At 42.4% G+C, this 144179-nt stretch overlaps 1 long non-coding RNA gene across 6 annotated transcripts; it reads right to left on the bottom strand.

Moving 5' to 3' along the window:
- Positions 1-54316: 54316 nt before the first annotated feature.
- On the bottom strand, positions 54317-113715 carry LOC139187200 (uncharacterized). 6 transcript variants are annotated; one of them, XR_011570801.1, is made up of 3 exons: positions 112953-113712; positions 60261-107946; positions 54317-57543 (listed from the first exon to the last, which is right to left on the bottom strand). It is a non-coding gene; the product is annotated as an uncharacterized lncRNA (long non-coding RNA). The 6 variants fall into 6 exon arrangements; XR_011570797.1 differs by having other exon boundaries at positions 54317-56897; positions 57391-107946; positions 112953-113711; XR_011570798.1 differs by having other exon boundaries at positions 54317-55196; positions 57391-107946; positions 112953-113711.
- Between the last annotated feature and the right edge of the window lie 30464 nt (positions 113716-144179).

Genomic DNA, 144179 nt, shown 5'->3' with positions numbered 1-144179 from the left:
CTTTTTACCAATAGCACGCTGTCTTTATTATTGTATTTTTATGATAAATTTTGAAGTCAGGTGATGCTACTTCTCCACGTTTGTTCTTAGCAGAGTTTGATTATTCTAGGTCCTTTGCATTTCATTCCATATGAACATCACGAATAGCTTGTCAAATCCTATTAAAAAGCCTGCTGGGATTTTGGCTGGGATTACTTTGAATCTTTAGATAAATTTGAGGAGAATTAACACCTTAATGATATTGAGTTTTCTGACCCAAGAATGTGACTCTTGTATCAGTTTATTTAGGTCTTTTTAAAATCTCTCTCAGTTTTTTGCAGTTTTTAATGCACAGATCTTTCAGGTTTTTAATCAGATTATTCTATCCTGTTTTAAATAGGTTTAAAAAAACAATAATGTCAGTTTCTAATTGTTCTTTGCTGGTGTTTCTTATATATGACACCAAAGAATTAAAAAATTAATAAACTGACTTCATCAAAATGAAAAAAGTTAGCTCTACAAATGATACTGTTAAGAGAAGGAAAAGAAAAGCCATAGATTTGGAGAAAATATTTGCAAGTCATATATCTGATAAAGGACTTGCATTTCAGAATAAGAACTCTCAAAATTCAGCAATAAGGAAATGACCCAGTTTTTTAAAATGAGTGAAGAAGGTGACTCAGTGGTAAACAATCTGCCTGCCAATGCAGGAAACTTGAGTTTGATCCCTGGATAGGGAAGATCCCCTGGTAAAGGAAATGGCTACCCACTCCAGTTTTCTTGCCTGGAAAATTCCATGAACAGAGGAGCCTGGCGGTCTACAGTCTATGGGGTTGCAAAAGAGTCGGACACGACTTAGCAACTAAACAACAGTTACAGAGAAGGTATGTGATAGCAAATAAGCACACAAAAGAATGCTCAACAACTTTAGTCATTAGGAAATGCAAATTAAAAACAGGGAGACACCATTATATATATATACATACACACACACACACACTAAAATAGCTAAAGCTTTTTAAACTGAGCACACCAAGTGTTAGAAAAAATATGGAGGAACTAGAACTCTCATATACTGCTGGTAGGAATGAAAAGTGGCGTAAGTACTTAGAAACAATTTGGCAGTTTCTTAAAAAATTAAACACTCAGCTGACATATGATTTAGTTATTCCCATTCCTATTCATTTACCCCAGAGAAATAAAACATATGTCCTACAAAGACTTGTAATCAATATTCATGGAAGCTTTATTTATGAGAGGCTGAAGAGGGAGCAAACCAAATAAGCATAAGAAGTAAAAGAAGAAACAAACTGCAGTATATCCATACAATAGAGTTCTACTCAGCAATGAAAAGGAATAAACTACTGACTCTGCTACAACATGGGTGAATCTCAAGATAATTATGCTGAGTGGAAGAAGCCAGAAGAGAAGGATATATAATGTATGATACCATTTACACAAAATTCTAGAGAATTTAAAGTAGTACATAATGACAAAAGCAGATCTATTGTTGCCTGAAAATGGAACTGTGGGAGAGGAGGCAGGGTAGAGGGATTACAATTGAGCATGAGAAAATGTAGTAGGTGATGGATCCGTTCACTATCTTAATTGTGGTGATGACTTCAGAGGTGTATACACAGTCAGCACGTTAATTGTATACTTTTAAAGTATGCAATTTATTATATGTCAATGTGTCAAACATTATTCATCAATAAAGCTGTTAAAATAGTATAGCTTTATTTTCCTAAAAATATGTGTGCAATTTATATGGTTGGGAAGAGGGCATACACACTAAAGAACTGAAACACGGCTCATTTTCTCTTCTCTCCTTTTCCCCCTTCTTTCTCCTCATCTTCCTCTTCTTGTGCTCATTTACAATCTCTGATTTTCCAAAAATGACATGTAGTACATGTGTAACCAGACTGAAAGAGAAAGAACAATGTAGAGCAAAGAATCAGAGAGATGAAGAAGAAAAGCTGAAGATTTTGTTAACAAAATCAGAAAAAAAAAGCACAGGAGACTCCATTTGGAGGAATTATAAAGATCTCTTTTTGAACAAAAATTTTTAGAAAAATTCATCAAAAGCAAAATATTGAAGGATCAACTTTATGGACTTTCAAGCAAACAAACTTGTCAGAAATTTCCAAGGCAGTTTGACTGGATTATCACAGTTTCAGAAATAAATACATAAATAAATAATTATTGGTTATTTTCCAAGCAGCAACTTCAACATAATATGCAGAAGGAGAAAACAAACCCACTGGTGGCTGAAGGTTTGGGAAGAACAAAATTATTTTCTATATAGTGATGAATTTCTAGCTAAGAGAGGATGGATGGTCTAGGTCAGCTTTATTGCCAGTGGCGATTCTGAAAAAGAGTTTTCTGTTTTGGGAGGAATTAGTTGCTGCATTACGACAGCTGACATAGTTAGTGACCTAGATAATTTTCTGGAATCAAAAGGATTGTGGAAATTACATTTTTGTGTTAGAGTTGGTGGCTAGTGAAACCATGACAAGGAGGTACTAGAACATCAAGTGTTTTCAGTTCAGTTCAGTTCAGTTGCTCAGTCATGTCTGACTCTTTGCAACCCCATGAACCACAGCACGCAACTCCCAGAGTCTACCCAAACCCATGTCCATTGAGTCTGTGATGCCATCCAACCATCTCATCCTCTGTCTTCCCCTTCTCCTCCTGCCCTCAATCTTTCCCAGCATTAGGGTCTTTTCAAATGAGTCAGCTCTTCCATCAGGTGGCCAAAGGATTGGAGTTTCAGCTTCAACATCAGTCCTTCCAATGAACACCCAGGACTGATTTCCTTTAGGATTCACTGGTTGGATCTCCTTGCAGTCCACGGGACTCTCAAGAGTCTTCTCCAGCTCCACAGTTCAAAAGCATCAATTCATCGGCACTCAGCTTTCTTTATAGTCCAACTCTCACATCCATACATGACTACTGGAAAAACCATAGCCTTGACTAGACAGACCTTTGTTGACAAAGTAATGTCTCTGCTTTTTAATACGCTGTCTAGGTTGGTCATAACTTTCCTTCCAAGGAGTAAGTGTCTTTTAATTTCACGGCTGCAATCACCATCTGCAGTGATTTGGGAGCCCAGGAAAATAAAGTCAGCCAGTTTCCCCATGTATTTGCCATGAAGTAGTGGGACTGGATGCCATGATCTTAGTTTTCTGAATGTTGAGCTTTAAGCCAACTTTTTCACTCTCCTCTTTCACTTTCATCAAGGGCTCTTTAGTTTTTCTTCACTTTCTGCCGTAAAAGTGGTATCATCTGCATATCTGAGGTTATTGATATTTCTCCCAGCAATCTTGATTCTAGCTTGTGCTTCCTCCAGCCCAGCATTTCTCATGATGTACTCTACATATAAGTTAAATAAGCAGGGTGACAATATAGAGCCTTGACATACTCCTTTTCCTATTTGGAACCAGTCAGTTGTTCCATGTCCAGTTCTAACTGTTGCTTCCTGACCTGCATATAGGTTTCTGAAGAGGCAGGGCAGGTGGTCTGGTATTCCCATTTCTTTCAGAATTTTCCACAGTTTATTGTGATCCACACAGTCAAAGGCTTTGGCATAGTCAATAAAACAGAAATAGATGTTTTTCTGAAACTCTCTTGCTTTTTCCATGATCCAGCAGATGTTGGCAATTTGATCTCTGGTTCCTCTGCCTTTTCTAAAACCAGCTTGACCATCTGGAAGTTCACTGTTCATGTATTGCTGAAGCCTGGCTTGGAGAATTTTGAGCATTACTTTACTAGCGTGTGAGATGAGTGCAATTGTGTGGTAGTTTGAGCATTCTTTGGCATTGCCTTTCTTTGGGATTGGCATGAAAACTAACATTTTCCCGTCCTGTGGCCACTGCTGAGTTTTCCAAATTTGCTGGCATATTGAGTGCAGCACTTTCACAGCATCATCTTTCAGGATTTGAAATAGCTCAACTGAAATTCTATCACCTCCACTAGCTTTGTTCGTAGTGATGCTTTCTAAGGCCCACTTGACTTTGCATTCCAGGATGTCTGGCTCTAGGTGAGTTTGAGTGATCACACCATCTTGATTATCTGGGTCATGAAGATCTTTTTTGTACAGTTCTTCTGTGTATTCTTGCCACCTCTTCTTAATATCTTCTGCCTCTGTTAGGTCCACACCATTTCTGTCCTTTATTGAGCCCATCTTTGCATGAAATGTTCCCTTGGTATCTCTAATTTTCTTGAAGAGATCTCTAGTCTTTCCCATTCTATTGTTTTCCTCTATTTCTTTGCTCTGATCACTGAGGAAGGCTTTCTTATCTCTCCTTGCTATTCTTTGGAACTCTGCATTCAAATGGGTATATCTTTCCTTTTCTCCTTTGCTTTTCACTTCTCTTCAAATGTTTTACCAAGTCCCAAAGCCCTCAGATGGAGCAGCACTCCAAGGCAGGATGCTCTGAGTTTCTGCTATTTTATAAAATACACAGTAAATGACACTGTTGCCTGTTAGAGGAAAGAGGGGGGCAGCATAGCTCACTCACTGAGACCTCAGTGGGGGTCTCAGTATAGACCCCCACTATACTCATTTAGGTGGGGGGTCTAAATTTGCAATGACTGTGGGATTCAGTCAATGCAAATTTAGACCTCTACCTCTACCACTGTCTTTGTGGTCATGGGCATTTTATTTTTCTCATCAGCCCAATAAGAATCCCAACAGTTAGTTGTGGGTGTTATGAAGACGAAATGAGATAATACAAGAAAGGCACTTAATGTTTAAAATGTCATACTTACAATAATGTCCTTGATATATATTAGAATTTTTTGGCTCTAAAAAATTTGGTCCTAAATGAAAACTATTGTAAAATAGTAAATTAGACTAATAGAATGTCAGAGTTGAAGCGGCCTTAGAAACTATGGCCCAGCTGGCCAAACTGAGGCCTGGAGAATTTAAACTGAGACAGCCTGATAGCTCTCCCTGCTTAAAGCGTGTCCCATTACACAGCATAGTCGCTTGATATTGCTCATCTGGATTCATTGTAAGTTCTTCAGCAACTCATAAGCTTCTGCTTGGCAGTGATTAGGATGTTTTAAGCAAGTACAAAATGGTCAGCAGAGCCAAGCTCTCCAGGGTGCTTGATAAGTATTACCTGGTGATGGCAATTACATGACAATGTAGAGACAAGGAGAGAGACTGGTTCCAGAAGCTCCCTAGAGTGAAAATTAATCTCCGCCCCCCCCCCCCGCCCCACCGCTCTGCTCTCTCTCTAACACACAAGCACACACACACATACATTGAGCCTATTCCTCTTTGTCTTCTTTGCCTTGCTCAACAAGCATTTATGCAGCAAAATCAACTCGTTCTCAAATGTCCCAAAATATAATTAATTCTTAAAATAAATTTTATGTAAGGTTACATTATTTCAGATTTACCAACTGTCTCTACCTAGCCTAAGATACTCGCTCAGCATATTTGTTTAATAAACAGGAGAGAAACCAAGTCCTTAACTACTCGTCCCCTTCCTTGCCAGCTTGGTTCAAATTCCTGTTCTTCTTGGATCTGAGCTTCAAGAGATTCAATCCCAGCATGCCCTGGGATATATGGCAGTGGAGCCCAATGGCAGAAACAGACATTCTTCCAGCTTCTCCTGAGTGACGCCTCTATAGTGTGGCTTTGCGACTGCTTTTAAAGCAAACTCCATCCATCTGAAAACCATGCACCAAAATGTGTTCCAAATTCAAACTCTCAACAATTTGAGGCCATCCCACACAGCTACTCCTCTCTCCATGACTTAAAACTGAGGAAAACTTGACTCATGGTCATTCTACAAAATTCTCTTTTGCTTGTTTCAAATTCTGCTTTGTCTTCTTGCTGTATTTTCTCAAATAGAAAGCAAAGTGACAGCGACGTGAAGACCATCTGCCTCTACATATGAAGCTAATCGAATCCTCCCAAGGCAGTTGCCAACAGCATCCTGACCCTTGCTGGGATTCTTCAATATTGCGATAAAAAGTGCAAATTGTAGTTCAAATATGTCTTCACTCTAAGTGCATTGGGTCATTTCCCTTAACAATGTGAATGTGCTCTCATTATCATGTTCAACTTGATTAGTGTATGGTCTAACATTTAAAAGTGCACTTCAGATAAAAGAATGTATAAATGCATGATTGGTTCCTAATAAATTGAGCAACCTCTTAATGAACTGTGAGCCATCTAGAGAGGAACTATTACATACCAGTCACAGAAATGGCAAACCAGACAAAAATAGATTGTGTGTATGTGTGTGTGTGTATGTGTGTGTGTAGGGAGAGAAAATGATCTTCCTCCATCTCCCATGATACACTGATTACTAAGTTCATTGAAAAGATGTAAGATTTTCTTAGTCATTTAAAATAAATTCTGTCCCACCCCTTTCTAGTCCCATTTCTCTTTCTTTCCTCTCTTGTTTTGCTTTGGCTTTTTCTTGCTAGACGTATATTTTATAGTGTTAGAATAAACAATGGTACTGGCCACGTAGTCTGTTCACAGAGTTTAAAACTAGTAGTTTGATGTCTTATTTGTGACTCCTATCTTTCATTTACTCCTGATTGGAGTCTAAACATTTTCAGAAGAATGAGGCAGGATGTCTCTTCTCTGTACTTCCCCTCTTGCTCATATCAGATAAACATAGGTAAAACTGAATTGTGAGCTTGAAGATTTACTTGGCAGCAGGCTCACCCATAAGAAGTTTAAGAACTGTGCAGATCAGCATCAACAAATGTTTACTTGGCGTAGAGTAAGTGCAAGAGGAACATGAACAAGTAAGAGCCCAGGTTCCTCATCGATAACAAGGTAGGGCTTGCCAAGTTCCGTGTCCGTCCTGCAGGCAACGCACATGAGACGGGAGGGCTCATCAGAGATGGGACAGTGGGCGAAGGGCTCAAAGAAGAGATGACACTTGAGTTTGACCTTAAAGGATGTGACTGGACAAAGATGAATCCAGTGAAGGACAGAGGACGTTAGAGCAGGAGGCCCCAGTTAGGAAAAAACATTCTGTGACAGGGGTCTGTGGAGGAGCCTATTGAAGGTGCCGGGACAGTCCATGGAGTGGTACTTGATGCCATGAGAAGTTGAGGATCATGAAACTGCCTTAGGATGGGAAAGTACCAAAGGCTTCAGAGAAGGCAGTGAGTCCTGCTGAGACTGATGGCTCTGGCCTGGTGTGTAGGCCAGGTTGTCAGGGGAGAGCATGGTAAGCAGAGGGTCTGGAAGGAGGTTGTGCCAAGTAGGGCATGCATGTGTGGGTAACAAGGGAAAGACAGTAGTGAGGATAGGGAGCCTGAAGGCAAGGATGCTCTGGGTGAGGGGTCTACCCCACATAGCAGCTTTTACAAAGATGGAGACAAATGTTACTCCTTTTTGCTTTCCTTAAAATGACACAGACACAGACACACACACACACACACCTGGGAATGCTGACACACACAGACACACACACACATGCTTGGGAATGCTGACACACACACACACACACACCTGGGAATGCTCACACACACACACACACACACCTGGGAATGCTGAGTCAACAGGTAAGAATGCTGGAGAGATGCTTAAGGAGCCTCAGGCCTTCAAGCCTTGTAGAAACCTTAGACTCTTCCAGCTGAGACCTCACCCATCACGAAGCAGAGATAAGTGTCCCCTCTCTGCCCTGTTGTAAACTATAGAATCTGTAAGCCTAAGAAATGGTCATTTTATGCCATTTACTATGTTTTGGGGTAACTTGTTCCAAAACCATAGCATCAATAAGAGCCTACCTCTTGACTCCACTAAGCCTATCCTGTCCTTCTCCAGCCCCTACTCCAGTGGTCAGATTTTTTTCTGTAAAGGACCAGAGAGTAAATATTTTAAGCTTTGCATCTATTCTACCATTCTTGCATAAAGGCAGCCATGGACAATACCTAAATGAATGAGCTTGGCTGTACTCCAATAAAGCAGGCAGCCACTGAATTTGGTCTAGGGGCCTAGTGTGATGAGCTCTAGCCTATACTTGAGTCATCAGCACTAGGTCTCATAATCACAGCAGTTTAGGTCGGTCCTACTGGCTATTCTAGGGGACAGGGAGTGTACACGGGGCCCGGGTTCAAGAGCAGGTCAAAGGAGGCTGAGTGATCAAAATGTCTGGGGTGACATATTTCCCTACCCTCCACCCCTACCCACTGAAGAACCCTAGCCATTTCCACCACCATGGTCGTTAGGTCCTCCGAATTCTCGTAAGCTGGAGTTCTTCCTCCAATTTTACTTGGTTCTTAACTGCCCCATATGGACTGAGTTCAACACTGTAATCTTGAGGGTTTTCCCACTGCTCAAAGCATAACTGATTTGTAAAACCCAGCTCCCTGTTACTAAGTGCTCAGAATTCATTTCAGAAACCAAAAGGGTGCTCTTCACCCATGATACATGGGACTCAAGGATGGGCAAGAATGCATTCCATGATCCAATTCCTATCCCTTGAAATGCCAACAACTGTGAACAGCAGTGAGCGACAAGTAGGCAGGAGAGTACAATGGGCCCGTGCTTTTGTTCTGCCCCCGGAGAGCCGAGTTGCTGTTGGGTCCTTGATACCTTGAAGTGCTGATTTTGCAATGATGGTGAAGTAAGCGGTACTGAGTTCACAAGTGCACATCACAGAACACGCTGAGAAAGAGGCCTTAATGAGAGACAGAAGGACTATAAGCTAACCAGAAAATTCGCCTCTCCTTCCTCCTGGTTTTACAGGATTCTCTAATAAGGGGATAACTTGGAGAAAAAGGAGAGAAACTCAACTAAGTATAACAGCAGGAGTCCCTCCAGCAATCTTCTAAGCAGCTTCCTGAGAAGGCCCTCCAGCCATTTAGCAGAGCCTGGGAAGGCTTAATGAGAACAGCCCCACATGCATGACCTGTACACAGCCACTCCGATGCCAGCTGCCTGGACCTTTGCCCACCCAGAGTTAGCAGGTCACTCAGAAAAAGCAGAACGGGAGAAATTCTCAGTGACTGCTCTCAGCCCTGACCCTGCTGTTATTATATTACATTATAAGATAATGCAAACATATAAAATAAAAATACCTTAGAGGAAAACACATAAATATATATGTTTTTATAATGTGCCTCTGTGCTAAGTCGTGTCTGACTCCGTGAGACCCTGTGGGCTGTAGACAGCCAGGCTCCTCTGTCCATGGGATTCTCCAGGCAAGAATACTGGAGTGGGTTGCCATGCCCTCCTCCAGGGAATCTTCATGCCCCAGGGATTGAACCCAGATCTCTTATGTCTAACTTGCATTGGCAGGCAGGTTCTTTACCACTGACACCACCTGGGAAGCCCATAGTTTTATATTAGAGTCACTGAAATGTAAATGTAAGAGTGCTAGGGAAATGAACTTGTGATTTCACTCCTAAGATAAGTGGAAAGTGAGAATAGAATTATGAGGAAATCTATCTCCTCCAATACAAAAAAAACAAACAAACCCCATTAGCACAGATTGTTTAGAGGGAAAATATATCACCCTGAGAAGATAGAAAAATACCTTTCAGAATGACCTAATGGGCTCTTGGGCATCACAGCAAGTTAGAAATTTGGCAGCTCAAACAACCAAAGCAGGGATGGTTTGGGGATCTTGGAATGAATAAAATCTTTCTTCCTCTTCCACCTGTCCCCTAAATCATGACAACTTTATAAGGAAGCAGGACAACAATTGCAGTGAACTCTCACCTTAGGCCTCAGAGGAACTGCCATATTCTTTCAGAAAGCACTTGATAAAACAGCTGTTTGTGTGAGCCCTAGCTCAAACCTTGTGGGAAAACTGTGTTTAAAAGAGTCACTTTGATTTACAAAAAGTAACAGAGTGAATTCTGTTCTAAAATACCTCCGGAAGGCTTTCCACGGAATCAAACTGTACTTTCCAATGCAGAGTGCTGCATTTGTGCCTGGTGATGAGCCGAGTGGCTGGTTCAGAGACCCTACCCTGGCCTGGATGCAGGGTGACTGAGCTGAGCCACTGAACCCTCAGTCTTCTCATCTGCAAAAGGGGTCTAGTAAACCAGTGTAGCTCATTCAGTTGTTATGAGTAAGATCCAAATGAGATAAAGCATGGGAAAACCCAAAGTGATTTGCTAAGTTATTAGTTTTGTGACATTCTGTACAACTGGAAGCAGAAAACTAATAGGGAGAAAGAAAGATGATGGCGATGATCTGGTGATCAAAGAGTTTATTAAACATTTATATAGCACTTTCAATTCTCAAAGAGGATAATAATCTCTTCCCCTGAGTTTAAGTCCATGGAATTCTCCGGGCCAGAATATTGGAATGGGTAGCCTTTCCCTTCTCCAGGGGATTTTCCCAACCCAGGGATCAAACCCAGGTCTCCCTCGGTTAACATCTCATTTACTGACCTTGGAGCAATTACCTGTGTCAAAACGTGGCAGAAGGGGTAAAAGTTCAGAAAAGCACCAGCGCAGTTGTTTTCCTTCTGGATACACATGCGTGTCATCAGCCGTCAAGAAATCCCTTCCCTCCTCCCCTTTGCCCTCACCCCACACTCCAACTTATCTAAGGGCAACATAAAATAGAACCCCAGGCCAAACTTTAGCTACAAACTACACATATTTCTCTTTTCTTTATCACAGAACCAAGCTAGCAACTTAAACCTCAAGACTTCTGATGAAACCTACCTGCCAAAGTCCTGATTTTCCTAAACAGCACAGAAAAAGCCAATGGACTTTGTCCTGGAAAAGGGAGCTAGGCCTCCAGAGCTCCACCCTGTGCCCTAATCATAGCTCTATGCCTGAGCCAGCTGGTGGAGGGCTGCCGGTCAATTACTGATTCTCTAATCTCTGATCCCTTAAACAAACTCATCCTGCAATTGCTGATATCTTGAAAACAAACAAAGCTTTGGTGGTTCTTTCTATTGCTGGAGATGGAGGCTTCAGCTGAGGGTCAGGATGCATTTGTCTTCAGGGAGTAGAACACAAACAAAAGGAAACATTTCAATGGGCTAGGCAAATGTCCGGCCAAAATCCTGTTCTGAACTGGAGACATTTGGTGCCCTGTGTTGAAAGCTTGATTTTGGCTCTGGCCAGGTTATAGCAAGGCTGGTTTGCTTTTGCTCTTTCACCCTCCCCCGGGCTGGGTCTTGATAGCAAAGCACGTGCCTGGTCCTAGGGAGGGTAGGTGGTGGGCCAGGGTGCCGAGGAGGAAGGACAGATGGACGTAAGGCAGCAAGAGCAGCCTTGGGACCTCCTCATGGAGGGTCATGACTGTGCACTTGGGGAGGAGTTTCAGCTAGGATTGAGTTTTCAGTTTGTCTTTTCCTATTGTAAATCCCATCTGTAAACTCCACTCAATTTTATTTTTTATTAGGTGTCCCAGCAGGTGAGAGAATGACCAAGTGTCAGCAATGCTTTGGGAAGTGGGGATGGGTAGGTGGGAAGTCTTAGTGGAAAATAGCTATAACCATGTATCTTTGTATAGCAGTTTGTGGCTTAGGATAGGGAAGGGGGAGAGGAAATATAAACACAGAGCTAAGGGTGCAGGGGTGAAGGAGGCCCTAGGGGACATTTTACCCCTCCCCCACCCCACACTACAGATAAGAAAACTGGCCCGGAGAGCTTCATTGACTTTCCAAAGTTTGATGAAAAGTTCCCATCTGTTGTTTATATACTTGGGCTGGAATTTCCCTGCCAACCTCCACTGCCCCTTTATCTAAAAACAAGGTTGGAATTTCTCATTCTGTTTCTCTGAACCCCACCTCCCCCACCACCCCCTCCCCCGGCCCCCTAGCCACAACACGCACACACTAAATTGCTAAAATACATTGACTAAAAGCCAGGTCAAGATTACAAGCCCTCAAACAAGTACAATGGCTGGCTGAGACTGGGCAGGCTCTCATTTAAGATTGTGCTGGGGTTTTTTTTCTTTTCTCCTCTTGTCCTCAGATTTTCTCTCTCCTAACAGACTCTTTCCAGTGATGGTTCTTGACATTTTCTTAGTTGCTTAGTCGGCCTACAGTCTCTAGAAAGACATAACCATCGCCTCACTCCACTCAGCAAACATTTATTGAAAGCTTGTTGTATGCGCTGGGCATTGTTCTAGACACTATGTGCTGATGGAAAGGAAGGCCCTACCCTCCCGGGGCACGTGCTAGAGGTCTGCTCTCTTTCCCAACTTGGGGAACTGTCCTCAATGTTCCACTAAATTTGCACCACACTAAATTTTCCAAAGCCTTTATTTTCCGCTGAAGTCTCTGTCATTATTTATTTTTAAAATTATTTTTATTTTCAAAAAATTTTTGACTGTACCACATGGCCAGTGGGTTGTTAGCTCCTTGACCAGGGCTCAAACCCACACCACCTGTATTGGAGATGCAGAGTCTTAACCACTGAACCACCAGAGAAGCCCCTCTGCTATATTAAGTCGCTTCAGTCTTGTCCGACTCTGTGCAACCCCATAGACGGCAGCCCACCAGGCTCCCCCGTCCCTGGGATTCTCCAGGCAAGAACACTGGAGTGGGTTGCCATTTCCTTCTCCAATGCATGAAAATGAAAAGTGAAAGGGAAGTCGCTCAGTCGTGTCCGACTCTTAGCAACCCCATGGATTGCAGCCTAACAGGCTCCTCGGTCCATGGAATTTTCCCGGCAAGAGTACTGGAGTGGGGTGCCATTGCCTTCTCTGGAGAAGCTCCTCTATTGAATTCTTAAAGCACGTTAGCACGGAGAAATCTAGCCACAAATAGAGGTAAACAATTCTATTTCATTCAAGCTCTGTCGATGCTTTGTATTCTTTCCTCTATTTTGTCATTTTCAATCAGTACATTCTTGGTGTGCACCCTCCAACCCCTACGTGCTAAGTGGCTTCAGTCACGTCCAACTCCGTGCGACCCCATGAATTGTAGCCGGCCAGGTTCCTCTGTCCTTGGGATTCTCCAGCAAGAATACTGGAGCAGGTTGCCATGCCCTCCTCCTGGGATCTTCCAAGCCGAGGGATCGAACCCACGTCTCTTATGTCTCCTGCATTGGCAGGCGGGTTCTTTACCACTAGCTCCACCTGGGAAGCCCCTACATCCCCAGGTAATTCAGGAAGTACCCTTAAGACACACATATTATTGAAAGCCTTTGAGAAATCTAAGTACAGCTTTCTTTCCCATTTAGCATCCCGATGCCAAGTTAGAAGGAAGCTCATCAATCCCAAGTAAAGATAACTTGAAAGTATTTTTGGAGGTTAGATCTCTACTACACCAATATGCCTCATCATGTTGAAAACACAGGGTGAGTGAAGGATCTCCTGGGGAAAACAAGGAAAATCCAGAAAGCCAGTTGAACTGATACCCTGAAGCTGAGAATTACCATGCATGGCCCCCCTAATGCTTTTGCAGAACCCCAGGTGGAAAGGAAGATACCTCAGTGTGGTGCAATGTGGTGTCTTTTCCCTTTCAAGGCCTTTATATGGAGAGAAAACAGAACTGCTACCACATCAAAGCCTTCCAGATTCATCCTAGAGTAATCGACTGAAGTCTTATTCAGTCGCTAAGTGGTGTCTGACTCTTTGCAACCCCACGGACTGCAGAACGCCAGGGCTTCCCTGTCCTTCACTATCTCCCGGAGTTTGCTCAAACTCATGCCCATTGAGATGGTGACGCCATCCAGCCATCACATCCTCTGTCGCCCCCTTCTACTTTTGCCTGGCTGGAGTCTTGGAAACACATTATAAAGACTTTCTGGCTTCATAAGTCAACTATAACCATTTAAATCCATAAGATTAACCATGTCACTTGCTTGTGACTTCAGACATTAAAAAAAAAAAGAGATGAGATGAACACGTGAAATGAACTAAGCCAAGATAGCTTCTGGAGACACATACCACTCTCTAAGACAGGCCCAAAGTTTTCCTTAACCAACAGTAATAAATTTTAGGGAATGATACTGAAACAAAGGCTGCTGGTTTACAACTGTGATGAATAAGTTCCCAAATTGGCAAGAATTTCCATGCGTGTTCCAAGGCAACGTTTCCCAGCCCAAGTGACTCACCAAGGTCCAGGAGGCATTACCTAGACTGACTTCATCTTTCCAGCCACAGTGAGACTGTTGTTCCCCTGTGTGCTGGCTCACTTTTTTGAATCATAGCATGAACTGACAATAGAATCATGTCAAACAAAATTCCTACATCAAAAAGAAGTTGTCTGAAGGATGTGCTTGTGCCCGCTCAGCCTCTTGCAATGGCGATGCGTGCCCACCCACCGCACTTAAATCATGAACACTTGTATTGTTTATTAGCAAATCTGTGAACAGAAGGGTCATTTTCTGCCTTGATTTCCTTAAACACCATGTGTTTAAGAAGGATGAAAAGCACATTAGGAGGATGGCAAAGCACAGCCACTACAATATCCTAGCTCTGTCGGTCCTATTCAATTCTTTTTTTTTTTCCTCTTCAGTGAGCTTTGCATAAAGCTTACCCAAACCCACATGGATTTCTATAATATCCAAAAAGAATGACAATGAGTGATGTGATGTAGGTGGAAACTGCCTGAAGAAACCTAAATTGTAACAGGAAAAAAATTGACATTTTAGATTTTAAATGTTACACAGTTTTTATAAAGCTTCAGTCAATTTATTTTATTTATTCTAATGAAGAGCATTACAACTGCTTTACTGCGCTGAAGCAAGCATCGATCACATCATTAATCACACCTTGTGAATAGCCACAAATCAAGTTCTAACAGCAAGCACTGAATCAGAAGCAATGAAGCATAAACTCCTTCACAATTTATGATCTCTCCAATTGCATCTTTTCAACCATTAAATTGCAAGATACCATAAATTTTTATCTTCTTCACTTCAGTCACATTATTGATTCTGCCGTGTGAAATATAGAAGCGCCGTAAATCTCGGCTATTGAATTAAATTTAAAGTCCCGACTTCAGAAAAGAAACCCAACACACCGCCATGGCTGTTAATTTACACTGAGGAACAAATGATAGAAACATTAAAATTTAAATGGACAACAGGGATTTCTAAAAGCCATAGTACTGTCAATCCTAGTCCTTGTCAACCTTGAGGGCTTTCTTTTTTTCTTTTTTTTTTATTATGAATTCAAATTTTAAAATGTAAATAAAAAAAGAATCAAAAATTTTAAAAGTGGAAAGTAGAGAGATTGTTCATAAGAACAGATCAGAGAAAGGTTCCTCAAGGGGAATGCCTGCCCATATTAGATATTTTAAAAGGCAGGATGATGATAACATTTCCCCCCAACCCCTCCCATGGGATAGGGTCAAATGCGCCCGTGTGTCCCACATCCCACTCCCAACGTCTGTGGCTAAAGTGGTGACCCCACCAGAGGCACTGACCATCCCTATCTTACACTCTGAGCCCTGACGCATTTGCTGCCCCAGTGTCCCTCCCTGTCCCCGCAGGCTGTCTTACGAGGCCTTTGACTGTCTGGCTTCCTGTTGGGTTTGGCCTGTGGGAAGGACCAGCAGAATAGCAAAGGGCACAGTCAGAGAAAGGCTGGAGTATGAGCTCCTGATTCCTTCCTTGTTTCGATGCCGGAATCTGGCAGGGGTAGGATCCCTCCCTGGCGACACTTCCTCTGGTATGTGGGCAGGGGACTGGCAACCCTCCTTGGTGCAAGTTCTCACAGGGCTCCACTAACACTCTTCCTCCCTTGGCAGCTTCAGGGCTGGGGTTAGGAGAGACTTCCAGGTGTTTCTTTCCAGGTTGCCTCAGCATCCCTTAACGGTACATGAACCCACCCAGACTTCTGTAAATAGGTCCTTCATTAAAGTCTCTTTAGTTGAATGTCTGAATGGATTCTGCTTCCTGCTGGAGCCTTGGCTGATACAAGCAGGGCACAGGGAAGATCTTAAAAGCTCCAGAAAACAGCAGATAACAGCCCAGCCTTACAGTAAAAGCCAGAGATACCACACCCCCAAAATGATGAAAATCCTAAGTAAACCCAGACCACACACAGTATAAGAAATGCCAATTATGCTTTGGCGGATAGTTGACCCTGGCTATTACGAAGGGCATGCGTCGTACCCAGAAGCGAGACAAATGAGATCACGACGAGAGGCTTTGTTCACAAGCCACTGGGCGAGCTGAGATCTAGCCACAGAGAATAAGGGGGAGGTTACTGAGCAATGACTGAGCTAGAGGAGGAATTAGGGGCTTGCCTGCATGCATGCAGTATCCTAACACAGATGGAGGTCATCCAGGGTCCACTGTGATGTCCAGGGCTGGCTGGAACTCAACAGGCATAAGCAGACCACCAGGCTGCTCTCACAGGATCCAGAATAACCCTATGGTGTGTGAGCTGTGATCTGAGGAAGCCCCAAATGGCTTACAGCCTTTTCGACTACCCAGTGAATCATCATACTCCCCGCAGGAGTTTTCTGTGTCCTTCAAGGTACTCCCAAGTCTCAGAGCCAGCTGTTGCCTCTGGGAGGGTGAGACAACTAGAAATGGCAGTAATGAAAAAATACTCCTATAATGACTGTCCCATGATCCAACAAACACTCCCCCTCCACCGCCCACAGTTGACCAAAGACTCCTGGAACTGAATATGCTAACTTATCCCACCAAATGACAATCTCATGAAATTGAGGGATTGAGTGACTTCCTCCTGAGAACCAGCAAAGCCATTCTGGGACCAACTGGGGGTCCGTGCGTGTGTGTCAGTCACTTCACTGTGACCCCATGGACTGTAGCCCACCAGGCTCCTCTGTTCATGGGATTCTCCAGGCAAGAATACTGGAGTGGGTTGCCATGCCCTCCTCCAGGGAGGAGGGCTTCCCTGGTGGCTCAGACGGTAAAGCATCTGCCTGCAATGTGGGAGACCCAGCTTCGATCCCTGTGTTGGGAAGATCCCCTGGAGAAGGAAATCCCTTCTCTTATAACCCCTACAAGGCTATAGTCCATGGGGTTGCAAAGAGTCAGACATGACTTCCTCCAGGGGATCTTCCTGACCCAGGTATTGAAACCAAGTTTCCTGTATCTCCTGAACTGCAGGTGGATTCTTTACCAACTGAGCCACTGGAGAAGCCCCATTGGGAGTCCAACTTACTCCGATAGAGTCCAGGCAAGTCCACTAAACAAGATTTCTGAGATCATCCTCCATTTGATTAAAACGAGAGGTGAAACAGCAGAGATCCACACCTGTGTCATCTACTATATGTGCATTCTGGACTTGGAGATTCGTGCTCCAAAGTGACTGAACCCCCTTCAATCTATCAGAATAATGCCTCCAATGTATTGGGTGGTTCCTGATATTCAGAGGAAATAACTAAGACTCTAGAAGAGGTGACAAACTAATGATTCTCAGGCCCTTCACAAATATGTTTGGTAAAATAATAATACAGTCACGTGGCTCAAAATTCAAAATATGTTAAAGAGTATAAAGTAAAAGCTTTCCCTCCCATCCCATCTTTTAGCCAACAGTTTCCTTTCCAGAGGCAACCAGTGCTGCTAGTTTATCTATGAGTCTATGTACGTACCTGTTTATCTATCTACCTAGATGCAGACATACATATATGCTCAGTTGTTCAGTCATGTCCGACTCTTTGTAACCCTGTGGACTGCAGCCCACCAGGCTCCTCTGTCCATGGAATTCTCCAGGCAAAAATACTGGAGTGGGTTGCCATATCCTACTCCAAGATATGTGTATACATATGTGTATACATATTTGTGTGGTTTCAGAAGTATTCTATTCATATATGAACAAAGGAATACATAGGCGTATATATATGTGTATATTCTCCCCTCTCCTTTACACAAATGATAGTGTGTCATACACGCTGCATGACATCTAACTTTTTTCATTTAGTGATGGGTCATGAAGCACATAAGAATTTTCCTTGAGGCTCTTTAAGGTCCAGGGTAGTTACATAAGATGGACCATAATTTATTGCATTGGTCTACTATTAAGGAACATTTAGGTGGTTTCTAGAGGAAAACAACAGAATGGGGAAGACTAGAGATCTCTTCAAAAAAATTAGAGATACCAAGGGAACATTTCATGTAAAGATGGGCTCGATAAAGGACAGAAATGGTATGGACCTAACAGAAGCAGAAGATATTAAGAGGTGGCAAGAATACACAGAAGAACTGTACAAAAAAGATCTTCATGACCGGATAATCACAATGATGTGATCACTCACCTAGAGTCAGACATCCTGGAATGTGAAGTCAAGTGGGCCTTAGAAATCATCACTATGAACAAAGCTAGTGGAGGTGATGGAATTCCAGTTGAGCTGTTTCAAATCCTGAAAGATGATGCTGTGAAAGTGCTGCACTCAATATGTCAGCAAATTTGGAAGACTCAGCAGTGGCCACAGGACTGGAAAAGGTCAGTTTTCATTCCCATCCCAAAGAAAGGCAATGCCAAAGAATGCTCAAACTACTGCACAATTACACTCATCTCACATGCTAGCAAAGTAATACTCAAATTCTGCAAGCCAGGCTTCAACAGTACATGAACTGTGAACTTCCAGATGTGCAAGCTGGATTTAGAAAAGGCAGAGGAACCAGAGATCAAATTGGCAACATCTACTGGATTATTTAAAAAGTGAGAGAGTTCCAGAAAAGCATCTACTTCTGCTGTATTGACTATGTCAAAACCTTTGACTGTGTGGATCACAACAAACTGTGGAAAATTCTGAAAGAGATGGAAATACCAGACCACCTGACCTGCCTCTTGAGAAATCTGTATGCAGGTCAGGAAGCAAAGGTTAGAACTGGACATGAAACAACAGATTGGTTCCAAATTGGGAAAGGAGTACATTAAGGCTGTATATTGTTACCCTGCTTATTTAACTTATATGTGGAGTACATCATGCGAAATGCTGGGCTGGATGAAGCACAAGCTGGAATCAAGATTGCCAAGAGAAATATCCATAACCTCAGATATGCAGATGACACCACCTTTATGGTAGAAAGTGAAGAAGAACTAAAGAGCCTCTTGATGAAAGTGAAAGAGGAGAGTGAAAAAGTTGGCTTAAAGCTCAACATTCAGAAAACTAAGGTCATGGCATCTGTGCCCCACCCCCCCCATCACTTCATGGCAAATAGATGGGGAAATAATGGAAACAGTGTTAGACTTTATTTTCTTGGGCTCCAAAATCACTGCAGATGGTGACTGCAGCCATGAAATTAAAAGACGCTTGCTCCTTGGAAGAAAAGTTATGACCAACTCAGACAGCATATTCAAAAGCAGAGACATTCCTTTGCTAACAAAGGTCCATCTAGTCAAAGCTATGGTTTTTCCAGTAGTCATGTATGGATGTGAGAGTTGGACTATAAAGAAAGCTGAGTGCAGAAGAATTGATGCTTTTGAACTGTGGTGTTGGAGAAGAAGACTCTTGAGAGTCCCTTGGACAGCAAGGACATCCAACCAATCCATCCTAAAGATCAGTCTGAATATTCATTAGAAGGACTGATGCTGAAGCTGAAACTCCAGTACTTTGGCCACCCGATGTGAAGAACTGACTTATTGGAAAAGACCCTGATGCTGGGAAAGATTGAAGGCAGGAGGAAAAGTGGACGACAGAGGATAAGATGGTTGGATGGCATCACCAACTCAACAATGGACATGAGTCCGATTAAACTCGGGATTTGGTGATGGTCAGGGAAGTCTGGCGTGCTGCAGTCAGTGGGGTCCCAAAGAGTTGGACACAACTGACTGACTGAACTGAACTGAATCTCTTGCCTTTACAAATGACAGTACAGTAATAAAATTATGCCTGTCTTTGCATAAACACAGCACAGCAATTATAAAACTGATCCAATATTTTTTTAAAAAATCCAATTTCACATGAAAAGTGGATTTGAAGCTTCTCTTGAAAAAAATGTAAAATCTAGCAGAAAGGAACTCACACTTCCCATGCAACAGACAGCCAGAGCTGAGCAGGGGCTGCCCCTTTGGAAGAGTTATGCGCTCTCTGTTTGTCACATCCATGCATTTCTGCATGGCCTGCCTGGTCCCTGTGTGCATTTGAAATCCTGTCCACCTGAAGGCTGCTAAGGATGAAATGAGATAATGAAGGTAAAGCACTTGGTTCCCTGAGAGTGGTGGAGACCTCACAGGGAAATGAGATACTTATTAATGGGCTATTCCTTTCCACTCTCCTTCCCCCTTCTTGCATCTATGAATCCTGGTTCTTCAAACTCTCTCTAATCTCACAAGAAAGTAAACTCCATGAAGATACAGACTTATTTTGTTCACTACCCTGATTCCAGTATCTCAAAGGGCATAGCGCATATGAAACGAATGAGCAGGTAAAAAGATGAATAAGAAAGTAAGGGACTGCCCTGTTGGTCAGGTGGTTAAGAATCCGCTTGCCAATGCAGGGGCCACAGATTCAATCCCTGGTCTGAGGGATTCCTCATGCCTTGGAGCAACTAAGCCCGTGAGCCACAACCACTGAATGAAGCCCACGCGTCCCAGAGCCCAAGCTCTGCAACAAGAGAAGCTTCTGCAATGAGAAGCCCTCGCACCATAACTGGAGAGCAGCCCTCGCTCTCAGCAACCAAAGAAAAGCCCAAGCTGCACTGAAGATCCAGCACAGCCAACAATAAATAAATAAACCTTTTTTAAAAGTATTTAAGGAAGCAAGAGAGCACTAAGAAAGACTATTCCAGGACCTACATAGTGAGAGTGAAAGTGAAATCGTTCAGTCGTGTCTGACTCTTTGCGACCCCATGGACTGTAGCCTATCAGGCTCCTCTGTCCATGGGATTTTCCAGGCAAGAGTGCTGGAGTGGGTTGCCATTTCCTTCTCCAGGGGATCTTCCCGACCCAGGAATTGAACCCGGATCTCCCACTTTACTGTCTGAACCACCAGGGAAGCCAGGACCTACATACCTCAACTATATATCTGTTTCTGAATACTTTTATGCTTTCTTTCATTTTCCATAGTTTTCCCTTTACTTGCCCAATCCAAGATTTTCCATTTTGTCAGTTACATAAATATTTCCCAAGTTCTTTAGTATTTACCTACTATTTCTTATCTTTTTAATTATCTTTTCTGTTCCAACTACAAACTCTTTCTGTTGCTTTCAATTATTTCAATCTCATGGTTTCAAACCAGAAGAAATCAGATTAATTTTTAATGTGTTCCTGAAAGCCATAAATCTAATTTTAAATTACAAAACAGCCCTAACATCTTTGAAATGTTAATAACCCTATAAAAATATTCACATTAGCCCAAATTATATGATTAATGTGGCATCTTCCCCAGGAACATTTAGATGACTTTAAACACAGGACTTTGTGACATTTGCTATGTGACACAAGTTCCATCTTAGAAAATGAAGAAGATGAAGAATGCTACTTGATTCATGCGGTTTTGAAATAAACACCAAAGACTTTCCCAGTCCATAGCCATTTTCCATCTTGCTCTGTTATATAATGAATGGGACTCCATGGTTGTTGGGGTTTTAAAGTTTGAAAAGTGCTGGCCCCACATTACCTGGTCTCATTTGCTCTTCTCTGCAACCCGTGAGAGAGTGAATCAGGACTTTGGAGATGGTTTGAGTGAGCTACAGACTATTAAGCTATCTTAAACTAACATGAGCAGTTGTTGGAAAGAGACAAGTATCTTACAACTTGAGGACAGGAAATGTGACTCCTTTCTAATAGGAACAGGGAGAAATGGCAAAATCATTGGGAACTGAGACATCTGCTCCACTGCCTCTCAGTGAGACCACAGTCTCTCTCCTCTCAGCTTCTTGCTGCTTACCTATTCCCACACTTCGCCTTTATAGGCAGCAGGCTTTCTTTGTTTCCCTGTACAGAGAAGACAGCTGCCCTCCAGCTTTTGAGCTTCCTCATCCTCTCTCTTCAGACAAAGGTTAACCAGAATCCCTCAGTCCCAACATGTGCAAGAGACATTCTTATTGGTCCACCTTGGGTCAGATGTCCATCTCAGTCCCACACAAGACAAGAGCAAAACACTGCTCACCACGTTTTCTTCTTTGACAGTCCAGCCACATGAGCCAAGGGCAGCATGCACGTGACTGTGAGTGACAGAAGCCACCCGGGCAACTTTGAGCACAAAGAGGGAACTGCAGGGGAGAGGACTGGGTGTCTCTCGGCTCCAGGGTAGGAAGAGCAGCTGCACCCCAGATTTGTTCTGAGTGACTTACCCACAGCTGGAGTGGCCTATGCAGTCACACAATGTGGGGGTTAGCGTTCAGTGAAAAGACAGCAGCTCTTGTTCAACAACTATGAAGAACTGAAGATGCTGACAGCAGAACTGTCCAAGAGTAGAGCCTTCAAAGCCCAGAGCCTGTGAAGCCAGCCCTGCATGGAAGGTGGCTCCTTGAGAAGGGAGGACATGGGTAGGCAAGGACTCCCAAAGCTCTCTGTCTTAAGCAAGTGCTGATACTTTGCCCTTATTATAGGTTTATTATGACAAGGCGACTTGCCCAGGGCTATGCAGGTAGCAAATAGACTTCTGACTTAGATCTGTTCCACCCCGAACCTAGTCTTTTAATTTTACCACGTTCCCTCTTCCACATCTGGGCACACAATGGGCACTTGGGATACAGAAATTTCCAGAGCAGAAAAAAATGATAAAATATTTACAGATAGGCTGCTAATGTCTCCACTCTCTGGTATGATGTTCATCCATTTAAAAAACACTAAATTTGGGACTTCTCTGGTGGTCCAGTGGTTAACAGTTTGCCTGCCAACGCAGGGGACATGGGTTCAATCCCTGGTCCAGGAAGATCCCACATGCTTCAGCGTAACTAAGCCCGTGCGCCACGACTACTGAAGCCTAAAGCCCGTGCTCTGCAACAAAAGAAGCCACCACACTGAGAAGCCCGGGCAACACAGCTAGGGAGTAGCCCCCTCTCCCACAACTAGAGAAAACTCATGCCCAGCCACAAAGATCCAGCGCAGCCAAAAATAAATACATAAATAAAAAGCCCACTAAATTTCAGTAGAAATTGGATTCTGAATACAAGCATCTCCTCACCATTACTATGTTATCATAACTATCCTGTCGTAATTCCTGGAATTCTTTCTGAACCCCAGACAGAGTACCAAATTGACACTCACTTTCCAGGAATCGTTAGATTTTTAGGCATGAAATATTACTGTCAGTTCCTCTCCCATCTAGCTGTGTGATAATTCTCAAAAAATGTGCTCCCCCTACCTTTTTACTGTTAATAAATGTAATTGAATCAGTCCTGGGTAGGAGCATCTGGCCTTGGGTTGCTGTGTGGCGGTGTTTTTTTTTTTTGGTCCAGAGGGCACATTTCTTGTTCTAGGGTCAATGCAATAATCAAAACCTAGTCCCTGGGGAGGAAATTTTATGGTTCTCATTTATTTGATCCACAATCTACTAAACTCCATGCCATAGTCAATCAGCTGCAAAATCAAGAAGGAGCGCACAGCTCTTTTGCTCTTGATAAGGTAAAATCCATTGGATCCTGGGCTGGTTAAGTTAGAAATGGATTGATTAAACCTAAGTTAGGGGGCTCACAGGGCTTCCGTGGAAATGCCCAGTAGTTGGGAAGCTCACTCATTTATTTGGCTCACAAACAGAAACTGCTGTTTGAATTGACAAGATGAATCCTAGTTAACCGGGTTTCCAACTCAGGCAATGGTGGAGATTGACAGGCTCAGATTTGCCAGAAAAGAACAGCAGGAAGGTAATGAAGGGACAGCACTTTAGAAGCGATGGGCCGAGGTTCACAGGGAGAAAGCGTGTGTTCACAGGGGCCCACCACCGCCCCCCAGACACCAAGGGCCGTCTCCTCAGTGACCCACCCCTCTCAGCCCTCACATCACTGGGCTGGCCCATCAATTGATCTCTAATGCCTGCCTTGGTTAATGTAATTGGAATGTCAAAGAATAAAACGCGGTTAGTTACGCGTTATTCTCTTTCTCATAAAACTCACCCTTGGACAGAGGGAACCAGCTTTTGATGACAACTGTCACAGGGCTTCCAGAGAGCACAGGTTTCTACATGTTCTCCAGGAGATATTTGAAGCATTGGCAACTCCAAGTTGAGCATGAATTTAAATGAGTGGTATAGGGTCAGCAGGTTCTCAGACAATTGTGTGACCAGGGACTCTAAGGATTTTCTCGCCAGCCCATAGAAATAGCCACCACCCAAGGAGTCCTTTCCACGAGTACCGCCACTTACAGGGAGGTAGCCTTGGGGAGGGCGGGGCTTTCTCCCCAGAGTTTACCTGGGGACATCACACTCCTTACCCCAGTCTCACTGTGATTCGAAGCCATATGCTGTTCTCACGTTTGCACTTGAGCTCCAGTCTGCAGCCTCCAGGAGGCCAGGGACTGTCCCTTCAACTCCTGCTGCAAGGCCAGGGTCCAGCTCAACGCCTGGCACACAGAAGGTGTTAATAAATGTTTTTTGAGTCATTAAACGGATCTGTAGAATTCCAAGGAAACACTCTGTGAAGAGAGATCTAAGCTAGCAGAATAGACGCAAAATGAGTGTTATCGATACTACCACACAGGTGGGGAAATGAGAAAAAGGTATGTTCGTTTTGCTGAATATTTTTTTTCAATGATTATATATTCACTGTTTGGGGTAGTGAGACAGAGCAAAAGCTAAAGCAGGGACAGAGTCTGGGAATGGTCTGATATAGAGTGTACAAATGCAAAGAAATAAAGGAATTTACAAATGGTCACAATATGGGCCAAGCCGCCATTAATTCTCCCTTAGCAACATGACCATCTCCTGCCTTCCAGTCGGGTCGCACCTAAGACGCTCCATGGAGGTGACAGCTTGATTGGAGGAGAGCCAGAGAGGGGCCTCCAGGAGTCAGCAGAGCCCCTGGAAGCCCGGGCCAGCAGCATACTTGCAGGCATGTAAGTGGAGGGCCTTCAGGTTCAAGTACAATCCGACAGAAAGTATCTGTGTAGGAGCCCCTCTTCGGCCATCAAGAGAGGCAGAATACAAATTCAAGAGAAAACATGTCTCACTTAAAATCTACTACAAATTGTGTGTGTGTGTGTGTGTGTGTGTGTGTGTGTGTATTTCAAGCTATTTGCTATTAGCAAACCCATAGAGATACTCTAAATTCATTTTTCTTCAAAAGTAGATGTAGCCTCTTGCTAAGAATAACTTGAGCATGAAATGGTTTTTCTGTCTAGTGTAAGCTACTTCTGCAAGTCACCAAAGTTGGAGTGGGCTACAAGCATGTCAAAATGAATCCTCCCACTCATACTGAACAGGCCTAGAAAAGTGCCCTGAGAGACAGTAACGGCCTATTAAACACGATAGAGAGGTGCTCTGTCCAGCAGAAAATGGACAGAGATGAGGAGTAGGAGCTTCCATCAGCAAACAATGAGTGTTTGCAGAGCAAAAGCTCCCTCAATGTATAACGAAGCAGGCACAGTCCACGGGGGAACACCTCCAAAAGTAAGTAGTAAACATCTCAAACTCATAGTACATACATCATACATAGTACATACATCAATATCATTGATGCATTCTGAGTATAATTATTTTTACCACTTTTTTTTCACCCTAGAATTAAGACAATTCTAATCCAATAAGGCTTTTGACACTAGAAAATGACATATGGAGGGATATTTGAAGACCAAGTGGAGTTTCTATGTTAAGAGATTATACAACCCCCCCACCCCCGCCTCCAAATTTTTAATTCTCCTTGAATACAGTCACTTATCTGATCCTGGAAGGCCCAAACACTTGCAAATGCAAAATAGGTTTCACAGAGTGCAGAAGGAGAGTCTGGGGGAGTGTTCTGGGCTGTCAGGAGACAATCCAGTAATGAGCACAAAGTCTTCAATGAAGACAAACAATAAAAGGGCTGTATTGAAATTACTGCAGCCTGGCATAATAGCTGAGCTGCAAAGATACTGCAGAAATGGTAATGAGTACAATAATGCTCTGAACTTGGAGTGTTTTTATTTAAAAGATTTTAATTAACCAGAAAATGAGCATTAATCCCTGCAACTTGAAAAATAACAACATGCCACCTTATTGCTACGAGCAGAAAGGTAAGAAAAAAAACAAGAAAATGTTATTGGGGGAAATAAGCCCCTTGAAAAATGAGCAATTCAAAGCACTAGCTAGAATATGTAGCATGTCCACTTCTCAATGGTCAATTTAAAATGGCTCGTTAAATTTGAAATTTCTAACCTTAAGTTCTTGGGAATCCAGTTCTAGTCTGGGCTTTGGTTTCACAAGTTATATACAACGCAGGAAATTTTCAGTCATCTCGAATTTATATTCTGAAAAATTTATTCTTTGTGAGGACATCGAAAGAGCCAAAAAACCTCAACTGCTTGCAGCCTCTCCTAAAATATCAGAGTTGTGGGCCAACACTAAAAAGATGCCTATGGGGACATTTTTACCTTTAAAGGTCTCTGCAAAGGACATGCTACCACACCAAATTCACTACTGCTGCTCAAAAAAATAATTATAATTTGTATCCACGACATGAGCTACATTTCCCAAAAGAGGAAGGCCTGGGTTTATTATATGAATAACAGAAGCAGACCTCAAAACGAAATTGCTTGTCCTAAAGCTTCCTCTTGGCAACCAGGCACCTACAAAATGGAGTTGTTGAAGAGGCAAACTTCTTTTTTAAGAAATTCTCCAAAATGCTCCCATACCACTTTTTTCCTAGATTTACACGCGGGATACAGATTTCAAAGCTCTGTGGCTATAATTTCTATTGTCATCGTCAATCACATGATAGTTGGAGTTAGGATCATAGAGCTCAAGCTGAGCATGTCCAACGTAAGACTTTACAACCTGCACCTTGCCTTCAACCCCTTTCTTTGGGCAATGTACTGTGAGTACGAGAGCCTTTCAAGCTGGTTAAAGTGAAAGTGTTAGTTACTCAGCCATGTCTGACTCTTTGCAACCCCATGGACAATAGCTCACCAAGCTCCTCTGTCCCTGAAATTCTCCAGGCAAGAATATTGGAGTGGGTTGCCATTCCCTTCTCCAGGGGGATCTTCTCAATCCAGGGATCAAACCCAGGTCTCCCACAATGCAGATAGATTCTTTACCATCTGAGCCACCAAGGAAGCTCAAAGCTGGACTCTCACAAAACCTTGTCAATTATACTCCAGAAATGTCTCCTGAATCTGCTCTTTCCCACTTATTCCTCAATTCAGGCAGTCAGACCTTCTCTAACTTCCAAAAGTCCCAATAACCTTCAAGTTCTTCCCACTGTCTTGATTCCATTTGTCTCAGGTCTTTTCCTCCTAAGAAATACTTAGCATGGGACTCCCCTGGTGGTCCAGTGGTTAAGACTCGGAGCTTACAATGCAAAGGGCTCAGGTTCTATCCCTGATAGAGAAATTAAGATCCCACATGCTGCACGGGGCAGTTAAAAGAACAAAATAAAAATAAAATAAATAATTAACAAAATTCTCATGCTTAAAAATGTCCCTTGCCCACCACAAAGTCCATACTACCCACCATGCCCTTTACTATCTTATCCTATTTTTTTTAAATTGGAGTATAATTGTTTTACAATATTGTGTTAGTTTCTGCTGTACAACAAAATGAATCAGCTATAAGTACACAAAAATTCATTCCTTCTTGAGCCTCCCTCCCACCATCCCCATCCCTCCCACCATCCCCATCCCTCCCACCATCCCCATCCCTCCCCTCTAGGTTCTTGCCCTACTTTTATCTCCTGCCCCTTACTACAAATAATCCATGTTTGGGCTACATTGAATTTCTTAACATTTCTCCTGGCCACCAAGTTCTTCCACGACTTCAGTCAAGTTTTTTTTTTTTTGGTTGTTTTTTGGGGGGCAAAATTGTCCTTTGGCTGTGCAAGAGAAACACCTGTCTAGGTTCCTGTGTTTTAGGAGGCTCTTGCTCCGACCCTCTCCTCCACTGGGAAGGCAGTCTGTGGGTTATATGCTTGCCCAGACATCACACTTCCCCTTCTAGATCACACTCCTGGTGCCCAGGGCTCCCGAGTTGCCTGTCCAAAGGACCCAAGCCTGTTTCTAGGACCACTGTAGATCTCTTCCCATGTACCTCCTCCAGAGGGCAGCCCATACCATCAGCCTGACCACTCCTAATGGGAGGGCGGCCCTGAGGCACTGCTTGAAGAAGGGCTAGGGTAAAACCAAAGTGTGCACACAAGGCACATGAAGACCTTGTCACAGGATAGAGTTGGAAGACAGGGAAAGAAGGAAGAGGCTCCTAGGAAGGAGTACCTAGACATGGGGACCAGCTCACCGCATGCCCTCAGGGGGCTAGAATTCAAAATTTGAACTTGGTCTTCCCAGTAATCATAAATTGAGTGGATTATATTTTCTTTAATAGCTTATTAGCTTGATTTATGGGGGCTTTCCTGGTAGCTCAGCTGGTAGAGAATCCACCTGCAATGCAGGAGACACTGGTTTGATTCCTGGGTCAGGAAGATCCCCTGGAGAAGGGAAAGGCTACCCACTCCAGTATTCTGACCTGGAAAATTCCATGGACTGTATAGTCTTGGGTTTGCAAAGAGCTGAAGAGCTTGATTTATAACTTAAAGTATTAAAATATATAGCACTGGGGCCTCTCTTTGTACTCCTGTTTTGAGCCCTGTGGTAAAACGTTAGGGGCAGGGCTGCTTTGCTCTATGTCTTTCCTTCCCATGTCTGTCTGGCCAACTCCTATTCATCCTTCAAAAACCATTGCAAGTAGACAAACACCTTCTTCTCCCTCTCCCACTGCTCCTTCTTCATTTAAGTTAGGGAATTGGCATGCAGCTGTACTTGGGCCTGGAGCCAGGAGGGGGTGTGTCGTCAGCTCCGTAGGTAGCACGTTCTGCCATCTTCTACCAGCTTTATCTGCCACTCATTCACATGGTGGGATACGGCCATGCCACACTTCAGAAAGTGGAAATGAAGGTGGCTACATGATCTAGTTTCCTTTCAAAAATGTATGCTTAAAAGGTTCATGAGTTTTCTCTTTCAGAAATTTTTATATTTCTTCCATTTGAAAGGCCAGCCCCAGGAGAGGCATGTTCACAATGCCAATTCCAAAATCTCAGGGAAGGAACTCTGATATAATGGCAGGAACAACAGACACCGTGTCCTTCTGAGGTGAGATGATACCATGAGATATGAACCCCCTCTTGTATCCTATCTTTCCCTTATTTGGTCTACACCATTTGTTATCTTGGAGACGGAGGGGCAAGGAGACACAAGGTCACTGAGTTTCCAAAGCCTTGGCTTTTGCTTCATAGAACCTCATTGCTGAGATGACTCTGAACTTGGTGAATGTGTAAGGATGTAGAACAAGGCCCTGTGCGCTCCTGGGAACACACATCTCAAGAGAATTAGATCTGCTGTTCCCTTTTGATTTACCGTTCGCTAGGCTGAGCCTCAGGGAAAGAGTAGAAGAATAGAAACCATAAGAGTTTAGAGTTGGACCTGGAGCACGTAGGACCTGGGTCCCATTCATTCCAAAATGGAGCCTTCAGCAGTAGTGAGACTCCAAGGTGCCCGCCCCCAAGGGCATCATGGGGTGGGAGAAGGAGAACAGAAATGGTGGGGTGGCCTGGCTAGGCAGTGGACTTGGGGGAGCTGCCCTGAGCATGGTGAGAGCAGTGGATGATTTTCTGTGTGCCAGAGGGAGGGTCCCCAAAGGAGTCTAGAAAGCCTCCTAGGTGTGAAGGTGCCACTGTGGATACAAACAAGGGTGACCCAGGGGCAACTCACAACAACTCACAGTCTTGGGTGATGACAAAAAGGGAAGAAAGCAGCCATGACCCTGTGGTGATGCAAACCCTCAAACTCATCTTTGCGGAAAGATGTGGGGGGAACTCTGACATGACTGCCACATGGTCAAATGGAGGTGTGGAAAATAGATGCATATTTTAGGATTCCTATTTTTAAAATAAAATGCCTTCTTTAAAAAAATAAAATTTATTTATTTTGACTGCGCCGAGTCTTAGCTGTGGTACCCAGGATCTGCCGTCTTCATTGCAGCCTGTGAGATTTTCAGTTGCGGATTTTTTAGTTCCCCTACCAGGGATCGAACTTGCACTCCTTGCGTTGGGAGCACAGTCTCAGCTACTGAAATACCAGGGAAGTCCCCAATTTTTTTTTTTTTTATTCTGACATATTCGCTACTCAGGCTGTCCCAGAAAATAAAAATTAGTGTACAGATGACCTGGGTTTTTTTTTTTTTTTTCAAGTTATATTTAAACAAAACACCTGAGGATTTCCCCTTTGACTTTTTCATCTGCAATGGTTACTGCATTTGAATCAATGCTTTTTAAAATATTAGGTAGGTTACTGGCTATTAAGGCCTTTCCATTCATAAACTTTGTCATTGCCACATTTTCATAAAAGAACATCTGAAGTCACTATTTCGTTAAACGAATGATATTATTAGATTAATCCTCTACATTGCTGAAGACTTCCACGGTATTCTATTGTCTGCCATGATTGTCGCAGATTGGACTGGAAATGGCAAACTTTGCTACCTCTGTTAGGAACACCACCCACAAGGGGCCTTCTGGCTCCAGTGGAGCAGACTTTGATTTGTTTTGTTTTTCTAGTTCAGTGAGAACTTAATAATATATTTTTTTTCCTTTGAAAACTTCAGGAAAGAAAGGGTCATCGCTCAACATGAGGGACAAATTGGTACCATTATTCTAGAGGGCAAAGGACGAATTGTGCGGTTCTGGGGGGATCTGACAGACTGGGACATGAGCGTGAAAGCACACTTACCTCTCCGTGCACCACGCTCTCTGCAGGCCTCCTGGAAGGGCAACCACTGTCAGTTAACACAACAGCCGTGAGCTTCGGCAGAACAATAGATTTTGATTAGAAAAACACTAATGCCAGATCTATTTGTTAATTGTAGACTCTTAACAATTTCTGTCAAATGTGGGATTCTTTTTTCAAATTTCAGAGACATAATCACAGCCTCCTGAAATCCGGGTGCAAACCCTATCCATTCAGGCTTTTGTTTGCCTAATGTGTGGAGGGTTGGGGAGGGGGGTACCGTGAGAGGGACATAATAGAGTAGCTCTCTTTCCAAGGGCACTTGAGAAAGCATGTTGAGCTTACAGTTTTAATCATGAAGGACTAAAGATAACCAACTGAAAAGTTTCTGATCAAGATGTTTACATTTTCAATTTAAGCAGCGGAATTGAGAGAGGAAAACATATGTAGAAGCCATGATTTTTATTTGTTCACATGGTGTTTACTTAGTGTCTCAGCTTATTCACATTTTTATTGCATGCTGCTAAAATGCGGAAAGGACAGGAAAACCATCCAAATGAAGAGAAAGTAAGAGAAACAAAAACCATGGGAGAAAAGGGTTTGGGGCGGAGAGAGAGGAAGTTGTTTGGGATGGTCAACTCTGAGGTAACAAGAAAATTAAGCTAAACATCAATTTAAAAATCTATCATAAAACCAGAACATTGAACAGCCAATTGAACAGAGATTACAATAGTGCAGTAGATTCACTCTGATTCATCACCAGGTCGGGGTGGAGGTTATATCAGTTCAATCTGTGGTTAAGAACCTGCTGAGAGTCAAACATGTCTGGGCATATTTGACAAATGGCTGGGGCAACACTGCCTGAAATTTTTTTGTCTTAAAAGTGAGGAGGGGAACATTAGGGGTAATACCTTATCCTTCAAGAAGGATCCAGGCAGATTGAGCCTGACCCCAGGACAGAGAAGGAGGTATGTGAAAACGACCACAGCTCTATGTCTGTTGTTAGGTGGAGCTGTCTCCTACTCTAGCCCCACACTTGACTCATGGTTGGGTCCTAAGAAGGCAGAGGGCAGAAGAGCACATGTGAGATGTTAATAACACCAAAGGGAAAGTTTACATAAGCATGTGTAGCACAGGCAACTATGCTTGGGGATCCCTCCCACAGCAAGCACAAAGGGAAAAAGGTCTCCTTTCATCTAGCCACCTCAACACCAAGCACTTTAGCATTCTAGAAGGACATGATATTCCCATTGGGTTGGTGACTCATTGCCTGGAGACAGGCAGTGGAGGGAGAACCCATCACCTGCCCAGACTAGCTACAAAACACATGTAAAAACACCCCATGGGGCCTCTCAAAAATACCTAGTGGGGAATATCATTTGAAGAAGACTGAGAGAAGGGGATCAAAACCAATGAACTACTTATTTCATACACCAGGCTTCCTTTTTCGTTGACTACAATGTTTGAGTTTGACAATAAGGAGTTCATGATCTGAGCCACAGTCAGCTCCTGGTCTTGTTTTTGCTGACTGTATGGAGCTTCTCCATCTTTGGCTGCAAAGAATATAATCAATCTGATTTCTGTATTGACCAGCTGGTGATGTCCATGTGTAGAGTCTTCTCTTGTGTTGTTGGAAGAGGGTGTTTGCCAAATCCCTTATGATTATACATTGGAAGTGAGAAATAGATTCAAGGGATTAGATCTGATAGAGTGCCTGAAGAACTATGGAGGGAGGTTCATGACACTGTACAAGAGGCAGTGATCAAGACCATCCCCAAGAAAAAGAAATGCAAAAAGGCAAAATGGTTGTCTGAGGAGGCCTTACAAATAGTTGAGGAAAGAAGAGAAGTGAAAGGCAAAGGAGAAAAGGAAAGATATATCCATTTGAATGCAGAGTTCCAAAGAAGAGCAAGGAGAGATAAGAAAGCCTTCCTCAGTGACCAGTGCAAAGAAATAGAAGGAAACAATAGAATGGGAAAGACTAGAGATCTCTTCAAGAAAATTAGAGATACCAAGGGAACATTTCATGCAAAGATGGGCTCAATAAAGGACAGACAGTATGGACTTAACATAAGCTGAAGATATTAAGAAGAGGTGGGAAGAATACAAAGAACTATACAAAAAAATTCTTCATGACCCAGATAACCAAAATGGCGTGATCACTCACCTAGAGCTAGACATCCTGGAAAGCAAAGTCAAGTGGTCCATAGGAAGCATCACTATGAACAAAGCTAGTGGAGGTGATGAAATTCCAGTTGAGCTATTTCAAACCCTAAAAGATGATGCTGTGAAAGTGCTACACTCAATACGCCAGCAAATTTGGAAGACTCAGTAGTGGCCACAGGACTGGAAAAGGTCAGTTTTCATTCCAATCCCAAAGAAAGGCAATGCCAAAGAACGTTTATATGACTGCACAGTTGCACTCATCCCACATGCTAGCAAAGTAATGCTCAAAATTCTCTAAGCCAGGCTTCAATAGTATGTGAATCATGAACTTCCAGATGTTCAAGCTGGATTTAGAAAAGGCAGAGGAACCAGAGATCAAATTGCCAACATCTGATGGATTATTGAAAAAGCGAGAGAGTTCCAGAAAAACATCTACTTCTGCTTTATCAACTATGCCAAAATCTTCTGTATAGATCACAAAAAACTGGAAAATTCTGAAAGAGATGGGAATACCAGACCACCTGATCTGCCTCTTGAGAAATGTGTATGCAGTTCAGGAAGCAAATGTTAGAACTGGACATGGAACAACAGACTGGTTCCAAATTGGGAAAGGAGTGTGTCAAGGCTGTATATTGTCACCCTGCTTATTCAACTTAGATGCAGAGTACATCATGAGAAATGCTGGACTGCAGGAGGCACAAGCTGGAATCAAGATTGCCGGGAGAAATATCCATAACCTCAGAAATGCAGAGGACACCACCCTTATGGCAGAAAGCTAAGAAGGACTAAAGAGCTTCTTGATGAAAGTGAAAGAGGAGAGTGAAAAAGTTGGCTTAAAGCTCAACATTCAAAAAATTAAGATCATGACATCTGGTCCCATCACTTCATGGCAAATAGATGGGGAAACAATGGAAACAGTGAGAGACTTTATTTTCTTGGGCTCCAAAATCACTGCAGATGGTGACTGCAGCCAAGAAATTAAAAGATGCTTGCTCCTTGGAAGAAAGGTTATGACCAACCTAGACAGCATATTCAAAAGCAGAGACATTCCTTTGTCAACAAAGGTCCATCTAGTCAAAGCTATAGTTTTTCCAGTAGTCCTGTATGGATGTGAGAGTTGGACTATAAAGAAAGCTGAGCGCTGAAGAATTGATGCTTTTGAACTGTGGTGTTGGAGAAGACTCTTGAGAGTCCCTTGGACAGCAAGGAGATCCAACCAGTCCATATTAAAGGAGATCAGTCCTGAATATTCATTGGAAGGACTGATGCTGAAGCTGAAACTCCAGTACTTTGGCCACCTGATGTGAAGAACTGACTCATTGGAAAAGACCCTGATCCTGGGAAAGATTGAAGGTGGGAGGCGAAGGGGACAACAGAGGATGAGATGGTTGGATAGCATCACTGACTCAGTGGACATGAGTTTGAGTAAACTCTGGGAGTTGATGATGGACAGGGACGTCTGGCATGCCACAGTCCATGGGGTCTAAAGAGTCAGACACGACTGAGCCACTGAACTGAACTGACAATGTTTGGAAGTTAATTGATGTCATCATTCTAACATCTTGCTATATTTCACGAAGAAGGCAATGGCAACCCACTCCAGTACTCTTACCTGGAAAACCCCATGGATGGAGGAGCCTGGTGGGCTGCCATCTATGGGGTCACACAGAGTCGGACATGCCTGAAGTGACTTAGCAGCAGCTGTATCTCAAAACTTTCAATGACTCATTAATGATTAAGGGTATAAACTCTGACTGTAAACACTTTTTAATAGCATAATATAATATTTGAATTTTGGGCACAGAGCTCTCTTCCTCAATTACACATTTTAATGCTTCTAGATATGAAAGGACATCAACAAATACAGTTTTTAATGCACTTAAAAATGATTTACATTTATATTCAACTTGGGGGAGTTGTTTTTTCATCCCATGCCAGTTATTTATTGTTTTTGTTGTTTTTTAGTTGCTCAGTCATGTCCAACTCTTTGTGACCCCTGGGACTGTAGCCCACCAGGCTCTTCTGTCCATGGATTATAGCAAGAATACTGAAGTGGGTTGCCATTTCCTTCCCCCGGGAATATTCCTGACCCAGGGAAGCAAGCCAAGTCTCTTGCATCTCCTGCATTGGCAGGGGGACTATTTAACACTGAGCCACCTGCTATTTATTGCTAAATAACAAATCACTCCAAAACTTAGTGGATTAGACTACATAAATACTGAAATGTCTAAAAATTTAAAACTGACTATAGTAAGTGTTGACACAGAATAAGAGCAATTAGAATTCTTATTTTCTCATGGCTAGTGGGAATAAAATGGTATAACCTCTTTGAAAAGCAGTGGGAAACAGTTGGTAGCTCCTTAATGTATTAAACACACACTGCCACGTGATCCAGCCATTCTATTCCGACCTACTTACTCCAGAGAAATGAAAGCATAAGCAATGCGAAGAACTATAAATGTTCATAGCAGCTTTACCTCTTAATCAGTAAAAACTGGAAACAGTGAAAATGTCCTACCACATGTGAATGGATAAAGAATTTGTGGTAGATTCATACAATGTATTACTATTCGAGTAATAAAAATAAAAAGAAATCAGCACTTAATACGCCCAATAACATGAATGAATTTCAAAATAATAATGCTGAGTGACTGAAGACAGACAAAAAACAATACATATTATATGAGTTCATTTTAAAATTCTAGAAAATGTAAACAAGTCTAAAGTAACAGGAAGCTGATCAGTGGTTGGTTGGTTGGGATGGGAGACCAGAGGGAGAGATTATGGAGGAATACAAAAAAAGAAAAAACTTTCTTTTAGGAGTAACAGATATGTTCATTATCTAATTGTAGATAAAGCCTGAGGGCTTTACAGGTATACAATGGTTCAGGTATACAATGGTACAATATGTCAAAACAGACACTTTAAATATATATAGCTTATTATATATAAATTCTTTCTGAATAAAAAATTAAAAATTTAAAAGCAGTGCCCAAAGGAAATTCAGTGATTTAACAAATAAAGCTAAATAAAATTATTTAATCTGCTCGAGGTTCTGCAAATTGGGCAGGGCTTCACTGCCCAGTTGTGGGCTTCACCCAATTGAGGGCTTCCCTGATAGCTCAGTTGGTAAAGAACCTGCCTGCAATGCAGGAGGCCCTGGTTTGATTCCTGGGTCGGGAAGATCCGCTGGAGAAGGGATAGGCTATGCACTCCAGTACTCTTGGGCTTCCCTTGTGGCTCAGTGGGTAAAGAACCTGCCTGCAGTGTGGGAGACCTGGGTTTGATCCCTGGGTTGGGAAGATCCCCGGGAGAAGCGAAAGGCTAACTACTCCAGTATTCTGGCCTGGAGAATTCCATGGACTGTATAGTCCATGGGGTTGCAAAGAATTAGACATGACTGAGCAACTTTCACTTGGAGAAGGTGATGGCACCCCACTCCAGTACTCTTGCCTGGAAAATCCCATGGATGGAGGAGCCTGGCAGGCTACAGTTCATGGGGTGTCGAAGAGTCAGACATGACTGAGCGCCTTCACTTTCACTTTTCACTTTCATGCATTGGAGAAGGAAATGGCAACCCACTCCAGTATTCTTGTCTGGAGAATCCCAGGGACAGAGGAGCCTGGTGGGCTGCTGTCTATGGAATTGCACAGAGTTGGACACAACTGAAGCGACTTAGCAGTAGCAGCAGCAGAGCAACTTTCCCTACCCAATTGGGAAGGCTCATGTCTGCTCCATGTGGGAGCAGCTGTGACGCCCACTGAGGGCTGGAGGCTCAGATCCCAAGATGGCTCATTCACATGGTGACAAGTGGTACTGACTGTCAGCTAGGAGCTCAGTCTGAGTGGAGTACTGGAGGCTCTGTTCTTCTCCATCTGAACCATTGCAAGTGACCTGAGCTTACCATCTAGTGATTGGGTTCAAAAGGCAAGTGTCCTGAGAGATCAGGTAGGAGCTGCATCACCTTTTATATCTTGGAAATCACATAGTGTCACTTCCACCAAACCCTGGTAACTGAGGCAGTCACAAAGGCACACCTGGGTTCGAGGAAAGGGGAAATAGATTCTTCTTTTTTATGAGGAGTGGGCATCCCTGGTGGCTCAGACAGTAAAGAATCTGCCTTCATTGCACTAGATCTGGGTTTGAGCCCTGTGTCGGGAAGACCCCCTGAAGAAGAAAATGGCACCTCACTCCAGTATTTCTTGCCTGGAGAATCCCATGGACAGAAGAGCTGAGTGGGCTACAGTCCATGGGGTCACAAAGAGTCAGACACGACAGAGTGACTAAAACTTTGCAACTTTGAGGAGTAGTAAATTATGGTAGAGTATGTGGAAGAGGGATTACTGTTGAAGCTATTTTGGGGGAAATATGATCTATCATACCACAGTCCAATCTCTGGCCCAATAATTCCCATTTCTCACACATTCAAAATGCACCCTTTCTTACTCTGAGATCCTCAGAGAGACTTATCCCTTGATGGCACTGAGCTCAGGCCTGAGATCCAGGATCTCATTACCTAAAGCAAATTCTTGGAAAAATTTCCCAGGAAGTTAAGATTCTTCCAAAGTTAAACATATACACCTACTATGTGATCAAATCATCCCACTTTAGATATTTACCCAAGAGAAATGAAAGCACATGACCAAAGAGAGGAAGCCCTTTGAAGTTCCTCAAGTACAGTTCCCCATGTGAAATGTCTCTTGATCTTCAGTTCAGTTCAGTCGCTCAGTCGTGTCCGACTCTTTGTGACCCCATGACTGCAGCACGCCAAGCCTCCCTGTCCATCACCCACTCCCAGAGTCCACCCAAACCCATGTCCATTGATTTGGTGATACCATCCAACTATCTCATCCTCTGTTATCCCCTTCTCCTCCTGCCCTCAATCTTTCCCAGCATCAGAGTCTTTTCAAATGAATCAGCTCTTCACATCAGGTGGCCAAAGTACTGGAGTTTCAGCTTCAACATCAGTCCTTCCAATGAACACTCAGGACTGATCTCCTTTAGAATGGACTGGTTGGATCTCCTTGCAGTCCAAGGGACTCTCAAGAGTCTTCTCCAACACCACAGTTCAAAAGCATCAATTCTTCAGTGCTCAGCTTTCTTTATAGTCCAACTCTGACATCCATACACGACCACTGAAAAAACCATAGCCTTGACTAGACAGGAGAGTGAAGAGGAGAGTGAAAAAGTTGGCTTAAAGCTCAACATTCAGAAAACGAAGATCATGGCATCTGGTCCCATCACTTCATGGGAAACAGATGGGGAAACAGTGGAAACAGTGTCAGACTTTATTTTGGGGGGGCTCCAAAATCACTGCAGATGGTGACTGCAACCATTAAATTAAAAGACGCTTATTCCTTGGAAGGAAAGTTATGACCAACCTAGATAGCATATTCAAAAGCAAAGACATTACTTTGCTGACAAAGGTCCATCTAGTCAAGGCTATGGTTTTTCCAGTGGTCATGTATGGATGTGAGAGTTGGACTGTGAAGAAAGCTGAGTGCCAAAGAATTGATGCTTTTGAACTGTGGTGTTGGAGAAGACTCTTGAGAGTCCCATGGACTGCAAGGAGATCCAACCAGCCCATTCTAAAGGAGATCAGCCCTGGGATTTCTTTGGAAGGAATGATGCTAAAGCTGAAACTCCAGTACTTTGGCCACCTCATGTGAAGAGTTGACTCATTGGAAAAGACTCTGATGCTGGGAGGGATTGAGGGCAGGAAGAGAAAGGGATGACAGAGGATGAGACGGTTGGATGGCATCACCGACTTGATGGACATGAGTATGAGTGAACTCTGGGAGATGGTGATGGACAGGGAGGCCTGGCGTGCTGCGATTCATGGGGTTGCAAAGAGTCGGACACAACTGAGTGACTGAACTGAACTGAACTGACTGGACAGACCTTTGTTGACAAAGTAATGTCTCTGCTTTTAATATGCTATCTAGGTTGGTCATAACTTTCCTTCCAAGGAGTAAGCATCTTTTAATTTCATGGCTGCAATCACCATCTGCAGTGATTTTGGAGCCCAGAAAAAGTCAGCCATTGTTTCCACTGTTTCCCTATCTATTTGCCATGAAGTGATGGGACCAGATGCCATAATCTTAGTTTTCTGAATGTTAAGCTTTAAGCCAACTTTTTCACTCTCCTCTTTCACTTTCATCAAGAGTCTCTTTAGCTCTTCTTCACTTTCTGCCATAAGGGTGGTGTCATCTGCATATCTGAGATTATTATTTCTCCCGGCAATCTTGATTCCAGCTTGTGCTTCCTCCAGCCCAGCATTTCGCATGATATACTCTGCATATAAGTTAAATAAGCAGGGTGACAATATACAGCCTCGATGTACTCCTTTTCCTATTTGGAACCAGTCTGTTGTTCCATTTCCAGTTTTAACGGTTGCTTCCTGACCTGCATACAAATTTCTCAAGAGGCAGATCAGGTGGTCTGGTATTCCCATCTCTTTCAGAATTTTCCACAGTTTATTGTGATCCACACAGTCAAAGGCTTTGGCATAGTCAATAAAGCAGAAATAGATGTTTTTCTGGAACTCTCTTGCTTTTTCGATGATCCAGCAGATGTTGGCAATTTGATCTCTGGTTCCTCTGCCTTTTCTAAAACCAGCTTCAACATCTGGAAGTTCACAGTTCACATATTGAACACTTGAATTTCAGAGAAAGTTACTTAGTCCATATAATGATAGGACAGATATAACTCCTATAAACACTCCTGTTCAAAAAGAAAGAAAATGGAGGCACACAGAAATCATTATTCCAAAGTAATTCTGCAATCTAGTTGGGCACATTTTCCCAGTCTGAGTCCAATTCTACTTCCTGTGTAAAATTTACTATGACTCTTAACTTTACTCTCTGGGCTCCTGATTCTATATGATGAATTATCCTTGCTTTTTTAAAAACAAAAATTATCATTACTTTAGTTTTCAATAAAATATAGCCTACATTTATTTAAAATATTTTCTGCCAATTTTTTTTCTTTTGAAAAAATATTTACTTATTTTTATTTGTTTATTTGGCTGTGCCTGTTAGTTACGGCATTCAAACTCTTTGCTGTAGCCATGTGGGATCTAGTTCCCTGAGCAAGGATAGAACCATTGCCCTCTGCAATGGAAGCATGGTGTTTTAGGCACAGGATCACCAAGGAAGTCTCTCTTTTGTCTTTTGACTTTGCTTATTTCATTTTCTGTCAGGCAAATTTTTTCTTTTCAGGTATGCAGTCAATTGTATCCATATTTTCTTTTGATTACAAAGAAAAACAAATGATTTTAACTGTAAATATAGGGGAAAATAGGTATATTCACAATTTGGCTACACACCTTTAATAAAATATTTTGTTGTCAGTGGTCTTGGTACATCAATTCTGAAATGATTTCATATGCATACCACAGGAAAAAGCAAATGAATCACTGTATTTAAGGAGGAGGCGGGGGGAGGAGAAAGAGAAGGGAGAATGCTTTTCCTAAGGTGCTAGGTTTTCCACCATCAGCCATGCACCTACATACAGACTGGAGATTTAAGAAAATTCTGTCTTCACTTTCACTTTGGGGAGCTGTGTTTGGAAATAAAATAAGGACTCCCAACAATGAGACAGCACTAAAACACTCTTTCCTCTCTAGCAGAAATTTTTATTTACTCCTCCTCTGTGCAGAGGGGAAAGGCAAGTTAGTTAACATTTTGAGAGTATCTCTTATGTACCGTATTCACATTACCCAATGTAACCCTCAGAACAGCTTTGTGGAGAAAAAAATTTCAGCCCACCATTTCCAGTGAAAAGCTAGAAATTTAAAAAGATAACACAACTAACATACTGAGTGCTTCATGTAAAGAATTGGTCCAGGTTTTCATTGTCTACTTTTTCATTTAATCCCACAGTTATCCTGTGAAGTAGCACTATCGCTATGCTCATTTTTCATATGAAGATAGTTCATATGAAAGCTGAGGTAGATAAAGGTTAAGTAACTTGCCCAAGGTTTTACAATTAAGTGATGGAGTTAGAATGCGGACCAATTACTTCAACAATCTGGCTACAGCACAGTGCTTTTATCTCTTCCCTTTAAAGGGAGTCAGACAGAGGATTCAACTTGAAGGGTCTTCCTTCTGGCAGAACAGGACAACTGGGCACCAAATAAATGATAGCAAATGATTATAACCCACTTAATAAAGTTGGGATCCATGAATCCATATCCTGTTAATTAAAGTGGACATAGACACAGATAGATTTAAGGGTGTGGAGAAAAAGAATCCACCTCTCCTTGGGCAAAACGACAAAGAATTTGTAGCTGTCTTTAATCTATTACAGATGTGCTCTGTCTTATTGCATAATCCCACAACAGCCAGAGTAAAGATTAGAGTTCCAGTGTCTTAAAGCCTTGCTCTCATAACTGCATATTCTGGGTCCTCACTAAACTCTGAGGAGCCTCTTGCTAAGCATTCAAGAGCAAATCTATCCTCTGGTCACTAAAGCAGGGGATGCCATTCAAATGTCTACAGAGATCAAGCAGGTAACCTGGATAAGTGAAGTGGACAGGGACATTGTCCATTTGAACATGTAAGAATATTCTTCTATTCTACACACATAAAAATGTGTTCTACCATTTCTGCAAACATACAACTCTCTTTGTCTTTTGTTTTCTCACTTTCACTAAAGATTGAGTATAGAAACATATTGTCCTACCATAGGAAAAAAACCCTTACAGTCACAGAGGAAAACAAAGATATTTAATTCTAGATTTTGACACAGTTGATGCCTTCTAAGGGGACAGATACAACTCAGTTCTGCCTAAGCACTGGCCAAGTGGAGTTTAAGCCCTCTGTGACCCAAATTTTCCATTTTCCAAGAAAGCTGAAAATTTGGAGTTTTGTATGAAATCCTATTTTTAAATGTTGGCTCATCTTTTTTAAAGCCCTGTGAAGGTCAAACAAAACACCCTGAGGCGAGTTCAGCCAGTAGATCACTAGTTTGTGACTAAAGGTATTAAAAAGAACTTAGCATTCATTGTCAAGTATTTACATATTTAAAAAAGAAACTCATAAAATCTTTTCCTTTTCCTAAGCTAATGCTTCAGAGCATAATTAAATTGAATAATTGATTAAATATTAAAGAATGTGGATTATTTCATATCTTAAACATATTTCCAGCACCAACTATAGTAGATTAACAACACCTTAAATTCTCTGATGCTCCTCCCATCTAGAGGTGTGGTCTGAGTCCCTCTCCCTTGAGTACGGGCTGGCAATGATGACTTGCTTGTAACCCATACAATGTGGCAGAGATGGTGCTGCTGATGACTTCTGAGGCCAGGTCCATGAAGTCTCACAGATTCTACCTTGGCCTCCTGAAGAGTCTCTCTCTGGACACTCCCTCTCTGGATATTCCTTCTTGGAATCCAGCTGCTATGCTGTGACAAGCCCACAGCACATAGAGATACCACTTACAGACACTCTGGTCAACAGCTCGGCTGAGCTCTCAGCCCACAGCCGGCATGAGCTACCACCACGAGAGGAGTCTCCTTGGATATCCTTCCTTATTATTCAGTCACTGAGTCATGTCTGACTCTTTGCAACCCCATGGACTGCAGTACACCAGGCTTCCTTGTCCTTCATCATATCCCGGAGTTTGCTCAATTTCGTGTCCATTGAGTCGGTGACGCCATCCAACCATCTCATCCTCTGTCATCCCCTTCTCCTCCTGCCCTCAATCTTTCCCAGCATCAGGGTCTTTTCCAGTAAGTTGGCTCTTCACATCAGGTGGCCGAAGTATGGAGCCTCAGCTTTAGCATCAGTCTTTCCAGTGAATATTCAGGGTTGATTTCCTTTAGGATTGACCAGTTTGATCTCCTTGCAGTCCAAGGGCCTCTCAAGAGTCTTCTCTTCCTAGTTGTACCTTTAGATGGCTATGACTCCAGATGATGTCTCATTGTTACTGAATGAGAGACCCCAAAAGGGAACTCCCCAGACAAATCCCTTGGGAATTTGGGATCTAAAACATTATAAACAGGATAAGGAGACTGTGTTAGAGTGCTGAATTCTGGGATCATTTATTACCCAGCAATAGATAACAGGAACAGGCTAATGTCGTTGCTCAGGTAACTTCTGAGGCCTAAGAAAACTTGTCTGCTGTTTGCACTATTTCCACTTAGTATTTTTTCTTATTGTACTATTATGAAGGCTTATGGACTAATTTTTGAAGAATAAAATGTCTGAATCTTTAGGCATTTTTAATAAATGTCTGATGTTAATGCCTGATTCTTTTTGTTTTTCTGCCCTGATTTCCTATTGTGGTGGTCAAAACACGAGCAATTGCTTTAAGAAGTCAGCAAAAGAATCACCGAAAATGTTTGTTCTCCTGTCTTTATGGCACGTACTATGGATTTCCAAACCACATACTTGATGCAGGGTAAGCAGGCTTTCAAGATGAAAAAGGATAAGTAAAGCTCTTCTAGAAAGATTTGGAGACTGTAATCAAAACTACTCAAAATAAAAGGATGGCTAATTATCTCATTAGTAAAATTATGAACCAAAGATGCAATTTAAAAATAAGATAAATACGTGTTCCCAGTTAGGCATCACACATGTAGGATAAAGGAAAGTTTCATGTCTGCCTGAAGAGCAACATAGGGGAGCCCAAGTTTTAACATGATGCCCAGAGATGGCACGTTTGATAGTATGTGTTTTTAGAAGAATAATCTATATCCATTTGCTATTTTGCAATGCTGTATATAGCAAAGCCCTACATAGGAACAAATTCTATTCCAAGAGCTCATTGTAAGTCCCAGTTGTTCACAGTTCCAACAAAGTTAGCCTAGGTACCCAGCTTAGGCCACTGGCTATATAGTACTTACTTACTATAATAGGTTTATAATGCTTTTCACACACATAATACATAAAAAACAAACACAAGAAATGAAGAAAACACTTTTAATCTTATAGTACGATACCGTGAAACTACAGGAGTACAGTATGACAGCTGGTATCAATAGGCCGGCATCAAGAAATTGGCGAGAAGAGTTACTGACTGAAGGAGGGAGAGGAGGTGGGAGATGGTAGGCGTGAAGGATCGTCAGCAATAGGAGACGGAGGGTAAGCTGAAATCTCACTCATGCCTAATGTTGATGGCATCGGTTCTCATCCTTGCTGGATGTGTGTGCTGTGTGTGTGTACCTGTGTGATGTGTATCTGTGCTGTGCTGTGCTCAGTCATAGCCATGTCTGACTCTTTGCAGCTCCACAGAGTGTAGCCCACCAGGCTTCTGTGTCCATGGAATTTTCCAGGCAAGAATACTGGAGATGGCTGCCATTTCCTCCTCCAGGGGATCTTCCTGACCCTGGGATATCAACCTTCTTGAAAAAATGATCCAGTCACGTCTGGGTAGTAACTCTTTTTTCTTGTCATAGATGACATCCTGGGCTTGCAATAAAGATTCTGTACTCATGTACAATACTGTACAGAGTACACAAAATACAACAACTTGAACAGGACACATGTATGTGACACTGTATGCCAGACACGTGAACTAACCATGTGATTGGACACAGATATACAGGCTTGCATCTTTGAAAGTTTGCAACGTGAATTCGTATGTAGGCGACTTACTGTATCTAGTTTATCAGTTCAAACAATCTGAAGGTATGAAAAAAATCATTTATGGAACAGAAAAACACAAATGTCAATTCATCTAGTTTCATTTTTTAAGAGAATATTTACTTATACTGTTGTACTTAGGGAAATATACATATTTATTATACTGTAATTTATTTACAGTGTTTATTATACTATAATTAATTTAATTTATTTAATAAATAGTTATATTAAGTAGATAATAAATGTGTAGTTTACTTAATTTATTAATTTATTATACTGTAAATATTACATATCCATGTAATATTTATTGTTACATGTATATGTAAATAAATATACATATTTATTTATACTGTTGTACTTAGAGAGAGATAAGACTCCAGAAATTAAAGTGTCAGAAAACTCTGATTGTTCTGCAAAATCACTATAACCAGTGAACATCTCTCTCCAGCTGGGCCCACACAATCCATTTTTATTGAGTAAAAATACCCAGTTACTGCATTTCCTTAAGAAATGCCACCTGAATGAGTCAAAATAATTCTTGTGATAGCAGGACAAGATTTTCTTTTAAAGAATATTATTTTTAAATGGGAGGGGGTTAATTAATTATCTTGCTTAGAAGTATGAGAAAGTGGTCATAAAGGGAAAGGTGTGGGTTTGGTGAGTTTTGACCTTGGCTGCTGAGGAAACACAACCTAGAGAAGGACCAGCAGCCGCGGGAGTGTCCGCCACCATCAGCACTAACGGGGCGGGGGGACATCCCAGGAAAATCAGCCTGGGCGGGAGTGTCCGCCACCGTCAGCACTAACAGGGGAGGCATCCCAGGAAAACCAGCCTCGGCCTCATAGGAAACCTCAGACTCCTGCTTTGCAGAAGGGACACTTGTCTCCCACAACCACTCATCTTATACGAGTTCCATGGGCCTTTTTCACATCTTATAGCCTTGTGAGGGTCACTGCAAAGCTAACGGCAGGCAGAGACGTGGGTTCTGTCAGTCACAGCAAAGGGAGAGAGGAAGAAAAGGCACAGATTCAGACAAAACTGACGAGTCCCGGTCTCAGTGCCTCATTTTCAGCTTCCTGACTGGTTTGACTCTGGGGAAAACAAAACAAAGAAAAAAATCCCCCCAAAACTGCTTTGAACAAGAACATGTAGAAAGCTTATCAAGGGAAGAAAAGGCCCCACTTCATGTTAGAATGCTGTGTGCCAGTGGCCATGGAAAGACATGGAAAAGCTTTTACTTGCTCTGTAGGTAGGAGGAAGTGAGGCAAGTGGATGCCTTGGCTGGCAACTTCATATTCCTCTTTCAAAGAGAAAGATTCAATGTTCTTCATTTATGTTAATCTGAGAACAGAAAGCCGTCCTAAGAGGAGCTTACGGTCAGAATTGCTGGGTGCATGCTACTCCTGCAAGTAATCCTCCTGATGAAAACTTCAAGAGGAGGCGCCGCATGCGCCCTGCCCCAGTGTATCCAATAACCACAACTGGCTGACTAGTGAAAAAAAAAAAAAAAAAGCAGATAAAGAACAAGCAAGGGTTCCCTGTAGGGTGCAAATGAGGACATGGGAGAGTGATGGATGGTGACAGAGCACACAACCTCCCTGGCAGGGTGCTCAGACCGCGCTGTAGCAATCCCGTCACTGTGACAGCTTCTGGGCCCCAGACCCACACGGCCAGCACTGGCCTCCTAAGTGGCTTTTGCACCCTCCTTGTTCTGTTTTCTGCAGCGTCCTCCCAGCTCACCGTCTCCTGGGCCTTCATTGAACATATAGCGCAATGGTTCCTGAGTGCAGCAGTTCCCAAGGGGTCTGGAATTGCCCCATAGGAGATGTTTTGGAAATTTGTGGGGGGTGCTTTTGATTGTCAAAATAATTATAGGAGAGGAGTACCCGTGGCTCAGACAGGAAAGAATCCTCCTGCAATGCAAGAGACATGGGTTCCATCCCTGAGTCAGAAAGATCCCCTGGAAGAGGGCATGGCAACCCACTCCAGTATTCTTGCCTAGAAAATTCAATGGACAGAGAAGGCTGGCAGGCTACAGTCTATGGCATCCCAAAGAGTCAGACACGACTGAGCGATTAACACTCTCACTTTTACTGCATACACTTAATGGGCAGGGCTGAGGAGGCTGGATGTCCTGTAATGAATAAGCATTGCCAAACAGCAAGGAATCAGCCTCCCAGCCACATCCTTCATGGCTTTTAAATGATCCACTGCACATCACATATATGAATGCCATCTCATTTGAAGCCTAGAACTTCTTCCATTTTACATGTATAATTGCACAAGATTCGTTTGCACTGTGGGAAGATGGTCCTTAGCTTTGTTGGAGACTTTACCAAGAGTAGTCACTGTTTCAGGATGTCAGTTCATGACCGTAAATGCTGCTCTAAGTGTTGCAGACCCCAGCACATTAAGTGCTCTGGGGTCACCTGCCTGTGTAGCTGCCACAGGCATGGCGATTACATCTGGATTCTTATGCAGTTGTTCACAAGCATTTACATATTAAAATAAAGACTATTTTAAGTCTCTTTTATTTCTCTTTTATATTATAACTTGACATTTTAGGTTTTAAAATCTTTTCATGTGTAAGTAGATTGTATTACCTACGAAAGTCATGACTGGACAGGAAAGTGTATTAACAAAATATTTTGAAGGGGATCACAAGGGCTGTCAGGGTTGAGAACCTCTGCCATAATGAGCTGGGGTGTCTAAAATGTAGTGACTTTTCATTTCCTGACTCAAGTATGCTCCTCCTCCTATCCTCAATAAATGCTAAGGAGGAAAGAATGTGGGGAAGTGAAAAGATTATCACCCACAGAGAAAAGGCCCTGAAGAAGCTTCCCTAGTTCCAGGACCCCCTATAGCAGTCTTGCTTAGCATTTTTTTTTCCCCCTGTCTGGGGCCTGATTTAACTAGCATCTGCTGTCTTATCTACTAGAATCTTTCCTACCCTATCTTTATTCACTAATGATCATCTGTTATCTCTCTTTATTCCATTATGATGCAGTTTTGGTTAAGTTCATTTAAAGTTCTCAACCTGGTACCCAAATTCTTTGGAAGAATGATTCTGTATTTACCTCTGTCAGAAGAAAACACGTTTATATTTCACCCAAAGACAAAATATTCATAAATTCTAACTGTCCCTATTTGGAAAAGAGACTTGCAGATTATTAAATTTCTTCAACATTAGAGGCACAATTTTTTTCTGGCTGATTAACTGTCCCACCTTCTTTTTATTTTTTTGGCTACAGCACATGAGATCTTAGTTTCCCCACCAGAGCACCCGTGCTCTCTGCATTGGAAACACAGAGTTTTAACCACTGAACCATCAGGGAAGTCCCCGATTAACCACTTTGTTGCTGCTGCTGCTGCTGCACTTTGTTAAGGTCCTGATATGATTTACTTTAGACCTAAGATATAGATGTGCCCTAAGATTCTCTTTGGGCTTCCCAGGAGGTGCTAGTGATAAAGAACCTGCTGGCCAATGCAGGAGACCCAAGAGATATTCAGGTTTGATCCCTGGGTCAGGAAGATTCCCTGGAGGAGGGCATAGCAACCTACTCCAGTATTCTTGTCTGGAGAATCCCATGAACAGAGGAGTCTGATGGGCTACTGTCCATAGGGTCACAAAGAGTGGCACACGACTGGAGGGACTTAGTGTGCGTGCGTGCAAGATCCTCTTTACAGTGCCTCAGACGTTCTAATTTAAAACCAGTAGATCATTTCTCAGGCATATCCAGGATCTGACCAATTCTGAATCAAGAACATTTCCAAAATCAAAAGATTTCCAAATTTTAAAGGGCTTACATCTGAAACAGCATAATCAGAAAAAGATTCAAAAGATTCAGTTCAAACCCCAAAGTTATTTTTTCTTATGTAGAATAAAGAGAGGGTTACGTAGTATATATTTGCAGAGTGCTATTTTGCAGAATAACAGTTTCCCATAAGAATATCAGCTATGCATCCAGAGCAGTGATACAGCCAGGATGTCCCCAACACATGTCTACATGTTGGGATTTAGACCCTGACTTCACCAACCAGCCCTCAGAAATCCAGCAGCTCAAGTGTCAGCAAACACAAAGAGAATTCGGACTCAGTCCTAGGTTTTGAAATGACATGATCTTTAAAATGGGTGGCTATGAAAACTATCCTTTGTTTAGATACATATTTGGTTTCGACTCTGAGATTAATCTTCAGTCATAATTACATTTTAAAATATAAGAAATAAAACACCAAGGAACCAAGTCAAGGTCAGGAAGGCGGTTAACCTACCCCTGTACCTCTGAAATCAAGCAAACACACCAGGTGAGAAACCCCAAGGCAGAGAGACATTTTATTTACATATAATGGAAGAAAGTCTTGGGCACATTAATGGTTAAATTAGGAAAGAGAAGATTTTGGACTTTTTTTTTTAGAAGTAATTAAGTACTTGTCTTCAACACGAGGGCTTTCAGGTGGCACTAATGGTAAAGAACCTGCCAGCCAAGAGACATAAGAGGTGTGGGTTCCATCCCTGAGTTGGGAAGATCCGCTGGAGGAGGGCACAGCAACCCACTCCAGTATTCCTGCCTGGAGAATCCCATGGACAGTGGAGCCTGACAGGCTAGAGTCCATACAGTCAGACACAACTGAAGTGTGGGAGACTGAACTGGGAAGTCCCCTCCTCTCCACTGGTTCTGGGCCTGAGCATCCCTCCCTTGACTGTCTAAGGAGCCCAAGGAACTGGCCAAGCTGTGACTCTAGGCAGGCCCCGGGTGCTGTGGCGGGAGTGTACAGCATTATTTAAGTACCTGCTGTGGTCTAGTTTCTTTTTTTTTTTTTTTTTTTTAAACTTTACAATATTGTATTAGTTTTGCCAAATATCGAAATGAATCCGCCACAGGTATACCCGCGTTCCCCATCCTGAACCCTCCTCCGTCTTCCCTCCCCTACCCTCCCTCTGGGTCGTCCCAGTGCACCAGCCCCAAGCATCCAGTACCGTGCATCGAACCTGGACTGTGGTCTAGTTTCAAAGTGTGTTGATAATTGGAGGTGGGGAGGCAGAGGAAGGGGGACAGGAACGAGGGAGAGAACAGAGACAAAGAGAAAAGACTTGCACAGGCCGGCCACTCTTACTCATCTGAGGAGTGCAACATGCACTCTCCCCTTTGTATAACTAGACCCATGATTTATATACATGCCAATTTTGAACACAGTCCAAGTTGCTTCCTGGCAAGGCCTAATTTGAAATATTGTTCAGGCTAGTGGAGTTTCTAAAATGTACATCAGTACTTGTAAAGCACTAAAACATTAGACTATTTAAAAATAATTATCTTACTATTCGCGATTTTTTTATTTCCATGACAAACATCTTTATGTGATTGGACAGTAAAATGACTATAAAAACATGATTCTATTTGTAAGTGTATATGCATATTATTGTTGTTGTTGTTTAGTCACTAAATTGTGTCCAACTCTTTATGATCCCATTGACTGTAGCTCACCAGGCTCCTCTGTCCTTGGAATTTCCCAGGCAAGAATATTGAAGTGGGTTGCCTTTCCTTCTCCAGGGAATCTTCCTGACCCAGGGATCAAACCCCCATCTCCTGCTTGGCAGGCAAATTCTTTACCACTGAGCCATCTGGGAAGCCCAAATATATGTATATAATATGTAGTATATATAATACACATAATATACTATGAGAATATACATTATAATTACATAATATAAACATATTACATTGTTTTGCTAAGCATAATAGACATATTATGTCTATAGATAACATAATGTTATCTGTATGTTTATATACATATATATTCCACTTATAATTAACTCATCTTCTTATTCAATTATATCCTCATGCACACCAGCATTCCTGAGTCATCATTTCTCCAGTGTAATTTTCATGTGTATTTCCTTGCTCTTGCTCTCTCAGAAAGGCTGCTGGCCCTGCCAGTAGCTGACAGACCCAGTGCTTGGCAAGTGCTGGGAGATTCTATTAACCTTAAAGGATTTCATTCTAGATGATACATGGGATTTATTGCCATGGAGTTTAGTAATAGCAGTTAGTAGTAGTAGCAACAGCAATGGCATTTCAGATTGAGGCATCTGCTTCAAATTATTATAAACTCTTTGGTTAACTTGTCTTTCAAAATTCAGGTATATGGCTGCAAAGTCTAAAGTAGGTGATGCTGTGAATGATGCATTATTGTTAATTTTGAGGCAGATCCTGAAAGTCATTTCATCAAGTTTTACAGGGAATATAAAGTAAGATAGCATGTTCAAACCCAGTTATCCAGTCAAATGTAAGCATTCTCCAGAAAATAAATTTTAAACTTCTCAGATAAAAATTAACTAACATTGAATCATGCAACTTACTATTATGACTTGTATATTTAAGGTAGCAGCACAAATTTTACATTAAGATGGTAATAACCAAAGTGACTGAAGGGAACAGATAAGAAAATGGGAAACGCAGGGGTTGCAAACCCAAATGCTTGCAGGGTGAGGCAGGTAATGGCAGTGAGGACAGGTTGGTAAAAGGCATGGTGAACGGTAGGGATGTGACAATAGGGCACGTGCCTCTTCTGATAACATCCCACGATGTACAAACACACTGACTCCCAATATATCTCCAGGTGAAATCTGTGTCTGAGGTTTGCCTCAAAGTAACCCAGAGCAAAGCAGGAAGAGGAAGAGGGGAGGATGAATTATAGATGAAACAAGATGAGCTTTAAGTTGATAGTTCTTAAGGCTGGTGATGGGTCCCTAGACTTCATTTTACTATTCTCCTTATTCCTGCATAGATTCAAATATTTTCACAAATAAAAGGTAAAAGCCATTTTCAAATACTCAAAAAAAAAAAAAAGTCCCTAAGGTTGCAGGCAGATTCTTTACCAACTGAGCCACAAGGGAAGCCCAAGAATACTGAAGTGGGTAGCCTATTCCTTCTATTGAACCGGGATCTCCTGCATTGCAGGTGAATTCTTTTCCAATTGAGCTATCAGGGAAGTCCATTGCTAATTTTCAGTCTTGATTATAATTGAAAAAACACATAACAGCGACTTTAGCATCTAGTACTTAACCACAGGAATACAAGCAAATAGTAAATTCCCTGCTGCCATTAATGATTCTCCTGTCCCAAAGCCAGGAGAATCCTGTGAGGTATGTATAGGTGGCTTCGTTTTTATGTTTTTAGTATTTATTATAATTACATATCAAATTCAAAGAGTGGAAGAACTTATCCCTAAAATGTAATGTTTAGGTACTCCCAGATGCGTGCATGCACACACACACACACACACACTCATACTCACATCTCACTTACGCAGCAACATCAAGCAAATGCTGAGATGCTCTGATCAATGAACTACTTTTTAGCAGATGAATAGCTTTTTACTGTCCTCTTAGTATGAGAGTGTGAAGAGGAACTAAAAAGCCTCTTGATGAAAGTGAAAGAGGAGAGTGAAAAAGTTGGCTTAAAGCTCAACATTCAGAAAACGAAGATCATGGCATCTGGTCCCATCACTTCATGGGAAACAGATGGGGAAACAGTGGAAACAGTGTCAGACTTTATATTTTTGGGCTCCAAAATCACTGCAGATGGTGACTGCAGCCATGAAATTAAAAGACGCTTACTCCTTGGAAGGAAAGTTATGACCAACCTAGATAGCATATTCAAAAGCAGAGACATTACTTTGCCAACAAAAGTCCACCTAGTCAAGGCTATAGTTTTTCCAGTGGTCATGTATGGATGTGAGAGTTGGACTGTGAAGAAAGCTGAGAGCTGAAGAATTGATGCTTTTGAACTGTGGTGTTGGAGAAGACTCTTGAGAGTCCCATGGACTGCAAGGAGATCCAACCAGTCCATTCTATAGGAGATCAGCCCTGGGTGTCCTTTGGAAGGATTGATGCTAAAGCTGAAATTCCAGTACTTTGGGCACCTCATGCGAAGAGTTGACTCATTGGAAAAGACTCTGATGCTGGGAGGGATTGGGGGCAGGAGGAGAAGGGGATGACAGAGGATGAGATGGCTGGATGGCATCACCGACTCGATGGACGTGAGTTTGAGGGAACTCCGGGAGTGGGTGATAGACAGGGAGGCCTGGCGTGCTGCGATTCATGGGGTCACAAAGAGTCGGACACGACTGAGTGACTGAACTGAACTGAACTAGTATAAGAGTTGAATTTTCAAAAGTCAGAATTGGGACTTTTTCATCTCTAGACTCCTAGAACATGGTAGGTACTTAAATATTTATTGAATTAATGAACAAAACAGCTTTCATGCGCTGGCAACATCACCTTGACAACTCACAGCAAGTCTATTTGTTGAAAATTGTTGTTCTTCAGTCGCTAAGTTGTGTCAGACTCTTTGTGACCCCATGAACTGCAGGACACCAGGGTTCCTTGTCCTTCATTATTTCCCCGAGTTTGCTCAAACTCATGTCCATTGAGTCAGTGATGATATCTAACCAACTCATCCTCTGCCATTCCTTTCTCCTATTGCCTTCAGTCTTTCCCAGCATCAGGGTTTTTTCCAGTGAAGCATTGGAGCTTCAGTTTCAGCATCAGTCCTTCCAATGAATATTCAGGGTTAACAATTAGTCAAATGAAATTATTGGGATAATTTAGAAAAATTTTAGCAAAATGTGAAGTGCAATGAACAATGGGAAAACAACTGTATTTCCCCAGTTTAAAAAAAAAATGTGGTTCTAAATATGTCTAGTAAATCACTTTTTCTGGAATTGACTTAAAAACTGCCCTAATGCATTCCATCCCCCATTTCTCAAGGCCATCACAGTCTCTGGGGTTGGAATCCCAAAAGGCAATTTTCCAGTCAAGTGCCAGAGGCTTACATAACAGGCAAATCTGATGACAGAAGTACAGCTATGGGAGCTCTTTCCTCCAAGAGGGTCCTTGAGCTCACGAGTGTCATGGAATCCTAGGGAAACTGTCCTCAAAGGATGACCTGACCATGTAGGGTGGATACATTTTGGTCACGGGCAGTATATTGCCCCACTCTTAAGGTTAGATGGAGGTAGGCAGGTGAAGTTCCTAAGTACAGATAGAGGAAAGTGCCTGTAACATGAAGGTCACATGGCTAGCCAGAGAAGCCTGGGATCCAGTACAACTCCTGAGACTCGGCTCCTTAAATGTAGGCGGGCCAAAATAAGAGAGAGATACCAGTTAAACAAAATGAAACCCAACTCAGGGTTTCATTGTCACCATCATAGCAGGTCACTTATTCATATGCTGATACATCATGCACTTCTCTCTACCCTTAGAAAATAATAAAGCCAGTTGCTGTCAGAAAACACACATGTCACAGAGCCATTTCCCTCTGTGATTAAGAGTCACTAGAAATGCGCTTCCTTCCACTCCTTGGATCAGCCTGACTTGGTGACAGCACAAATGACAGAATAATTCAGTTGTGACAGATGTACCACAAGGGGACACATCGTCAATGGGCCCATCTGTCTGCTGTCGTTCTCCATCCCCTCAAACGCTTAAGAGATTGCCCTGCTACGGAAAATGTTACAAGCAGAAGGAGTTACAGTCACGGGGCCTCATTCTAGATGGGGTGAAGGAAGGTCGTGAATGCATGCAGTATATCTGTAGAAACAAACATCATCAGAACAGCAAGAGATGGATCTAGAACTTCCAACTCTCTGGGCAATGGTGGCCTCTTATCTTTCTTACACTCTGGAATTGCACTAAAACAATAAGAAATTATCGTGTCCTGTACTTACTTCATGGATATTCAGTGAGTGCCTACTGTGTAGACAGAAATGGGCTGGAGATTACAAGAAACACAGTGCAATAAAATTAATGATTTCTGCCCTCAAGGAACCTAATGTGTAGTTAAGAAATGCTGCACACCTATAAAAAAGTTAAGTTCTAAAATGATACAAGTCCGAACTAGTCACACAGCCCCACAAGTTCCATTTTATATTTTAGAATCAAATGGGTAAACCAAATCCCAGATATTGCAACTTGACTACTATAGGCATCCCAAACACTGAGTCTGTGAAACGCCGTGGAGAAGTGGCACCTCCCACTCCGGCCCTCTGTGGTTCTGTTTCTTGTGTGAATGTGGTCTCCTCAGCCAGACTGTGAGGTCTCTGGAGGCAGCTCCGTATCTCCTGCATGTTACGTACACTTCTTAACGCCCAGAGCATTGCTAAGTGACCAATAGAACCAGGTAAAAGCTCTACTCACAATCCCACTATGTTCTTGTTTACTTCCTGGTATCCCCTCCCGTAAAGCTTAACACACTTCACTCTGGTCAGTTCGAGTCGTCCTTGTTAAAAGGTAAGTTCTCTGAGGGCAGGAGTTGGGTATCCAACTCGTGTGTAGGCTGGTCAGTGGTCTTACCAAGCTGGTGGCCCAGCATATATAATACTATAAGTCTCTGCAATCCATAGAACTCTGTAGGCGTTTTCTACCTTCCGCTCTTCTGGATTTTGTCTCCTGTATTTTGTCTCTTTCTTTCTTGTCACGTGTTTCCAATGGCCACCTGGGCACAGCGACTGAAAGAAAGGATTGCTAGTACAACTTTGCTCAAACAACCATCCAGGTAACTAGGCAGTCTGAGAGTTTATAAGGTGGTACCAAGATTGTTGTTCCATCTCCAAGTCATGTCCAACTCTTCGAGACCCCATCCATGGACTGCTGCAGCGCTCCAGGCTTCCCTGTCCCTTACTATCTCCTGGAGTTTGCCCAAGTTCACGTCCATTGAACCAGTGATGCCATCCAACCATCTCATCCTCCTTTGCCCTCTTCTCCTTCTGCCTTCAATCTATTCCTACAGAGGTATAAAAACAAAAAGCAAAAGGGAATAGATAGAAAATGATTTTTAAAAATAGGAAAAAAGCCTAACCTACCTCACAGTTTAATGGGTCATATTATTGCTCATACCTATTTCTCTCTTTGACTACCCGAGGCCATCCCTGTTTCAGTTGCCCACTGAAAAGCCATGGGCTATAAAGTCCATCTTCCCTGTTGCTGATCAGCCTGCAGCAGCAACCGGAAGACAGGCTGATCATTGAGTGACTTGGATCACTAATCTACAAGCAGCTCCTCCACACATGCTCCAAACTGGCCCTGTTACTGGGCTCTGCCCAAATACACGGAAGCATTGCCCATGAAAACACTCAGATGCCACCCAACCTGAGATGGAGCCACAGGTATACTGGTAAAACCATGAATGTCTCAATCCTTGTGGCTCACCAAAGAGACAAAATACAAAAGAGCCGAAGACAGAAGATGCCCATATAGTTCTATGGACATGGAGAGATTTCTACTGTTACATATGCTGTGCCACCAGCCTAGTGAGACCACTGACCAGACTACAGTTGCTTTGCTTTGTCATCACTGGTTGTTTTGTGGTCTCAACATAGCCAAAGGTGTTGGGAAGGGACTAAGACAGGTCTGGGTCACATGGGGAGAAGTACATTTAGAATTCGGCTCTGCAGTGAGCAAGTGAAGAAGATAAAAGTCCACACATGGCTGCTGCCTTTGCTTCTTTTCATCACGTCACACTGTGTCTACAGACACACTGGCACATACACACGCACACAGCATGCCAAGGCAGACCTCAGAGTGCCAGGTCTGGCTTCCAAACAGCTGGAGCAGAAAGCAGCAGTTGGCAGGAGCAGACAATAACAAGAGACACAGTATTGAGTCCAGATCAACATGCAGCGTTCTTGGCATAACCACATTGCAACCCTTTTTCAGGAGAATTGGCAAACGTCCAGGCCTCCCCAGACCTTCTCCAAATGGCAAATCCTAGGCCGTCTATGAAAAAGGAAAACTTACTAGGTAGAGCCATTTGCCTGTTTTCCAGCTATATCAAATTATACTTGTTAGTCGAGGTCTCAAAATGAAGGGTGTTTGCACATTAATAAGAACAATGGCATGAAAGTAATAAGGCCCATTTCCTCATATGTTATAACTTGAAGAGACCTTGGACATAATTACTCTCATGCTCTCATGTTGTCATTGAGGAAAATGAGTCCCAGAGAAGCTATATGATTTGATGGGGTCACACTGCCCATTAGTGGCAGAGTTCCTGCACTGATTTCCAGGTAGCATTCTTGATTTTCTGCCATGATGCACTTGTGATTCATCTCACATCCATCATTAGCTCCCTGAAAGATCATAACACCAAATCTTAATTTTGCAATGTCATATTCATAGCTAAAACAACATGCTGTAATTTCACAAGTATGGCTGCATGTTCTGACCCAGCTGCACAATAAACAAAGATTGACTGGGGTGGTGATGGGAAACTTAGTGATGACTTGAGTGATCAGAAGGCAAGACAGCAATGACTTGCTTTGTAATTTTCTTTTGCTGAAAAGCAAACACCAAGTCTCTGTTGAAAGTGGTTAGGAGTTGATGATGTTGTAGTTATGATGACTGGGTTTAAATTCTGGGTTCACTGCTTAATAGTGGCATGACCTCAGGCAGGTTTCTTAATCTTTCTAAACCTCAGTTTCTGCTTCTGTAAAACAAGAATAAAAATAGCACCTCCTTTGCTGAGTTCTTATAAGGATTAAGTAAAACAAGACACTAAAGATTTTAATATTTAGCGCATGCTGGTTGCTCTTAAATACCTAATGAGCTTAATCTTTCATTTTTCTTTGATTTTGGTTTATAACACACTTATACAACCCACCTGTTCACTCATGTATCAATTCTGGACACTCTCAAAGTTGCTTTCTGGAGGTAGCTTATATGAACTATCATTATTATTATTATTTGCCCACATCTTGCAGCATGCAGAACCTTAATTCCCCAACCCAGGATTAAATCTGTGCCCCACCCCCTGCATTGGAAGCTTGGAGTCTTAACCATTGAACCACCAAGGAAGTCCCTGAACTATCAATGTTGCTGACAGAGTTTCTAAAATGCATCCCAGCACTTATAAGGGCATGTACAATACTAGGCTCTTTTAAAAAGAGTCTGTTACTATCTCAATTAAGGTAACTATGTACCTCAACATCCTCACTCTCAACATCATCAGCAGCAGCAGCATCTTCAATATCAGCATCATCTTTTTCAACATCACCATCATCACCTTCCTCAATATCATCATCTTCTTCCTCTTCTTCTTCAACATCATCATCTATTAGGTACCCAGCAACCATCTAGAGGAAATCTACCTTGATGATAAGGTTGGGCATTTTTACAGAGCAGTAAGACATAGCGCTACCTAGTGTCTAGTAGTAGACACGGCAGGGATACTGAAGATTGGAGAAGTAAGTATCTTGTCTTCTAGGTTAACAAAGAGGAACCATTTTCAAATGTTAGAATTAGCTCAACTTCTACTCTCCCAGGAGATTCTGCTTGTTGCTTCTGGAGGTAGCTGATATGTACATCTTCTCTCTGAAAATTCTGAGAGGAGACATGATCACTTCCTTTTCCTTCACCTCAAAATTCACTTATAGAATGGATGCATGTATGTATATGGCTGAGTTCCTTCCCTGTTCACCTGAAACTATCCCAATATTGTTAATCGGCTATATCCCAATACATATCGGATATAGATACAAGACCACCTGACCTGCCTCTTGAGAAATTTGTATGCAGGTCAGGAAGCAACAGTTAGAACAGGACGTGGAACAACAGACTGGTTCCAAATAGGAAAAGGAGTACATCAAGGCTGTATATTGTCACCCTGCTTATTTAACTTCTATGCAGAGTACATCATGAGAAACGCTGGGCTGGAAGAAGCACAAGCTGGAGTCAAGATTGCCGGGAGAAATATCCATAACCTCAGATATGCAGAGGACACCACCCTTATGGCAGAAAGTGAAGAGGAACTAAAAAGCCTCTTGGTGAAAATGAAAGAGAAGAGTGAAAAAGTTGGCTTAAAGCTCAACATCCAGAAAACGAAGATCATGGCATCTGGTCCCATCACTTCATGGGAAATAGATGGGGAAACAATGGAAACAGTGTCAGACTGTATTTTGGGGGGCTCCAAAATCACTGCAGATGGTGACTGCAGCCATGAAATTAAAAGACGCTTACTCCTTGGAAGGAAAGTTATGACCAACCTAGATAGCATATTTAAAAAGCAGAGACATTACTCTGCCAACAAAGGTCCATCTAGTCAAGGCTATGGTTTTTCCAGTGGTCATGTATGGATGTGACAGTTGGACTGTGAAGAAAGCTGAGTGCCAAAGAATTGATGCTTTTGAACTGTGGTGTTGGAGAAGACTCTTGAGAGTCCCTTGGACTGCAAGGAGATCCAACCAGTCCATTCTAAAGGAGATCAGTCCTGGGTGTTCATTTGAAGGACTGATGCTGAAGCTGAAACTCCAATACTTTGGCCACCTCATGCGAAGAGTTGACTCACTGGAAAAGACTCTGATGCTGGGAGGGATTGGGGGCAGGAGGAGAAGGGGACGACAGAGGATGAGATGGCTGGATGGCATCACTGATTCAATGGACGTGAGTTTTAGTGAACTCTGGGAGTTGGTGATGGACAGGGAAGCCTGGCGTGCTGCGATTCATGGGGTCACAAAGAGTCGGACATGACTGAGCGACTGAACTGAACTGATAGCCCAGTATTGTTAATTGAGCTATATCCCAATACAAAATAAAAAGTCAAAAAACAAAAAGCTTCTCATGTGTATTTTCACACAGGAAGTATATAGTTGTAGACTGACTCTTTTCAGATCATAATTCTACCAACCACTCTGGTTCTTGAAATGGCAGATTCATAGTCAAAAGACCCAAGCCTGCCTCCCTCTCAATCTCTCTCTGTCTCTATCTCTCTCTTTCCCTTTCTCTGATTCTTATCAGAGTAGCTTTCACTTCTAAAAAAAAAAATTCCTTGGTCTTTAAGTATAGTAGCAATGTTTTCAAAATGTGCAAAGAGATAAATCTGGGTAAAGCGATTAAAAAGACTTTTTAATTATTAAAAATGATAAGAAAAAAATTAAAAATTTAAGAAACCTCATGATCATTTTCTTTTCAAATTTTATTTTGTTCCTATTTAAATGATATTAGTCACAGAAAACCTAGGTTTGAGGTATCTTAGCATAATCTTGGAGAAGGAAATGGCAACCCACTCCAGTGTTCTTGCCTAAAGAATCCCAGGGACAGGGGAGCCTGATGGGCTGCCATCTATGGGGTCACACAGAGTCGGACATGACTGAAGCGTTAGTAGCAGCAGCAGTGTAATCTTAGTAAAGGAAATATTTACACCAAACACCTTGCCTGCATTATTTATGAAATTCCATTCTTTAAAACCATAGGCAAACTGCTTATTCCAAGTCAAAGTACTATACTTTTTAATGGTACCCCTTCAGTCTGTTATCTCCAAAATGCGAATTGTTTTATTTTCTGTTGTATAAGTTCTACGGATTCATCTTCAAACCTGATCTCAGGACATAAGCCAATTTTCCTAAATTTATCTTGTGCTTGTTAGCAATTTGGATTTATCTCTGACAGAGGCTAAATGGCTTAGAATATTAATTTACACTCTTGTGCTAAAAATGTAATAAAAATCTTGGGTTTTGAGGGTAAGAGCCTGCAGCATTTCCATAACAATATGCAAAAGGCTCTGTTTTTACTAAATGTACCATAGTGAAATTAATCCTGAAAATAAAATTGTTTTCTCTCTCTTTAACATCTTGATACACGAACTAGTTGATACTTGCTTCAAGCCCGATTCCCAGCCTACTTAGAACAAAAGCTCTGGGCAGCACACTGTGATACCAAGGCTAACAGCTGTCAGCTAGTAAAGGCATTTGCCAGATGTTGGAGCCCAGAGGCGTTGAACAACAGTGATCATTACAGCCTTCCATCACCCCATTTAGAATTTACAACAAACTGAGCAGAAAGCCATTATTTCCACCTTCGGTATAAAGTTTTCCTCAGGCTGCAAGTGGAGCTCAGCAATGGACGGATGCACCATCTGCTCCGAGTTCACGGTGCTCTTTTCGTGGAACTTGCACCGAAAGAAATAAGTCCCAGATAAAGTCCAGAAAGCCGGAGACACTGTTTGTTCTTATCTGAGGGAATATCAAAATCCCTAAGGTTCTTGATCATGCCTAGAAAAAGGACATATATTGTAATTAAATGAAATAATAACACATCATAATATAAAGCATAAAATGAACAAACATTATGAATTAATCATACTCAGACAATTACAACCCATATGGCTTGTTAAACTCAATCTGCTACCTGTATTGACATTGAATGCATACTGTATATTCAGTGCTGCAGTTTTTCTCCCTTTGGGATATAATTACCTAATTCTGTGAATGAGCAAATGAGATGTACAGGCAATGTGTTCACCATTTGGTATACTCTCTAGTCGGTCTCCCTTAATGGGTCAGAGGATGCCTGCCGTACATAGCTCAGAAGCCTTCTGCATTCCTTTCCTTAGAGACACTGGTTCCTTGGTAGACAAATGTCCATCTCACTCCCACTTCATGCTAACTTTTCCTTCTGCTCTCTGTCAAGGTACCTCCCTACAGCAAGAAGTTAGAAGAGCAGTCTTTCTATACACCTTATCCAGGAAGGAAGAATGTATCTCTCCTGTGTAATTTGACACCACAGTCAAATGATACCAGTTCCCTGGAGAAAACTTTGCTTTTTCTATAATAAAATCAAAGATGTGACTTAGAATGACTTCCCCACTTACCAAGGTCCCTGCTGGGAATAGCAGTAATATCTACCCATGCAGAACTGTTATGAGAGTGACATAAAACATGTCCATTGAAGGGCCTAAGCCCAGCAGTCAGTTTTCACTAAAGGGGTAGTGACCTTCCATCCTGGAAACACCACTGCGAGCTTGATTGTTCCAGAGAAATCTTTAAAAACAACTAAGGAGGGACTTCTCTGGTGGTCCAGTGGCTAAGACTCTGCACTCCCAACGCAGGGGGGGCGGGTTTGATTCCTGGTCAGGGAACTAGATCCCATATGCTGCAATGAAGAGTTTGCATGCCACAGCGAAAGATCCCCAGGCTGCAGCTGAGACCTGGCACAGCCAAATGAAAAAGCACAAACAAACAAACAAACAAAAAACCCAACAACTGAGACGCTGCTGAGAATGCTCTTATTCTGGAAGGACACAGACTGAAAATGACACTAGAAAAATGAGGGGTTGAACAGACTCAGGCCCAGCCTAGAGATTGGGTGTATCACAAAAATCACCAGGTTATCCACCAGCAGGTAAAGCCTAGGGAAATCCACAGGAAGTCAATGAATCTCACCAGCTCGTGGGATCAGAAACTAGGAACAAAGCCCCAACCAGCTGTACCTTCCCAAGCAACTCTTGCAGAGAGGCTGCAGAGGCAACAGATGAGAGAGGTCAGCTGTAGGTGACGCTCATCAGAAGGGTCAGAGTGGGCCCTAAACTTCTACCTTGAAGGCCAAACTTGTCCACACAACCCTCGTACCCTGAGCTGAGCAGCCAGTTCCAGCATTGGTGCCCAACTACAGATGCAAGATCTGCTGTGTGATCGAAAGAGGTAGAATGAACCTGATTCCTAAAGGGCCCGCAGAATCAGTGTCATGAATAAGCCTTAATCAGACAAATTTCACACTATCACAGAAAAGTAGACATGTGAAGCCTGTTTCAACGTTTATCCTCTTATAATCAAGCACTTTGAGTAGTGCTGTATCTCAGACAGAAAAGCGATGCCCGGGTTAGCGCTTTGCACAAACTTCAAACACAGAAACTATCTTCCCATATTCTAATTAGTTGTTTACAACTGCCAGGGAGTCCCAAGGCTTTTTTAGCTCAATGAAGCCCAGATTCTGCGCAGTTGATGATGGAGACAGGACTCCTCTTGGAAGGGAGCCACGGCCCATAGCCTTAATTCCTGTGTTCTGAGGTTCATTTGTCCCCAGAGGTCCTTGCAATTCTGGCTTCACCTCCAGCCCACCCTTTCAAGAATGCTCAGAGGCACAGCTGGGACCACTTAAATGAGAACATTTACACATAATTTTGTTAAGGACTTAGGGGAGAACAAAAAGGCAAGCGAGAGAGATTTGGTATATCAGAGCCTGAGTTTGAATTTTGGCTGCCCCTTTGTATTCAGTGAGCCGGGGACAGCCCCTTCAGTCCTCATGTATGATACACAGGCAATAGTATACCTACCTCATTTTCTTGTGGGGATTAAATTTTAAAAAATGAAAATGGCTGAGCATACATCCTGGTACATGGTAGGAATTTTTTTTAAAAAATTAGCTTTACTCTGTGGTTTTGTTTATTTTCTGCCTTATAAAGTACAGTTTTAATTCACCCTGATCCAAGCTGCCATCATCTCTCACCTGGATTATCACAGTGGCCCTTAACTATTCTGTCTTCTTGCTTTGCCCACCACCCGGAGTCTATGCCCGAGGCAGCAGCTTATAGTGACTGGATTCATCTCCTACTGCTGTTGTTAACAAATTACCACAAATTTAGATGCTTAAAACAACACAGATGTATTATCTGACAGTTCTGGAGTTTGCCAAAATGGAGTCCACTGGCTTATTTTTTATTTAATTTTTATTTCATATTAGGATATGGTTGATTTACAATGTTGTGTTAGTTCCAGGCGTACAACAAAGTGGATCAGTTATACATGCATTCATTCTTTTTCAGATTTTTTTCCCATATAGGTTATTATAGAATATTTAGTATAGTTCCCCATGCTAAACAGTAAGTCCTTGTCGATCATCTATTTTATATAGAGTAGTGTGCATGTTAATCCCAACCTCCTAATTTATCCCTCCCCTCACCTTTCCCCTTTGTAGGACTTCTTGCTTTTCGTTTTTAAACTTTTCCCACTTTTTCTTTCTCTCTCTTTTTTTTTTTGGTCAACCACAGAATCTTAGTTCCCTGACGAGGGATCAAAACTGAGACCTCTGCAGTGGAAATGCTGAGTCTTAACCACTGGACAACCGGGGAATTAAGTTTGTTTTTGAAGGCTATGAGTCTGTTTTATAAATAAGTTCATTTGTATCATCCTTTTGGATTCCATATATAAGTGATATCATATATTTGTCTTTGTCCTACTTCACTGCTGCTGCTACTGCTGCTAAGTCGCTTCAGTCGTGTCTGACTCTGTGCGACCCCATAGACGGCAGCCCACCAGGCTCCCGTCTCTGGGATTGTCCAGGCAAGAACACTGGAGTGGGTTGTCATTTCCTTCTCCAATGCATGAAAGTGAAAAGTGAAAGTGAAGTCGCTCCGTCGTGTCCGATTCTTCGAGACCCCATGAACTGCAGCGCACCAGGCTCCTCCGTCCATGGGATTTTCCAGGCAAGAGTACTGGAGTGGGGTGCCATTGCCTTCTCTGTCTTACTTCACTAAGTATGATCATCTCTAGGCCCATCCATGTTGCTGCAAATGGCATTATTTAAATTTTTTATGGCTCAGTAATATATACACCATATCCTCTGCAGCTATTCTTCTGTCAATGGATATTTATGTTGCTTCCATGTCTTGGCTATTGTAAAAAATGCTGCAATGAACATTGGGGTGCATGTATGTTTTGGAATTATGGTTCTTCTGGATATATGCTCAAGAGTGGGGTTGCTGGATCATATGGTAGTTCTATGGAAGGGCACCAGCCTTGAAGACCTATAAAACTTTTAGCAGAAAACATAGGCAGAACACATTTTTATATAAACTGAAGCGATATCTTTTTGGACCCACTTTCTAGAGTAATGAAAATAAAAACAAAAATAAACAAATATGACCTAATTAAACATAAAAACTTTTGCACAGCAAATGAAACCATAAGCAAAGTGAAAAGACAGTCCTCAGAGTGGGAGAAAACATTTTCAAGTAAAGTGACTGATAAGGGATTACTCTCCAAAATATACAAATAGTTAATGTAGCTCAGTATCAAAAAAGTAAACCATCCAATCAAAAAATGGACAGAAGATCTAAACAGACATTTCTCCAAAGAAGACATACAGATGCCCCAAAAGCACAGGATAATATGCTTGACATGCCTGATTATTAGAGAAATGCAGATTACAATGAGGTATCACTTCACACTGGTCAGAATGGCCATCATCAAGAAGTCTACAAGCAATGAACGCTGGAGAGGGCGTAGAGAAAAGGGAACCCTCCTACATTGTTGGTGGGGATGTAAATTGGTACAGCCACTATGGAGAACAGTATGGAGGTGACTTAAAAATCTAAAAATAGAACTCCCATTGGCTTAAAAATCAAGGTGTCCACAGAGCTGTGTTCCTTCTGGAGGCTCTCAGGAAGAGTGCATTTCATTGCCTTTCCTAGTATCTAGAGTTGACCCTGGCCTCATCCTTACTCCCTGCATTCCTTGTTTCATGGCTCCCTTCCTCCATTCTCAAAGTATAAATAGTGGGCTGAGCCTTTACACTGTCACCTCTCTGGTTCTCCCTTGCCCATCTCCTTCTACCAGTAAGGGCACTGTGATTATTCTGGACCCATCTAGACAATCCAGGATAATCTCCCCATTTTAAGGTCACCTGACATAACATGTTTACAGTTCTGCAGACCACATCACGGACATCTTTGGGGGTCATTATTCTGCCATGCACAATGATTGTGTTAAAACAGAAGTCTGGTTCTGCCACTCTCTGCCCAAAGCTCCCCACTCAGAACATAAACCACATTCCTACCTGACCCACCAGAGCCTGTACTCCTCTCATTTCCTCTCCAGCCTGCTCTCCTACTGCTCTCTCCCTCACTCTGCCCTAGCCACACTGGCTTCCTGACCTTCACTGGTTAAATGAATATCCCAGGCAAGCAGCTACTTGGTACTTGAAAAAAACACATTTCACAAAAAAAGGATATCCAAAGTACAAATAAGCATGTGAAAATGCACTCAACTTCATTAAGTCATTCAGGAAATGCAAATCAAACCCATAATACAATACTACTACAAGCACCCCAGAATGGCAAGAATTGAAAAAGATAGAAAATACCAAGTGTTGACAAGGATGTAGAGCAATGGGAACCCTCAAACACAATTGGTTGGAGTATAACTTGGTACAACTACTGTGGAAAAATGTTTAGCAGCTCCAGGTGGTACCAGTGGTAAAGAATCCTCCTGCCAATGCAGGAGAGACAAGAGACACGGGTTCGATCCCTGGGTTGGGTAGATCCTCTGAAGGAGGAAATGGCACCCCACTGCAGTATTCTTGCCTAGAAAATCCCATGGACAGAGGAGCCTGGTGGGCTACAGTCCATGGGGTCACAAAGAGTCGGACAAAGCCGAGCATGCACGCACACATGTACTAAAGCTGGGCACATTCTGTGACCTAGGAAGGTCACACTATATTTTAATTGCTTGTTAATCTTCATTTCCCATAGCCCATGAAGGTCTGAGAAGCAGGCATTATGTCTGGCACACACTGACTCTTAGAATAGCGCCTGGCATACAATAAGCACTCAAAGCACCCTTGCTACATGAGTGAGTCAAGGCATCTCAGAGCACCTTTCATGATACATGGACAGACCCTTGGAGGTTCATCCACCTACCCCATGTGGTTACATTGCTTCCATTACCAACCTCTGAGGTTGTGGATTGGATGTTTGTAAGTAATTAAGCAGGTTTCCTTACAATATGCCTTCCTTCCCACCTACTAAACCAACAAATGGGGTTTCCCAGGTTGCACAGTGGTAAAGAATCCACCTGCCACTGCAGGAGATGCAGAAAGACACAGGTTCAACCCCTGGTGGGGAAGAGCCCCTGAAGTAGGAGATGGCAACTCACTCCAATATCCTTGCCTGGAAAACTCCATGGTCAGAGTAGCCTACAGGCTACAGTCCATGGGGTCACGAAGAGTTGGACACGACTGAGCATACACTCAAGCCAACAAATCCTGGTTACTCTTGTGAGTTTGCATAGCACTCGGATGGCTCCCAAACATAGACCAGTCCTTGCTAAAGAGCTGAGTGAGTGAGGGAATGAGTGGGTGAGTGAAGTTCACGGTGAAAAACCACAGTGGAGGGCAGCATGTCTTCATAAACTCTGGCTCCTTCCTCAAACCCCTGAACCTTTCTATCCCAGTGACTTCTGGAAGTCTCCAGATGGAGTCTCCCTGTGACATATGGTAGCCGGCATTTTCTGAGCCCCATTCTGCTCAGCCCCTCTCTGTGCCAGGGCTCTGCTGTCACTGACCCCCTTGTTTCCAGGTGCCACCACTGCCCACAAGAGGCACTGCTGTCATCAGCAGTGCCCTGAAGGCTTCCAGGCACCAAGCCAGCACCATATTCTCTGCAGTTTTCAAACCACTAAAGTCTCTTCTCACTCCTGCAAGAGTAGGGGTGGGTTGCCCCTCCCCTTTGTGCTAGACTTTGTCACTTGGGTCCCAAAAGAAAATTACTTCTGTGACATATGTCTCTGGCATCCATCTCTTTAAAGTCCAGGCACATGTTAATCTGTGTACCATCTTCCCAATCTCTTCCCCTCTGGCCCTACTTCTTCACACAACTGCTACAAAAACCCTAGTCACATTAGCTAATGTTTATTCTGTGCCAAGTACTGTCAGAACTCTTCTAAAGGCCTCACACATTTTTAATCAGTTAATCATCAGCACAGTTAGAACCAGACATAGAACAACGGACTGGTTCAAAATTGGAAAAGGAGCATGGGAAGGCTGTATATTGTCACCCTGCTTGTTTAACTTCTATGTGGAGAACATCATGCAAAATATCATGCTGGATGAATCACAAGCTGGAATCAAGATTTCTGGGAGAAATAAACAGCACCAATCTCAAATATGCATATGCTACCACTCTAATGGTAGAAAATGCAGAGGAACTCTAAAGAGCCTCTTGATGAGGGTAAAAGCAGAGAGTGAAAAAACTGACTTGAAAGGAGAAGTGGGTGGCAGAGGATGAGATGGTTAGATAGCTTCACTGACACAATGGACATGTTTGGTTTGAGCAAACTCAGGGAGATAGTGAAGGACAGAGGAGCCTGGTGTGCTACAGTCTATGGGGACACAAAGAGTCATACACGACTTAGCAACTGAATGACAACAATATCAGCACAACCCTGCGAGACAGATAATCTCCATTCGACAGATGAGGACATTAAGGAAAGATTTAGCAATTTGTCTGCAGCCATGCATTCAGGAAGTGCTAGCACCAGATTTTAAGCCCAAACAAACCTTGTGTAGATCAACTCTTGGCATGTTCATCCTCACTAGTCAATCACAATAATGGAAAAAGAAGCAAAGCCAACATTGATCTAGTGCTCACTAAAGGATTAGGCTCTAGGCTGCTGCTGCTGCTGCTGCTAAGTTGCTTCAGTCGTGTCCGACTCTGTGCGACCCCATGGACTGCAGCCCACCAGGCTTCTCCGTCCCTGGGATTCTCCAGGCAAGAACACTGGAGTGGGTTGCCATTTCCTTCTCCAATGTATGAAAGTGGAAAGTGAAAGTAAAGTCGCTCAGTCGTGTCCAACTCTTAGCGACCTCCTGGACTGCAGCCTACCAGGCTCCTCCGTCCATGGGATTTTCCAGGCAAGAGTACTGGAGTGGGGTGCCATTGCCTTCTCCAAGGCTCTAGGCACTTTATGTCTATTATCTTATTTGAATCTCTCAGTAACTAAAATAACTGTTATGATGTTTTCTACAGAGATGAAGAATCTGACCTGTAGAGAAAAGTTGAGTAATTGCCAATGTCACAGTCCTTACGTGGTAAAGTCAAATTTCAGTCTCAGGTACTATGACTCTGGAACCCATGACTGAAACCTCTGTGTCTTGTGACTTTTGCCTCTGGAAGACCACAGCAATGGCAGAGGATGTACAGGAGGTTGATGGTGGGGCTTTAGGAGTGGCTGAACATTTCTGATTCCCATTCATGGATATGGCTTAGGCTCCAGTTAGGAGCTATATTCTGCCAGGATATGCAAAGTATTAATACAACAAAATATTATTTTTTTCTATATTGCCATGAAAATTACAACATTTAAGTGCTCTTAAGTCTTTAAGAACACCAAGCTACATTTCTTTTCTACCTTTAAAAGAGTAAGAATGGGTACCAGAGCTAAGAATGTAGTTCGACTATCAAGTTTGCAAAAAAATTAAAAAGAGACAGAAGGCTAGCTACCCTTTGCTTCCCTGTCAGTATCGTGCCTTGACTCGACAAACCATAGCTTCTGTCATGACTGGTCCAAGAGAAAAGGAATACTTTTCCAGACTGAACACATGCACCTTATTTACAATTCCCAAAGGAGAGAATGATTTCCTGTTCATTTCCCTACACTCAGGAGGAGGCTATGACATGCTTTCCCAAAACTTCTTAGAACATGATATGGAGGGCACGGAATAGCCCTCTGGACTTGAGCCGTCGTGTTCAATGTAAATAGCATTCCTTGCAACTAGACATGTCATGTTTGATGTTTGCTACAACCCTACTGATTAAATAGTGGCAGAGCTCTTTAATAAGCTTGGTAAGAGGCAAGGTTTCACGAGAGGTCACACCTGTCATAGAGGCATATAAACTTCCTGGCAAACATCTTGGAATGTAAAGAGCCTTTGCCACAGGAAAATTTCCAATGAAATCTTGACTCTTGGGATCACAAAAACTGTCACATCACGTCCATATAGCAAAAGACAGCGACCATTTATAAGAGAAAATGCCAAACCCTGGATGCTCCATAGGTAACAGCTAGAAGTCTAAATAACAAGATAAGACTATTTTGTTATTATATGACTTTGACAATACACTTAATGGCTGAAGAAATGTTCTAAGTTAAACTCTCTTTCAAAGTAAAGTATTTGAAATAGTGGATTACTATGTGGCTCATTGCTCAGAGATTATTTGTTAAACTGTGAACCATTTGGGGACCAGAAAATTTTCCAAAAATTGTCATTTCCACACCCCCACTCTTCCACCTTAATTTCTGTGTCCCTTCCTTTCTATACAGATGTTGTGTACACTATGAACAGCATAAACTGATTTTTTAAATCTTGTGATTTAAAAATGGAGAGAAAAAAATCAAATAATTATGAGTTTGCTGCTGCTGCTAAGTCGCTTCAGTCGTGTCTCACTCTGTGGGACCCCATAGATGGAAGCCCACCAGACTCCCCCGTCCCTGGGATTCTCCAGGCAAGAACACTGGAGTGGGTTGCCATTTCCTTCTCCAATGCATGAAAGTGAAAAGTGAAAGGGAAGTCGCTCAGTCGTGTCCGACTCTTCGAGACCCCATGGACTGCAGCCTACCAGGCTCCTCCTCCCATGGGATTTTCCAGGCAAGAGTACTAGAGTGGGTTGCCAAAGCCTTCTCCGAATTATGAGTTTAAGGGTAAAAAAAAAGAATTTTACCTCCAAAACTTTTCAAAATGAATAGCACATTCAGGCACCTACAAACAGCCCTCTTGTCTATTATTACAAAGAGATGTAATCTTCATGTGAAGTCCATTCTTGATATAATGAATTTTATATTATTTTTTATAGAATTTTAACCCAGGCATTGGGTATGTCACCATTCTGTTAATGATATCACAAGTACTACTGATTAAGTAATTTCAATGACCAATGCTTAAAAACAATGGACTATTACTCTGAACAGTTTGAATTAAAGGACAATCTTAAGCTTTTATCCTGTCTTCATTGTATGAACTATATTTCAGAGTAACCAATTAGTGCTAGTTGATGAGGGAAATCTTTTACCTCCAGTTAATGCATAGTTAAAGGAAGATGCAATGATAAAATCATCATTTTGTAACCCTTAATGTAATAATTGATTTAGGCAACAAATAGCAATCAGTGCTAATAGTGAAGAACTAGAATTTGTGGCAGATTCCTTCTACTTATAAGACGAAAACCACATATTATAATGGATGGGTCTGCTGACACCAGTTGAATCCATTGATCAATCTTGGCATTTTGAAATAGGCAGATATTTGTTCTCCTGGAGCAATGCAACATGCAGCTGTTGTTCAGTCACTCAATTGTATCCAACTCTTTGTGACCCCATGGAGTCCTGCTTAGCATGTCAGGCTTCCCTGTCCTTCACTATCACTCGGAGTCTGCTCAAACTCATGTCCATTGAATCAGTGATACAATCCAACCATCCCATCCTCTGTCATCCCCTTCTCCTCCTGCCTTCAATCTTTCCCAGCATCAGGGTCTTTTCCAGTGAGTTGGCTCTTTCTATTAGGTGGCGGAAGTATTGGAGCTTCAGCTTCAGTCCTTCCAATGAGTATTCAGGGTTGCTTTATTTCAGGATTGACTGGTTTGATCTCCTTGCAGTCCAAGGGACTCTCAAGAGTATTCTCCAGGATCACAGTTCAAAAGCATCAATTCTTCAGTGCTCAACCTTCTGTATTGTCCAACTCTCACATCCATATATGACTACTGGAAAAACCGTAGCTTTGACTATACGAACAATATAGTAAAACCCAAAATATTGAATTGGCCAAAAAAAGTTCATTTGGGTTTTACCATAAGATGTTACAAGAAAACCCAAATGGACTTTTTGGCCAACCCAATATTTCACCCAATAATATTAAAGCTTTTAGAAATAAAAGAAAGCAAAAGACAGGAACAAACCCAATGTTGTAATGAGGAAGACATCAGACAAATTCAGAATGTGTATCATTTTACAGGATAACCAATCTCTTTAAGTCAATGGCATGAATGAAGTGGTAGTGATTTGCTCTTGGTTCTTGATTTAAAGAGACTTAAAAAACGTGCAATCTAATACAACATGTGGACTTTCTTGAATCTCTATTTGAATAAAACAACTAAACAAATTGAGAAGACAATTGGGGAAAACTGAATATGGATAGTATATGAAATGATATGAAGGAATTATTGCCGGAGAGACATAAGGCCTAATGTCTTATGAAGGAAAATGTCTTATTTGTACAGAGAGGCATACTTAAGTATTTGAGAGTGAAGTCACAATGCTTGGAATTTCCTGTAGACTATTTCAGCAGAAAAGTAGACTGTTAGTCAAACATGGTAAAATGTGAACAACTGTCCTTTGTACTGGTGGGAAGAAGTTCCCCATACAAATCGAAAGGAAAAATAGGACTGAAAATCAATATGAGGAATTAGGCATTCGACAAAACATTTTTTAATCAAACCACACAATCCATGGTACATGATGAAATAAATATAATTAGCCTGCTTTGCTAACTGCCACAAGTTGCTACTAGTTTTGGCTGTACAGATTTATTGGATCCAAGCATAGGTAGTTATTGATATAAAGCAGAATGGAGCTTGAATCTTGGGATTGTCGGAGCAGATTTCTTTCTAATTTCAGGCTACAGGAGAGTGAAAATCTTTTTGAAAACTGACAAATGTGTATTTGATCAAGATTCTTCTGGCACAAGCAATGCTCACTCAAACAAGCTAAGGCATATTGGTGAGGAAAGAGGGATTATCATGAGAAACAGTGAGATGGACCCAGGGCAGAAAATGAAGAGGCTGCACAGCAGACACGGGCCAGGAACCAGAGTGCTGTCCAGAGCCCAGGTCTACCTTCCTTCTAGAATCCGAGCCTCCAGGGAGGTAGACTGTCCAGGGAGGCAGACAGCACAGTATCCCCAGTGTCTAAACAGTGCCTAACACACAGTAGTGCCTAACAGAGTGCCTATTCACAGAAACAAATGAATCTCAAGGTGTGGGTGGGGAGGGGGAAGCATAAACAAGTGAACTTTACTATCCCTCCCCTCTTCCTTCCGCCTCTTCCCTCTCCCTCTTCTGCCCTCCTCCCTTTACTCCCCCCCTCCCTCTCTCAGGCTAAATGGCCTTTCATCCCTGCCTCTCCCTGCACTCCTGGCATAATTAATTCTCTTTTTCTCCATAGATTGCTTTTTGATACTTCTCTATACCCAGAGCCAAGCATGGCCACACTCACAGTTCCTGAATTTACATATCTTTAATTAAAGCAATTGCAGACACAGAGTAGCTCTCTCAGGATCAATTCCAAATTTTCAGGAAAAAACATTCTGAGTGATTCAGCCTAGGCCAGGTGTCCAATCCTGTTGAATTGACTATGCCAGGTTAATGGTTAAGGTCAATATAATATAAACAGGTCACCTGGGTCCATCCTCATGGGTAGATGACAGCAGTCCATAGAAAGAGAGGTCATGGCCAGGACAATGAATCTTATTTCAAGTTAGTAGATATTAGAGATCACGAAATGGTTAGTTTTGTCCAATCAGTGCTTCAACTTCATCAGTGCATACGCCATAGCTGTCACTAGGTCCCCCATTCCTACAGGGCACATGTCCAGCTCTGCCCTCGTAAGGCAGGGACTTTAGCTAATCTGTTGATCGCTTATTTCCAGTGCTTAGAGGAGCGTTCGGTACATAGTAGGCAACTGATAGACATTTGTTCAGTGAATGTCGGATAGAGTCTTAGTCAGCTGGGGCTGCCATAACTCATTACTTGAGGCTCAGAGGCTCAAACAACAATTTATTTCTCACAGTTCTGGAGGCTGGGAAGTTCAAGGTCAAGTGTGTCTGGTGAGCACTCACTCCAAGGTTTGCAGGTGGTTGTCTTTTCCTTGTATCTTCACATGTTGAAGAGCAGAGGGTGAGAAGCAAGCTCTCTTTGTCTTTTCCTTTAAGGGCTTTAATCCCATGCATGAGGGCTCTACTCTCAAAGTCCCACCTTCTGACACCATCGCATGGGGTTTGGTTAGGATTTCAACATGAGTTTGCAGGGAACACAAACATTCAGTATATAAGAGAGCATATAACAAGCAGATGCAACCTGCCTTAATGTACCATGCTGTGTGTGCTCATATGGGCTTCCCAGATGGTCCTAGTGGTAAAGAATCTGCCTGCTAAAGCAAGAGATGCAAGAGACATGGGTTCTGTTGCTGGGTGGGGTCAAGAAGATCCCCTGGAGAAGGAAATAGATCCCACTCCAGTATTCTTGCCTGGAGAAACCCATGGACAGAGGAGCCTGTCAGGCTAGTCCATGGGGTTGCAAAAGGCGGGACATGACTGAGCAGCTGAGTCTCATATGCATACCCATACACTAACATGCATGCGCAGTTCGGTGACAGCCACCGACACCCTTCCTAGCAATCTGGAGGAGTCGATCCTGCACCTGCTCAAGGCCAATCCATAACTTGTCCTCACAACCCTAATCCCTTGCTCTCCTAGGTCCTGACCCTTTGTTTATTCCCTCTCTGGCTTCTCTTCTCTTTCTTGCTCTTGATCTCTTGCTCTTCGTGACTTCCTCTCAGCCTATAAAATACATTCACATCTCTCCCACCCTAAATCCACCCTGGTTGGGAGGAGTCCCAGAGCAACTTGCCCTGTAACACTCACCTCATTTCACATTTTATTTTATGCATTTATGCACTGGTCAATTGGACATTGATAATTTTCATAATTTTAAAAAACTCCCCCCAACAAGTGTACAGGCAGAAATACTTACCACATGGGTCCTGTTCTTCTAGGAGACTTACCCGACTCATACTGGCCAGCTAAGTGTTCTACGGGCCCTGGTGTACATCTAGAGCTGCATTTGCCACATGATAAAAAATCATCTGCATACACATCTATCTCCCTCCAAGTTGTCAGCTCTTAGTGGACAGGGACCATAACTTTTCAAATCTTTGATTCTTTAGGTCCTAGTACACATGTGATGGTAGTAGAATTCCACTAAGAGTTTTTTGAAATCCGTTTCAACAATTTCTGTCAAAGGAAGGAGAGGTACCTTACATCATTGGCCAGTCTTAACACCACATTGCATTGCAAAATGGAAACTGCACAAATAAATGATTACCTGCAGTAAATAAGCTCTCTCCATGTGTGGGCCCTGATTTATAAAGTAACTGACTGGTCACTTATCCCTGCAAGGAATTTGCTGATATTTATTATAGTTGCCATTTTAAGGCAGTAATTCTAGCAAAAGAATCATCAAGGACTCTTCCTTTTCAGCCCTTTCCACAGAATATGGGATGAATAACACTGAAATTCTGTACTCCTATAGAACAGAGTGTGACCACAGGCCATTCTCTTTCCTCAAAGATTGTATTTTGAAGATAGACTTCTGACATGAATCATTTTTCTTTTATCTCCTTCATTTTTCTGACTTGTTTTGTAGAGTGCCCTGAATGATGGTGTTAACAGCCCTCCATAGGAAACACCTCCAAAGAAGAAGGGTGGAATTCATCCTCACAACACCAGGGTCTGAGCGGACATTCCCCATTCATGGACGTGGACTGAAGGACAGAAAGAACGAGTGGGAACACCTGCTGATACCCAGGCTTCATAATAGTGAGATTGAATTCTCTCCCCAAATGAAAACACCACAGAACTGTGATGATTTTTATATCAGGTCTTTGACTTAAAAGGAAATCAAAACATTCCTTGGAAGAAATCTACAAGTCTCTCCCTGGAGTTAGGGCAGAGCAGATTCTACTGCATGCACTTAAAAACCTTGAGCAGAAGAATGAAAGGAAAGCAGGCAGAATCCTCAATGGGAACTCTCCTTTCTAGCCTGTATGTAATTTTAGGGATGGGTAAAATAGAGTTTTGTACTTGAGAATATCTGAGAATATCTGCTCCAGATAGGTGCCCATGTCGTACAAGTTCTGTTGTTCAGTCGCTAAGTCATGTCTGATTCTTTGCAGCCCCATGGACTGCAGCATGCCAGGCTTCCCTGTCCTTCACTATCTCTCGGAGTTTGCTCAAACTCATGTCCATTGAGCCGATGATGCCATCCAAAGCATCTCATCTTCTGTTGCCCCCTTCTCCTTTTGCCCTCAATCTTTCCCACCATCAGGGTCTTTTCCAATGAGTTGGCTCTTTGCATTAGGTGGCCAAAGTATTGGAGCTTCAGTTTCAGCATCAATCTTTCCAATGAACATTTAGGGTTAATTTCCTTTAGGATTGACTGTTTTGATCTCTTTGCAGTCCAAGGGACTCTCAAGAGTCTTCTCTGGCACCACAATTCGAAAGCATCAATTCTTCAGCGCTCAGCCTTCTTTACCATAGTTTGGCTATATGGACCTTTGCTGGCAAAGTGATGTCTCTGCATTTAAATACATTATCTAGGTTTGTCAAAGCTTTTCTTCCAAAGAGCAAGTGTCTTTTAATTTCATGGCTGCAGTTACCATCCACAGTAATTTTGGAGATCAAGAAAATAAATTCTGTCACTGTTTCCATTTTTGGAGTTAAAGAACAAACTTGTATCATTTAGAGCAGGTTGAAGCCAATGAAATATTTGTAGGTCTATTGATTCTCGACTACTCAGAGGGCATAAGTATCAGGACTGTTCATATCAGGACTGTTCTTATCCATGTCACACATCCCTTCATCAACTTATTATCCATTTAGACTGCACACCAACTCCTTCCAAAGGACTTAGAGTAGCTCTGGGCAATGGGAATGCTGTTTTCCTGTTCTCATCACTACTCGGCTCCACAGCTTCCTTACTTCATGGAAGCCACAGCCTTGGGCTTCAGAGGGGAGCCAGCTGAATTGGCAGGAGCCCATCAAAGGATGGGCACATACCACAGCCATTTGCATTTTTCCAATTTTGTATCCCTGCTTCAGTAGACACATAGGACATTCTTGAAGGTATCTTGGCAACTCAGCCCCATATTCATGCCTGAAGGTACCTAGTCCCAGGTTGACTAACCCACTCATCTAAATTACATGCATTGGGTGACCATGGGATTTGCTGACTGTGTTCAATTCAGTGCAGCTCTTGGAGTTTTTCAGCATCTCAAGTTACATGAAGCATATGTTAGAATAAATCAACTGCCTTCTGCTACTGGATTTTGGCTCTACTTCCAGAGAACTTCTGAGTGAGAAAATGGAATATGCACTCAGTATGCAAGATCCTTTTCCCTTAACTGGACTTGAAGCAGAGAAAACAAGGAATTTGAACCTGACCTTGGTCCTTTGTGATCTGGCATGCCGGAATATGAAAGCGAACAGAAGCAAAGGGGAAAGAGTAGCACTGATAGAAAATTCTCCATGGGATTGGGATGTGATTTCAAGGGCCTTTACTTTAAAAAGTAGTCTCCTGTATGTTCTTTGATTCCTTTACTAAGGAAGGAAGCAAGCCGTTGCAGTAGAAACTTGAACCTAAAACACAAGTATCTGTATAATAGTTGTCTGTTTCACTACCGGTGAGTCAGGCAGTGTCTTGGGCTCCATCTGCCATAAAACTGTGCACCCACTGATTCACATAAAAGCTGAGAGGCTGGGGAGTTCAGGCAAATACAGCAACATCATATGGCTGCAGGCTGGGGACCTGACTCAGGAGTAGAGGGTGGAGGAGCCACAGTGCAAGGAGAACAAGGTGCCCCCTGAAAAATAATCCAGCATAAGCGAAGAAGGTTTCTGCACCGTGAAACTCAGCCAGTGGCCTGAGGCTGGAGAGGTCTAGCAGCCCTGAGCGCTCAGTTAGAGGCTCTCATGGCCTTAGGTCTTATTCATACTCTCGGCAGCTTGTGTCAATAATTTCTCTTGGAAAGAAAGCAACTCTAAATCAATTCAGTTTTCAGTTTCAGGCTCTACGAATTCTTGAGCTATAGAGTTGTCACATTTGGGGGTCAGTTAACCCGAATTAGAACTTCTACTAAGGTGCAACACAGATGGAGCATTCTCCTTCTCTTCGGTCTTGAAGTAGGAGTGACAGCAACTGGACCAGCTCAAAGCACTGGGACCTGAGGCCATGACCCTGAGTAACAACCAGTACTGACTTTCATGAACACCTAGAGTGCCTTCTAGGAATGCCCAGAGCAATTCTTATATATAAGCAGATTTGCAAAGCACTGGAATCTCTGAATCTAGGCAGACAGGTTACATTAATGGGACTGAACTGTCTTCACCAGCTGTGCAACCCCCTGGACTAATTTAGCAGGCCAGGCTCCTCTGTCCGTGGAATTATCCAGACAAGAATACTGGAGTGGGTTGCCATTGCCTACTCCAGGGATCTTCCTGACCCAGGGACAAAATCCGCATCCCCTGCATCTCCTGCATTGGCAGGTGAGTTCTTTACCACTACACCACCTGCTGCTGCTGCTAAGTCGCTTCAGTTGTGTCCGACTCTGTGTGACCCCAGAAACGGAAGCCTACCAGGCTCTTCTGTCCCTGGGATTCTCCAGGCAAGAACACTGGAGTGGGTTGCCATTTCCTTCTCCAATGCATGAGAGTGAAAAGTGAAAGGAAGTCGCTCAGTCGTGTCCGACTCTTCATGATCCCATGGACTGCAGCCCACCAGGCTCCTCCATCCATGGGATTTTCCAAGCAAGAGTACTGGAGTGGGGTGCCATTGCCTTCCCCGACACCACCTAGGAAGCCCCAATTAAAAAGGAAACTGTTCTCCAGAATTCAGAGTGCCTTGTCTCTGGCCCTGATACCTGACTGGATGCCTGGCTTCCAGCCACGGTTCTCTCTCTGGCCTGTGGCTTCGGCCCATCCTTGATACACTCTTAGCCTCTCCTTGAGAATTGCTGTAAGGAGTCTAGCTCCCACCCTGATCACTGCTTCCTTGTTAATGTGCTAACTTTGTCTTCTCTGCCTGGAAGGCAGAGAGTTATGGAAGTCTAGGGCAGGGTTCTTGACCTTCCCCAGAAGGAGAAGAATATATCTCAGAGGACCAAAAGCATGTGGCCAGGCGGCTATCGAGCAACTCAAAAAAAAAAAAAAAAAAGGAGCCAAGAGTATTCCTGGGAGTGTCAAGGAAAGTATCACACCCAAAGGACAAAGGGTGTCAGGAAGCAAAGCCAGGAGAGGTGTAGAGCTGAATGGAATCAGGTTTGAGAGACTAGGAAGGGGAAAATTCCTGGGACGCTGCAGAGTGGCAGGGGTCCAGTGGGTCAGGGAGCCACCCAAGGCCAGACATCTCCAGGTAGCCTAGGCTGCCCAAATGACACGCTCCTCTCTGCTTTGAATGCCCCCTCTCACAAGCCTATCTGAGCACTCACATCAAACACTGACTATTACCTCACACTACCACTAAACCCGACACACACCGCTAATGTGCGATTATCACTGTGCACATCTCATTTATATTCAAGTGATTCAAATTAAGAAAACAAAAGACAAGAAGAGTTCACCCATTTATTTCACCTCCCCGATTCCCACCTCCAGCAACCACCAATCCATTCCATGAGCTTGATTACATATTATTAACCTGGTCGATCCCCTCAGTGCGCATTAAACAGTGAACTACTTGGTGTCAAAGACTTTGTCTTCCCACTTTTTAAATCTTGGCACTCAATCAGATCCTGATATGTGAAGACTCTCGAGAAGGAACAATTGATTGGAAATGTGATAGATGGCAAAAGCATATCTAATTTAACTCCCCCCCTTAAATCCCACAACCACAGCAAAGAGATTTAACATAAATTAATAAACAAGCAATCAAACAGATAAACCTATTTTGAAATTTCAAGGGAAATAGCAATTTCTATTGTTCATCATGCAAACTACTAGTAAGTTCTTTGGACCTCACTACCTAATAAGTAAAACTACTAGGCATTTCTTTGTCCCTAGGGATGACATGAATAAATTATTGAGACTCTAGGAGAGCCATGGATGAGAAAGTTTGGGAACCCCTACTCCAGAGGCAGTTCCCAGTTGGCAAGCCCATCTCGCTGTTCAGAGTTTCCAATAAGTTTTCTCCTCTTTTTCTTAAATATGAGCAGATACCTGAGCATATCAGACAACTGAGGAGAGCTTGTAACATGAAATACAGAGATAAGAACACACACACACAAACAGAAAGAAAACAACACCACCAACCAGGGATCGAACCCACAGCTCTTGCATCTCCTGCATTGGCAGGAGGATTCTCTACCACTGAGCCACCTAGGAAAAAGTTCCTGTATGTCCAGCGAAAAAGGTTCTAACTATCTAAGGAAGAATTCCTATGGCATAAATTCCTATAGCATATTGGGATATTCATATCCCAATACAAATCTTGGTCTTTGGACCTTATTTAAGTCTTCAACACAGTTCCACAGGTCAAAAGACAACAGCAAACAATAACTGCAATTCATGGCTGTGGGAACACAAATAATAACAATCTGAAAATCAAATACGCCGCCTTCATGTCAAACGACAACCGTCATTTTATTTTAAAATTCTATTTTTGTAGATTAAAAACTGTGTCATCAGGCAATTATGGGTATATTTTTTCTATGTTCTAAGAAAAAAATATCTATAAGAGGGTCATTTTGCTCTTTAGTTTTTTCATAGAATTGGACTAAATCATGGCAATTAGTGTAACGGAAATGTTTATAGCAATCTCTGATGGCAGTTCCACTAATGTAATGATTTAGCTCAAGCCCAGTAAAACATGAACATGTTTCATTAGGATGAATTGGAATCAAAAGCAAAGCAAGTTTTTGCTTACAGTAATTCAACATACATCATCTCATCAGCAATGCCAACTATAAAATTAAGGATATACAATTAGTCAATCAGACGGTTCCTGAATTAATTAATTAAGCAAAGAAAATCAGCAAGCAAGGACAGGACTACATCCAACAACATACTCACCCCTCTTGGAGCAATCTTTTCTGTTAATTTTTATCTAGTTATCCCAATAAATCACAGGACTAAATCTTCTCCACACGGCTTTAGCAATCAGGACACCTCCAGATCAGCTTTTGGAAAATTCTCACACAAGTAGCCACCACTTTGGTATCTCATAAACTCATCCTCCAGGAGGATAGCATGGCTTTGTTTCTACATCTGAGAATTATTTGTTTTGTTGTCTGCCTGACAAAGCCATGCCTGTAATAATCCCCAAGGGTTCATTCAACAGCTGCCAATAGATCTATGTTTAAACTCAGGGTTTAAAGTATTTCTTTATTGGTAGGAATAAGAAGAAATTCAGTTACCTTGAGGCTTTAATTTCAAGACAAAGTGTATTACTGGAAATAGAGAAAAACATTTTATAAGGATAAAAAAAGAATTGTATAATGTGAATGATGAAGTCTAGGTGCTAGGTATATGAGCATTCACTGTGAACTTCTTTTAACTTTTCTATACATTTGAAAATTTTTTAAATATAATAATGGAAAATATATGGAATTAAAATGTATGACAACAACAGCACAAGACAAAAAAGTGGTAAATTAAGTGAAAGTGTTCTTGAGTCTGTCCACATATTAGGAAACAGTAAGAGTAAAATTCACAGTGGCATCCAATGTCAGAAATTCATATTGTAATTGCTAAGGTAAGCATGCTCAGTCATGTCCAACTCTGCCACCCTATGGACTGTAGCCTGCCAGGTTCCTCTCTCCATCAGATTCTCCAGGCAAGAATCCTGGTGTGGGTTACCATTTCCTCCTCCAAGGGATCTTCTCGAACCAGGGACTGAATCAGCGTCTCTTGTGTCTCCCGCATTGGCAGGCGGATTCTTTTACCACTGAGCCACCTGGGAGACCAAAATAGATTAAGCACTAACAGAGTAATAGAAGCTACATAACAAACTGGTTGGTTGGCAGACAAGGGCTGGAATAATAACTTTTCAATCAATCTCAATGAAAGTAGGCTTCCCAGGTGGCGCTAGTGGTAAAGAACCTGCCTACCAGTTCCAGAGACATAAGAGACTTGGGTCCGATCTCTGGATTGGGAAGATCCCCTGGAGAAGGGAATGGCAACCCACTGCAGTATTCTTGCCTGGAAAATCCCATGGACAGAGGAGCCTGGCAGGCTATGGTCCATGAAGTCGCCAAGAGTCAGACACGACTGAAGTGACTTAGCACTTAGCACACAATGAAAGTAAGAAGGAGAAAGAATCTAAAACAATGAGTTAAATGGTAAACAAATAGTAATATGGTAGATACAGCCCAAGTATATCAATATTTATTTTAAAATAACTAAATACTCCAAAGAAAGGAAAATGTTGACTAGACTCCATTTTTTAAAGTTCTTATGCTGGGTATAAAAGACATACCTTAACTATAAGGATACATATGGTTATAAGAAAAAATGGAAAAGGGTGTACTAAATAAAAAATAATCAAAAGAATTGGTGTAGGGAATTGCATGGCAGTCCAATGGTTGGGACTCCACGCTTTCACTGATAAGGGCATGGATTTGAACACTGATTAGGGAATTAAGATCCCGAAAGCAGAGTGATGCAGCCAAAAAAAATAAAATAACAATGTATACAGTGTTCAGAAATGAAAGATAAGATTAAGAAGTTTTTTTAAAAAACTCATTATAATCCCAATTGAAAAGAATATATGTTTACACTACATTGTTCTTGTTCAGTCGCCTAGTTGTGTTCGACTCTTTGTGACCTCACGGACTACAGCACTCCAGGCTTCCCTGTCCCTTACCATCTCCAGGAGTTTGCCCGAGTTCATGTCCATGGCATTGGTGATATATCCAGCCATTTCATTCTCTGTCACCCCTTTCTCCTCCTGCATTCAATTTTTCCCCACATTAGGGTCTTTCCCAGTCACTTGGCTCTTCCTATTAGGTGGCTGAAGTATTGGAGTTTCAACTTCAGCATCAGTCCTTCCAATGAATATTCAGGGTCGATTTCCTTTAAAATTGACTGGCTTAATCTTCCTGCTGTCCCAGGGACTCTCAAGAGTCTTCTCCAGCACCATAGCTTGAAAGCATAAATTTTTTGGGGCTCGGCCTTCTTTAGGGCCGAGCTCTCATAAGCATATGTGACTACAGAAAAAACTACATAGGCTTGCTTATACTATGTTATATATGTATATATATACACTCTATGTTATATATATAACATATATACTATGTTATATATTTGCAAATAAAAAAGATAATCACCAAAATGTGAATAGTGAGTGAGTGACAGGTATGGGTAATTTTTATTTTCTTCTTTGTATTTTTTCTGTATTTCCAATTTTCATTACCTTGACATACAATCACTCAAAATAATATTTAATTCTTGCTATGGTCTGAATATTGCATTTCCCTACCCCCACCCCACAAATTCCTATGTTGAAATCCTATTGCCCAGTGTGTATTAGTAGATGGCAGTTTTAGGAGATACTTAAGTCTTGAGAGTGGAGCCCTCATGAAGGGGATTAGTTAGCTTATAAAAGAGGCTCCAGAGAGATTCCTACTCTCTTCTAGCATGTGTTCATGCTTGTCCACAGAAAGAAGACATCCTCTGTGAACCAGGAAGGGGGCCTTCACTAAATGATCATCTTGGCACCTTGATCTTGGACTTCCCAACCTCCAAAACTGCAAGAACTGAATTTCTGTTGTTGTAAGCTAATCATCTGTGGTATTTTGTCATAGCAGCCTGAACAGTCTAAGATAATCCCCTCTTTAAAAAAGTAACAGTTTTACTCACTTAAAAGTATAAGGCATTAAGCTGATAAAAGAAAAATTCAGAGATGAGGATTTACTGCTAAAGGACACAGGACCAAGAAACAACAGTTTGGCATTTAGATTAGGAAACCAATCTATACAGTTGTTGTTGTTTTTTTAATTAAAAAGGTTTTCAATTTTAATTTAAGAAACAAGAATCATTCTTTAACATAGTTTCCAAAGGAAATCTACATTTCATTATAAAGACAAAGCAAAACATCCATGTTTTCATCATCCAGGAGGGAGTAGAATTTCTGGTGTTTTTCTAGTGCAAAGCACCAGAATCTGGCCATGTAACACAGTGTAATATTCCAGAGCAAGAAGTGTTCATGAAAAGTGGGGAGATCCAGTTCCACTCCAGGTTCTGACTCCAACTATAAAGCTCTTAACCTAAGACCTGGTGACAGCGTTTGCTGACAGGACTGTGCTACTAGAACTGGTGACAGAGAGAGGGGAAGAGCTTGAGGACTAAGGGAACAGAAATGTCTCTGGGGTGATCTGGGGAAAGACGGGCAAAGGAAATGCCCTCTGGCTGAAACCGGAAAAAACCAGTGAGAGCAAAGAAGGTCGGGGAATGCCAGGAAATGAATGGCATCCTGGTTCCTCACAAGGGAATATGTGGGGGCAGTGGGAGTGGTTTAATGCAAAGCCACAGACAGCTGAAAGCAGATTTAGAGAAGACACAGAATCTACCCAAGTTCACACAGTTGGTAAATAACTGAGCTGAGATCTGAACAAAGCCTGTGATCTCCCCACGGCCAAACACCTCCCTGGACACAGAGAAGGTCCCTCTTCCTCCACTCTACACTGCCATGACCCTAAACACGATTCTGAAGGCCCCTCACCTACAGCATTCCTCTTCCAACACTCCGAATACCAACATCTCAGAAGAAAACATGATTGAACAATTTCCCAACCAGGTGTTTGTAAAAAGAGGAAGAGAAGAAGGGAGGAAAACCAAGGCAGTGTTAGGGTGTGTAATCAATGTCATCAGAGTTGTGGTCTTGAACCATTTAAGACTGCTCTTAATGGCACCCCACTCCAGTACTCTTGCCTGGAAAATCCCAAAGATGGAGGAGCCTGGTAGGCTGCAGTCCATGGGGTCACTAGGAGTCGGACACGACTGAGTGACTTCACTTTCACTTTTCACTTTCATGCATTGGAGAAGGAAATGGCAACCCACTCCAGTGTTCTTGCCTGGAGAATCCCAGGGACGGGGGAGCCTGGTGGGCTGCCATCTATGGGGTCTCACAGAGTCGGACACAACTGAAGCGACTTAGCAGCAGCAGTAGCAGCAGCAAGAAACTGAAGACCCCCAATTTGCACAACGTAGGGTGGGGGTGGGGCCTCGTTCAGTGTGTCTATGTCCTTGGAAGTTGTGCAACATGCAGCCTTCTGAATGAATAAATAAGTTGAAATAACCCAAGAATATATCACACAATATTTCTCAAACATTTGCTTATTCTCAAAACATGCAACATGCAGATAAGGGAAGAAAAAAGAAAGGGATGACAATTTATCTTGTCAGAGTACCTGCTGGAGACAGGTACTCTGTGAGTTTGATGCCTAAGTAGGAAAGTGACTGTGTCCCAAGTCCTTGCAGCTCACTCTCCCAGAAGCATTAAAGGCAGTCCAGAGCTAACCAGAACTCTCTGCCTTGAGGACAAATGGCCAGGATGTCTATTCTTAGACCCCTGCTGGATTCTCCTCACTTGAGGTCCATGGGATGAGCGGACTGTCAGCTATCTATGTCTCAGTCCAAAATCACTGCCCTCCTCCACGTGGCACAATTAGTTCCTGGATCTTGTGTCACCACCTGGCTTTTAACACTTTTTCTTTCAACTAGATTTCATTTCAATTTTCAAACTTGTAGCTTTCTGAATTGATCAAGTAATAATAAGTAGTTGATACTTTTCCTCATTCATTTAATTAATTAATTGGGAGGCTGTGTGGCTGGGCTGGGTCTTCGTTGAGGTCCAGGCTTTTTTATAGTTTCAGCAAGCAGGGCTACTCCGTGGTTGTAGTGCTTGGACTTCTCAGTGCTGTGGCTTCTCTCGTTGCGTAGCGGAGTCTCCAGGCTCGTGGGCTCAGCAGCTGAGGCTCTCTGGCTCTAGAACACAGGCTCAGTAGCTGTGGAGCAGATGCTAAGTTGCTCTACAGCATGTGGGATCTTCTGGGATCAGGGATCTAACCTGTGTCTCCTGCATTGGCCGGAGGATCCTTTACCGCTGAGCCACCAGGAAAGCCCTTTCCCTTGTTTTTTAAAAATAAATTATGCTTAAGTGCATGAGCAATAAGCATATTCTTGTTGAATTTATGCCAAATAATATACATAATAATACGCAAAATACAATGTCTTCCTTGACTACCAGCCCCATCCCACCATCACTATCACCACTGAAGCAACATTATTCTTGGCTCCCGAGCTCGTAGCTCAATCGGTAAAGAATCTACCTGCAATGCAGGAGACCTGAGTTCAATTCCTGGGTCAGGAAGATCCCCTGGAGAAGGAAATGGCAACCCACTCCACTATTCTTGCCGAGAGAATCCCATGGACAGAGGAGTCTGGCAGGCTACAGTCCATGGGGTCACAAGAGTCAGACATAACTTAGCAACTAAACCACCAGAGGTAAAACACTATAATTAATCTTGGGTACCTTTCCAGACCTTTTAAAATACATCTAAAAGGTATATGTGTCCATAAACATGTAATTATATGGTGATATCTTTTACACAAACGGTGTCATGCCATGCATATTGTTCTTCAACGTGTTTCATTCACTTAAAAATCTGCCTTGGAACTCTTTCCCTGGCAGTCTACCCAGATCTACTTCATTCCTGGTAACTGCTGTGTGGGTAACTGCTATGTGCATAGCCTGTGGTATCCTAGTTTATGTAACCACTCCCCTACTGCTTACAATTTTTCACTATCACAAACAATGCAATAATGAACATTCTTATATGTAAAACTCTGGGCACATGCCCAAGTCTTTCTTTGAGGCCAATGTCTTTAAGTGGAACTTCTCTAAATTGTAACAGCTTCAATAAAATTGTTTCTCCCTGGAAGGCCATACCAATTCACACCATCGCTACTCATAAATCAGAGTGTATGGTCTCCCCAGTCTTCACTACTACTGGACATTATTGGTTTTCCTGGAAACCCAATGGGCAGTTTCATTTCCCTGAGTGAAGAAGTGTTAGGGTGAGCAGTGATTTTCCACTGTCTTGTTTTCTTTGCCATTTTCAACTTTTTTTTAGTCTCCTTCTTTGATAGCTTTGTTTTTCCAATTAAATCCATGGTCCATCTGGAGTTTATTTTCACTGCGTACTTTGGTATGAGGAAAAACTCTAATTTTATTTATTTTTTTTCCAAATGGAAAGTCAGTCATCTGCCCATAATTTATTGAAGATTCCTTTTTTTTCCACAGTGATTTAAACTTCCATCCAAAATCTTGTATGAATCTCCATTAATCATGGGCCAGCTTCAGAACTCCCTATTCTCTCCCACTAATCTATTACTAAGCCAGGAACTGTTTTAATTACTAAAGCTTAACTATACATTTAATGCCTAATAGGGTGACATTGGATGTTTCATACATTTTCTTTTCCAGATGAATTTCAGAACTAGCTTGACAAATTTCTCAAGAAAATTCCATTAGGGTTTATTTAGGTTTCCTTTCCTCTCATTTAGTAGAGTTTTGTAGTTTACGGCATATAAATCTTACTTAATTCTTGGTGGATTTCTAAGTTTTTTGTTTCTTTTGTTTTCTGATTGAGCACATATATTTGAAGTCACATCTGATGTGACTTTATTGCACTGCCAATTAACTACTAGTGTTAATCGCTTAGTCGTGTCCAACTCTGTGCGACCCCATGAACTGTAACCCACCAGGCTCCTCGGCCCATGGGATTTTCCAGGCAAGAATATTGGAGTGGGTTGCCATTTCCTTCTCCAGGGGATCTTCCCAAACCAGGGATCAAATCTGGGTATCCTGCATTGTGGGCAGACTCTTTACAGTCTGAGCCACCAGGGAAGCCCAACTACTACCCTAACCACAATGCAAATAAAACTATTATTTTTGTAATCTCCAAAATTCACTGATTTTCATTAAATTATTATAGGTCATGCCATTCGGTTTCCTGAGTCTACATTTTGCAATTAATTTGGTCTATGAACAGGTAATGGAATAATCCATGAGAAAATTACTAAAGGTCCTTGACTGTGGTGAGTGACTGGCAGAGCAGCTTTAAGAAATGTCTTGTCCCAAACCCCTTGTGTACCAGGCCCTCCACCTTCTTTCAACCAAAGCATCATTGCTTTTGCTACTCCATACACGAGGGTTCTATGTACCATTTCATTTGAAAGCAAACTCCTGGATGAAAAAAAAAATTTGTTTTGAAAATCATCACATTGGGTATGAAACTCAGGAGACAATAGACTGTTTGTTCAAAGTTGGAACAAATTCAGGCTGTTTCCTAAAGGAACTGTTGGCTGGGCCTGCAGAAATCCCTGGGATCCATTTCCTTGTAGGTTTGTGGTCTACAACCTACCATGTCTTCTCAGGCTGCCAAACCAGGCTTCACCCACCATCTCTGTTCTCTTAGTTGCCAAAGTCAAAAGGTCTGCTTTCATTCAGCAATGTATTCTGAATCTTCGTCATAGAGTCCAGTCTTTTCTTCAGCACCTACCAAAGGTTGACTGAGACCAGTGATATTTAGAAAAGACTGTTTAAGGACAGTATAATCTATTAATACACAGTCATCAAGGACTCTGAAGTTCTAGCCTTAGGTGGATTGGACAGATGGAAGGATAAATGTGTGGAGCTTTTGAATTCAGCTCTTAGAGAAATCACTTTAACTCACCTAAATATTTTGCTTTGGTTTTGATTTAAGGTCATTCCAAGAGTTATGAATGAATGAATCAACAAGTGAATAAACAATCAGATTTAAAGAGAATCAATTTGCAAAGCAGAAAACCATAGTTTTGTCACTGTAGGCAGCTCTATTTAAAAGTCTATTAGAAAAAGAACTAATTAAATTAGCCTCTTTTCAATTCAGTTAAATTCTGCAGTCAAAATAAAGAATAATTATCAAAAATATCTCAGTATTGGCTGGAAATTTTGTCAAGTACTGCAAAATATGCATTCAACATAGAGGTTGTTCTCAAATTAAGCATTATTTCTATCTTTAACAATCCAAGATGCTAAAACTTCAAAATGAAGTATTCATGATCAAGAACTTGCTTTGTGAGCTATTTCACCAATTTTATGATTTATTAAAAATTCTGAATTTTGTAATGTAGATGTGATGAAAATTTTAGGATAGATTTACTTTACCACTTAGATCTTTACATTGAACTGCATTTTTAAACTAAGTCATAAAATAATGGTGTGTGGTCTGATGGCTACAAGAAGTGTTCATTTCTTTCACCGTAGAAATGAGCCAGAATAGATTTTACTATTCATTTAATATATATTTTTTAAGTATTTCATGACACTGCTTACTCAACTCTGATTGAAACAATTACTTCCCTACAGACACAGAAGGGAAAGAAAGCAGGGAGGTGTGGTGAGAGAAAGGAAGCAAGTCCTTTCAACAAGATAAAGATTGTATCATCCTGTGATACAATGGATTAAAATGGATTCCTATGTCATTAACATATATATTCTGTCATTATTATAACATTCTAATAATGTTGTATAGCAGGTCTATTTCCCAGAACTTTCTGTGGCTCAGGGAGACTCTGCTCTCTGAGTCATTCCCTGTAACCTGCACCGTGCGTCATTCTACCCTTTCTTACAACAGCTCTGTTCCCGCCCTCTTAGGGGGAGTTTGGGGGAGAGGCCATAATGACTGTATTTGTGCGGCTCTCCACTCCAGTACTCTTGCCTGGAATATCCCACGGACGGAGGTGCCTGGTAGGCTACAGTCCATGGGGTCGCGAAGAGTTGGATGTGACTGAGCAACTCTACTTTCACTTTTCACTTTCACGCACTGGAGAAGGAAATGGCAACCCACTCCACTTTTCTTGCCTGGAGAATCCCAGGGACAGGGGAGCCTGGTGGGCTGCCGTCTATGGTGTCGCACAGAGTCAGACACTACTGAAGCGACTTAGCAGCAGCAACAGCAGCCAGGCACTGGATCAAGACTGGTTGACTTTTTTGGTTTGTTTTTAACGCAGAGTCCTCCAGATTATTTTCTAAGGATGATGTATAAATTTTTAATATTGCATTATTTTAGCATGAAGTTTTATCAGGGTATGAGGAAGGAATTTTTCTCTACTTTTTATGTTTTATGGTTATGTTTTAAGTTTTATGGGGACCATTCATATTTTCCACTCAGTTTAGAGAGCTAATACCTAACCATTTCTTATATATACTTGGTCTTGACATCTTTTGGTGCACACATAACCCATCACACGCCCAAGGTCCTTGGTATCCAGCCTCTCCCGTCCCGGAAGTGAAAGTGAGTAGACCCCCTACTTGTGGTTAGGTGGAGGCAGAGCATGACAGACACATAAATCAACAGGCGTGAGGGAATTCTGCTGTCTTGTAATTTTTACTTCAGTATGTGCCTGCGGGGGTGGTGGAAAGAAAGAAAATGAAATCGCTCAGTCGTTCACCATCTGAGCCACCAGGGAGAGGGAGGAATTCTGAAACATCTTAAGAACAAAACTCTTCCTAACACATGGCCAAAGGAAGGGAGACTCACCCAGTCATGAACATTCCCTGACTCTGAAGGATGACAGAAACATACAACACAGTCAGTTAATCATCCTGTCTGCTTCCCTAATACTTTTAGGCTCATACAAGAATGTCTGCAAAGTTTCCAGGAAAAGAAGCTGCAGATATTAATGAGAGCCCTTTGGGAAGCCTTGCTCTAACTCCTCTATGGCCAAAATATCACTGGAGCAAGACCTAGCAGATGGGTGTGAGGTCTGGAGGACAAATCTGCCCACATGTGGCATGAGGCATTGTGCTTTAAAATATAATACAATGGAAATGAGCTAACTTTGAGGCCTTGAGGAAATGAAATCAGTCATCATAGCGCTTTTTTCAAGGAATAATGATGAATCATTAACAGTCAGACTAAAGCATCTCAAAGATCTGCTGAACTGACTGGGTTATGGAGCTGAAGTGGCAAATGTATATGCTCTGTTGCCAGAATGGCGTTTTTTCCCACATAATCAGGTAAGCCTGACCATCAGAATAGCACTGACCCTACAGTTTTGTGTAATACAAACTGCTTATATAGGCAGGTGCCCTGCAAAATCTGAGTGGGATTCCTTTACACTCTAGCATAGGTCTGGTCATTGAGTCCCTTAAATGTTATAAAAGCAGATGAAGTACTCCTGAAAAGGAGTTATAATTTCAGTTTATATCTTAATTTGGGCTTAAATCTACAAGCTAAAGAAGTTCTTACAGACAAGCCTAGGAACCTACCTTATACAAAATTTTTGGTATAGGGAAATGCTTTCTGGTCCTCAGACAATTTTCAAATAGAGTTTTGCAACTGAATCCATTCTGAATTGGAGACTATCTGTATCACTCTATGTATATACTGTAGAACTCATAAACGCAGTCAGTTACTCCATCAATTTCTCACGTAAATCCTTTTGGAAACAATGCAAAGGAAACACCATGTGTACATTTCTGGGTCTTATCCATCGATTCATCATGATGCCTCGGAACACCTGATGCAATACGTCACCCAAAGTAGACACTCAACAAATATTTGCTGGTGAGCATTTTTACATAGACAATCTTCATTCTGTATTTTTCTTCAAATAACAGATGTTTATTGGAGCTTCATAGCGAATTGAGTTGAGTCCTTTTACTAAGAAAACAAAATGAGAAAGTTCTTACAAAACACATGAGAATATTTTCCTCAAGAAATTCTTCTGGCTTCATGATCTTGTCAGAACTGCCAATGTTTTCCTTGTAGCTCAACAAGAATAACAAAAATGACACAGCCATTCATAGCACTAAAATACGGTTTTAAAAAATAAAAACATACAATGGGAAAATGACAACAAATCTGAAAATGATTTAAAGACTCGCTCGCTTCTTCATCTTTGCTGTTGTCTGTCTGTCTCTCACATACACTCACAACATGAACACACACATACCGCAGTTCCATCTGTCAGGAATCAAGACAGTGTGGGCTGTATGATTTAGGTCAGTGTGAGCACAGTGAAAACGGTCAGCCACTTCCAAACCAGGCATGTGCTAATGAGAAAGGGGGGAGCCATTTCCTCAGCCAAACAGAAATTGAATTGCTGGTTCACTTAACTGTGTATTTCAGTCATAAACTTAACCAGTGAGTAATTTTCATACTCAGTGTGAAAACCAGCATTTAAAGGCATATTTACCATTTATGCAAGAATCTATTAAGACTGTCTAGCAGATATGTTGTATCTCCTATGTGTTAAGTGTCAATAATTATAAAACACCATTCTTGTTGTTGTTTGGTCAATAAATCACGTCTGACTCTTTTCCGACCTCATGGGCTGTGGCCCACCAGGCTCCTCAGTCCATGGGAATTCCTAGGCAAGAATACTGAAGTTGCTATTTCCTTCTCCAGGGTGTCTTCCCAACCCAGGGATTGAACTCATGTCTGCTGCACTGGCTGGCAGATTTCTTACCATTGAGCCACCTGGGAAGCCCATAAAAGATCATTAGAGTTAGCAATATTATGTGGTCTCCATAAAGAAAATGAGCTCTACTTTTCTTGATGAATCCTTGATTCCATCATTTAAGTAGACTCTTTCCAAATCAACATTTGTGATCCGTTTTTAAAATATATTACACATGCTGATAACAAAAAAAAAGTCACCCCAAATAACTAAAGTGCATCTTCTGAAATCAACGCCTCTCCTTGGGGGTTTCTACAGGTCAGTGTTCTCATGGTTCAGCTGAAAAAGCACCTACTGGCTCTTCCTCTCCAGGCCACCAGATGCAGAGGCTGCCACTGTCTGGTGTCTTCACACAAAAGGTACACCTTGCTGTCCACAGAGATGAGACCTAAATGTCTGTGTGTTACCTTCATCTTTGTGGAGTATATCACATTTAAATGCACCAGGAGAACTTTTTTTCTAATTTTTATTGATGTATAGTTGATTTACAATGCTGTTAGTTTCAGGTGTACAGTAAAGTGAATCAGTATACATATACATATATTCACCCTTTTTAGATTTTTTTTCCCATACAAGTCATTACAGAGCATTCAGTAGAGTTCCCTGAGCTATACATTAGGTCCTTCAGTTCAGTTCAGTTCAGTCGCTCAGTCATGTCCAACTTTTTGCAACCCCATGAATCGCCAGGCCTCCCTGTCCATCACCAACTCCCGTAGTCCATCCAAACTCATGTCCATTGAGTCGGTGATGCCATCAAGCCATCTCATCCTCTGTCGTCCCCTTCTCCTCCTGCCCCCAATCCCTCCCAGCATCAGGGTCTTTTCCAATGAGTCAACTCTTCGCATGAGGTGGCCAAAGTACTGGAGTTTCAGCTTCAACATCAGTCCTTCCAACGAACACCCAGGACTGATCTCCTTTAGGATGGACTGGTTGGATCTCCTTGGAGTCCAAGGGACTCAAGAGTCTTTTCCAACACCACAGTTCAAAAGCATCAATTCTTCAGCACTCAGCTTTCTTCACAGTCCTACTCTCACATCCATACATGACCACTGGAGAAACCATAGCCTTGACTAGGTGGACTTTTGTTGGCAAAGTAATGTCTCTGCTTTTTAATATGCTGTCTAGGTCGGTCATAACTTTCCTTCTAAGGAGTAAGCGTCTTTTAATTTCATGGCTGCAGTCACCATCTGCAGTGATTTTGGATCCCCCCAAAATAAAGTCTGACACTGTTTCCACTGTTTCCCCATCTATTTCCCATGAAGTGATGGGACCGGATGCCATGATCTTAGTTTTCTGAATGCTGAGCTTTAAACCAACTTTTTCACTCTCCTCTTTCACTTTCATCAAGAGGATTTTTAGTTCCTCTTCACTTTCTGCCATAAGGGTGGTAAGTAGTTATCTATTTTATATCTAGTACTGCATATACGTCAGTCTCAATCTGCCTAAATAGTATCAAGAGAACTTGATACTGTATTTAAACATACTCTCTGCTGAATAACCTTTGTTTGCTTCATATACCTTCTATATATAGAATTTAATTATCAGGTTATCCTAAAGCATATATTCTGAGAGTCCTTTCACTGTAAATCTTGGCTATCTCTAATTTTCATACGAAAGGGTAAACTGTATGTTAGTGTCGCAGTTTTCTGGCTTTAATGATTATCAAGATCAGGCTTGTGTCTTACCTCCACTGGTGTCATTCCCAGTCTTCAATAATAGAGAGTCCTTCTCACAGATGAAAGGCGCTGAGACAAAAGCCACTGAGTTGTCCCTCCAGAAACGACTCCCAAATAACAGCCAGGACTAACTTGCTGCCCCAGCTGGCAGAGAACACCTACTCTGAGCATCACCACCTTTCACCTGTGGTACAAAAGGAAACAGCCCTTGAGAGAATGAGGGGACACTTGCCCAGGTGTTCACGCTCTCAGAGTAAGGTGGCAGGCCTTGTGAAGACAGCCACATTCCTGGACAGTTCCTCCTCTTCAGTGCCTCTCAGGTTATCCCTACCTGAAATCTTACTCCAGCATTCTACCCAGTCCCTCAGGAGGACAATCCTCCCTTCAGGGTCCTCTCTTCTCTATTCTGTCTGTGCTGTAGCTTCAAAGATTCCCTTGGCCCCACCTCCAAGATTTGCATTGCATCTTCATTTTTCACTTCTGCTCTGGCATAATTTCCAAGACTCTGCTTCCAGATCCATCAGTTCTAAGCAAACAGGAACTTTCAAGAACTGACAAAAATGCTCCAAAGCAGGGAGCTCCAAATGTGTTCCATCTTTACTAATATACAACCAGCTCCAGAAAGGTAGTGAATTCTCTAAAACAAATGCTTTAATTTTATGGTAACATGAAAAAAAAAAAACAAAAACAAAACAGAATGAATGATGTTATGGACTGAATTGTGTCCCCCCTCAAATTTACATGTTTGATCACTAACTGCCCCCTCCACTCCCACCATATGAGGACCCAACAAGAAAGTGCTGTGTCCAATCCAGGAAAAGAACTTGCCAGAATTCAACCATGCTGGCACCCTGATATGAGACTTCCAGCCTCCAGAGCTGTGAGAAAATAAATCTGTGTTATTTAAGCCACCCAGTTGATGGGATTTTGTTACAGCAGCCTAAGATGACTCAAACTACCACACAATTGCACTCATCTCACACGCTAGTAAAGTAATGCTCAGAACTCTCCAAGCCAGACTTCAGCAATACGTGAACCGTGAACTTCCAGATGTTCAAGCTGGTTTTAGAAAGGGCAGAGGACCAGAGATCAAATTGCCAACATCCGCTGGATCATTGAAAAAGCAAGAGAGTTTCAGAAAAACATCTATTTCTGCTTTATTGACTATGCCAAAGCCTTTGACTGTGTGGATCACAAGAAACTGTGGAAAATTCTGAAGGAGAAGGGAATATCAGACCACCTGACCTGCTTCTTGAGAAACCTGTATGCAGGTCAGGAAGCAACAATTAGAACTGGACATGGAATGACAGATTGGTTCCAAATAGGAAAAGGAGTACATCAAGGCTGTATATTGTCACCTTGCTTATTTAACTTCTATGCAGAGTATATCATGAGAAACACTGGATTGGAGGAAGCACAAGCTGGATCAAGATTGCCAGGAGAAATATCAATAACCTCAGATATGCAGATGACACCACCCTTATGGCAGAAAGTGAAGAAGAACTAAAGAGCCTCTTGATGAAAGTGAAAGAGGAGAGTGAAAAAGTTGGCTTAAAACTCAACATTCAGAAAACTAAGATCCTGGCATCTGGTCCCATCACTTCATGGCAAATAGATGTGGAAACAGTAGAAACAGTGGCTGACTTTATTTTTGCGGGCTCCAAAATCACTGCAGATGGTGATTGCAGCCATGAAATTAAAAGACGCTTACTCCTTGGAAGGGAAGTTATGACCAACCTGCTGCTGCTGCTGAAGCTGCTAAGTCACTTCAGTCGTGTCCGACTCTGTGCGACCCCATAGATGGCAGCCCACCAGGCTCCCCTGTCCCTGGGATTCTCCAGGCAAGAACACTGGAGTGGGTTGCCATCTCCTTCTCTACTGCTGCTAAGTCGCTTCAGTCATGTCTGACCCTTAGCGACCCCATGGACTGCAGCCCACCAGGCTCCTCCGTCCATGGGATTTTCCAGGCAAGAGTACTAGAGTGGGGTGTCATTGCCTTCTCCTATGACCAACCTAGACAGCATATTAAAAAGCAGAGACATTACTTTGTCAACAAAGGTCCATCTAGTCAAGGCTATGGTTTTTCCAGTGGTCATGTATGGATGTGAGAGTTGGACTATAAAGAAAGCTGAGCACCAAAGAATTGATGCTTTTGAACTGTGGTGTTGGAGAAGACTCTTGAGAGTCCCTTGGACTGCAAGGAGATCCAACCAGTCCATCCTAACGGAGATCAGTCCTGGGTGTTCACTGGAAGGACTGATGTTGAGGTTGAAACTCCAATACTTTGGCCACCTGATGTGAAGAGCTGACTCATTCGAAAAGACCCTGATGCTTGGAAAGATTGAGGGTAGGAGGAAAAGGTGACGACAGAGGATGAGATGGTTGGATGGCATCACTGACTCAATGGACATGGGTTTGGGTAGACTCCAGCAGTTGGTGATGGACAGGAAGGCCTGGTGTGCTGCAGTTCATGGGATAGCAAAGAGTTGGACACGACTGAGTGACTGACCTGAACTGAAGTAAATGACAAAATATCAAAACTTCAAAAGGTACTAAAGCCCTGTCCTGAGACTTATCAGATGCAAATTCTATCATGATCTCCTCAAATATGAGTTAACACTGTTACCACTTTAGGATTGACTGGCCAGCCTTTGATTCTTTACTTCTAAAATGTGAGTAAAACATATGCAATATTAATAAACCAAACAAAATTATGGAGCCAGGGATGGCAGGGCCTGGTGGGCTGCCGTCTATGGGGTCGCACAGAGTCAGACACGACTGAAGTGACTTAGCAGCAGCAGCAGCAGCACTTCAGGCATGGTGTAGAATATATAATTCACTTTTCTCAACATATTCTGATTATGTAAACTATTAAGATTGACAAAGACTTAGTGATGGGTACCATATCAGCTTAGGATAAGAGTAGAAATGGATTGCTTTGATTTCAAGAGAAGAAAATTAAGCTGAATGCCTTTACATGCCAGGGCTAGCTTCTCATCTGTTCTAGAAGTTTTCCCTGTCCTATCCTCTTGACCTCACACTACGCACAGACCCACACACATACACTCTCCATCATACCCCCAAACTACTCACACATAGGAATATCTGGGTCTTCAGAGACAGAAAGTAGATTAGTGATTGCTTCAAGCCAAGGGAGGGGTGAGAAACACAGGAAATAATAGCTAAAGGGTAGAGGTGATGAATTCTTCTACAGTGGAGTCTGGTAACAGTTGCACATGTCTGTGAATATACCCAAACAACTGAATTGTATTCTTTGAATGAGCAAATTGTATGGTATAAAAATACAATTCACTTATAACCGAATTAAACTCAATAAAGCTGTTGTTGGAATATATCTGGGTTCAAGTTGAAGGTCTACTTTTGGGGACGGTGGATGGGACAGAAAGGAGGATACAGAAGGAAGAACAGAACTGAAGTTATGCCTTGTGGCCTGGACTTGACAGTAAGGAAACACGGGGTCATGGTCCGCAGGCTGATTTCCTCACTGAACCACTCCCTTTGGAGGGCCAGGTCACACCAGCAGGGTCATGCAAGTTTCTTCCATCTCATGCAGAACGAAAATTCCTTCCCCTTCCTCCATCCCTCCCCCAGACAACTGCATCTTTGTCATAGCCTGACTTCAGAAGGGTTTGACTAGCATGAAGGATCATACAAGTGGAGGAAGAGGAGTGAATCATGTCTTAGAAACCTGGGGACATTAAGCCGGCTGCAGGGCCCTGGGCTGGCCTCTCCAGCAGGAACACATTAACATGCAGATCTGACAGAACGGTTTCCCCTCGGCCTTGCAACACACCTCCTGCCTGATTCCTATCCAAAATTCTAATTAACAGAATTCATATTTTCACACAGCTCTGGCAGTTTGAATATGCAAGTGCCTATTCAATGCTCCAAAGATCCCAAGCACCCTTTCAGTGCACATGTCTCTATACAAGGGCTCCTGAAATGCAGACGCTGTCTCCCTCGCTGTCACCATCCCGAGAGCATGGCAGCTGCGCTCCCCGAAGCCAGCGAAGTGGGTTCTGCGCACAGAAGACATGCCTCAGCTCCCATCCACCATCTGCCTGGTTGGTGGGTGCGCAGCCTCGGCCCAGACAGGCAGCTGCCCCTGACAATGGGGAAAACAGCGGCACTTCCTCTGTGCCTTTGGCAACAAGAAAAAAAAATTCTGCAGAAAGAATATGTAAAATTGCTGCAAATTTTGGATGCAAGTGCTATTATGCCTCCTCACAGCTAAATGATCCCACTCAGAAGGATGGGTTCTGTTTAGCAACTGTAACAATTAGGCGCATTTATACAGAATAAGACACTAACAAGGCTAAAAGACTATTGTCCTGGACAAAGGGTTCCTCTCATAGGCTCTTCCATAATAAATGATACCTTAAAAAAAAAAAAAGACTCTTTCAAAACCCTTCTTTTAAGTAAAAAGACTGTCACTAATTACTTTGTGGTGAGCACAAATAAAAATTACTTTCTTCAAAAATTCTGACTCTAAATAAATTACTCTAGTCAAAAAGATGTACTCAATTAATTCTTTATTAAGGGTGTTGTAGAATCTAAGTGATTGTTCTCAGTGCTATGTAATAAAGTTAGACAGAGCCAGGAAAACATTTATCACTTAGCTAAGTAATTAGAGTATTTACTTAGAAAAAGTTCTAAAAGTTTAAAAACACAAAGACTCAAGGATTATTTATACAAGTCAAGTCTCTGAAGAAATGGGAAAATACACACAAACATAGCTGTAAAGAACATTTCTGTTTTAAGGAATAAAACACCCAAATTTTCAAGAGTATCATTTGAATCCCTACACAGTGACCCATCCCAGCCCAAGCTCAGGTGTCCCCTTCTTGGTCACCCCCAGTTTCATCAATGCATAGATGCTTCAGTGATGTTCTCACAGTTGTGAACTTTAGCTCTTCAGCTGAAATAACTCAGATGGGAGTTGGGGAGGCGGGGTGCAAAGCACCTCCTGGAAGAAGTGGCACATAATGCAAAATGGAAACCATCTGGGGGAATTGCTAGATTACAGATCTATCCAAATCAGTTAGAATTATGTTCATCCATGAGTAAAAAGAAACTCTCTCAGATTCACAGCTAACAATGGCTTAAATAAGATAGAAGCTTATTTCTCTTCCTTGTAAAAGGATATAGAAGCAGGCATCCAAAACTGGTTTGCTGGCTTCATGTCACTGCCAGGGAGCTGGTCTCCTCCTATTAAGCTCCTGCTATAATGTCTTCAATATATCTCACTGTATAGTGCATGATAGCTGCTCAGACTCCAGCCATCTTACCCACATTCCAGCCAGCCGAAGAAGGAAAGGAAGAAGAACATGACCATTCCCTTTAAGGCTGCTCCCTGGAAGCTGCACATAATATCCCACTGGCCAGACTGAAATGGTCCTAATAACTGCAAGGAGGGCTGGAAAATGGAGTCTTTATTCTAGGCATCCATGCATTTAGCTATTATTAAGGAAGAAGGGAAGAATGGATATTGGAAAAGCAAACAGCTGTCCCTCTCACAGCATCTGAGAAACAACTGCTGCTAACTGTGAGGCCCCATCCTGCAATAATTTAGAGTTTCAGCTTTCTTTCAATATTCTTTCCAGTAAAACTTTACTAAAAATGCCAACTGGTCTCCTTACAGCTATTGATCATGTACCTCTACCAAAAGATGCTTGAACATCTCCCCGTTCATTTATGTTTATTTACGAAACACTTATGTAATACTGTACTAGCATATGTATGTTCTAAAACACAAAAATATAACCAAAAGAAGAGGTTTAAAATATATAAGTAGAATCTCCTTATAATTTTATTCCCATGGCCCAAAGGATCGACCATCTTGTGCACCCCACTCAGGGTGACCGCACGGGTCTGTCTGCCGTTTGCAGACCCTGTTCACTGAGCCCATAGTTTAAGAGCTCCACCTTTCTTCCTGGACCTTAGAGTACAATGACTAATTAACCACACTTCTGCCCTCAGGGAGCTGGAGTCCTAGGAAAAGGGGAGAAATATTTAGGTGAATTCTGGGATGCTCTGTCCAGATTCCCCTGATAGGAAGGGCTGTTGCAGCAAGGTTTAGGAATGCTGTGGGGAGGTAGCCATCAGCTATCTAGGGCCTGCTCAGCAGTAGAGAGCCCCACCCAAGGGTGTGCCCATGTCCAGTGACTGACTGCTTCGTGGGCATAAAGGCCACCTCCAGAGCTCCCCAGGGCTCAGCCAGGCTGTCCCTGGCCTGGCTAGGCCTGCACTCTCCCTCTGCCCCTCAAGCTTCCTCCTCCCTTCTTACCACAGACATTGATTTCAACGGGATGCAGACATGTTAACACGTCCATGACAACATATTACCAACAGCGTAGTGCAATCTTTCAAGGGCATTCTGTTAGAATTCAGGGAGGGCACAGATAACGGGGTGCTCCCATTGGCTTGGGGCACCTCAGTCTGCTTGCATGGGTGGGTCAAGGCGGGCAAGGAGAATGGATGTGGCAGAAGGAAGGTCATGTTTTAAAACTTCTTAGGGGAGGTTTAGCCTCAGACAAAGTCTTAACAATTTCTGGCAGTGCCAGGATCAGAAGAGAAAGAGCAGAACATTCTTGGCGAAAGAAGAAGCATGAACACCAACCAGCAAAACCACATGGCATGTTTGGAGAACCCGCAAATTTATGTCATGTCTAGATCACAAATAACTAAAGAAGTAAGAGAGACCAGTTGATGGTATTTCTAATGACATTCTAATGAGTTTGGACTGTATGTTCCAGGTTCCTGCTACTGTGAGTGTGTTCCCTGGACCAGAAACAACCCCATCACCTGAGAGCTAACAGTACAACTGCAGAAGCTCAAGCCCCACCCCCAGACTTACTGACTCAAACTGCATTTTAACAAGCTCCTGGGGAGGAGCCTGGCTGGCTACAGCCCATGGCGTCTTAAAGAGTCAGACACACTGAGCAACTAAGCACAAGCAGAATATAGTATGATTTGGGGCTTCTCAGGTGGTGCTAGGGGTAAAGAATCCTCCTGCTAACCCAGGAAATGTAGGAGACAAGGGTTCTATCCCTGGATTGGGAAGATCCTCTGCAGGAGGAAATGGAAACCCACTCCAGTAGTTGCAGAGAGTCTGACACGACTGAGTGTCTAAGCATGAGCAATATAATTTGAGTAGCATGATTCTAGACCACTGACACCCAAATTGTTGTGCACAAAATAGTCTACTAGGAGTGTGGGAAGAAAATAGTGAAATATCTATTATTACTATTCATCTTATACTTTTTTTTTTTTTTTTTCAGCCAACCGCCAGTGGGCGCTAGGGGAGTGCGCCAGGCCAAGTGTGCGGACGCCTGGCAGGTCACGTGACCGGGCACGTGGCAGGAGTGGGGAGTGGTGGGGCGCTCATCTTATACTTTTAAAGTCTACTTCAGCATATTTATATCCATTATAGCATATCAGTACAATGCTACCTGCATATAATTTACAAATAAATGCATACATAAATTGGGTGCATGCTCAGAAACATCTGGAGACCTCCCCTCACTCTGGGCAACAGGAAGGCACTAAAGGCTTTTATGCTGAAAGGGTCACGATCAGATTTATTGCTCAACAGTTGATCTGGAAGCCAGTAGCATGGTAAGCTGATTGGAGGAGGGCAAGACAGAGGGTGGGGACATCTGTTAGGTTTTTTGGTCAGGGAAGATTTTTTTAGACTATTATTAAAAACAGGTTTTAGGTTCACAGCAAAATTGAGAGAAAGGTACAGATGTCTTTCCATATGGTCCTTGCCCCACATGCATAACCTTCCCCTTTATCAACATTACTCACCAGAGTAGTACACCTGTTACAATGGATGAATATATCATTATCACTTATCACAAGGCTTCCCTTGTAGCTCAGTTGGTAAAGAATCTGCCTGCAGTGCAGGAAACTCAGTTTCGATCCCTGGGTTGGGAGGATCCCCTGGAGAAGGAAATGGCAACCCCCTCCAGTATCCTTGCCTGGAAAATCTCATGGACAGAGGAGCCTGGTGGGCTGCAGTCCATGGGGTTGCAAAGAGTCAGGCACGACTGAGCGACTAACACTTACTTAACACTTATTCATAGTTTGTTAGGATTCACTACAAGTGTTGTACTAGTTTCTTAGGTTTGGACACAAGGTGGTGACAGGACGTAACACACAGAGTACTTCCACTGTCCTAAAAGTCCTCTCACCCCACCTGCCAACACCCTGACAACCTCTGTCCCTTTTTCTGTCTCCATAATTTCACCTTTTACAGAAAGTCGTATAGTTGGAATCAAACAATATGAAGCCTTTACAGATAGGTAATATGCATGTAAGTTTCTTTCGTGGCTGGATAACTCATTTCTTTTTCAGTTCAGTTCAGTTCAGTCACTCAGTTGTGTCCGACACTTCGCGGCACGCCAGGACTGCCTGCACGCCAGGTCTCCCTGTCCACCACCAACTCCCAGAGCTCACTCCAACTCCTGTCCATACATTCGGTGATGCCATCCAACCATCTCATCCTCTGTCATCCCCTTCTCCTCCTGCCTTCAATCTCTCCCAGGATCAGGGTTTTTTCCAATGAGTCAGTTTTTTGCATCAGATGGCCAAAGTATTGGAGTTTCAGCTTCAGCATCAGTCCTTCCAATGAATATTCAGGACTGATTTCCTTTAGGATGGACTGGTTGGATCTCCTTGCAATCCAAGAAACTCTCAAGAGTCCTCTCCAACACAACAGTTCAAAAGCATCAGTTCTTCAGTGCACAGCTTTCTTTACAGTCCAACTCTCACATTCATACATGACCACTGGAAAAACCATAGCCTTGACTAGATGGACCTTTGTTGGCAAAGTAATGTCTCTGCTTTTTAATATGCTGTCTAGGTTGGTCATAACCTTTTTTCCAAGGAGCAAGTGTCTTTTAATTTCATGGCTGCAGTCACCATCTGCACTGATTTTGGAGCCCAAAAAAATAAAGTCTGACACTGTTTCCACTGTTTCCCCATCTATTTGCCATGAAGTGATGGGACCGGATGCCAGGAACCTAGTTTTCTGAATGTTGAGTTTTAAGCCAACTTTTTCACTCCCCTCTTTCACTTTCATCAAGAGGCTCTTTAGTTCTTCTTTGCTTTCTGCCATAAGGGTGCTGTCATCTGCATATCTGAGGTTATTGATATTTCTCCCAGCAATCTTGATTCCAGCTTGTGCTTCATCCAGCCCAGTAGTTCTCATAATGTACTTTGCATCTATGTTGAATAAGCAGGGTGACAACATACAGCCTTGATGTACTCCTTTCCCAATTTGGAACCAGTCTGTTGTTCCATGTCCAGTTATAACTGTTGCTTCTTGACCTGCATACAGATTTCTCAGAAGGCAGTTCAGGTGGTCTGGTATTCCCCTCCCTTTCAGAATTTTCCACAGTTTGTTGTGACGTACATAGTCAAAGGCTTTGGTGTAGTCAATAAAGCAGGAGTAGATGTTTTTCTGGAACTTTCTTGCATTTTCAATGATCCAACAGATGTTGGCAATTTGATCTCTGGTTCCTCTGCCTTTTCTAAATCCAGCTTGAACTTCTGGAAGTTCATGGTTCACGTACTGCTGAAGCCTGGCTTGCAGAATTTTGAGCGTTACTTTGCTAGCGTGTGAGTTGACTGCAATTGTGTGGTAGTTTGAGCATTCTTTGGCATTGCCTTTCTTTGGGATTGGAATGAAAACTGACCTTTTCCAGTCCTGTGGCCACTGCTGAGTCTTCCAAATTTGCTGGCATATTGAGTGTAGCACTTTCACAGCATCATCTTTTAGGATTTGAAATAGCTCAACTGGAATTCCATCACCTCCACTAGCTTTGTTCGTAGTGATGCTTCCTAAGGCCCGCTTGACTTTGCAATTCCAGGATGTCTGGCTCTAGGTCAGTGATCACACCATCGTGATTATCTGTGTCATGAAGATCTTTTTTGTATAGTTCTTCTGTGTATTCTTGCCACCTCTTCCTAATATCTCCTGCTTCTGTAAGGTCCATACCATTTCTGTCCTTTATCGAGCCCATCTTTGCATGAAATGTTCCCTTGGTATCTCTAATTTTCTTGAAGAGATCTCTAGTCTTTCCCATTCTGTTGTTTTCCTCTATTTCTTTGCATTGATCACTGAGGAAGGCTTTCTTATCTCTCCTTGCTATTCTTTGGAACTCTGCATTCAAATGGGTATATCTTTCCTTTTCTCCTTTGTCTTTAGCTTCTCTTCTTTTCTAAACTATTTGTAAGGCCTCCTCTGACAACCATTTTGCTTTTATGAATTTCTTTTTCTTGGAGATGGTCTTGATCTCTGCCTCCTGTACAATGTCACAAACCTCCATCCATAGTTTTTCAGGCACTCTATCAGATCTAATCCTTGAATCTATTTCTCACTTTCACTGTATAATTGTAAGGGATTTGATTTAGGTCATGCCTGAATGGTCTGTGTGGTCTGTTGCAGCTGGCGTGCTTCTGTCTAGTCAAGGCTATAGTTTTTCCAGTGGTCCTGTATGGGTGTCAGAGTTGGACTGTGAAGAAAGCTGAGCGCCGAAAGAATTGATGCTTTTGAACTGTGGTGTTGGAGAAGACTCTTGAGAGTCCCTTGGACTGCAAGGAGATCCAACTAGTCCATTCTAAAGGAGATCAGTCCTGGGTGTTCATTGGAAGGACTGATGTTGAATCTGAAACTCCAATTCTTTGGCCACTTCATGCGAAGAGTTGACTCATTGGAAAAGACTCTGATGCTGGGAGGGATTGGGGGCAGGAGGAGAAGGAGACGACACAGGATGAGATGGCTGGATGGCATCACCGACTTGATGGACATGAGTTTGAGTGAACTCCAGGAGTTGGTGATGGACAGGGAAGCCTGGTGTGTTGCATTTCATGGGGTCGCAAAGAGTTGGACACGACTGAGTGACTCCACTGAACTGAATTGAACTGAATGGTTTAGTGGTTTTCTCTACTTTCTCAATGTAAGTCTGAATTTGGCAATAAGGAGTTCATGATCTGAGCCACAGTCAGCTCCCAGTCTTGTTTTTGCTCCCTGTATAGAGCTTGTCCATCTTTGGCTGTAAAGAGTGTAATCAATCTGATTTCAGTATTGATCGTCTGGCGATGTCCATGTGTAGTCTTCTCTTGTGTTATTGGAAGCAGGTGTTTGCTATGACCAGTGCATTCTCTTGGCAAAGCCTTTACCCTGCTTCATTCTGTACTCCAAGGCCAAATTTGCCTGTTACTTCAGGTATCTCTTGACTTCCTACTTTTGCATTCCAGTCCCTTGTCATGAAGAGGACATCTTTTTTGGGTGTTAGTTCTAGAAGGTCTTGTAGGCCTTCATAGAACTGTTAGACTTCAGCTTCTTCAACATTACTGGTGGGGGCATAGACGTGGATTACTTTGATATTGAATGATTTGCCTTGGAAATGAACAGAGATCATTTGTTTTTGAGATTGTATCCAAGTACTGCATTTTGGACTCTTGTTGACTATGATGGCTACTCCATTTCTTCTAAAGGATTCTTGCCCACAGTAGTAGATATAAATTCACCCATTCCAGCCCATTTTAGTTTGCTGATTCCTAAAATGTTGATGTTCACTCTTGCCATCTCCTGTTTGACCACTTCCAATTTGCCTTGATTCATAGATCTAACATTCCAGCTTTCTATGCAATATTTCTCTTTACAGCATTGGACTTGACTTCCATCACCAGTACATCCACAACTGGGTGTTGTTTTCACTCTGTCTCTTCATTCTTTCTGGAGTTATTTCTCCACTGATCTCCCATAGCATACTGGGCACCTACCGACCTGGAAAGTTCATCTTTCAGTGTCCTATCTTTTTGTCTTTTCATACTGTTCATGGGGTTCTCAAGGCAAGAATAATGAAGTGGTTTGCCATTCCCTCACCAGTGGACCACTTTTTGTTGGAACTCTCCACCATGACCCATCTGCCTTGGGTGGCCCTACAGGGCATGGCTCATAGTTTCATTGAGTTAGACAAGGCTGTGGTCCATGTGATCAGACAGGTCAGTTTTCTGTGATTGTGGTTTTCATTCTTTCTGCCTTCTGCTGGAGAAGGATAAGAGGCTTATGGAAGCTTCCTGATGGGAGAGACTGACTGAGGAGGAAACTGGGTCTTGTATGATGGGCAGGGCAATGCTCAGTAAATCTTTAATCCAATTTTCTGTTGATGGGCAGGGCTGTGTTCCCTCCCTGTTGTTTGACCTAAGGCCAAACTATGGTGGGGGTAATGAAGATAATGGTGACCTCCTTCAAAAGGTCCCGTGCACGCAGTGCCCCCAACCCTGCAGCAGGCGACCACCAATCCACACCTCTGCTGGAGACTGCTGGACACTCACCGGCAAGTCTGGATCAGTCTCTTAGCACTAAATATTTCATTGTCTGGATGTATCACAGTTGATTGATCCTTTCACCCACTGAAGGACATCTTGGTTGCTTCTACCTCTTGGAAGTCATGGGAAAATCTGCTATAAACATCTACATTCAGGTTTCTGTATGGATATGTTTCCAAATCCTTTGAGGCAAGAATACTGGAGTGGGTTGTCATTGCCTTTTCCAGGGGATCGTCCCAACCCAGGGATCGACCCAGGTCTCCAGTACTGCAGGCAGATTCTTTACCATCTGAGCCACCAGGTACTTAACCAATAAAGTTGGGAAGAACTGTACCTTGATGATATTGAGATTTTTCTATTTGTGAACAGGAAATATCTCTCCACTTATTTATTTATTTCTTCTTTGATTTATTTCATCAGAGTTTTGTAGTGTTCCACATACAGATCTTATATGTATTTTGTTAAATTTATGTCTGAGTATTTTATTTTGGGGGGTACTAATGTAAACGGTGTTTCATTTTAAATTTCAAATTCCATTGTTCATTGCTGGTATATAAGAAAGTGATTGGCTTTTATATAGTAACTTTGTGCTCTGTAACCTTTTTATAAACACTTATTAGTTACAGGAGATATTTTGGTCAATACTTTAAGCATAATGATCCAGTAGGTAATCATATCACCTGAAAACAAAGACTATTTTATTTCTTCCTTCCCAATAAGTACATTTTTAAATTTCCTTTTCTCACCTATTGCATTAGCAAGGACTTTCAGAATAATACTGAAAGTTGTACCTGATCTTAATGGGGAAACTTCAGGTTTCTAACCATTAAGTATGATGTCAGCTGTAGGTTTTTTTAGTCTTTATTAAGTTGAGAAATTTCTGCTCTGCTCCTATTTTACTGAGACCTGTTGGGTTTTTACATACAATGACTAGTATTGAAAACATGTCCCATGAAGGGAAAGGAGGCTTTGGACTCTCAATGTCCATTTGGAGAAAGACAGGAGCACCTCAGTGTCAAGAGGTTCTATTATATGTCAAGAACACCTCAGTGTTCTCTAATGGACAGCCAGCCTCCAACAGGCCCCGTGGGACTTCTTTGATGTGAGTAGATCATAGCAAGTTATCGGGTCTCCCTCAGAAATCTGCCTCAAAATTTCAATTTGCCTGTTTAAGAGTCAAGGACAGAGCACTGACCTAATTGCTTCACCCCATCATTGCTGTGTGTTTTTGCATAATCTCACCAGCTCCCTTCTTCGTTCACCTGGAGGTTATTCCTGACCTGAGAGAGCTGTCTAATATTCCTGCCATTGAGGCATTCAATTCAATTCTAACATTCCTTGCTTGAAGCAGTGAGAAAGACCCCAAGCTGCTGTCCTGGAGCACCAAGCTCTGCCCTAGCTCCTCCCTCTCTTGGTAGAAGCTCAGACATGTTAAGCTTGAATGTACTCTACCTAGATTGCTACAATCCATGGGATCAAAAAGAGGCAGACTTGACTTTGCAGCTAAACCACTCTACCTAGATTACGGGGACCAGGGAATGGTGTTTCTTACCAGTTTCTTGCCCCATACCACATGCCAGCCTCCACACATTGCTTTGAAATATTCTAAACATTCCTAGGCTAAAGCCAAAGATTCATCTAAACAGGGGTGATAACCAGTATGGCCCAGACTCCTGCAAACTGGAATGGATGCCAGCTTGGCTGGGGCAGGGCCTGGCAGCCCCCTGTTGGGTCAGGCATTAGTCCTTTGGGTGCTGGATGGCAGAGCAAGCTGGAAGGTCTCAGGGAGGGATCTGAGGGGACTGCACAGGGCGGGGCTCCAGGAAGGACTTTTAACCTGCAGGTGAGCTAATGCTGCAATGGGTAACAACCAGTGCAGCCATTCTAGTGTATACCAATTGAAAGACCAGCCTAAATAGATGAGTAACATTTGGCTATTTTATTAAAGTTTCTCTCCATCTTCTCTCCTTCTTATGCATGGGGCAGAGAGTGCCCCAGACCATAGCCCACTGTGTGCTTTGCTCTCTAGAAAGATTACTGAAGAAACTAAATACACACATAACTACAGAACCTTTCTTAGAAGTGTCATCTGAGCAAAATAGTGCTATTTTAAAAATCATCAGGACACCCTCACCACACTCTACAGATCTTGACTCTCCAGCTAACACTGAATAAATGTACATTCTTTTTCCATGCTAATTGTTTTCAGACCACCGACTAGAATTACAGCATGAAAAGGCCTCTGTCATGTTCAGTATACATTTTTAATAGACATCTTTAAACATTTAGACAAAATATTATTTTTAAATGGCAATTCTTTAACTGGTAAATGTAATTATCTAACTTAAAAAAAAAAAAAGAAAAAGCTGACAATCAAAATATTCTGTCAGTGCTTTACCGAAGTACCTAAAATACCTTTTCAGCAAATGAAACGATACTTTATTTTATGCTTTTAAAAATGCATTAGGGTAATTGCTCTGCAACAAATCACCTTCTCTGCTCCAAGCTCGACTGCCACATCCTTCATGTGTCCATCAACTGTGCACATTGTCATGATCTCCTGATGATCGCCCGGGGTGAATCACCCAACAGCATGTTTATAAGGGTATTCAGCTGAGCAATCTGCAAAATAATTATATTTCAATGGAGATATTACGCTGCAAAAAAAATCTATTATATGTCAAGTGCTAAATGAAGCAGTTTATAGCACCAAGACACATTTATTGGTGCTTTTAATCAAAGCAAATAACTTTTGCAAGCTGATCATTCCATTGTTTTCCTGCAATTTTAATTTGCTTCCTTAATAACAAAAATATGCTTTTCGACCAGCAGTTGTCACTTTACTTCTGAAAGAACAAAATGCTAGATTCTTTTTAAAAATATTCCTGGTTTACCATCTCCATATGGTTGGAATCTATTCTCCCAAAGTCCTGTGGTTAAAAAAAAAAAAAAAAAAAGATGTACAAAAAGTTAGCCTTCTTACAAAGGTGGTCCCAAAGTCCACATTTTCCTTAAGTCCAAAGAGGGACTGAGGGACCCTTAACCCTATCTGTTGGTGGCAGAAGAGCTGAAGAACTTTTGCTCCAATGCACTTCATTTGTTCCTTTGTAAAGTTTAAGGTTCAAAGCTGAGAAGGTTCTTTGTAGGCTTCAAGTTGAACGCAACCTGCTTTCTTTCAACATGCCAGTCATCACTGCTGCAACAGCAAGAGCCCTGAGCTTACCTCTTAGGACTAAATTTCAACCGTACTGTATTGTATTTCCAGAAATACTAACTGTATTGCATTTCCAGAAAATGTTGAGTACATAAAGAAATCACTCTTTTAGACTTCAAAATGTAATAAAAAGCCAAAGACTTTCACCATATCTCAGCAAGCCTGCCTACAACATCGAGTATTGATGAATTTCTCATGAGAATAATAGTCCAGATTTCTCCAGAAGGCCCACTGTGTACCAGATCCCCCTTGAAGTGCTCTTGAGCCTTCTCTCCTGTAATACTCACAACAATCCTATGCGATAAAGCCTTTGTGTAGCCCAATTCACAGATGAGGAAACTGAGGCTAGAGAGATTAAGTACTTTGCCCAATGATTTAGCCAGTTTTCCTAGATGTCCCCTGGCAGTGCTCAACAGATGTTGACCAACAGACTCAAACCCACTTAAGAAACCCTTCTTCACCCACATCCCAGTGGTCCATTAAATCTGAGTGCTGGTCAGAGTCACTTGAACAGCCAAGTCTGACACGTGACAAAGACACGGAACTGGAGGTCCCCAGATCTGTGGGCATCTCTATTGCTAAGGCTCAACAAGCACCGGCCCCAGAGAAAGTTCCTCCTCTTCTTCCTACCTTCAACCTTATTTTCAGAAAAGACCCATTTGAAATCCTCTCCAAACCTCACAGTAGGATTCCCCTCTCTGTATCTGCCTGTTTTCAGCAGGAAGTGTGACTAATCGCAAAACTATGATGGGAAGAGCCTGTAGAGGGCTCCCGGCCTGGCTGTGATGACACCACACTCGTTCAGCGCCAGCCAGCCCTGCCCCCAGGAGGGTGTTCTGTCTCCACTTCATCCCTAAACCTGGTACCGCAGGCCCCAGAAAGGGGAGAGGGCACCTTCCACTTTCCGGCTGCCCCGCAATAAAGCTGCTGACTGTGCCGTGCTACTTGCTCTACCGCTCTCCCCACTGCTCCTGCCTCCAGCCTCCCCGCCCTACCCACTTGTTACCATTAAGCCTGTATCGTCTAAAAGGCACTGATTATTACTGCCAACGAGCCGCTGTTCAGTGTGGATCTTAGAGAGCAGCGTGCTGACAAGACGCGTTTCCAGAACAAAGAACGTCAAACAGACGCTTAGGTCCAAAGGAGAAAGCCATGTGGTATGCATGGTGTTTGCGAGTGGGAGAGAGGACATGTGCCCACTCGTGTGTAAGGTATATGAGCATGCACAGGCATGAAGACTGGAGAGAGGGGGCTCCTGAGAACGTTACCAATAATCAGGTCTCATGATCCTAAGGAAGAAAGAGGGGGAACAACACTGAAACAGAAGACATCATCTTTTCCTGGAGAAATCACTGAAGTTTACATAAAGAATTTTCTTTTCAGGATCACAACAGCTGGGGTTCTTCGTAACTGTGATATTGGGCACTGATTATGACCAAACTCTGTGCTAACCATTTCACATGAATCCCAACATTCACCTTATGAAATATACACTGCTATTTCCATTTTACAGAGAAGGGAAACGGGGGTTCAGAGAGGCTGGATTATTTCCTCAGTGTCACACAGCTAATAAGCGGTGAACTCAGAGTCAGTTAGGACCATGTGAAGAAGACAGTGTTGGTGCTCCAAACTTGTTGCTACTGGTTCACCTTCTTCCAAAAATTAAAGACATTGTTGTGAGCTAATCACCACCACTTCCAGCCCTGAATGCAAAGGCTATTTTCACCACAGCACAATCAGGGCCAGATGCTTTCAAATAATCACTGCACAAAAAGCCCCTTAGGCAGCTTGTTAACATACTTTTTCTTGGCCACACCCTACTGATTCTGATTCCACTTCGTCTGAGTCAGGTCCTAGGAATCTGCATTTCCAACCAGCCATTTCAACTGATTTTAGCGCAGAGTGTAAAGACACGGGTCTCATCCAGGGCTCGGGTTGATGTTAGGGTACGTGGATGTCTCCATCGTTAGTCAATGCACTTCGACCTACCTCATCATCACTCCTAGCAGCCTCTCTCTAGGGTCCGGGATGGGAACTGCTGCTGCTGCTGCTAAGTCGCTTCAGTCGTGTCCAACTCCGTGCGACCCCATAGACGGCAGCCCACCAGGCTCCCCCGTCCCTGGGATTCTCCAGGCAAGAACACTGGAGGGGGGTGCCATTTCCTTCTCCAATGCATGAAAGTGAAAAGTGAAAGTGAAGTCGAGTCCAACTCTTAGTGACCTCATGGATTGCAGCCCACCAGGCTCCTCCATCCATGGGATTTTCCAGGCAAGAGTACTGGAATGGGGTGCCACTGGGATGGGAACGTATAGACCCAAATACAGCAAAACTTGGAGAGAGGGCTTATTCCTTTAAGAAACTTGTTTTTGCAACCCCCAGATTGAGAGAAGATTAAGCTATTTCATGGATTCTCTAAACATGCCCCAAATTAAAAGCAAGCCCGTTTACTTCAGGAGACTCTAAGTTCTGTGAGGGCCAGCACAGTGCCTGTCACTTACCAGACATGCCGTTACACGTGTGGAATTGATGCATGAAGGAGAATGAAACCAATCTGCTTATGGTTGCTAACATCTCTAAGAAAGAAACTTGAAATCTTTACAGCAGAGTTCCTCAACCACAGCACTGAGCTTTTTATGTATTTATTTTTAATCGAAGGATAATTACTTTACAATATTGTGTTGGTTTTTGCCATACATTAACATGAATTAATTAGCCATCGGTATGCGTGGGGTCTGAGTTTCAGCTTCAGTGGTGGAGCAGAGTGAACTGTCACCCCCAGGCCAACTGGGAGATACCCGCATGCCTTTGGCCACAGGTGGGAGAGGGGAGAGAGCATCAGCCTGGCCAAAGCCCTTCCTACTGACTTTTTGGACCTGATAATTCTTCACTGTTGCGGGGAGGGGGCGGGTTGTCCTGCGCATTGTAGGGGGGTTAGCATCATCCCTAGCCTCTAGCCACTGCATGCCCGCAGCAAGCCTCCCCCATCCAAAGCCATGACCACCAAAAGTATCTCCAGACATTGCCAAAGATCCTCTGCGCAGCAAAATCACACGTGGTTGAGAATCGCTGTTTTAAAGGAGGCCAAAAAAGTATCGAATATTTACATTGCTTTCAAAAGTGCCTAATTCCCTTCTGATCACCATCTCCATTAGCATCATACCCTTCTCCCAAAAGGGTTTTTGGTTATTATTGTTGTTTGTTTAATGGCCTCAGAATCTCTGGAAACTTTGCATCTCTTTTCAGGACACATTTCCAGCGTGTTTTTGAAGGACGATTAAGGTGTACAACAATCTCAAATCTCAGGAGACCAGGAATAGAATGAATATAAGAGTTTTTAAAGAAGAAAGAAACAGATTTATATGAAAAGAGAGATATCAGAATGTTATAAGACTTTTTCTAGACATAGACAAATACCTTCAAAATTCCAAGGAAATTATTTTCCATCTAGAATGATATACCCAGCCCAATTTTCAGTCAAATTTGAGGTTTGAATAAATTTATTTTTAGACATGCAAGGAATAAAAAAAAAATTCTTCCCATGCGCCCTTTCTTAGGAAGTTCCTGGAGGATATCCTTCAGCAAATTCAGAAAATTAACCAAAAAGAAAAGAAGAATGGGATGCAGGAAAGAGGAAATCTAGCACAGGAAAGTGGATAAGAGGTACTTTCCACACCCAAAGAGCACTCCTCCAAATGGGGAGGGCTGTGGGGCAGGAGGAAGAACATAAATGAGTGTTTGGAAATGGACAAATTATTGACAGACATCAGGTGACATATCTATTAGCAAATCTGGAAAAAATAGTAGTGATCTGTACTTAGAACTGAGCAAGTTAAAAAAAAAAAAAACGTGGAGGGGGGCAATTCTTTACTACAGGCGAAATAAAAGGTTAAGATAGTTTGAGGAAAAATGATTATGTTTGTTGACTTGACAATAAACAATATTCACCCAGTCAACACCATGTAAACACTGAATATTAACTGAACAAAAATTGTAGTAAGTGTATCCAAGGGTTGGAGCTAGGAAGGGAGGGAGGTGAATCAGAGAGCTGAAGCATTCATCTATCACACTCTGGAGAAAGTCAGGAAAGGACTAAGGCTGAGGTAACAGCGTGAGCACAGGATCTGGAAATAAAGGCGTAAACACCGGAAGCGAAGGGAAAGTCGCTCAGTCGTGTCCACTCTTTGCAGAAGAAACAGTTTAAAAAGTTGAAAGTGGTTGCCTCTGAAGAAAAAGATTAGAGGCGGGAGGACCAAGCAGAGGCTTCCCACTGTTTGTTACAAGCCTTTCTCCTTGATTAACTATATGCATGCATTACCTTAATGAAAGTACAAGTCAACTTAAAGACATAACAAGGCGAGATACTATTTCTAAATGACTCGGCGCCTGGAAGGCGGGGAGCACACACGCCCCTCACCTGGTACGCAGCTGCTCTGGTGCTGTCCCCACCTCGCTGCCAGCCGCGGTGCAGAATCTCGTATCCATACTACGGATGTCAGCGCATTCTCAGGGCTGTCTCAGGCTTTTCCTCTGCTTCTGTCGCACCTGCCTGCCTGCTGCTGCCTCAGCCTAGAAGGCCTGTCTCCCAAATGTGCGGTGAGTGGGTGACACTCACCCTTCAGTCCCTCTCGAAGTCACCCCCCGCAGAGGCCTCCCCTGCCTTCCTAGCTAAAATAGCATCTCGGGTCCTCTTTAGTCTCTCCCCTCTTCTACTGTATCTCATTTACAGGACTTGTCACTATCTGAAGTATCCATTCACTTACCCATTTCCTCTCTCAACTGAATATCAACTTTCAAAGGGCAAGAACTGTCTTTGCTGATACGTTGCCAGCTTAGGAACCAGGCCTAATAAATATTTAACTGGACGGAAGGATGTGAGGATGGATGAATAAATAAATGAAAGTTTGTTTGAATTGGGGGATTGCGATTACACTATTCATACTAAGTGTAAAATAGGTAACTAATGGGAACATACTCTATAGCACAGGGAACTCTACCTTAATGCACTGGGATGATCTGAATGCGAAGCAAGTTCAAAAGAGAGGGGATATATGGACACAGATGGCTGATTCATTTTGCCGTACTAACATTGTAAAGCACCTATATTCCAATAAAAATTAATTAAAAAAAAAAAAAAAGCAAGCTAGCAGGAGCTCCCTTGATTGAGGAACGGTCCTCCTCTATCAGAAGTCATCCTCGTAGACTGAGCATGCGTGGGAGGGACACACACATGGCACCAAGGGAGGAAGGGGACACCTTCACTCTCTAGACAGTTCAGCCTGACACTGAACGAGTGAGTGAGCAAACGCTCTCGTGCTATGGAAGTGTCCCAGCCTATTGCTTGTGCAGTCTCTGGGTTAAGATGAATTCCAGGTGGCACCATATTATTTCCAGAGATTGTTCCTCTGTTTTATCTGCTTAACCCATCAAAGTCTGCCACGCCCGCCGTTCCCCCTTCTACCTCATCATAGTTCTTCCATCTGCAGGCCTCGTCTCTCAGAAAGAAACCTTCTTGGAGCTTCTTCAATTGATAGGTTTCAGGACATATTTTGCATAGTCAAGTAGCTTTTTAAAGTTCTGGACATCAGGTTTCCAAGAGCACAGGATCAGGACAGCTACTAGAGTGACATAATAAAGAATGCAGATGCACTTGACAGATTTAGATGGGAGGAATGTCTTATTAAAAGCAAGATTTAGGTACAGATGGTGTGAGGTATGTGCCATTGCACAGGAGGCTCTGAGAAGAATCCAGGCATAAGGCATAGACCACAGAGGAAAGGACAACCCCTGGAGACATTTTTAAGAGACAACTGGCCCAGGATTCTAAGTGAATGGGGAGACAGCACCATGTGCTGGTTAAAAGCATGGGCCACACCCAAAAGGGAAAAAGGGAGAAAAAGGGCCCTTCACTGTAAGGGCCCAGGTTCAATCCCTGGTTGGGAAGATCTTACAGGCTGTGCACTATGCGGAATAAAAAGAGCATGGGCAAGGATTTCCAGAAACTCCACCACTTGTGACTGAACAACCTTGGGCATGCTGATTAGTTCCTTCACCTGAGACATGGGACAGTGATACCTGCCTGCCAAGGAGTGTTGTGAGGATTAAAAGCCTGGAAACATGTTGGCATAGTGTCTGGGGCACAGTAAGTGTCCAATAAATGGACAATGTGTGTGAGCTAAGCCGTTTCAGTTGTGTCTGACTCTTTGCAACCTTATGGCCAGGCTCCTCTGTCCATGGGATTTTCCTGGCAAGAATACTGGAGTGAGTTTCCATTTCCTCCTCCAGGGCGTCTTCCTGACCCAGGGAACAAACCCACGTCTCCTACATTGCAGACAGAGTATTTACCTCTGAGCCACTAGGAAAGCTCCATAAGAGAGAAGACTCACTGATAATTTCCACGTTTTAAAAAAGATTTTTCTGATGTGGACCGTTTTCAAAGTCTTTATTGAATTTGTTACAATATTGCTTTTATGTTTTGGTTTTTTGCCTACAAGACATGTGGAATCTTAGCTCCCTGACCAGGAAACAAACCACACTCCTACATTGGAAGGCAAAGTCTTAACCACTGGCCCACCAGGGAAGGCCCGATTTCTACATTTCTAATGGAGTAGTACTGCACCCAGACTGAGAGAGAGGGGCTCCTTCGGGAGGCGAGCATTGAGTCGCAACAACTTGAGACTGAAGCTGAGTTCAGGTGGATGGCAAGCATTCAGGTGGCGATTCCTACGCAATTAGAAACACTGCATTTCCTATCTAAGCACACAAGTAAAATTCAGAAATGAAAGGTACTCTTCAGGAAATAAAATACTAGGGAAATTGCTAAATTTTGCTTCCAAAGCCTGTTTCTTGTAAGACTTTGAGAAAAAGAAAACTAACAATTCTTTGAAAAGCATTTATTTTGTTCAGTGATTAAAAGGAAGAAACAGAAAACAACAATTAAAAAAAAGAAACTTGAAGGGCACTCTAGTTAAAAAAAACAGAGAAAGAAAAGTTTCTGAAATTTGATCATGTGGTCCTGAAATTGACCATAGTTAGAATAGACAATTGAAAAGTTTCCATTTTTTCTGCATCTCTGGCCTTCTAAAATAAAAGTTTGCAATAGTCAATTCTCAATTAGCTTTGTTAATGGAGAGGAGCAGTGACACAGATAAAAACAAGCTACAGATAACACAAAAATGATTTACTGCCACTTACAGGGTCCCTTCGACCCCCAGCCTCCCACCTTCTCAAAGCCCTCCAATCAGCTCCTTCAGACCCCCAACGCGTGGTGTCAGGAGGAGACTGTGGGTCACAGAGATAATCTATTCAAGGGTAATGGATTTGACTACAATTTAGCATTGATTAATTATGGTGTCCAATTTTAATTCAGTGCCATTCACTAACTAATTAGATAAGGGTTTTCTATGTTCTATTTTTGGCACAGAAAATTCTAAGCATAGGTACCTTAAAATTAGCAGTGCTGTTAAGATTTAATAATTATTTATCCCCAACCTCACAATGAGCACTGTACAAAGGTCAGAAGACCTACGTTCTTCCCGGTTGTACCCGTGATATGGATTTTGCAACCAGGTAATCTGTTTGCCTCTCTGAACTGTTTACTCCTTTATAAAGTGGAAATCAATGAGGTGGATGTGTAAGGTTGGTTCCAGAGCCACCATTCTAGGTCATCCTCATGATGCAAACCTTGTTTTTAACATGTTTGCCCTTTGACCTGTACTCACAAGTTTATGGCAGTGGTTCTTCCCCAAGGCAGTTTTGTCTCCCAGGAAACTTGGCAATGTCTGGACACATTTTTATTGTCAGGACTGGGAGGCAGAGGGTGATTCTGTCATCTAGTGGGTAACAGGCCAGGGATGATGCTGAACATTCTACAAGGTTCAGGACAGTCCTCTACACCAAAGAATTATCTGGCCCAAAATGATAATAGTGTTGGGGTTGAAAAACCCTAATACATAGAAAGATACCTTGACATAGGTCAGTAGTCTAGGAACTGCTCTATTTTGGAAGAAGAATAGAAGTTTAGATTATAGGATAATAGTATATTAAATTGGAACTTACTACTAGGCACCATGGACATCACCAGATGGTCAACACCGAAATCAGATTGATTATATTCTTTGTAGCCAAAGATGGAGAAGCTCTATACAGTCAGCAAAAACAAGACCGGGAGCTGACTGTGGCTCAGACCATGAACTCCTTATTGCCAAATTCAGACTTAAATTGAAGAAAGTAGGGAAAACCACTAGACCATTCAGGTATGACCTAAATCGAATTCCTTATGATTATACAGTGGAAGTGAGAAATAGATTTAAGGGACTAGATCTGATAGACAGAGTGCCTGATGAACTATGGATGGAGATTAGTGACATTGTACAGGAGACAGGGATCAAGACCATCCCCATGGAAAAGAAATGCAAAAAAGCAAAATGGCTGCCTGGAGGCCTTACAAATAGCTGTGAAAAGAAGAGAAGTGAAAAGCAAAGGAGAAAAGGAAAGATATAAGCATCTGAATGCAGAGTTCCAAAGAATAGCAAGGAGAGATAAGAAAGCCTTCCTCAGTGATCAATGCAAAGAAATAGAGGAAAACAACAGAATGGGAAAGACTAGAGATCTCTTCAAGAAAATTAGAGATACCAAGGGAACATTTCATGCAAAGATGGGCTCGATAAAGGACAGAAATGGTATGGACCTAACAGAAGCAGAAGATATTAAGAAGAGGTGGCAAGAATACACAGAAGAACTCTACAAAAAAGAGCTTCATGACCAAGATAATCACAAGGGTGTGATCACTCACCCAGAGCCAGACATCCTGGAATGTGAAGTCAAATGGGCCTTAGAAAGCATCACTACGAACAAAGCTAGTGGAGATGATGGAATTCCAGTTAAGCTATTTCAATCCTGGAAGATGATGCTGTGAAAGTGCTGCACTCAATATGTCAGCAAATTTGGAAGACTCAGCAGTGGCCACAGGACTGGAAAAGGTCAGTTTTCATTCCAGTCCCAAAGAAAGGCAATGCCAAAGAATGCTCAAACTACCGCACAATTGCACTCATCTCACACGCTAGTAAAGTAATGCTCAAAATTCTCCAAGCCAGGCTTCAGCAGTACGTGTACTGTGAACTTCCAGATGTTCAAGCTGGTTTTAGGAAAGGCAGAGGAACCAGAGATCAAATTGCCAACATATGCTGGATCATGGAAAAAGCAAGAGAGTTCCAGAAAAACATCTATTTCTGCTTTATTGACTATGCCAAAGCCTTTGACTGTGTGGATCACAATAAACTGTGGAAAATTCTGAAAGAGATGGGCATACCAGACCACCTGACCTGCCTCTTAAGAAACCTGTATGCAGGTCAGGAAGCAACAGTTAGAACTGGATATGGAACAACAGACTGGTTCCAAATAGGAAAAGGAGTACATCAAGGCTGTATATTGTCACCCCGCTTATTTAACTTATATGCGGAGTACATTATGAGAAACGCTGGGCTGGAAGAAGCACAAGCTGGAATCAAGATTGTCGGGACAAATATCAATAACCTCAGATATGCAGATGACACCACCCTTATGGCAGAAAGTGAAGAGGAACTAAAAAGCCTCTTGATGAAAGTGAAAGAGGAGAGTGAAAAAGTTGGCTTAAAGCTCAACATTCAGAAAACTAAGATCATGGCATCTGGTCCCATCACTTCATGGGAATTAGATGGGGAAACAGTGTCAGACTTTATTTTTGGGGGCTCCAAAATCATTGCAGATGGTGATTGCAGCCAAGAAATTAAAAGACACTTACTCCTTGGAAGCAAAGTTATTACCAACCTAGATAGCATATTCAAAAGCAGAGACATTACTTTGCCAGCAAAGGTCCGTCTGGTCAAGGCTATGGTTTTTCCAGTGGTCATGTATGGATGTGAGAGTTGGACTGTGAAGAAAGCTGAGTGCCAAAGAATTGATGCTTTTGAACTGTGGTGTTGGAGAAGACTCTTGAGAGTCCCTTGGACTGCAAGGAGATCCAACCAGTCCATCCTAAAGGAGACCAGTCCTGGGTGTTCATTGGAAGGACTGATGCTAAAGCTGAAACTCCAGTACTTCGGCCACCTCATGCGAAGAGTTGACTCATTGGAAAAGACTCTGCTGCTGGGAGGGATTGGGGGCAGGAGGAAAAAGGGACAACAGAGGATGAGATGGCTGGATGGATGGCATCACCGACTAGATGGAAATGAGTCTGGGTGAACTCTGGGAGTTGGTGATGGACAGGGAGGCCTGGTGTGCTGCGATTCATGGGGTCACAAAGAGTAGGACACGACTGAGTGACTGAACTGAACTGAACTGAGACACCAAAGACTCCATAAATATGAAATTCCAAAATGAGGTTCCGAATCACTTTGTGGAAATTTCAAAGAACATTATTAAAAACTGGATAAACAGCCCTAAAACCTGCAAGGAAGCCATAAAAGGGTTGCATTTGTGGATACTGGGGGAGCATTTGCAAAAGGAATTTTTTTGTAGACAGCACTACCCTGTGTGACTCTTAATCCCATCCCACAGGGAAAGAGCTGGATTGGAATCATTTTTAATTCTGCTCCCAGAGAGCCTCCTGAGGAAATGAGGCTCCAAAGTCTCAGTGGAGTGGAAAGTCCAGAAAATAAGGAATAAGAAGAGAGCTCAACTAGGAGATAGTATGGATGGCCCACCTCCTAGAACTATTGTTGGAGGGACCCGAGAAAAAGCTTCACCTCTGAGCATCTGCCAGGCCCAGCCTGTGCAAAGCCAGCTCACAAACATACCATTCAAGTAAGAACTTTTCTGTACCTTTTTGCTCCCAACCTTCTTGTGCTCTGACCTCAGAGGAGCCGAAGTTTAGAAAATAGAGAAAGAGGGAAAACGGGTTAGGAAAAGAAGAACAGGTTATGGCTGAGATAACAGGAGTCTTACCTTTTAATGTATATTGATGTGCTGGGCTTCCTCTGTGGCTCAGATGGTAAAGAATCCGCCTGCAGTGTGGGAGACCTGGGTTTGATACCTGGGTTGGGAAGATTCCCTGGAGAAGGGAAAGGGTACCCACTCCCGTATTCTGGCCTGGAGAATTCCATGGACTGTATAGTCCATGGATTCACAAAGAGTAAGACATGACTGAGCGACTTTCACTTCACTTCACTTGACATGCTAATTAATGCATCCAGCTGGAATTCTATTTCAAAATCAAGATGGTGTCTTTTGGCTAAGATTGAGAGTAGGTAGGACTTTCCATTCCTTATGTGACTAGAACATTCCTGGAGGATGTCAGAATTTTCACCCAACACGAGAGAAAAAACGCTCCATTAAATAAATTTTAAAAAGCAGTGGAGGTCAAAATTATATTTCATTCCATTACATCTTACTGGTCACAATTGTTCATATACTAGTTATAGACTCAAACTTCCATTTTCCTCCTTTTAAAAATATAACCAAGATTCCTTTTGAACTGTGCCTACAGGGCTTGGGGGGGGGGAAACCTTGCTAGATATTCTCTGTTTAGCTATATTAGAAATGTAAAATTTTCCAAGTTCAAAAGATATAATATTTTTGGTTCCTATGAATTTTGAATCAAGTTTATTGAACTTTTTACTCTGAGGGGGAAAAAATCTTAAATCTTACCTGTGTGTCATTAGATTCAAGGTTCTCCAAAGATTATACACTGAGCTGTGAGTTCTCCCAGTACCTATAGTCTAACTTTGATGTTCTCAAATTTTCCAGATTTGAGTTTAATAACATTGTCAGATATTTTGAAAGGATGACTTTTCAGCTATTGCCATACATTAAATATGTCAACTATTTTATTAATTACGTGTCATCTTATATTTGTATGGGCTGAAGTAATTTCTCCCGGTATCTTCAAAGGCATAATAAAGAGGTTTAAAATTGGTAGAAATGTCATGCACAGATGGAAACATTTAATAATTTAATTGTATTCCACAAATAAGTCTTCACTTAGAGATTTTTTCAAATTAAATATTATCACTTCTTTTCTTTATACTTCTCTTTATATGACCATGACTGAAGAGAAAGAAGAATAATCAAAGCCTTTAGAATATTTCCTGGGTCCCATTGATCCTCTCAAAGTGAGGTCAATAGGCCAGCAACTTCAGCAGGACCTGAAAGCTCATTAGGTACAGAATTTCAGGCCCTGCCCTTAAGCAACTGAATCTGAACCTGCATTTCATAGTATTTTTAGGTTATTCTCATAGACATTAAAATTTGAGGACTGAGCTAGGCCATCATTGAGGAGGCCTGTGATGATACCAGATAACAATTTAGCTCAAGACAAATAAGTGCAAATAACCCAGTTAGGATGAATTTCTTTACACTCAAAAAAATAAATCCACAGTAGAAGCAAAGTAAATCCTTGGCAGTGAAAATTCATTTTAATCCAAAGAGAGTGCTGCCAGAGACTTTGTACAAACCTCCATCTGTAACCACAAGCAATTGGTTCAGTGGAATCAATTCAGTTTGGACTCAGTCTGTAACTCCCAAAATTGTATTGGCCAACTATTGTGTAAGACTCACAACATTCTTAATAATCCTGGCTGACTAAAAATTGTGAACATTTTTTGTGTCCTTTTACCTTTTTTTTTCTTTGCTTATGAGTTCCTAAACCCATAGACAAGATTGAGAAGATAGAAAGAAAATATTGTCACAATGCCTATTTTTTTTAATGCTGTTTTGGTGAAACCTGCACCACTGCTTCTCTTTGCTTCACATTCTAGAATCAGCTGGAGAACGTTCAAAGATCCCCATGCCCAGGCTGCACCCCACACCAGCTAAGTCAGAATCTCTGGAGCCGGAACCGAGGCATTAGTAGTTTCTCAAAGTCTCCAGGTGACTACAGCGTGCAGACAATAGGAACCAAAGATCTATACAAGTCAGACTGAAGGAGTTGACGATTGCATGGTGAGGTCATCAAAGGAAATAGCTAATATTCATAATTTAGGCCCCCAGCTAGATTTGGCCGAGGTTACGGTAAGCCTGGTGGGCTGCCATCTATGGGGTCGCACAGAGTCGGACACGACTGAAGTGACTTAGCAGCTGCTTAGCAGCAGGGTAGTCATCTAGACCAACACATTACCCTCTCACTCAACCACTAGCCTGACTCGGACTCTTTATCATCTCTAAGCTAGACCCTGGCAGCAGCCAACTCCCTAGTCTCCTGCTCCTAGCCTTGGCCAATCATAATCTACATTGCCCATCTTCTCCACTATCTACACTGTTCCCCCCGGCCCACTGATCTGCCTAGAAAAAAAATTAGACCATACCCCCACCACCTTACAACTCATCAAAGGCTCACATTGCCTATTTAATAAGTTCTAAGCTGCTTAACCGGGCAACCTAGGCCTTCCATACTTTATCCCATGCCAGCACCTCCAACTTCTCCTCCTGATCTCCCTACCTCTAAGCTCCAGCAACTCCAGTAACACATTTCCACATTCCCCAAGCCACTCCATGCCCTTAGACCTTTGTCCATGCCTCCTCCTCATTTCTTGGACTAACTAACTCCTGCTCACCATTCAAGACCTCAGCTCAGGTGTCACTCTCTAGGAAGCCTTCATTTTCCCCACCCAACCCCTTTAAAAGTTGCTTTCAATGGGACTTCTTTGTACGCCAAAGTGAAAGAAATAGCACAGAGGTGAAAGAGCATCTCTTTCAGTGTGTTCTGAAAAAAGCAAAGCATCTCATTAAACAGATGCAGGAGACAGATGAAGTGCAAAAGCGATGGGAGTCCTAAATAATCAACCAGCTTGTTTCCTTTACAAGGTGGATACAGCCAGGTGATGACAGGTTCTCTAAATCATGAGAGCCTGGGCAAAAAAGGAACACAAACCAGTCAAAACGGGAGAACTTTCTCTGTTATAAATGACAAAGCTGCATTCATTACAAATTTGTTTTCAAACTTACTGAAGAAAGATGAATTCCTAAGCTTTGAATGATAAATAGACTTTATATGATTCTATCTATAATGACAATCTAACCATTTTTACAAATCTCAGACTCTGATGATGTTTCAGAACCATTTGGGGTTATTTTTGGTGTGAACAGTTCAGGAACCTTCTAGCTTGTGTTATTCTCATCAGAACCTATGAATTTTTTTGAAAGAGAGTTATCATAACCATCTGCCCCCTAAAATAACAACAATAAGGCCCCAGCTAGATTACAAATGGTACCGAGGCCTCATGCACTGTTTCCAGTGCAATTTCTTTTGCCTTATTAGTCACAGTATTTTTTAATCTCTCTTCCAGGTGTTTCAGTTGAAGGAAAGAAAATAACATTTATTCTGCACACATTTATATGCCAAACACTGTTTAAAGTATTTCTGTATGTATCTCCACATGTAACACTTACAACAACACTGTGAAATAACCATTATTATCTATCTCTTGCAAACAAAGAAACTGAAGCTCAAGAAGCTTAAATTACCCAAGACCACACAATTAGTTATGATAGTAATACGTTCCATAAAGCTGCATCTTTATTCACAAAATAATGATGACAATAATATAACTTAAAATGAATAATCAACAAGAACCTACTGTATATAGTGCAGAGAACTCGGGTCAACGTTATGTAGCAGCCTGAATGGTTAGGAGGTTTTGGGGAGAATATATGCAGATACAGATATTTATATGGCTGACATTTGCTGTCCACCTGAAACTATTACAACACTGTTCATCGCTATACTCCAATTCAAAATACAAAGTTTAAGAAAAAAACAAGTTATATATGGCTGCACATATGCAGAGTACATCATGAGAAACGCTGGGCTGGAAGAAGCACAAGCTGAAATCAAGATTGCTGGAAGAAATATCAATAACCTCAGATATGCAGATGACACCACCCTTATGGCAGAAAGTGAAGAGGAACTAAAAAGCCTCTTGATGAAAGCGAAAGAGGAGAGTGAACAAGTTGGCTTAAAGCTCAACATTCAGAAAACTAAGATTATGGCATCTGGTCCCATCACTTCATGGGAATTAGATGGGGAAACAGTGGAAACAGTGTCAGACTTTATTTTGGGGGGGCTCCAAAGTCACTGCAGATGGTGACTGCAGCCATTAAATGAAAAGACGCTTCCTCCTTGGAAGGAAAGTTATGACCAACCTAGATAGCATATTCAAAAGCAGAGATATTACTTTGCCAACAAAGGTCCATCTAGTCAAGGCTATGGGTTTTCCAGTGGTCATGCATGGATATGAGAGTTGGACTGTGAAGAAAGTTGAGCGCCAAAGAATTGATGCTTTTGAATGTGGTGTTGGAGAAGACTCTTGAGAGTCCCTTGGACTGCAAGGAGATCCAACCAGTCCATCCTAAAGGAGATCAGTACTGGGTGTTCATTGGAAGAACTGATGTTAAAGCTGAAACTCCAATACTTTGGCCACCTCATGCAAAGAGTTGACTCATTGGAAGACCCTGATGCTGGGAGGGATTGAGGGCAGGAGGAGAAGGGGACGACAGAGGATGAGATGGCTGGATGGCATCACCGACTCGATGGACATGAGTTTGAGTGAACTCTGGGAGCTGGTGATGGACAGGGAGGCCTGGCGTGCTGCGACTCATGGGGTTGCAAAGAGTCGGACATGACTGAGCGTCTGAACTGAACTGAACACATAGACTCAAACACTGTATCTCAGGGAGAAAAAAAAAAAAGGAAAAAGAAAACAAAGACCCAGTTAAACTCCTCCAAAGCTTATGCCAAGTCCAAAGCAAACAGAGCAAAGTATATGAAAGTAGACTACAGTGTTGCTTCTCTGCAGAAGTACTAGAGTTCAACAAACAGCTCTTAAGGATACCAGCGAATCTTTGACTGCCAGTGTTAAACAGAAGGCTCTCCTGTCTGTATTTCTTCTTCAAGGAACATAAGTTCCAACATAAAGCAAAGGAAGAAATAAAGTACAAAGCCAAGAATATTCTAAGAAAATATAAAAACACAGCTGTTTATCAATGTTGTGTATGATCTCAGATATCAGACTTTTTCTCCTCATCTAAAATCGTATCATTATGAGAGTAATTCTTTCCTAGAAATTGCTTTTTACTGATAAAACCCAAACTTACAAATCAGCGTTGGAAGGATATGTTAAAGATTCAGGCCACCACAGCATTCCCATAATATCCCTCCTCCATCACCCAAACACAGGTTCCAATGTAGAGGTGGAATATCTATTCAAGAGTAGCTACCTCTTGCCTTTAAGTACACTTTGAGGAATGGAAGGAAACCTCATTTGGATCCTCAAAAGAAGGAATCATTTGTAACAAATGTCTAAATAAATGTACTTCTCAACTTATAGTTTCAGTGCTGGTTGACATCTCAGCGCCGATGTGGCCTGTCAGTGGTGATGACTGTATTATGTGCATGAATCCATTAATATCTTCTGGGTATAGTATCATACCCCATTCATCATATTAAGGTTTAGCAGCTGAAAACTCCAGAGACACCGAGGTTGTCTGGCTAAAAAACACTGATCCTACAGTATTAAAGTGAGAATCATACTCCAGAGCCAACCAACAATAAATTCATGTTAAAAAATAACAAACTCACAGCAAGAGAAATCAGGCCCACAATTTAATAGAAGATCGATTAAGGAGCTACTAACCCCTAATCTGTGGTCCGTATCTGTTCATCAAGGTTCACTGTCATTTGTTCCAGTCTTGACCTTAAGGAAAATAAACTAATATAAAATAAGATAAAACATTCCCGAATACCTCATGATACCCAAGGAGACCGCAGCACTTCCATGCTGCATTAAAGAGGCTTTTTCCAAGGTCAATCTGAGCTTTACTACATAGATTGTGTTTATATATAAGGTACGAGCACTTTTTAAACTGTCTGAAAATACTGGTAATCTGAAAACTATGACTTGCTTAAAATCATACACTCTGTGATGTCTTTTCAATAGTCCCTGTGATCTTCTAATATGGGGAAGTGGTTTTTACCAAGCTAACCACCAGCCTTGAAATACCTAATGATGCCCTGGGACTGGAGGGAATCATTCCAAATTGCTCTAAATTGAACTTCCCATGGTAAGAACAAAGGGTGGCACTTAACTCAAGGCCAACAGCCATGAGCCTTGGGGGGTCCAATTTTCGACTCAGGATTCCAGTCTTGGGAACTTCAGGATTTTCAAGTACACTGTCTTAATCTGGCATGCAGAGTGAACTTGTCCGTTTACCCAGAGAAAAAGCCTGTGTGGTGGTTTTGTAATTTTCCTAAGATTTCCTTTCTTTGCTAGAAGCTGGAGAGCTTCAGGCTAGAGATAGAGCTAGCTGGGAAAACGACGAGGCCCTGCCCTGTCTTATCATTTACCCAGGCTCACCCTAAATTTCTAAATGGTCTCCTTAAAGATAAGCTACCTCATTCTCAAAATGCATGTCAGCACTCTATGCCGTACCTATTACAGCAAATCATGAATGACAGAGCTAATCAATTTCTCTCCAGGAAGAATCACACTTTATTAGGATATTTTCTGGTTGCAAGGAATAGAAATCCCTTTGAACTAGCTTAAGCAAAGGAAATGTGTATTATAAGAACTCCTGGGTATCTTAAGGAATTCAAGTGTTGTTAAATAACCAAGCTTCAGAAAGGGCAAGAAGAAGGAATTAGAACATTTTAGGGGACCCTAAAGTCTTCTTTCCTTCTCTTAGCATTGGCTCCTTCTTTTGTTTCCCAGTCTTGGTGGTAGAAAATGTTCATCACGAGCACTTCCCTCTTTGATGCGCTCTCCTCCATTCAAGGCAGCATCCAGACTGATCTATGTACTCTGCCTCTAATTCCGCTTTTCCAAGGCAGGGATTGATTGACTTACTTTGAATAAGGTGCCCAACTCAAACAATCCATGAAGGCCAAGAGGAGGGGCCCTTTGTTCAAATGTGGCTGCTCCCACTGACGCAATGGGTTGGAGGAACATGAAGACAGAGTAGAATTGACAGATATTGAAAATTATAGTACAGGATGCCCAGTCAAATTTGAGATCAGATAAATAACAAAAAAATTTTAGTATAAGTATATCCTATATAGGACATTATTAATACTGGATGTTAATATTAATGTTATTATTCATAGAAATTAATATTAGGTATTAATTTTCAATATTGACATTAGATATTCCATAGAAATATCTAATGTGTGATATTAGTATTAGATATTCCACAGAAATAGTTTCCATAAATAATAAAGTTTGCAAAATATTGGGTAACATCTATCAATTTATTAAACATTAGAATTAGTGTCTGCTTGAGCCAGGCACAAAGCTCAGCAGAAGATTTTTTAGAACTTTAAATATACCAGTGGGCACTGTAACTCTCTGAGAGGGGAAATGGGGTGTTCGGTGTTTCCCAAACTTAATCTGACTTTGGAAAAGCCACCAGATACCTAGTGTTGCTCAGAACCCAGGCTGAGAAATGCTGACTTAAGGCAAATACATCAAGAAAGATGAATTATGCCAATTAGCAACCGATTATGTATGTTTTGATGTTAAGTCACTCAAGAGCTCCCAACAGCTCTAAAGATATCCCAGTAGAAACCTGCATTATCAGTTAAACACCAACGAAGACCCTGAGCCTGCAGCCAAGAGTCCCATCCCTGGTCATTTCTCCTTTTGTTCTCCATTATCATGGTAACTTAAACTTATCCCTAATTTTACAGAAGTTGTTTACTGCTTGAGGCCATTTCAGCCCTTTTCATAAGGCTTCTAGACCATTCCTAATACCCGCATCTCCTACCAAAAATCACTGCTCTGTTTGCATACTACATTATGATCCAGAAAATTCATGTTGCATCCAGAAAGTTCTGATTGTAGCCAGTGAAACTGCCCATAAGAAATGGCAACAAATCATACCAACAACAGTTTAGTAGCCAAGGGCTGTTTTTCCCAATCATAAAACTCACCTGCTTGAAACTGCCATGTCTCTTCAGCCTCTGTTGACCTTACCCTGAGACACGTGCTGTCTCTTCTTTGGGCATCTTCTGCACTTCCCACTCTCATTCAGAATTTTTGTCAGTCCCCTCAATCCACAACATATCCTTCCATGACAGTTCTTCCTGGGGGTTCTGACTTGCCTCCAAAGACAGAAAACACAAACATCATCCTGATTGAAATACCCCTACTATGTGGACCCTCTTGAACTTGGATGGACCAGTTTTCGAAATGTGCGTGTGTCATGAGGCAACTATGAAAAAAATTATAGCTTACAACTTGCCCCATGTTGTAAGATCTACAAGGACTCAGTATGAGTGACTTAACCAGGGTTAATTGGAAATTTAAATGCTGACGGAATAGCTGATATTAAATTTTTTCAATACTTGATATTTTTAAATCAATGTTTTTAAGTGTGCTAGAGGCTTTTGTGATTTCAAGAATAAATGGGGAAGAGAAAGATGAAAAAAAAGGAGAGTACCTTAACTGCTATGAAAAAAATATGTCATCTGGAATTTGCTTCAAAATAATACTGTATGAGGAATTCCCCTGGTGGTGCACTGGCTAAGACTCTGCTCCCAATGCTGGGACCCAAGTTCGATCCCTGATCAGGGAACTAGGTCCAGCATGCCGCAACTAGGACCCAGGACAGCCAAATAAATAAACCTTTACCCAAATAATAATAATAATAATACAGGTGAGAGGGAACGGCTAAGAGTGTAGGTGGGTCAGGACTGACTGGGGATTCTCAGTTGTTCTAGTTAAGTTATGGGCACTTGGACAGGGTGGAGGGGGCTCATTATACTATTCTTTTTATTTTTGTGTATGTTCAAAGCGATTCATAACAAAATATTTTAAATAAATAAATAGGGTTAGTTGGTGAGGAGAACCGCAGGGTAGAAAGCGGGAGTTATGGGACAAGTCCTGCCGCAGATCCTGGGGTGGAAACTGAGAGAAAGCTTGGGAGATTATCCATGCTTCATCCTGTAGAGCATTCACAGGGCTGAGGAACTGTGGTGGCCCTCGCCCAAAACTGCAGAGGCGTTCCTGTTACGGTGAGATCCCCTTTGCTCTGGCTCCTCTCCAGCTGTGCACACACGTTCACTCCCCGCGTCAGGGAACTTGCACCAGGCCTTGGTTTCCGCTTGTGTGGTCTCTCAAGGAGTAGACATCAAGTACCAAGTCTTTTGCCCCTGCTGTCTGTGGAGACCTTTGTTTCCCTCCACGGGCTTGGCAAGGCGCTGGCTGTCGCTCTGAGGCCGTTGTTCTGCCATTCTCACGTGAGCCCTCTGGGTTGCTGATCTCTTTGCTGATGTGCTTTCTCTCGTGCTGAGATGACAAGAGATGCTCTTCAAACCCTGGCAGGAAGAGTGCCTTTCTGAGACGAGCACCAGCTCGAAGCAGAGCCACCGCTCAGAAATCAAAGACGTGACACTTCCTGTGGGACAGTTTTCAACAGCCGGCTGCAGCAGCAAGTGGGATTGCAGAGGCCCAACCTCACATGCTCCACAAAAGCACAAGCTTGGAGGGGAGCAAATGGGATTATGGTGGCACCCGCCATTTTTATCCCTTTATCAAAATAAAGAAGGAATGAAAGATATTTGCTACCCTGAAAAACTGCTCAAGAGCCTAGACCACTGGAATGTGGCTTTCTGGATTTAGAGAGAGGATCCCAACACAGCCAGAGAGCAGAGCAGCAGCACCAGCTCTGGGCAGCACACCGCACTCTCCCCCGCCATCCACTCCCTGGTCCTGTAGACGCCATGCCCACACACAGCCTGAACACAGTTATTATCATAAGTCTGTGCTCACTTTAAGTCAAGACAAAACCAAATCTAAAATCTTCCTTCGAAATATCACAGTTCTATGATATGAACAGTTCAGTTCAGAGATGGAATAATCCATGATTGTATCGTGGACTGCGTCAGAATTAAACCTACAGATTTCAGAGAGTGAAGCAAACCTGAACTGCCTGCTTCATTCATATCAATGATCAATGCCTTCCAGGCCTGCGTTTATAAATCTACATGACCCCCTGCCCGACACGTGTGATTTGCTGTGCACTATATGGCCTCGGTGCTGCTCAAGGCTGTGATGAGGTGATCTCACTTTCCTTAATTGAGGGCACTTGTTTTCCCTTCACCAAAGAGGAGAGCGATTGGAAATCCTGCTGAATCCACAGTTCTTACAGGCTGAGCTAGAAGTTCCAGCCACTTGCTTTTTCAAATAATGCTTTCCAGGAATAAGCCAGGTGTCTGATAATGTGAAACATGGTTCAGGCCTGCACATTTGGTAAATAAAACATCTGATTATACCTATCGAAGACTAGTAGGGGCAGGTCACGGAGAAGGCAGTGGCACCCCACTCCAGTACTCTTGCCTGGAAAGTCCCATGGACGGAGGAGCCTGGTGGGCTGCAATCCATGGGGTTGCTAAGAGTCGGACATAACTGAGCGACTTCACTTTGACTTTTCACTTTCATGCACTGGAGAAGGAAATGGTAACCCACTCCAGTGTTCTTGCCTGGAGAACCCCAGGGACGGGGGAGCCTCGTAGGCTGCCGTCTATGGGGTTGCACAGAGTCGGACACGACTGAAGCGACTTAGCAGCAGCAGCAGCAGCAGCAGCAGCAGCAGCAGGGGCAAGTCAAAAGGTGGAGGAAATGGCAACCCACTCCAGTATTCTTGCCAGGATAATCCCATGGACAAAGGAGCCGGGCGGGCTACAGTCCATGGTGTTGCAAAGAGTCGGACACAACTGAGCAACTGGGCATTGAAATTATTTATAATCCATAAATTATAATGATAGTAAAAGAAATCACCATGACTTAGTGACATTTGGAGGAGGCTTGGGAACAAATTGATCATTTTGAAAACTGATAAACAAAGGGAAAAAACTGAGCACTTTTGCCATTTCCCCCATATAAACGATAAACAGTAGACAAGGGAAATTTTCTCTTCTTAGAAGCATTCCAGCTGAAAAATAAAGGATATCAGTAGAATAAGAAAATCATGACTTTGTAACTTCTAATAGATAAGTGAATCAAGACAGCAATCACTGGTTGTTGCTCAAGTCACAGAAAGACAGTTATACACCATGAGCCTCCTCGGGGAGGAACCCACCACTGTCTACAAAGTAGTCTTGCCAGGAAAAAAAAAAAAAGTTAACCCTGGCATCCAAGTGGGACAACCTTCAGAGAATGGGAACACAGTGGGAAGTAGACAGTTCTTTCCAAATGTGTTCCTGCCGAAAATGGTGGACTTCAGTCCAATCAGAGCTTTAGATCTAATTTCCAGTTTCCAGGAAAGGCTGTCTGCCCAATTTGCAAGTCCTGCCTGAGGTGATCTGCACAGCACATCTCTAAGTCCGCCTCAGCCATTCCTGGTACTTTTGGGATCCACAATTGCACGTACATCCTGAAAGGAGCTCCTCCGGACCACTTTTCTGCAGGAAACCATCGCCTCCAGTGCCGTGGCTAGCCTCAGGCCCACAGATGACACTCATCTTCACCGTCCTCTTCTTACCATTTTAGATCCCACTCACCCTCAGCCTGTATCTCCACTGATCTCAGTGGTTCACCTGAGTGGTAAGTGGTATGACCAGGACCCTCATGCCTGACAAATCTGAGCTGCCATTCTTGCCCATTCATCATTGAAACGGGAAAAGGAGTACCCAGAGCCACCCAGTGGCCTGCCTGGTGGCAAACACATCCATCACCTTCCAGTAGCCATCTCATCATTCTGTGCAAGTCACGATTCCCTTACCTATCCACTTTGACCTTATCATTGACTGAAAGGACAATCATTGCATCCATAAAAATTCAAGATTTGGGAGGTTGGCAGCTTCATTGGCTTCATCCTGGCAGTCAGGGTCCCATTCTTTCCTAATGGGAGCCCTGACCTTGTCAGTGCAGTCTTCCTTTGGTCAGAAGATCTCGTCTTCAGAGCTCAGTACTCCAGTGATTATGTCTTGGGTGTGGGGCACGTCCCTCTCTGCCCTCCAGTCCAGGAGCCGAGAGTTCTGCTGGTGTTGGTGCAGGATAGCCTCGTACTCTTGCATCAATCAGCCACTGGCTGTGGGCTGCCCTTGGAGGGGGCATGACCTTAGTGAGGGGGCTCTCCACTCTTGGGGCAATGCCCAGGGGCTGACAGCTAAGGCTATCTGCCAGCAGCACTCCCAGCGGCCAGACAACAAGTCCCCTGAAAGAGGACCTGGGGCTGCCTCTCACTGCCCTCCACAATCCTCTTCCCTTAAGCCTGTTTGGTTTTCCCCTAGTTGTAACCGTGCAGTCAAGAAATGTATGTAGACTTTTTGTCTATGTTAAATATTTGTTTCTTCAGGTGCTCAAACTCAACTTACAAATATATGACTAAGAAATCTCATCAGAAAAATATCACTCTTTTCAGCAATTTACTTTCCTTTTTTGTCTATTGTTTCTTTGTTTTGGCTGCACTGAGCATCTTGTGAGATCTTAATTCCCCAACCAGGGATTCAACCTAGGCCACTGCAGTGCAAGTGCTGAGTCCTAACCACTGGACCACCAGGGAATTCCCAGTGATTTACTTTTTTCTACTATTTTAAAATGTTTAAAAATTTAAAGGGAATAATATATGTAATATAATGAGTGTACATAAATGTTTACTATGATGGCCATATCCTGGGCACACCTGAGTGCTCAACTCATGTGTGAGAACAGATTTATTCATTGGTTGTTTTTATTAGCTCTTCTGGAATTTTCTCTCACTTAAGAACTCCAACACTTTACCATTTGAAAATCGTCCTGAAAGAGCTGCTTCAGAGGATGTGGCAGCATCCTCCTCACTTGACAGCTTCAGAGCACAAATACTGTCCTTTAAATATAAAGCAATCACTGGATTCAACAGATGTGCAAGGCTTGCTGTCTGATGGAGACTCTCAAGATACTTGCCATGAATGACAAATCGGCCACACAGTCTGTCGGAAGCCTGACCCCAAGGGCTGAGAGCAAAGCGTTTCCCCTGGGAATGTGTCTTCCAGGTCCCTAGAAGAATGCAGCCTCCTCTGCAGGGAAGTGGAGAAGGAAGAAGGTAACTGGCAGGGGGTAGCCATTCTAGACACATCAGCAGCTTGGGTATATCGCACCAAGGGGAGGCGGTTAGAGCTGGGCCAGTGTCCACTTCAGATCCAGTTGTCTCTAGCCCTGGAGAATGCATACACTCGGTGGAGCTTTAACATGACTGAAGTAGATCTTGGCAGGGTTCTAGGTGAGCAGTGCTGTTTTCAGAGAAGATGGGTGTGTCTACTTACTTTAGGTAGTCATTGAGAGCACCAGGTTAAGTGTAGGTCACTGCCTTGATGCTTCTTTTCAGGACCCTCCCCCCCACCTCAGCCCACGGGTCTGCTTAGCTAACTGTCGCCCTGATCATACTGCTTGTCTCAGTAGCTCCTCACTCTCTTCCTGACATACATAAGCATGTCAACCATCATATATCCAGGCTTCCTTCTCACAACAATCTAACCTCATCTTCCCAGAGCACTTGACTCTTTCTTGCTACCTCATGCATAAGGGGGAAAAAAAGCTGTCCTCGGTGTCACTCACCTTTTCTACACTTTTGCCGCCTGTTCTTCTTCTGGTGTGCACTTAGTCACTCAGTCGTGTCCACCTCTTTGCGACCCCATGGACTGTAGTGCTCCCCTCTGTTTATGGGATTCTCCAGGCAAGAATACTGAAGTGGAAGCCACTTCCTACTCCAGGACATCTTCCTGACCCAGGGATCGAACCCGCATCTCTTGCGTCTCCTGCACTGACAGGCAGATTCTTCATCACTAGCGCTACCTGGGAAGCCAGTTTCCTCTTGTCTCAAGTGAAGGGGTTGTATTAAAATTATCTCTAGATTGCCTTTTAGCTCTAAAGTTCTGTGATGCTATAATTTTTAATCATTCTTTTGCCCTGACACTCTTATTATCTGAAGCTGCTACTTCCGAGTTCATGGAATCCTTCATAGTTGGGGTTATAGCATACTTCTATAATTCAAGCACAATATTTATAACAGGGTTCATTTTGCAGATACAATGTAAAATGTATAAATATGTGATTAGAAGATTGTAGGGTAATGGTGTATAATCTGATGATTTTAATGTATCATACAGCATTTTACAATATTGCCACCAATATAATGTATATTTTATGAGTTCTTGACAGCATTTTTAAAATCTTCTGACACTGCTTTTCAGGTTGTTTAAGATGTTCATTAACTCTCTACTACTTCAGAATAATCTTTACTAAGTGAAACATCTGCCCTCAAATCAGACTATTTTTATCCAAATGATGTGTTTCTGCAGCATGTTAATAGGTGCTCCACACAAAAAAGATTTTATAATCAAATAAATGTTGGGAAAGGCTGGGTTAAATACAATTAAACAGGTTTTCAACTGCAGGACATCTCGGAACATTTTATGTACTTTGAAAGGAATCTCTTTCTGAATCTTTATCCCCTCAAATACTATTTAAAAGCTTGTTAAATACTATTCAGTGAAATACATTTTAGGAAAAGCTACCCCATCCTTGGGCTTACCATGTGGCTCAGTGGTAAAGAATCCACTGGCCAATGCAGGAGATTTAGGTCCCATCCCCCGATTGGACCCTGGATCCAATGGAGAAGGACATGGACACCCACTCTCGTATTTTTGCCTGGAAAATTCCATGGACTGACAAGCCTACTGGCCTGCAATCCATGGGGTCGCAAAGAGTCGGACTCGACTGAGCACACAGGCATATGCTTTTCATCCCTATTTGAGACACTTTGTGCTCTAAACTAGAATTGTATTAAAACTAGAAAAGGAGAAAAAAGATTGCTTTTAGATTTTTCTCTTTGGTTTTCTTTGCCTGATCTGAATTCAGTAGGAGTCTCATCCTGACCATGCCTCTGGATACTTCTTCCAAGTGCTGCTCTTTAATTAAATCTGTTGGAACTAAATCTATGACCAGAGGTAGGGATGTGGGGGAGAAAAGAAGGAAGGGAGTATGAGAAAATGTTTCCACAAAGTTCCTTTGATTTGAAAAGTGATGTTGAAAACTAGGCTAGTATCATAAGCAAATACTTTTTATTTATGTTTTTTATAAGTCCTTTCCCCCTCTTAGAGCCTAGCTTATTAGCAAAAATGATAATAAAATGATTCTAAAGATTACTAAGTGGATTTTGAACAAGTGATGAGCTTTTTTTCTTTTTTTAAAGCTAGATGTCCTAGAAGTTTTTTCAGGACGTAATTTACTTAAGCTTCCCTTTCATGTGCTTCTTCTTTCAGCATTTCCACATGCCCTCCTACAGTCTTAATGATAGACAAGGGTTAACACTCTGCATTTCTCAGCCCACACCTCTTCTGAAATTCCAGAGGCCACTTAACTTACTTTGGAAAGAGAGGATAATTCTTAAGACCCCAAACATCCAACTGGCTCTGAAGCTATATTTTTCTTCACAATTAGTGCCCATTTTTTCCATTTATACAATGAATAAGACAGAGTGACAATTTGGAAATGGTCCCCCCCCTCAAGGAGCTTCGAGTCTAGTCAGGCGAGTCAGTCTAGTCAGTTCCAGCTTGGAACTCTAGGGTGTATTAAAAGAGGTCACCAAGCAGGCTTCTTGAGGGAGGTGAAACTTGGGCTGAATCTTTCAGTATTTGCTCAGCAGACCAAGTAAAGCAAATGCATTCACGAGAGAGGGCACAGCTTGAGAGCTCTCCCAGAAACTGTAACATGCTGACACCGTTTGGGAACAGCAACTTGTTCCCATGACTGGGCATAGAGTGAGGCAGAGCTGAGAGAGAGGTGGGTGGGGTCACACGACACAGGGTTTCAACTTTATCCTGCCAGTGGTCCCCAACCCTTTTGGCAACAGGGACCGGCTTTTGTGGAAGACAATTTCTCCACGGACTGGGTGGTGGGGGGTGGTTTTGAGATGATTCAAGTGTATTACATTTGCTATGCACTTTATTTCTGTTATTATTACATTAGCTCCACCTCAGATCATCAGGCATTAAGTCCCAGATGTTGGGGACCCCTGCAAGGAGCCATCCAAGAGTGTAAAGCAGGGGGAGACAAAATAAATTTCCCTTGCAGTACAATTCATGTAGTGTTACATGGCGAAAAGAATTGAGGGCACCACACCCTAGAGACTGGGAGAGCAAAGGAAGGGCATGAGAACCCAGGAGAGGGATGGCCAGGGTGTGAATCACAGCTGTAGTAATGGGGCTGGAGAGGATGAAGGAATACCAAGGAGGTGAAACTGACAGCATGCATTCTGTTCTGATATACACGTGGCAGGAGGTCCGAGGTTTCTGGCTTCACTGACCAGAAAGATAGTGGTATCTTTCACCACATTAAGGAACAGTCCCTGGTATGGGGCAGGAGGGAAGGAAAGGATATGAGAAATTGACTTATGTATTCCTGAGTGTAAAGGGGCCTGTGAGACATCCACATGGAAGTGACCTGAGAGGAACTGGATATGTGGAACTGAAGCTTAAGAGAGATCCAGGCTGGAAATAGTACTCCTAGAATTGTGTAGCTGGGTGGCTAGGTGAGGATTCTATCCTGTTGACAGAATATTCTGACTATAATGCTATAAAGTTGGAAATAAAAAATAATGTCCAAATATTGAGACATTTAATTTTTTTTTCAAACATTTAAAAATAATTCATGGGCCAAAACAGATAGCACAGCAGAAATTAGAACTGAAAGATAATGAAAACACGGTGTATCAAAAATTATGTATCAGGCTTCCCTGGTGGTCCAGTGGTTAAGAGTTCACCTTGCAATGCAGGGGACACCAGTTCAATCGCTGGCCCTGGAAGATTTCATATGCTGCAGAGCAACTAAGCTCGTGTGCCACAACTACTGAAACCCACAGACCTAAAACCTGTGCTCCACAATAAGAGAAGCCACCGCAATGAGGAGCCCATGCACTGCAACCAGAGTGTAGCCCCTACTCACCACAACATTCAGCAACATACAGCAACATACAGCAACAAAGACCAAAGTGAAAGTGAAAGTCGCTCAGTGGCCAAAATAACTAAGTAAATAAAATAGATAAAAATTATACAAAATTATGTGTCAAAAATACAACTATGTATCAAAAATGATGTTAAAGAATTAGAGAGAAATTTTATAGTATTGGGCTTCCCTGGTGGCTCAACTGGTAAAGAATCTGCCTGCAATGCGGGAGACCTGGGTTCGATCCTTGGGTTGGGAAGATGCCCTGGAGAAGGGAAAGGCTACCCACTCCAGTATTCGGGCCTAGAGAATTCCATGGACTATATAGTCCATAGGGTTGCAAAGAGTCAGACACAACTGAGCGACTTTCACTTTTATAGTATTAAATGAATATATTAGACAAAAAGAAAGATTAAAAATTATTGAGCTAAGAATCTAAATCAATAAATTAGGAGAAAAAAACAAACAAAAACCTAAGGATAAGGGGACATTTCTTAAATGTAAAGCCAAATGATACATAAAGGGAGATACTGTTAGATTTTACTACATTAAAATTTAAAACTTTTATGACTGAAAAGTGCCATGAAAGATAAGCCACAGGACAGAAAAAGAGGTTTGTTTCCCAAAGTATCAGTGTCTAGGATATGTACAGAATGTCTACAAATTGCTAAGAAAAATATGAAGAACCCTCTCCCCACAGACACAGAAGATGAACAAGAAATGCACAAAAGAGAATGTTCAAATGCCCAATAAACATAAAAAAATATACTCAGCCTCTCCTGAAGTAAGGTACATGCAAATTTAAAATGTCATAATAACAAACTACCATTTCAATCCATCAGATTGACAAAAATGAATAACATCATATCCAGTATGTTGGCACAGATGGGGAAACAAAGAAGTTCTTCACACTGCTTTTGATAGTATAAATTGGCCTATGTATTTGGTAGAACAATTTGGCAATAGCCAGCAAAGCTGGAGTTGTTACTACCCTGTGACCAGCAATCTACTCTTCAGGAATCTCATAGAGAAAACATGAGCTCACGTGAATGTGACCATGTCTATTATATAGAAACAAATGGAAACAAGCTATCAATTTGGGTAAGTGGACCAAAAAAAGTGGTTTATTCAAATACCTGAACACAAAGAGCTGCTAAAATAAGTGATTTACATCTATATATTTCAACATGGATAAATCTCAAGTATATAATTTTTAGTTAAGAAAAAAGCAAGTCAAACAAACGTGTTCAGTATGTTGCTATTTATTTAAAAATTTAAAATCCCATAGGACAATATGTTGGCTTTCTGATATATACAGATGTAGAAAGTATACCAGGTTGGAGACTAATACTGGCTATAGCAGATGCTGGCAGGGCCCCATGCATATTCCCTCCAAGCTTATTGTTACGGAATCCTTCAGTTTCTCAGTGCAAATCCTGTCCACTATACCTGAAGGCTGGAGGATAATGCTCAACTCCTTTTGGGACAGGCCTGAATGCCCAGAGTCTACTACCAACGACATAGGGACTTGATGGGTAAATACTCCAGCTTCCTTAGCCCTCAGGCTGAGCAACTCCGAGGCCTTCAAAGTGCCTGGTGGGATTGAGCCTCACTTGCCCACAAGGAGAGCCTGCTCATCAGCACACTGCATTAGCTTCTTTCCATCCTAGCATCACTTTCTCAGCCCACAATTCTCAAATTAACTTGTTGTTGTTCAGTCGCTAAGTTGTGTCTCTTTGTGACCTCATGGACTGCAGCACACCAGCCTCCTCTGTCTTCTGCTGTTTCCTGGAGTTTGATCAAATTCAGGTCCATTGAGTTGGTGATACTGCCTAACCATCTCATGCTCTGCTGCCTCCCTCTCCTTTTGCCTTCAATCTTTCCCAGTATTAGGGGCTTTTCCAATGAGTGGGCTCTTTGCATGAGGTGGCCAAAGTGTTGAAGCTTCAGCTTCAGCACTGGTCCTTCCAAAGAATATTCAGGAATGATTTCCTTTAGGAGTGACTGGTTTGATCTCCTTGCTGTCCAAGGGACTCTCAAGAGCCTTCAGCACTACAATTCAAAAGCATCAATTCTTCAGCACTCAGCCTTCTTTACAGTCCAACTCTCTTTCATATATGCCTACTGGAAAAACCATAGCTTTGACTATACTGACCTTTGTCAGCACAGTGATGTCTCTGCTTGCATTAAGTTCCTTTCCTCTGGATTAGCTTCTGGAGGATCTCATACTAAGATGCTTACCCCCATCAGGAGAGGGGCTACCTCTGCAAAAGGAAGAAGTGGGAAGAGACTGGGAGTACATTTTCATTGCATCCATCATATTCTACTTATTTAAAAAATCTGAAGCAAATATTAGCAAAATGTTAGGGTAATGGATTCATAAGTCTTATTTTATTTTATATATGTCCTAGGCTTTAAACATTTCATAATTAAAAATAAAAAAATTATAATAAAGTAAATGCTTACTAAATCCATGATAAACTGTTAGTACACTAGTTCTACATTTAATTAGACTTTGCCAGGGTCACCTTTAGATTGTTTGAGGTCCCAGGCAAATATTTTTTCTATTTTTAAATAAATAAAATAATTTATTTTGATTTAAAAATATATTATAAAACCCATAGGCCCATGTGAAGAGAAAAGTGATTTTCTCAATGATGATTTAGAATAATAGATAGAGAGGAGCTATTTATGCATTTGTCATCATCTGTCAGTGCATGAGAAGATTTGATTCATCATTGAGTCAGGCACTATCTAATCCTGTTAGATACAGGCACCATCTCGTTGTGCTCTTTATTGTTAATCACACTTGTACCTGGATAATTTTGTGTTGTCCATGCATGAAGAAAGGTAGAAATGATGCTATTACGATGCATAGCTCTTTAGAACCTGCTTGTGGTTTGAAGTTCCCTAATATCATTTATGCCAGCAAATTTGGAAAACTCAGCAGTGGCCACAGGACTGGAAAAGGTCAGTTTTTATTCCAATCCCAAAGAAAGGCAATGCCAAAGAATGCTCAAACTACCACACAATTGCACTCATCTCACATGCTAGTAAAGTAATGCTCAAAATTCTCCAAGTCAGGCTTCAGCAATACGTGAACCGTGAACTTCCAGATGTTCAAGCTGGTTTTAGAAAAGGCAGAGGAACCAGAGATCAAATTGCCAACATCTGCTGGATCATCGAAAAAGCAAGAGAGTTCCAGAAAAACATCTATTTCTGCTTTATTGACTATGCCAAAGCTTTTGACTGTGTGGATCACAATAAACTGTGGAAAATTCTGAAAGAGATGGGCATACCAGAGCACCTGACCGGCCTCTTGAGAAACCTATATGCAGGTCAGGAAGCAACAGTTAGAACTGGACATGGAAAAACAGACTGGTTCCAAATGGGAAAAGGAGTACGTCAAGACTGTATATTGTCACCCTGCTTATTTAACTTCTATGCAGAGTACATCATGAGAAATGCTGGGCTGGAGGAAGCACAAGCTGGAATCAAGATTGCCGGGAGAAATATCAATAACCTCAGATATGCAGATGACACCACCCTTATGGTAGAAAGTAAAGAGGAACTGAAAAGCCTCTTGACAAAAGTGAAAGAGGAGAGTGAAAAAGTTGACTTAAAGCTCAACATTCAGAAAACTAAGATTATGGCATCTGGTCCCATCACTTCATGGCAAATAGATGGGGAAACAGTGGAAACAGTGTCAGACTTTATTTTTGGGGGCTCCAAAATCACTGCAGATGGTGAATGAAGGCATGAAGTTAAAAGACGCTTACTCCTTGGCAGGAAAGTTATGACCAACCTAGATAGCATATTCAAAAGCAGAGACATTACTTTGCCAACAAAGGTCTGTCTAGTCAAGGCTATGGTTTTTCCAGTGGTCATGTATGGATGTGACAGTTAGACTGTGAAGAAAGCTGAGCGCCGAAGAATTGATGCTTTTGAACTGTGGTGTTGGAGAAGACTCTTGAGAGTCCCTTGGACTGCAAGGAGGTCCAACCAGTCCATTCTAAAGGAGATCAGTCCCAGGTGCTCTTTTGGAAGGACTGATGCTGAAGCTGAAACTCCAGTACTTTGGCCACCTCATGCAAAGAGTTGACTCACTGGAAAAGACTGTGATGCTGGGAGGGATTGGGGGCAGGAGGAGAAGGGGACGACAGAGGATGAGATGGCTGGATGGCACCACCAACTCAATGGACATGAGTTTGAGTGAACTCCGGGAGTTGATGGACAGGGAGGCCTGGCGTGCTGCAATTCATGGGGTCGCAAAGAGTTGGACATGACTGAGTGACTGAACCGAACTGAACTGAATATCATTTATTTAATTCTGGTTACAGCATCACTCAGGAACTGATTCATTCAAGGAAGGTCCATCCCCTGGCCAGCATGACTCAAGATGGACTCAGGAAAGCATGGCATTGCCACACCCATCCAAGGCAGAGAACTAGTTTGGAAGGGCCCACTGGTACTAGGCAACAGTAGACTCAAAATTCTTGGAGATAAACTGAGTCCCCCTGAGCACTGTCTGACATGTGGCACAGAGCCACACGCAGGGTGCCCACCCTGGGGGCCAGCAGTGGGATCACATAGACTAATGGATGCCTGCCACTACCCCCGCTGCCCTCAGGTGCCATGGGCCAGAAGTAGTACCATGGCTGGAGGCAACGCACACAGCTCAAGACCAGAGGGTCAGCAGTGGACCACCAGAGATCCAGAGCCCCAACCTCATTCTCACTCAGCGCCCCAGACCAGCCCCAGTTCAGCACCATTCTGGCAGCCAATCTCAGAGGATCCGATGAAAGAAATGCTGCAGTAACCAGCAGGAGCAGACTGTGGCCAGGACAGCCTCAAGGAACCACAGCTGAGTCACAGGACCCACAGACGCAAGGCCCGGACTTCCTCAGGGCTGCGGAAAGGGCGGAGGATCAGAGAGAAGCAGAGGTCCCCCAACGCCCTCGCCCTGAGTCACGGCAGCCCTGCCGGAACAACGCTGTCAGCCTGCCGGCCTCAGACACCACAGGGGGACTCCGAAATTTTTGAGGAGGGCACCCAAGACCCTAAGCTCCCTAAGTGTGGGGCACGGGGCAGAGGGCCAATTGTCCTTGTCTAAGGGTAGAATGGTAACTTGCCTCATGGATCTACTTATTTTGTGTGTATCCATTTAGTGTTCACCCTTGATTGGCAATTCTTTAAAGAGAAGGATTACATTACAAACATTTTCTGTATCTGTCACAGACTCCAGTACTAAATTCATACCTGATGCCCAGTGGGTAACTGCAGACCCAGAGACTGGATGAATTCTTTCCCTGGAAACAGTCTGAGAAATGCTGGCTTAGGGGTGACATTCGCAGAAACACCACACAAGAAATTGATGTTGCGTCATTAAATTTCCCCTTTGCGTGAACCTTCTGGTCTGGTGTGCAGTCATCAAACAGCCTCTTGTATGACAACCAGCACTCCTGCTGTTCCATCCGTATGCTTCCACACTAACGTTCTGAAATGTCTTTCTGGCAATGCCAAGAATACGGATGTTGTCTTGTAGTCTAGGGTCGTTTAAATACTCTGAAAAATCACTTTCTGTACCTTTGTACTGGTAATACATCTCATCATCCTTTTGCGGTGACTGTATGTTTCTGTATGTACGTGTACGCGTTTGTGTGTGTGTTTGTGTGTATATGTGTGTGTCTGTCTTCCCCTGGCTTTCATGGGAAAACACTGAAACAATTAATTGCTCTACCCAGGCTTCTAATTCTCTTTCTCCCGCCTGCTCTCAATCTTCTGGCCAATTTAGCCTTTCTCTCCCGTTTTGCCATTTCTCAGTGAAACGACAGTGTTTTCACTTTTGAGTGTCATTTCATTACAGTTCGAAAGCAACCGTCCTGTATCCCCAAATTAACTCTTGTCTGGCGGGAAGTGTAAATGGCTTATCAACACATAATGTACTTCGTCAAAAAAAAAAAAATCCTTACTGTAATGTATATTTCCTCCTTGTTGTGCTCTGGAGCATCAATTAATGTCACTTGCCTGACAATCCCCTGAACACATCCCTTTGACTACTGATGCTGGTGTGACACTTCCTGACATGTGGGCAATGTTTTCTACACGTGGCTCACTCCTCTCGCCCTTCATTTCCATGACATTCTTGTACTTATTTCCTAGTCCCTTCTCCTTCTGGGGACAAAGAGTGTAACAAAAGTAGGTTCTTCACAGACTATACACCACATGGTATTTCTTTCTCTGTTTCTGTCTTTTTTTCTCTCTCTTCTTCTCCCATAAGAAACCTACTCAAACTTGAAAAATAGAAAAACACTCCTATTTCAGCCCTTTTTATATTCTCTTAGTTGTTCCGTGATTACGTTTTTAAAGAAAGTCTTCAACCACAAAGCTTCCAAAACTGACAACTTCAGAATAAGAGGCCAAGATTTACTTAGTTTTTTTTCTTTTTTTAATAGACATTATATGGAACAAAAGGGACTTCCATTTTCAAAGGATATACATGGGACACTCTCCAAGAACGGGAAGTAAGACTAAGGCAGACCCACCCTGAGTCAGTCAGACAGAATAAGGTTGACCCCTCAGGAAATAAGCGTGATTCCCTTTCTTATAATCATAGACAGAAATTGTGCTGGGATGGAAGCAGAGAGGAATTCAGAGATGAGTTAGAGGGGAATTATATAACCTGGGTTCACATGGGACCTCGGGTGGCATTTCCTATTCTAAAGGCCCCACCTGCCACTGGCATTCTGGAAACCCCTTGGAGACAGCCACCTGTGTGTAGATACTCAAGTACTCTGCCCCCGATGCCTGCATCCTTTCTTTTTCCTAGTTGGAATGTCAGAGGTAACTTCAGTCACAAAAGCATAACTGATGCTCAGTGGGAAAATCTAACACACTCTTTCAGAACATAGAATTGTTTCCTCACTGCGAGACCCTACACATCTTGAGATGGATGGAAAACATAAACCAGACAGAAAGAAACCAAAGAGAAATGCCCCTACAAAGAAATGGAGAGATTTTTGTTGCATCCCTACAGAGTTTGTGTGAGAAAAAAAAATTGCTTGTTTATAGGAATTTGACCTTAAAAACCTCAAAGCAAAGAAAGATGCAATTTGAAGGCAAAGCCTTTTCCTTAGATTTTTAATGTCAGTTTTGTAAATGGGTCAAGCCAAAGTGAGCTAAGAGATCAGTAAATTGATTTTTTTTTTCCTCCTAGGAATCAGCTTAGTCCCACAATTCTTTATCAAGCTAGGGTCTTACCCTAGATAAAAATATTGTTGTTCTGAAAATAAACTTAAGGGAGAGAGAGGATGGGGACCTAAAAGGATTATGGTGTTAAAACTTCAAAGCTTTCGCTTTTAAGCACAAATTCTAATTATCCTTTAAATCCTTTAAATAAAGGATACTCTGAACCAACCCTTCCAAAACCAAAGCAGGAGACATCCAAGGCAGCAAAAGATAGTCCCATTGACAGTCCAAGAAAGATTAGAAGCAACACCAAGAAAAATCTACATGGCAATAAACTGATCCAGGGTCTTCACCTTTAAGCCCCAGTTAAACACTTCTGACTGCTGCGGCTGCTGCTGCTGTGCTAAGTCGCTTCAGTCCTGTCCGACTCTGTGCGACCCCACAGGCAGCAGCCTATGAGGCTCCCCGTCCCTGGGATTCTCCAGGCAAGAACACTGGAGTGGGTAGCCATTTCCTTCTCCAATGCAGGAAAGTGAAAAGTGAAAGTGAAGTCGCTCAGTCGTGTC

This window comes from Bos indicus, chromosome 2 (genome assembly GCF_029378745.1).
Source record: "Bos indicus isolate NIAB-ARS_2022 breed Sahiwal x Tharparkar chromosome 2, NIAB-ARS_B.indTharparkar_mat_pri_1.0, whole genome shotgun sequence".
NCBI classification, from domain to species: domain Eukaryota; kingdom Metazoa; phylum Chordata; class Mammalia; order Artiodactyla; family Bovidae; genus Bos; species Bos indicus.
This window is presented reverse-complemented; position numbering and strand designations above follow the sequence as displayed.